The sequence below is a fragment of the Oreochromis niloticus genome, linkage group LG15, assembly GCF_001858045.2.
Source record: "Oreochromis niloticus isolate F11D_XX linkage group LG15, O_niloticus_UMD_NMBU, whole genome shotgun sequence".
In the NCBI taxonomy this organism is placed as follows: domain Eukaryota; kingdom Metazoa; phylum Chordata; class Actinopteri; order Cichliformes; family Cichlidae; genus Oreochromis; species Oreochromis niloticus.
Genome location: NC_031980.2, coordinates 32732721 through 32862828, shown reverse-complemented (window position 1 = coordinate 32862828; position 130108 = coordinate 32732721). Strand labels below are relative to the sequence as shown.

General features: G+C 40.7%; 10 protein-coding genes and 1 long non-coding RNA gene across 18 annotated transcripts; 6 read left to right on the top strand and 5 right to left on the bottom strand.

The window, feature by feature from the left end:
- Nucleotides 1-4290: 4290 nt before the first annotated feature.
- Nucleotides 4291-20762, top strand: il12rb1 (interleukin 12 receptor subunit beta 1). Its single transcript, XM_005453984.4, has 15 exons — nt 4291-4470; nt 5075-5198; nt 9207-9358; nt 9488-9630; nt 9717-9756; nt 10028-10147; nt 11095-11171; nt 11394-11604; nt 11687-11833; nt 12005-12103; nt 14422-14577; nt 14726-14881; nt 15309-15378; nt 15592-15667; nt 18653-20762. Exons 1-15 carry the CDS (start codon nt 4398-4400, stop codon nt 18974-18976), a joined length of 1968 nt encoding a protein of 655 aa, XP_005454041.1. The 5' UTR covers nt 4291-4397; the 3' UTR covers nt 18977-20762.
- Nucleotides 20763-22878: 2116 nt separating this feature from the next.
- klhl26 (kelch-like family member 26) lies at nt 22879-29559 on the top strand. Of its 2 annotated transcripts, XM_003449015.4 has the most exons (3): nt 22880-23308; nt 25419-25601; nt 26134-29559. In XM_003449015.4, the coding sequence occupies exons 1-3, from the start codon at nt 23259-23261 to the stop codon at nt 27713-27715; spliced, it is 1815 nt and encodes a 604-aa protein (XP_003449063.1). In that variant the 5' UTR covers nt 22880-23258; the 3' UTR covers nt 27716-29559. The 2 variants fall into 2 exon arrangements, with proteins under 2 accessions (XP_005454042.1, XP_003449063.1); XM_005453985.3 differs by lacking the exon at nt 25419-25601 and having other exon boundaries at nt 22879-23308.
- A 2150-nt stretch (nt 29560-31709) lies between these two features.
- On the top strand, nt 31710-56467 carry crtc1b (CREB regulated transcription coactivator 1b). Of its 5 annotated transcripts, none has more exons than XM_013273683.3 (14): nt 31710-31914; nt 33597-33713; nt 34285-34410; nt 35498-35559; nt 35809-35903; nt 36398-36483; nt 36565-36608; nt 43637-43860; nt 44458-44609; nt 45708-45944; nt 47240-47326; nt 48887-48973; nt 49057-49231; nt 50466-56467. In XM_013273683.3, the coding sequence occupies exons 1-14, from the start codon at nt 31789-31791 to the stop codon at nt 50669-50671; spliced, it is 1824 nt and encodes a 607-aa protein (XP_013129137.1). In that variant the 5' UTR covers nt 31710-31788; the 3' UTR covers nt 50672-56467. The 5 variants fall into 5 exon arrangements, with proteins under 5 accessions (XP_013129137.1, XP_025754671.1, XP_013129138.1 ...); XM_005453987.4 differs by having other exon boundaries at nt 31715-31914; nt 36413-36483; nt 50460-56467; XM_005453986.4 differs by having other exon boundaries at nt 31715-31914; nt 50460-56467.
- On the bottom strand, nt 39089-40774 carry LOC102078208 (uncharacterized). Its single transcript, XR_266421.3, has 3 exons — nt 40561-40774; nt 39909-39967; nt 39089-39815 (listed from the first exon to the last, which is right to left on the bottom strand). It is a non-coding gene; the product is annotated as an uncharacterized LOC102078208 (long non-coding RNA).
- A 381-nt stretch (nt 56468-56848) lies between the features above and the next one.
- On the bottom strand, nt 56849-69545 carry comp (cartilage oligomeric matrix protein). Its single transcript, XM_005453989.4, has 19 exons — nt 69324-69545; nt 64987-65060; nt 64819-64870; nt 64418-64566; nt 64059-64196; nt 63797-63874; nt 62870-63022; nt 62551-62655; nt 62210-62317; nt 61962-62121; nt 61070-61188; nt 60679-60731; nt 60383-60576; nt 60134-60312; nt 59982-60030; nt 59580-59776; nt 59043-59215; nt 57882-58021; nt 56849-57450 (listed from the first exon to the last, which is right to left on the bottom strand). Exons 1-19 carry the CDS (start codon nt 69388-69390, stop codon nt 57392-57394), a joined length of 2247 nt encoding a protein of 748 aa, XP_005454046.1. The 5' UTR covers nt 69391-69545; the 3' UTR covers nt 56849-57391.
- Nucleotides 69546-72119: 2574 nt separating this feature from the next.
- On the bottom strand, nt 72120-92539 carry tmem38a (transmembrane protein 38A). Its single transcript, XM_003449016.4, has 6 exons — nt 92033-92539; nt 75646-75802; nt 75178-75362; nt 74195-74282; nt 73438-73555; nt 72120-72829 (listed from the first exon to the last, which is right to left on the bottom strand). The coding sequence occupies exons 1-6, from the start codon at nt 92154-92156 to the stop codon at nt 72623-72625; spliced, it is 879 nt and encodes a 292-aa protein (XP_003449064.1). The 5' UTR covers nt 92157-92539; the 3' UTR covers nt 72120-72622.
- Nucleotides 76188-79426, bottom strand: LOC106098508 (uncharacterized). 2 transcript variants are annotated; one of them, XM_019346231.2, is made up of 2 exons: nt 79280-79400; nt 76188-79155 (listed from the first exon to the last, which is right to left on the bottom strand). In XM_019346231.2, exon 2 carries the CDS (start codon nt 79133-79135, stop codon nt 78035-78037), a length of 1101 nt encoding a protein of 366 aa, XP_019201776.1. In that variant the 5' UTR covers nt 79136-79155; nt 79280-79400; the 3' UTR covers nt 76188-78034. The 2 variants fall into 2 exon arrangements, with proteins under 2 accessions (XP_019201776.1, XP_025754802.1); XM_025899017.1 differs by having other exon boundaries at nt 76188-79426.
- A 792-nt stretch (nt 92540-93331) lies between the features above and the next one.
- smim7 (small integral membrane protein 7) lies at nt 93332-98663 on the top strand. The gene is made up of 5 exons (XM_003449017.3): nt 93332-93457; nt 93678-93719; nt 93811-93863; nt 93957-94047; nt 98147-98663. The coding sequence occupies exons 1-5, from the start codon at nt 93432-93434 to the stop codon at nt 98160-98162; spliced, it is 228 nt and encodes a 75-aa protein (XP_003449065.1). The 5' UTR covers nt 93332-93431; the 3' UTR covers nt 98163-98663.
- A 2481-nt stretch (nt 98664-101144) lies between these two features.
- Nucleotides 101145-106878, top strand: LOC100705867 (mediator of RNA polymerase II transcription subunit 26). 2 transcript variants are annotated; one of them, XM_005453990.4, is made up of 3 exons: nt 101145-101518; nt 103565-103642; nt 103750-106878. In XM_005453990.4, exons 1-3 carry the CDS (start codon nt 101447-101449, stop codon nt 105325-105327), a joined length of 1728 nt encoding a protein of 575 aa, XP_005454047.1. In that variant the 5' UTR covers nt 101145-101446; the 3' UTR covers nt 105328-106878. The 2 variants fall into 2 exon arrangements, with proteins under 2 accessions (XP_005454047.1, XP_003449116.1); XM_003449068.5 differs by having other exon boundaries at nt 101147-101518; nt 103568-103642.
- Nucleotides 106879-108163: 1285 nt separating this feature from the next.
- Nucleotides 108164-120650, top strand: slc35e1 (solute carrier family 35 member E1). Its single transcript, XM_003449018.5, has 6 exons — nt 108164-108602; nt 110503-110573; nt 115643-115780; nt 116491-116616; nt 116700-116945; nt 117440-120650. The coding sequence occupies exons 1-6, from the start codon at nt 108275-108277 to the stop codon at nt 117671-117673; spliced, it is 1143 nt and encodes a 380-aa protein (XP_003449066.1). The 5' UTR covers nt 108164-108274; the 3' UTR covers nt 117674-120650.
- A 1810-nt stretch (nt 120651-122460) lies between these two features.
- On the bottom strand, nt 122461-126560 carry LOC100706134 (prostaglandin E2 receptor EP4 subtype). The gene is made up of 2 exons (XM_005453992.4): nt 124685-126560; nt 122461-123377 (listed from the first exon to the last, which is right to left on the bottom strand). Exons 1-2 carry the CDS (start codon nt 125606-125608, stop codon nt 123030-123032), a joined length of 1272 nt encoding a protein of 423 aa, XP_005454049.2. The 5' UTR covers nt 125609-126560; the 3' UTR covers nt 122461-123029.
- Between the last annotated feature and the right edge of the window lie 3548 nt (nt 126561-130108).

Sequence of the window (130108 nt, the reverse complement as noted above, 5' to 3'; positions counted from 1 at the left end):
AGGAAGTCCAAAGGCAAAACAGTGCACACTGAGGTAAGGTCCATACTGGATCTGAGCAATAAAAAACTAAGCACAGAGGATGAGCAACAAGACATGACTGTAAAACTGAAACTGAGCACAAGAATATTCATAAAATAGAAACCAAAGATTTGAAATGTTACGAGAAGTAAAACTAATAAAATACTGAAATAACGGAGAAATTCCAAACAGGAAACAAGAGCACAGGATCAACTGTGAAACCAAATAGATACCATGATTACAAGAACTCAGGACAGGGACAAAAACCAGGGACAAGCAGAACAACTTCAAACGAGAACTAATTAAACTTTTTTTTTGCTTTTATGGGAAGAGTGACAAAACCTTTGAAATCCACCACACGTATTTGTCTCTTTTAGTCATACATTTCTTATATTCTCATATTTACTTCTCCAAAAACTGCTGACATTACACTGAGGCTGTACTGTGCTATCATAATGAGACGAGAGGAGAAATACATATTCCATATTTTTAATAGAATAAGATTCATTAACATTTAAAAAACTGGACCTTACTGGGTCAGTTCACAGTGTGTACATGACCATGAAAAAGTATTTACCCCTGATTTCTTCATTTTCATTTAATTATTTATTTTTTGCATATTTGTCAAGCTTACATGTTTCAGATCATGAAATATATTATTAGGCAAACATAACCCAAGGAAATACAAAGTGCAGTTTTTAAATGATCATTTCAGTTATTAAGAGAAAAAAATCCATCCAAACCTGCCTGACGAAGTGAAGCGACAGCGCACAATATGCTTTGAGGTAGCAGCCAAGAAAGGTGTAGTTTGTGTCTGTGAACACCCGTGTGTACACCTGTGTGCACACCTGTGATGAGCGCTTGTATTCAATAGGTTTCTCCTTGTAACGATCGGCTAGAGGGTGTGGGGAGCCATAGCCCCAGGGCACGAAGCAGGCATGGAGGAGATCCAGGCCCCAGCCATCCAGAGGCCCCCAGAGTGCGAGAGCCCAAGGAGGACCATCGGAGGGGCAACCATGCCATCCTCCTGGGAAGAGCTGAGGAGAGCCCCAGACTAGGGCTCACCCAGCAGCCACGGAGCAGAAGCCACAGGGGGCTGAGTGGTGAAGCTTCACAGGAGTGACCGGTCTACCACAACTGCAGGCTTCACGTGCCTCAGTTAAGGTCAGACTTAATGATTCAACAATAAGAAAGACACAAGGCTCCTTAATAACGAGACATGTCAAAAAACATCTTGACCTTTAGACTTTGGGGGAAGTGTTCTGTGAATATGACGAGACAAAAGCTGAACTTTTTGGAAGGTTTGAGTCCCGCTGTGTTTGCAACCAACACAGCATTTCATTTAAAGAGTATCAAACCAACAGCCAAACGTGGTGGTAGCGTGATGGACCTGGAAGACCCACCATAATTGATGGAACCGTGAATTCTGCTGTCTGTTCTGTTCATGCCCTGAAACTCAAGAGCGCAGGGTTAGGCAGTTGGACAATGATCAGAAACACCACCAGCAAGTCCACCTCTGAATGGCTTAAAAAATTATTAGAGTGGCCTAGTGACTCCAAAATTGAACAGTCCATGCTCGAAAACAGTCCAGTATGACTGAATGAAAACAATTCTACAGATAAGAGCTGGCCAAAATTCCTCCACAGTGATGACAGTGTGGAAACACTCATTGCCATGTACTGCAAAAACTTGATTGCAGTTTGTGCTGCCAGGTCGTAGGTTTAAGGGACAATAGCTTTTTGCTCCATTTTCACTTAATAAATGAAATTATTATTTAAAAACAGTTTTTTGTATTTACTCAGATTATCTTTTTTTTTTTTTTAAATTATATCTTTATTTGGAATGGACAGGAAAAATCCATCAACATAACAATATATGAATAAGATGAAAACAGAGTCCTTCCAGGTTTTTAGAGTTAAGTCCAGGAGAGCAAATGATAAACACAGTGATCAGCAGGTGCATATGATCCTCTAATGGATATTACTAGGAGAGTTGCCTGATAATAAAGTTCTACAAGGTTCACATGTTCTCCAGACTCATATTACATAAGGATAGAACACATTATATGGAACTATAAACATGAACTGGGGGGTTGCCCGTGCTGCTGTCATGGAGAAAAGAAAAGAAAAAAAAAACGTAGAAAAATAAGTAAATAAAGTAAATGAATTAACAATGGTCAGAAATTAGATAAGTAGATTACAAAAGTACAAGTAACAGTGAGATCAAGTAAAGTCAGCTCTTGTGGGGGTCATGAATAGGGTCCAATTGTTTCAAATTTGGTAGAATTTGGCCTTTTGATTTCTTAACAGATATGTCAGTTTTTCCATCCTAAATATCTCCAAAATGATCCCAAACAGTTATCCAGGGTAGGCTGGACTGGGCTTAACCATCTTCTTGTAATTGTTTTCTTACTTGCCAGCAAGAGTAATTGCACCAACTTAATCTCACTCCTACATTCCAGACCCATGTATAGAACCTTAAAATCTAGAGCTATTTGAGCGTTAAAGACTGCGCTTAAGGAGGCCTGGACACCCATCCAGTAAATTTTTAACCTGGGACAGTCCCAAAAGACATGAAAATGATTAGCAACAGTCGAGCTGCATTGTCTCCAGAATTGCATATGAGCACTTTTATATCTCTCCTGATATGGTGTCTTGAAGTATCTAATAATATTCTTCTAGCCGTGTTCCAGCTCATGGAACTGGATGTGGACCACTGGCAGGACCAAATATTTTCCCACTTCCCCACAGAAATATCAATCCCTGATTCCCTTTCCCATTTATCTTTAATGTATAAAGTGTTATCCTCACTGACACTAGAGAGAGCTTTGTATAGTTCAGAAATAGATTTAGTAGGGGTCATGGTTGTAGAGTTTTTCAGGATGTGGAAAAAATGCGACTCGGCATCTGTAAAGTCGGACAATTTGCACTCATGATCAATATGTGATTTCAGCTGTAGGTATCTGTGAAAGTCGTATTGTGTCAGGTTGTGTTTGTCTCACAAGGTCTCAAAGCTCAGCATGATGTTTCTGTGAGTAAGATTATCAGATTGTCAGATTATCTTTGTCTAATATTAACATTTCTTTGATGATCTGAAACATGGAAGTGTGACAAGAAGGGGGCAAATTATTTTCATGGTGCTGTACATGTGACCGTGACTCACCATTTCAAAATGAAAGTGCAAGTGAACTCGTTATGAAACTGGATAAATGGGAACCGGTTAAAGTAATGAGGATATAAGATGGGGAGGAGTTGTGTGAAACTAAAACAATTATGCAGGACAACACAAGCTTAATGTACGTTATTATATACCGTACCTATGAGAGTGTGTATTACTATAGAGTATTACTGCTTAAATGGTTAAAATTTGTCCAGAGATGCACAAAATCTGGACAGGAAAAAATGCAGGACCGTGCAACCCACAGAGCTTCTCCTTTATATCACTCAGTATGTCATCGTCTTTACCAATCTTTAATATTATTATTAAATATTTATTTATAGACATATTTCTAATCCTTGGACTTTACCATATGAGTTTTTAATTTGAGTGGAAATCTGTTGTCACGGATTTTTTGGGTGCTATGCTGACTGTAAATGAAATGATTCAGCTTCTTATACTGTTACAGTATATGTGCAACTACAGGATTCACAATGTGAAACTTTACATTTTAATTTTATCATTAACGCACCTACATGTGCAGTTAAGCTGACAGTGTCCCGCGCTCCTTTCAAAGGAAATCTTTCAGTCTTTATCAAATTTCTTTTTCTTTTTCAAATAAAATAGATGGACCGTTTACACCTGTGCAAAAGCCTGCACTATTTTTAGGAAACAAACAGGAAGTCGTTTGTCTGGAGCTTGTTTTTAAAGATTTAAAAGTCTCACACAAACACAGACACGCAGCAGGAAGGTTAGATAGTGTTAGATATAAGGAGGTTTTAATGACTGCACACTTCTGCACGTCGACGTGGGTTTAGACCTCATCACACGTAAAATTCAGAAAGGTTCCCTCTCACCTGATTCAAGACACTCAATGTAGGTGTGGTGAATCAGTTGCTCTAGTTTCTAGACTTTCCACTAGTTTTTCTTTGATGTGCAGTCTGGAGACAGCAGAAAACGGTGGCAGGAAAATTAAAAATGTAAAAATCAACAAATGATTTCAGTGAGTCATACAGTATACAGGGTTTTGTGTATGACTGCCATTGTGACGAGCACAACCTTCCCCCACCCCTGACGCTTGTGGTTTTGTTGCTCTTCATATGAAGTGAAACAAGCCGAGACATTCTGTGACATTTCGGAGAAATACAAGTGAAGGCAGGTTAGCTACATGGACTCTCACAAACTGTAGAACGATCACCTTTCTAGACTTTCCACAATACCTCATGGAACTTTTTAAGAACAGGAGCTCACTACATGGATATGTTATGTTTATGTTCCTCATGACTCTCAGCAAAGGTAGATACAACTATGACAACCTTTCTTCTTTGATGACCTTAAAAAGTTTACCTTCATTTAAGTGGCTTTGTGCTTTGGATTTAAGATTAACTTTATTCTGATGATATCAAATCAGCTTCAAGAATGCTAATTACATGCATGAAAGTGATAGCTCAACTTAGTAAAAACATCAGCCACAAAATTTTGGTTATCTTATCAGCAGTGTGTGGTTTCCACACTTTGCAGTTTACATCCGCAGTGTGCAGCGTTTCTGAAGTGTCGGCGTTTAGGTTTAAATTATATTTGACAAATTAACTCATTCAAATAGGATGTAAGTGTGAATTTTGCACTTGTAAGGGTGAGGTAAAGTGACAAATAATGTTTTAGACGTTAGATGTAGGACAACAAAACAGTGAGAACAGTGAAAGAAAGTGTTACACGTACAGGTGTATTTCAAAAAATGTAAATAGTACAAGAAAATTCTAGCTTGAAATGCGACATTTGAATCTGTTTTCTCTAAAGTGATGTGTGTTTTCTGTGGCAACCTGGCAAAGATAACCCAGACAAATCAAAGGTCCACCTGATGACATCAGTTTACATCATTTTCAAATTTGTTTCTTTTTAGGTTTTGCATGCGAGGCTCCCTCGAGTCCTCAGTGCTTCAGACGAAAAGCTGAAGCTACTGTTTACACGTGCGAGTGGAGCCTGAACACGACTCAGAGCGACGTGACGTTTGAGCTTTACTTTAAGTGAGTATTGCTCAGTTTCAGCTCTTTGTTATTGATGTGTCCATAAAGATGTTCAGTCTGTGAAAAATACTTGACTCTTTACACATAAACTCTAAACCTTTATGTGATATTTTTTAAAAATGGGCCCATGAAGCCCAGTTGCCACAATTCTGACATTTGCTTTCTGGATATCCAGCTTCTTACAGTGAACAACTGGTTGGGTCATTTGATGTTTCATAGCGAAAGCCAGCAGATAGGTGGGATCTTGATACCACTCTGCAACACCTGCGACTGTGCTGCAAGCCAGTGGTGTTATGTTAGGATGTGAGAAACCGTGAGGGTTTCAGCCAGCCCAGAAATCGTGAGATTTTCACGTGACAGTGGAACAAAATGAATTTATGGTCTGAGAGGCTGTACTCCTTCAGTCAGTTTAGGTCAGCTATGTAGGGCAGCTTTCATAACATGTAATCAAAATAAAGCAAATGAGGTCATGTCAGTGCTACGTCCTCTTTATTTTTCATTTTTATTTCCACAACAGCAAAGCCCAGAGAAACCAATTTAAGGTCACAGATTCAGCTTCTATTTTATGATGACCGCATTTTAAATATTGCAAACTTAATCTGTCATTTTAAGTCTGACAGCCTCTGTTTACACACTGTTAGCTGGTGTTTTCATGACTTCACACATTAGAACGCCTGTATTCAGTTTTTACATTTACTTTATTAGTGACTTAAATACTTTCAGTGCATTGCTGGGCTTCTCTGCATCATGCACAAACTGCTGACTCCTCAAGGTTATGCACTCACTAAGGTCCTGCATACTGCTACAGCAAGAATGAAAAACAGTCACCCTGGGAGACTCATGCCTTCACTCTTGCAACCAAAAAAACAAAGAGGTGTGCACTGCTGGCAGCTGAGACGTTTAACGTTAGTAGCACAGTTTGCTCTCCCCTTCGCATTCACCTCAGAACAAGCAAGTGTGCAGATGTGAGAGGAATAGAAGTATTATGCAACTTTTATTTTACGGCTCAGATTAGAAAAAAATGCACAAAAGCACTTTTGCAATACAGGAAATTTTTCAGTCATCATGAGTTAAACTGCACTGCCAAACTACATATTAATAGATCTTCAACAAAAGTTACTTCTATTGAAATGGAATTGGTCATTTCTCTTGAAATGACCAATTAAGTCTATTCATGGTCAGAGTTATGAAAAAGAGAAAAACCTGATATATGGCTTTGGAACTGGAAGAATACCAGATTTCAGTACTAGCACAGAGAGAGCATACTGTCATGTGAAAGAGAAGGTTTTCACAGTCCTGTTAAATACCAAGTACAATAACTGCTTCCATTGGAAATAAGAGAGTAGCTAGTACCCTATAATAAATGCCCTCGATTAACTGATCATCAGCATGTGTGAGCACCTCTGCAAAATCCAACATTTCAGCATTTTGGTGATCTAGTGGTATTGATACACACTAGTCTTTTAGGTGTGGACGTCCCAACAAATTCCCCCCAAGGTCAGTCCATGCAATGCTTTGAGAAACTGCACAATTTGTCCCTCGTTAGAAATGTATGCAGGTGTCTCTTGTTTGGAAGGGTCACCAGGGTGACCAGGTCACCAGGTGAGCTAAATTATCATTGTTCTGAAACTAGAAGTTAAAATGTGTGAAGATGACTGCAAGTGAGGCATTTACTTATGGAAGCTTATAACTTATAATGTGCACCACCTGTTTAAAGCTCTCTATGACCCTAAAAATCCCCCACAGAGACCGTCGAGACCTAGTCAACTGTTTAAGAACAAAATAACGCATTTATGAGCACAGCAACAAAAATGTCAGATGATCAGAGATACTTTACACAGTAATGAACACACACAACATTTAGCCACATACTAAACACTCTTTCATTTTGAACAGACCGGGTCATTGTTGTGGCTCTTCGGAAGAATTCAGCATACCAGGTTCAGCGAGGCTTAGGCTTTTAAAGCTGCAACAAACCACAAGACTTCAGTGACAATGTTCTTTGGACAGACCACACCAAAGTAGAGTTGTTTGACCGTAATGTGCCACCTGAAAACCAAACGAGCTGTGGAGCCCAGTGGAGGACTGATGATGATTTGCACTTGTTTTGCAGCCATAGGACCTGGACGCCTGGCAATTGACCACAAACTCCTCGGTTTACCAAAGTATCCTAGAGTCAAATGCAGTGTTGGTCAAGTTACTTGAAAATAGTAATTAGTTACCAATTACTGATTACTTCTCCAAGAAAGTAATCCCGTTACTTTACTGATTACTTATTTTCAAAAGTAATTAGTTACTTTAATACTTAGTTACTTTAAAAAAACATACACAACCTGAAAACATAATAAAGCAATAGACATTTTAGCCCAATTCTATTTTTTCCGCATAATCCATCATATAAAATTGAATCAAATGAAAAAGTCTCTATTTAAAACTTGTTTTATTAGTTTTAATCTTTTAACTTTATGCACATTAACTCAAGCAAAAATTAAATGATTTGCAGCAGTCTTTGACTTGAAGAAATTCTTTAACATTTAAACCTATTTTCTGTGTTTACACTAGCTCTTTCAAATAGATAAAAGTAAAACACAGCAAAAAATAAATAAAATCAAAGAGTCATGGGCACTGAGTCCTGTCACTCCTAAGTCTATTTTCACCTTTTTTCGCAGGAGTGGGGCCGGTGGAGGTTTGGTGCTGCAACAGTCGTGTCAGTGAGGGGATCCGGTGTTCTGACAAACCATCCTAGTTTGGCAAACCTTCCTACCGCACATAGTATATGCACATTTCTGCTGTCACACAATAATTCCAACATAAATTTAAGTGTGTAGGACGGTTTGCCACATAACTTTACCAATCAGAGTATGCTTCTAGCTCATATTCATAAAGGAGGGATGGTTTGGCCCTTAATCCCCCCCCCCAAGTATACTTGTAGCTCATATTCACAAAGATAGGACGGTTTGCCACTTAACTTTGTATTATGCGCATGCGCAGCACATGCACAGAAACAATCAGTAGGATGGTTTCTGAGGTAGGATGGATTCCCAGAACACCGGGGGTTTCTCTGTGAATTTCACGTTCCAATGGCAGCGTGCTAGGTGCTTGTTCAGATTTGAAGTTTGATTTTCATGCTGCGTAGGAAGGAGTTTTCTTCCCACGCAGAGTGTACAGTGGATGCTAATGTTTTTGTCACTTTTTACAGAATCAAACTCAAAGTCATGTCTGTACTTCCAAGCTTTAAACGTCGCATGGTCGTACTCTCTCCTGCACTTCATATTATCCATTGTTGATCTACACACATCTGTTACCACAGATGTCGCACACTCGTACGTCATTGTGATGAGACACTCTCACAAACAAAATCACATTTTAGTAACGCGGTAATGCAGTGTGCTTACAGGAAAGTAACAGTAATCTAATCACTTTTTTTGCAATAGTAATCCCTTACTTTACTTGTTTCTTGAAAAAGTAATCAGATTACAGTAACGCATTACTTGTAACTGCCCATCTCTGGTCGAATGTGAGGCCATCTGTCTGACAGCTAAAGCCTGGCTGAACTGTGTCATGCAACAAGACAATGATCTCAAGCACAGCAGCAGATCTACAACAGAATGACTGAAGGGAGTTAAGGTGTTTCAATGACCCAGTCAATGACCTAACCTCAGGGACCCTAAGAGAGCTGCGCATAAACATGCCTGCAAACCTCAATGAACTGAAGCTACACTGTGAGGAAGAGTGGGGCCAAACTCCTCCAACAATTTAACAGACTATTAAAGTCATATTTACCTGAGAGATGTGATACAGGTGTCAATCATCTCATTTAAGTTCAAGCAAGAATGTAAAGAAGTGTACTTTCTAAAATAAGAAGCTATGAAAACAGACAAAGGAAAACGAACGAGTGAAACTGGACGAGAAAGTGTTAATATACTCATGAGTTTAATGCTGATGTGTTGGAGTGTCTCTTTCTCCGCTGCTCCCGGTGCAGTAATGCTTTTATGTTTTTCTATGTAGTGAGACAAAATTTGGGAACATTAAGGAAACTTTCTATAATGTCGTTGAGGAACAACTCATTCAGTCCCGCAGCGTTATGATTTGGGTGGAAGCTCACATAGGAAACTCCACCTGTAAATCACCAAAGACGTCTGTCATACTCCAGGACATAGGTAATGGACACCCTTTTTTTAATTACACGATTATCCGTTTTGATTCACCAAACTGACACACAGGCCACATTTTAATTTTGCTTTGCAGTTGAAATATGTATTAAGCAAAGTTTCGCTTTCATTCAACAGTAAAATATGAAGCACCACAAAAAATTTCAGCATCCTGGTTGAAAAACAACCTCAGCTTGAGCTGGATAGCTACAGAGAAGTATCCAGCTGTAGCAGAAGTTTGGTTCAGACGAGACGAGCACCCCACAGAACCGTGGGGAAAAGTGAGTCAGTGTTTTGTCACCAGATGTAAATTTTTGGTCTTTTTTAAACAAATCACTATTTAACCTAATTTCATTTGCTGTTACAGAGAATAATAAGTACCACCATTAACGACAATAAAGATCAGCGTGAGTACAAATATGTCTTATAGGAGTTAAAATGTCTGAAGACCACTGCAAGTGAGGCATTTGTTTATAGAAGCTTATAACTTAAAACATGTAACACCTGTTAGTGTGTGTGAAGCCCTCCTACACCCTAAAAATCCCCCACACAGACAGTCATCTGTTTAAGAACAAAATAATGCATTTATGAGCACAGCAACAAGTATTTCTGGGCAACATTTAGCCACGTGAAACTTGGTTGAATGAGCTAAACTCTCTTTTTCTTCAATCTGAACAGACCAGGTCTTTGTTGTCAACCTTTGGAAGAATTCAGCGTACCAGGTTCAGATCAGACACCGATCCACTATAGCCAAGAAACCACTGTGGAGTCCCTGGTCTCAAGTTGTGGTTCCTGCAGGTGAGCTAGTGTTATATACACAACCGAAGTGATGATTTTAATAGAAAATGTGAATCTCAATGTGAATGAAATGCATATTTACACTACAATTGAATGTGTAATGATGCTGCACAGGATGCAATTGAAATGTTTGCCTTTTATCACATGGAGAAAGAAAAACTACATCCTCTTTCAAATCGATGGTTTGAGGATATAAAAATAATCATTTTGACCTTAACAGATCTGAAAAAACAAAAGTGGGTAAATCAACAGATCAGTGTTTTAAAAACTGTTTCCTTAGTACTTTGGATGATAAGTAGCAGCGAGGTGTAGTTTGCTGGCCTGAAGCATTCAGATGTGTTTTAATGCAATGCCAGGAGTGGACATCCTAGAAATTGGCAAAAACCCATAGCCCTCAGTTAGCATATTAAATGTTAAAGTCCAGGACAGTCCAATTAGAAAAAGAGTCGGCAAGTATGGCTTGTTTTGAAGTGTTACCAGGAGTAAGCATCTTCTACACGTTCAAAAAAGAACATGGCAGCACGACTTGGGTTTTGAAAGTTGCATCAAGTTGCATCACAAACCACAAGACTTCTGGAGTACCAGAAGTACAGATGCCATGGCACAGATGTTTGCCTCTAATGCACAGCAACACATATGGTGAAAACCAAACACAGCACATCAACTGTCGAGCACGGCGGTGGGAGGGTGACGATTTGGGCTTGTTCAGAAACCACAGGGCCTTGCCATCTTGCACTCATTGAGTCAACCATAAACTTCCGTGTGTACCAGCGTACTGTAGTCAGGAATGTGAGGCCATCTGTCTGATAGCTTTCTCTTTTAAAATTGTGTCATAAAACAGAGCAATGATGCCAAGTAACTTCTGCCCTGTTCAGTCCACTCTAGCATTCTTCTTATAGGATGGTAAACTGATGCATCTCAAAAAAGTCTATTTGTTTTCATTACAGAACTTGTACATGAGCCTAATGTCACCATGACAATAACACATTTCAATGGCACTCGAAAGGTGACACTAACGTGGATGGTAAGTCAACTCACGATAAAGACCAGGAGCGGTGGATGGAACTGAATTTGTGAAAATACTTGGGTGTAAACGGCACTTCATCCATCAGTTTCTACCACTTTTTTTTTTAAACATTTTCAGTTTTATCCACTACTCCCTGGACAGTGTTGAAACAGTTGAATACAGTATTTTCTTGTCGGTTCAGCTGCATTTGTCTTAACCAAGCGCCCTCTTGTTCTCCAGCCAATGCCACTAGGAGCAGCAGTGAGAAATGTGACGTCGTATTCTTCGCAACGGTGTATTTGCACCAAGACTGTATATCACAACAAACATACTATTTACACGTTTGTGTCGTACTCGGCTGCCAACATCTCCGTTATTGCCAGAAATGATGTGAGCGTCTCTCCTCCGGCAACCCTGCAAGTACCAGTCGAACCTGCATCAGATTTAGAAGGTAGGTGTGCAATATGCATTAATATCAATACTGTGTATATTTATGTTCAAGTAGACCACAAACATGAATTTCTCTCTGGCAGCTTGCAACAAAACTTTGGCAGATAAAGAAATAAACAGGAAAACTTGTCTTGAGTGGTACGAGCTTCAAGATGGAAGTCCAGTGCCAAAAAATGTGATAACCTTAACAGGAAAAATGGGTAGAAAGAAGAAAGAAGAAGTAAGAAAGAGTAAGTTGTATATTAAGTATGTTTAAGTTTGTTCCCTGTGTTCATGAAATGATTAAGACCAACAAGTAAAAGATTTTACTCTCATTCATCTTATGTTTATGCCACCTTGTTTTCAAAATGATGGCATTAAAAATACCGTAGACCAAAGAAGCCTTTGTGTTTCTGTTACAGACCTGAAGGACTACATCCGTTACCTCTACTTTGAACACAGATGTCAACATGGGAGACCACAGACGGTTAAAATGTGCTTCTTTTATCAAAAAGAAGGTGGTAAGTGCTTTCATGAAAGCATACATCGAGATGTGCAAGGTTTCTACAGACTTTCTCTTCCAGCTAGGAGGACTGCAACGAGTCGACCACATTAAACAGCACATGCATGCACGCATAGACTAACTAAAGGGGAGAGCGAGGCCGGCTGGCACATTTTCTACTGTGTGATATTTCTCTGTCATGTGGTGAGATAAAATGGTCAAACCAAAATCGACTAAAAGATAAACAGCTCAGAAAGACAGAAATATTCAAAGATGATTGCTGAAAGGGGGATTCATGAATAAAATTACTCAGTCACGGCAGGATTTGTGAAAAACACGGCCATCAGTGTAACATTGAACTTCAGCTAAACATGTCAGACCTTAAACATCAGTAAACAGCAAAAATACTGCAATATTTTTCCATTCATTCATCCATCAGTGTATTTTCTTAGCCAGTTTAGAGCTGTTAGAGGGCTGGGCGCAGGGTACACCCTATTCAGGTCGCCAGTATATTGCTGGACCAAGAATCAGACAATCATTTGCACCGATTACACACTAGTTAACCAGTTAACCTAATGCACGCCTGAGTACCCACGCAGTGAGCATGCAAACAGCACACAGAAAGCCCCCAGGTGGCTGGTAGATGGGCACCACCGCGCTGCCTCTAAGAATGATAAAATGTTTTCATTAAATGAATATGCCCATCATTCTCCAGCTAGAAATGACCTTTTCAGATGCCGGTGATTTATTCAAACACAACATTAATACCACAATTAAATCCTAATTTTTTAAATCTTAATGCTATTTGCTATTTAATCTCAATATTTAATATGAAATAGTGAAGTCATGCATAAAATGCAACAGCACAAAAAGCTCTCAGCATATAAAAGCATAAATAAATATTGCGCTGCAGTAGATTCAGTCTTCTTTGAAGACAGACTGCAAACTAAAAGACAGACTGCAAACTAAAAGATTACCCACAAACCTGAGGATAGGCAGGGAGATTAACCCGCTCACTTTACTGAAATAATCTGCAAACCTTTAGAGACTGAGAGTCAATGACTATGTAAAAATATCTCGACTCTGTAATGTGTTCGACAGTGACATGAATGTTTTTAATTATTCTGGTTGATGCAGTGAAACACTCAGTAGCTGCTCTTTTCTATCAGCCAGTCAAAGCAGCTGCACCTTTAGCTGCAATGCCAACAAACCATGCACATAACATTTCTTCAGAGATGCCCCAGATAGTGAGGGTTTCTAAGATCTCACGTTTGTAGAGAATTCAGCTGTTGTTTGGGCTGTAGACTCTTTCAAGATGCAGTCCTCAAAAACAGAGGGGAGGATACATTTTTATTCCCACTAGGGATTAAAGAAGAACAGAGACATGCAGAGCAAAAGCAAAGGGAACCACCCATCATGGCCAGGAATTATCACTAATCACTACAAAATTGAAAAGTTGGACTCTCCTCAAAATTTTGTGACCTTCAAGTCTTTTTGCATAAAATGGTTGTGATGAAAACCAACTCGTTTTGACAGCAGGCTCTCAGCTCTTAGCAATCATAATTACAGCAGCAGATACAGACCTTGGTCAGTTTGAACAACAACATCATTTAAGTGTTGAATTGACTGATTTAATTAAGCAAATAGGTAACGGCTTTTCAGTCCAATAATTACCGCAATGATTGATATGTTTTAGCAAGCAAAACTATCGTGATGACTGTGATCAGATATCACTTTAAATCATAAACAATCAACAGTAGAACTCAAGGCTATGATTAATAGTGAAAGTAAGAACATTAACACACACATTGTAAAGTGGTAAAGGGAGGTGTACTAAACAGCTGTGTAATCTTAAGAACACCACTTACTAGTGAGACAGTTCTTTAGTTTGCAGCAGAAAGATTGAAGGAAAGGTCATGTGGTCTGATGGGCGATTAGGTAATAAGAGGGGCAAGTGTAATGATGCACCAATGTTAAACTTGTGGGGCCAGTGTTGTGATGTCTGGGTGTTTCAGTTGGTCTGGACTAGGTTCTGCAACTTTATGTAGTACCCTTTACCTGCTCAAGTACATATTAGTTATGAGTTTTGGGTCAGTTAGCATGCGTAAAATTTAGTTCCCAAGATTTGCTAAAATGAGAAGCTAACATGCTAATTAAGATATATTGCTGAACCCAAGCTTAGACCAGTTCTCTAGGCATTTAACATTAAGCTGAACAAAAAAAAGACGTGCACCACACACTCATCGAGTACAAATCAAAATCATTGAGCACAACACATTTTGTCTCCTGCTCCATTAGGATTATTATTTTAATTAATTTTTTTTTTTTAAATTTTAGTACCACTGAAGGAACCTCAGGAGGTCACCACACTTCACGAAACAGACATTTCTGCTGACCTGTCCTGGAAAGCGATTCCTCTTGCGTACCAGCAAGGCTTCCTGACACATTACCGCCTGTGCTGGGTGAAAATCAGTTCACAGGATGAGCCCAGAGGTGTGAAAATCACTTCTTTGAACTCTAACTGCTTCTAAGTTATGTAAAAGGAAACACTAACTGACACTCACATTTGAGAAACATAAATTTCCAAACTGTAATAACGAAATTGTTTGTCTTTTTTTTCCCTGCTTTTTTTGGGTGTTAGTGTGCGACAACATACCAGCTTCAGAGACTAAATATCACCTGGAAAATTTGAAAGCTGGAAGCAAGTATAACATCACCCTAGCTGGGGTGACACAAGTGGGAGAAGGGCCTGAAGCCACAGCAATCATCAACACCAAGCCAGGAAAACCTATGAATGGTATCAGAACGAACTCTCACGTTAAAATAATTTGTTTTTAGTAAAGCTGATATATGTCAGCAAGGTTTTCTCCTTTGGGTTTTTTCATAAAAATTTCATGGTACATAATATGTATAATATATGTAATGATTGCTGTGAGATTTTAGCTTCATTTATCAAATATGTTTCAAGATATAGTTTTTGAAAAATTGTCATTGATACCTTCAAGACATTCACGCTCCAGGCTTGAACATGAATACTACAAGAATTCATAAAATGAAACTGTTTTTCACAGAGCTGTGGTATAAAGTTGAGTTGAAACTTTATATTTCAAAGAGTGAACTCATTATATTAGTTCAAACCTTGGAGCTAAAATGTTTTTTGAAAATCAGATAATGTCTAGCAAAATGACAAATTTTCTGTTACTCTCCTCTCCTCCCCGTATTAGTGTGGTTGAGTTTCGGCTTGCTGTTTGTCTTCTTTTTATTCTCAACAACGTGCACCGTTGTCTTGAAGAAGTAAGTGAACTTTTTTTCCCCCATTTTAAAAACAAACCTGCCAACTACAATATACATACAGTATGTTTGTTTAGTACTTGTGAAAAACAAATGAAACATGGTCAGCAGCCACTGTCAACGTAACTTGTGATCATCAGATGTGTCTCTTAATTGTCTAAGAAAGTAAAAGTTGCTCATGAAGTTCTTGTTTATCTCTGTTTTTCTCATCTTTAGGATCAAAGTCAAGATTTTTCCTCCTGTGCCAAAGCCTGTTATCACAGATTTCATCCCCCATCAATCAAAGACTCAGGTAAAAGGCTGTTGCTTGGATTTCCAGCTGTTAAAGATTTGATGTTCATTTCCAGTATGGTTATTTAGGTAGTTATAGTCAAAGAAATTTGGGGGGTTTAACAATTTTGCTAATTGGTTGGTGTTTTGGTGGTTCTGTGGATTGGAGGTGGAGAGCTAAGATTGGCTAAGCAGCTGCAGCTGGAAAAGGGTCCACTCTGGGTTAGGAATGAGTTCCTGCCACAAGGGGAGAAGTTTAAATATCTTGTGGTATTGTTCATGAGGGGAGAGTGGACACTGGTAGATAGATTTCTGCAGCGTCTGCAGTGAACTGGATACTGTATCAGTCTGCTGTAGTGAAGAAAATGAACAGATGGTTTCCAAATGTACACACTTGTGAAGGTCCACTTGATGCAGATGTCATCATCAGATGGTGAGCATGAGACTCTGTCCATGTAGACATTAAAATACAGTGCAGGTGCCCTTCAGTCAAGTGGAGTTAAAAAAGTATAATAGTACTGAACTCATGGTGAGCCTTGTGCAGGACTTACAGTCCTACAGTGTTTCAATCATGCACAGGACTTTGGCTACACAGTGAAAGACCAAAATAACCAAAGCAGGCATGCTTGCATGCAACCCTCAAAAGCCAAAAGCGTGTAGCCCAACTACATGTAGGTGAAATGCAAACTAGCTTAAAGCTGGGCTTGAACAGGAAAGAAATTTTGATTTCACAAGAAGCATAGAAAAAAATTAGAAATTTAAAAAGATAAGAAGAAGATGAGAAGAAGGGTATGGACTGATTCTTATGTAGTGCTTTTCTACTCTCCCGCAGCCCTCGAAACACTGGAGAGCTTTCATTGTTTTCAGTACTCGGCAAAGAAATATATCAGTTATGACTTATATGCTCTTCGTGGCAGAGGCAAAGCAAACGGAACAGCAAAAGCACAAAGACAAGCACGCTTACCCCCTACTGCACAGCACATATAGACAGGTGTCTGTAAAGCTCTGTGCAACACCGATGTACAAAAATGTTCCACGCGTTATGGTTGATGTGTTGGTCCATTTTATACTCAAGTTTACGGGATGCTTTGCATGCTGCAGTCTCCAAAACGATGGTTCCTGCTACAGTTTTGTGATAGAAACAGAAGAAGTGAAAACAGGATGCAACTTTCCAAGTTTTTCTGTAGAATGTGTCATTATTTTTAGCTTTTACTGCAGTTTCAATTCTTTGCCATCTCAGATTCTCAGATTTGTGCATGACAAAAACCAAAGTGACACCAGAGCACACAGTGTAGCATTTGGAGTCTAATTTTTTGCCTCATGCTTCCATTCACAAGGGTGTTAGCAGTTAGCGTAGACTGTCTGTTAGTCTTGGGGCTTTCACTCGGCACGCTGGAGCTTGAGTCCTCTGATGGGACCATCGTTCGTTGACTTCTATTTTTCACTGTTTTCTTTTTTTCTTTACTGTTTGGTTGGACTTTCTGTCAGAAAGCCCTGAGGCAGATTTCTCTCAAGTGCAACAAGTTCCTCTTCTGTTTTCTCAGTTACCAGCATGACTAGTCCAAACCACCCCAGGTACTGTGAAGGCAGCTGTTCTCATTTACATGACCACAGCAGGTTGCTTACATAAATACTAGTCTTTTTAACCTGCTTAAAAAAACGACTGTATTTTCTCTTGTGAGATCAGGCTAAACTTTTCACGTTTCTGAAGTCTGCTGTGGCTCTAAATTGTTGCCCGGTGCATCCAGTTTGCCTTAATTAGCCTTTAATATTGATCACAGTGTTCTTAGGTCAAGAAAATCATTGCACATACATTGGAAAGGCAAGCACCTGTATATATAATTTACTGAATTTTAAACAAAGAACAAGCAAAGAGGTCCAGAAAACTGCAGACCTGACTGTGATGAGATATTATGCTGTCAAGATCTGGACCATAAAATTGATTCCCCATTGACGTCTGTAACTGCTAAATGGAATAAGTTTGAAATCATAGGGATGGATCACCTAGACAGAGGCCATTCTTGAATAAAAGGCATGAGATAGTCTATGTGGAGTTTGGTAAACTGCATGTAAAGTTCTCCAAATGCATGAGAAAAAAAGATCATCTAGGTCAAAAACATAACTATGAGGGCAGAACTCAAAGCACTATGTCTGGGAAACAATAACAAGAAGTAAAACTGCAAATGATGGAAAGTTGAATGTCTGTGGTTGCTAAGTGGGCATTGCTGAAGTGACTGGATGCTTTGGCCAAATATTTTTCCAGCAAATACTCTGACAGATCTATTGAAAGCCATTGTGGCAGAACCACAGAGTTTTCATTTGACCCAAAAGCAGAACTGTCGACTGCGTGCAAGAGAAGTATGTGGCCACAGTACCATGACCAGTGAGCGGTGGACCACTGTTTTGACCATTGTCAATTTTTTCTTTGTTGCTGAATGTGACACATGTGCCCTTTTGAAAAAGACAAAACACAAGCAACTGAGACAAAAATTAGCTCAACTCATTGCGTCAGTGAAAACAGTACACAAAGGGTATGTATGTATAAAACCTGTATGTACCTTTAAACATTGACGGTCCTTTTATCAGATGTGCACACTGGTCCCTCTCCTTCTTTAAGACACGACTTTGATGTTTTTCAAAAAGAGTTTAAAATTTTAATTTGTCTGACCACAGAATATTTTCAATGAGCTTTAACCCACATTTGTGGATTCACACAAAGATTTCTGCAAGTGTTTCCATGCACGTGTCTCCATGACACGTGCATGGAAACATGACAGAACAGTTTGTAATGCTGCCCCACCTGAGGGCCCGATGATCATGGCCATCCAATACTCATTTTCAGCCTTATCCATTGCAATGCTTTTGTGAGGCCTTAAATGGGTTAAGTGGCTTCAGCAGTTCCAGAAAAGTAGCTTGACAAACCTCTTATCCACGACTGATAAAACCCTTTATCCCATGTAATTACAAATACTTACTAAATCTGTTCTCTGATAATGTGATAAAACAGGAAATCCTAGAGAAGAAAGAGGAGGTGCACGATGAGCTGACGCTGCTCAAACTTTATCCAGAGGGAAAGTCTGTCTCAGAGGAAGCAGAAGATGTCCGTGTTCTCAGGGACGAGTGGGGCGATGGGACTGATGAGGATATGGAGCACGACAGGAGTACCTTGGAAGAATGCAGCGACGACTGTTCGAGCCCCGGCTCTACAGATGAGGAGCAGAGGAATTCCAAAGAAGGAGAAATTACAGACATTGAGCAAGTGGACAATGAGCTTGCCATGCTGATATACAAGAACGGCTTGGTGTTTGACATGAAGACAGAATTACCTTAAATGGATTTAACTTAAGACTTTTCAGCATCACAGCACAAAAGAACCTAAGCACTTGCTGACTGAATGAAGGACCTTAGCAATAATATATTAATCAGCAAAAGTATTTTGCTGTTTTTTTTAATTGACATTAATGGACTTTTTTGTTTGTTCATTGACATACAGTAGGGGAAATAATTATTTGATCCACTATGAATGTGTAAGTTTGCCCACTTTGCAAAGACATTTTTATGGTAGTTTCATTTTGTATGCAACTGAGTGAAATAGGTATTTGATCATAACTTAGTACTTAGTGAAGAAACCCTTGTTGGGAAGCACAGCACTAAGACTTCTCTTAGGTTTAGACACATCCCAGGAAAGGTTTTGGCCCACTCCTCTTTATGGTCGCTCTCTGAATGCTTTAGGTTTTTTTGCTGCCTTTTGGCACAGACACTTCAGCTCCTTCCACTCAGGTCTGGAGACTGGCTAGGCCACTTCCTGACCTTAATGTGCTTCTTCTTTAGCCACTTCTTTGGCAGTATGTTTTGGGTCAGTGCCATCCTGGAAGACCGATCTATGACCAATCCTTAGTGTTTTGTCAGAGGGAAGAAGGTCCTCATCCAAGATTTTATGGTATATGGCCCTGCCCATTGGCCCCTTAATGAGCTGAAGTCGTCCTGCACCCTTAGCAGAAAAACAGCACCAAAGCATAATGTTTCAGCCTCCGTGCTTCACTGTGGGGATGGTGATCTTTGAGTCATACTCAGGATTTCTCTTTAGTTTCATGTGAGCACTGCACTTTCTGCCACGCTTCCTCTGAATCATTTAGATGTTCACAGATATTAACGTTAAAACAGCCATGTACATGTGCCTTCTTGAGAAGGGGGAACTTGCAGGCATTGTAAGATTTCAATCCATTGTGGTGTAGTGCATTACCAATGATGGTTAACAAGCTCCTCCCGTGTAGTTTTGGACCAATTCGCCACCTTTCTCCTGATCTTCCTCACCCCACGAGACAAGCTCTTGCACGGAGCTCCAGATCAAGGGTGATTGATGGTCATTTTAGATTTTATTTTCTTGATTTCCAACACTTGTCGCTGACGTCCTCTGAAGGCTCTTTGGGTGTGGTTTATACACATAGTAAGTTGAGATCAGGAGTATCTGTACTTGATTGAGTTACTGTCATTTAATCAGTCAATCAATCCATGGGAGTCAGAATTCCGGCTAGGTTATAGGGTATCTGTAGAATGCACTCAACACACACTGGCTATACTCACAGATATCAAGTTTATTTAGGGTTTTATGCAACAACCCACAGTCTTGTCAGCACTGGTCTCAGCTTTTCCAACCCTCCTCTCTCATCTCCCGCCTCACTAAAAAGGGATAAAGACTGTCATCAGTCCAAACGCCACCAGCTGTGCTCTCACCTGCCTCCCCAGCACCGCCCCATTGAGCTCACTGCACCACTCCTCCCCTGCAGCTAAGCCAGGGACCACACCTCCATCACAGTATCAAATACTTACTTCACTCAGTGATGTACGAATGAATTTATAACATTCATGTAATGTGTTTTTTTTCATCTTTCTCCACTAAAATGAAACTTCCATAGAAATGAGAGAGTTTAATTATTTTCTTTGTAAGTGACGAAATGTGCAAATTCAGCAAGGAATCAAATAATTAGTGTCCCCCACTGTAAGGAGGCCAGTACATGAAAGAAGGAGGGTTAAACATTCTCATACTTTATCACTTTACAGTGTCAATAAATGTTTGTTTGTTTTTTATTTGTGGAATAAAGAAATCTTTGTTAATACTTGTTTGAATTTTTCAAACTTTCTAAAAAGCAGATTTGCCTCAGTGGTTTTAGTTCATTGCCATTATCTTGAGGCAACAACGTGAAACATTCAGACACATAAGCTACCAAAGGATAATTTAGTCAGCTGCAATTTGCTTTAAGTGCTGACTTTAATTATCCATCATACACTTGCTGTGAAAGAGAGCAGATTTGTATTATTATTATTCAAAGCAAAAGTTAATTCACTTTTTGCAGTATGTTTGTGCAATGACAAGAAAATAAAACAAGAACAACTCATGTTGGCCAGTGTAATGTAACAGGAAGGACGGAGAAGCTGTGTTTATGATCGCTGAGCAGTACAAATGTGAGCCTGCTGAGAGGTAATGGTATGACAGGAAGTGGTCGCAAAAAAGAAAACCCAGTGACCTTAAAAAAAGGCAGCTCATCAAAGACCACATTACTCATTACTAAAGAGACTTCTGTGGCATTCAGATCGAAAGTTGCATTGTTCAGAGTAGAGCGTGTCCTGTTTAATTCTCAAAAAGTGATGACAACCTACTAGCGTTTCCTACCATGCTGCAATTTGCATTCCCAGAACTGGAAAAAGATAAGATTTTCCTACTTCATGTTTTAAGAATAAAAGAAGCAAGATAATAACTCTGTTCTGCTATGTGTTCATTTCCTACCACAGAGATTAAAATTGTCTGGTCAGAGCAGAAGATTTTAATCTCTGTGGTAAGAAAAAAAAACATCTGATAAGCAATGCCTGTGGTTAAAATACTATCACAGGATACCATAGTGTATGTATAAATAAAGTACAGTCATGTACTGCTCATAGTTTAACCTAAGTTTCAGTTTTTATCAGCACAACTATTCTTACATTTGATGTTGCAGGTTCAGTCAGTTTTTGCTTTGGTGACGTCAGGCATCCAATACTACTGCACCTGTTCTTGTAGTTATGCACACAAGCATTCACCCCTCTGCTTTCACACACATGTGGACTTGAGTGACATGCCATTGTTAGTCTATAGGGTTTAATATGATGTCAGCCCAACATTTGCAGATATAACATCTTCAGCTCTTCTGGGAAGGTTTTCCACAAGGTTTAGGAGTATTTATGGGAATTTTTGGACCATTCTTCCAGAAACACATTTGTGAGGTCAGACTGATGCTGGATGACAAGGCTGCGTTCTCTCAGGTTGAGGTCAGGACTCTGTGCAGGCCAATTGAGTTCTTCTACACCAAACTCACTCATCTACATCTTTATGGACCTTGCTTTGTGCGCTCGTGCACAGTCATGTTCTAATGCAGGGGCCATCCCCAAACTGTTTCCACACGTTTGGTATAAAAAATATCTTGGTATGCTGAAATATTAAGAGTTGTTCTCACTGGAACTAAGGAGCCGAGCCCAACTCGCGAAAAACAACTCTACACCATAATCCCCCCTCCACCAAACTTTACACTTGGTACGGTTCTCCTTGCCAAACCCAGACTCATCAATTGGATTGCCAGATGGTGAAGTGTGATTCGTCACTCCTGAGAACACATTTGAATTTTAGATAGAAAACAGTGCTTAAGCACCGTGTTTAATATTCACACACACACAGACTCAAACTCTGATGACTGCATGAACAAAGATGTTCTGAGCCTGGTTCTGCTGGATGTTTCTTCCTGTTAAAGGGGAGTTTTTCTTTCCCACTGCTGCCTTGCTTTCTGAAAGTTCAGGTTTTCTCTGTATTATTGTAGGGTCTTTACCTTATCATATAAAGTGCCTTGAGGTGACTACCGGTGTGATTTGGCGCTATATAAATAAAAATGAATTGAATTAGTTTCATATGGTCTTAGACAAGTTACAGACGTTTTGATTTGACATCATTTTAATGAGCTAGACTTTTTCACTGGAAAGCCTCATTCATTTCAACTCAACAATGTCAAACCACATTCTTTGCATATTAGCACAGTCTGTGTGCAGAACTGGCCTCTCTGCATTCCAGTCCTATCACATTTACTGTACAGAAAAATCTGATAAAGGAGGCCCCAGCTCATACACTATTGTATTGTTCACATACAGGCTTTGCAATTGACACATTTTTTTTATATTCACAACATTTTACACATATAGACTTAATTGGCACCTAACAAGTGCTACTTTCATACATGCCTACCGTATGAATAGAATGACAGACACACATTTTTATGGATATTTACTGTTACAATCTAATCTTGTCTCCTATAGGATCAATGCTTCACACGGGACATCTCAACTGAAACACCTATGCACGTGACTGCGGCGCCCTCTAGTGGTCGGCACATAGGAAGGAGGTACAGCAAGCAGCCGGTAGGTGAGGTCACCACCGTGTTCGGCACAGCACCACAGACAGGCAGCTGTTTGCCATCCATCCTGGAACAATCGACTTTATCCAGACTTGTGAAGCCATGACCGGGCCAGTCGTGCCATTGGCATCCTGTTAACTCGGCTGAAAATGCCCTATGCGTGTTGCTATGTGCTAGAAGATGGCGGAGTCAGATGGTGGGGAATTTGCTCCAAAAGATACGCAGAACAGGTGGGTGAGGACGTGGGGAGTCCACGGTGTTGTTTTGGGTGTCCGGTGTTTCCCTGATGGGAGTTCCCAGGGCTCTGGGACTCCAGCTCGATCCGAGTCCGTCCGAACGGTGCGAAGCGCCGCGGCTTAAATCAAGGAAACACCGAGGCGGTGTCCGGGCCTCCAGGCACCAAGACTACCTGCTCCTTTTTATCGATACAGCAAAGAAAAAAGAAGTTCAGAATGGAGGCTAGACAACCATAACACAACCTGCTTTATTTTAACAGTTTTATTAATTATTTTTATGACAGACTAATAAATAGGTCACAACTTTTAAGCGATGCTAGTTTGCTTTAAATGTCACCACAAAACTGTGAGCACATCCGCGGAAAGTCTGTTTCTCTTTTGTTGTTGGCTCAAATATCTTCTTCAAAATCAGATTAGGCATGTTTTTTAAAATTCTGATATTTAAAAAGAAAAACAAAAAACCATAATGCAGACCGTAAGCATTTAGTTTATTTTAATGAGGAGGTTTCCCCACTGGAGACATGCAGGTGCATTAAGTCAACATGATAACCGTAGGACACGCCATCGTTAAGTATTAAGAGTAACGCTGCCAAAGCTAAATGGAACACGTTTGCATTTTATATTATTTTACACGGACAAACAACCACGTTAGTCAAGATATATAAAAGAAGACTCCTCGTTTTCTCCCCTTCAACTGCTTTGTGTGTGCGCGTGTGTGAAATTTCCACTTTGTTTTCCTTTATTTTGACATGCACAGACAGAGATGAATATTATTTGCTCAGCAGATACCCAGGTACTCGAGCTTTTCTCCAAAGAAAGAGGAAATTTGTCAGTCATACAACTACTGCAGGGATCCTCGCACTGTTTTAAGCTGTTTATTCTAGACCTGCACTTTTTTGCCGTTTTATTTTTCTTCCAGTACCAACCGGCAGTGTTTACATTCTCTAAATTAATTTGTTGGCTCTTGTTAGATGAGCTAATACAACCTCCAAAGCAAGAAAATGCCTATTTGGGCTACATTGTATTTGTTAACTTTTGACAAAATAAAGGTGAGAGTCAGAGGAACGAATCTTTTTGATCACACCAGCATCACTTGATATTCAAGATCAATACTGGGGTATGAAAATTGAAAGACTGGCTATTTTTATACACACAGTTCTCAGTGCTCAATTACTTTTTCTGGATTGAACAGATTTTATTTACACCAGGGTGATTATAATTTCTCCTATTAGGGCAGGAAAACTGATTTCTGAACAAAACACTGATGTTGGACGAGAAGGCCTGGATCATTGTCTCCACTCTAGTGGAGGTGGGTTAGGGTTAGGGTGGATCATTGTCCGTGATGGACGGGAATGTGTTGAGCTGGTTGTCAGGTTGAACCTGCTCTCGATTCCCATCACTTGTCTTTGACTCCATTTTAATTTTTTGACTTAATATAGGATAATTGTTGGATTTGAAAAAATCCTATCCGTCGTTCCCATTTAGCCCCATCTGGTCATTTTTAACCTTCTTGCTGTGCTTGGATGCCATTTTTGAATCTTGTTAAATGAAGCATATCAGGGGGAAAAAGTGCAAGCAAAAACTTATGAAGGCTTGTCGCTTGTCTGAGGATATATATGTACTTTGAATGAATGTGTTTGCAGTGATGTCAGGGAGAGTTTCCTGTTCCTTGAGTGCTGACAAAGTGATGCTTTTTCATGTACCTATGATGGTAATGTGTCCACCAGATACACTGACTTGCTCTCAGTTAGCCACTGTAATTGTCGCAGATAGATTTCAGTTTATGTCTAGCAGTAAAGTGCACAGCACTATCTCTTCCCCTCATCATGACTCCAGTGTACAGACACATTCTCGCTAATGCAAAGACACCGAACAGAATGCATTTCTCCCTGGCCGACTCTAGCAGATTAGATTAAATTTTCATCACAGCAGTACTTTCACCAGACGCAACTTATCGATCTCTTGGACTATGCAGCAATATTTGAAAAGCCGGTAATAGCTTTTAGTAACTGAAAAATTAAGCTGAGTACAGAAACTAAGATCAGGGGAGATGTGAAAAAAGGAACAATCACTTGAGTGACTTGAGGCCTTTTTCTCTTTACAGTATGGCAAACAAGAATAGCACCCTTCGCTGTACTTTCTCAGCCCCGAGCCACAGTTCCACCCTCCTTCAGGGCTTGTCTGTTTTACGGGCTCAGGGCCAGCTACTTGACGTCGTGCTGGCCATCAACGAGGAGCGCTTCCAGGTCCATAAAGCAGTGCTGGCCGCCTGTAGTGATTACTTCAGGTTAGTCTAAGGCATGAGACTTCACACTGCCCGATTTGCATTCATAACTGGAAGCTTTTAGCTGCAATGTGGGGAAAAAAACAGCTGCATCCATTTAAAGTTAAATACACATCTCGGTAATGTAAAAATACATTCTCAGTCTCCTGTATGTCAGTGAATTCATATTTGCCAAATGCTTTCAGATTTTATAAATGATAAAAAGATATCGTAAATTAGAGAAGCAGAAATTGAGAAAGTTTTAAAACGTATTAAGACATTTTAATATTTAGATAATTGTACAACAACATAAAAATGCAGGAAAAGGTAAGCTTACTGCTTTGCACACTAGTTTTTGGTTCATCTGCACCAGACCTGAAACAATCAACAACTCAGGGGAAAAAAAGGCCTTTTTTTATTTATTTATTCATTTATTTTACGTAGAGCAATGACTCTGACTCCATTGCCAGTCAACAGTAAAGTAAATGTATGCAGTTTTGAGTTCCATGGGACTGTAAAATATCACGTAGTTTACTTACACGTCCTTGTGTTTCAGAGCTATGTTCACAGGAGGCATGAGGGAGTCGAACCAAGATACCATTGAGCTGAAGGGTTTGTCTGCCCGTGGGCTGAAACACATCATCGACTTTGCCTACAGTGCAGAAGTCACTTTAGACTTGGACTGCATTCAGGACGTCCTCGGAGCTGCCGTCTTCCTCCAAATGGTTCCTGTCGTGGAGCTCTGTGAGGAGTTCCTCAAGTCAGCAATGAGCGTTGAGACCTGCCTGCACATCGGCCAGATGGCCACCACGTTCAGCTTGTCTTCCTTGAAGGAGTCGGTGGACGCCTTCACTTTTCGCCACTTCCTCCAGATTGCAGAGGAGGACGATTTCCTGCACATTCCCATGGAGCGCCTCACCTTCTTCCTTCAAAGCAACAAACTGAAGAACTGCAGTGAGATCGACCTCTTCCACGCTGCCATCAGGTGGCTCCAGTATGACGAGTCTCGCCGGGCTCAAGCCAGCAGCGTCCTCTGCCACGTGCGCTTCCCCCTCATGCGCTCTTCAGAGTTGGTGGACAGCGTTCAGAGAGTGGACATCATGGTGGAGGATGTTCAGTGTCGCCAGTATCTCCTCGAGGCCTTCAATTACCAGATCCTTCCCTTCCGACAGCATGAAATGCAGTCCTCACGGACACTCATTCGCTCTGACGTCATGTCACTCATCACCTTTGGTGGGACACCCTACACCGACAACGATCGCACAGTCAGCACCAAGGTGTACTATCTTCCAGATGTCGCATCCCGTCAGTTCAAAGAGCTTACGGAGATGGAGACTGGGTGCAGCCATGCTTGTGTTGCCGTACTAGACAACTTTGTCTACGTCGTCGGCGGACAGCACTTACAGTACCGTAGTGGCGAGGGGGCAGTGGACAGCTGTTTCCGCTACGATCCACATCTGAACCAATGGCTGCGCATTCCACTCATGCAGGAGGCTCGTATCCAGTTTCAGCTAAATGTGCTGAACGGACTGCTGTACGCCACTGGAGGGCGCAATCGATCTGGCAGCCTGTCATCTGTAGAGTGTTACTGCCCAAAGAAGAATGAGTGGTCATATGTGGAACCATTAAAACGCAGGATTTGGGGTCATGCAGGGACTTCCTGTCAAGAGAAGCTGTATATCTCAGGAGGATACGGCGTCTCATTGGATGACAAGAAAACTCTTCACTGCTACGATCCGGCGACAGACCAATGGGACTTCAGAGCTCCCATGAATGAACCCAGAGTGCTGCACACCATGATCAGCACCAGGGATCGGGTTTACGCCCTGGGCGGCCGCATGGACCACGTTGACCGTTGTTTTGATGTGCTAGCAGTCGAGTATTACATTCCAGAGAACGACCAGTGGACCACGGCCAGTCCTATGAGGGCCGGCCAGTCTGAAGCGGGCTGCTGCCTTCTAGACGGGAAGATTTACATCGTCGGAGGTTACAACTGGCACCTGAACAATGTCACGAGTATCGTTCAGGTGTACAACACGGAGACAGATGAGTGGGAGAGGGATTTGCATTTTCCAGAATCCTTTGCTGGGATTTCTTGCACACCAATTATACTTCCACAAAACATCACACAGCGCTAAGCAGAAGACCTACGACTGTGAAGATTTATTCCATGTGCTCTTTCTGCCGACTGTTGAGTCAACACAAGGTGTGATCATTTTGTGTGCGTGAGTGTGTGTGCGTGTTTATATGTTCATATGAAGAAATTGACCTAAAAAGCCACAGTACTGTTATTTGGGTATTACTTTGTAGCTTCAGAGGGTTCGTTCATATTTATTCCACATGAAGGGTCTTTATTTTGAGTTATTCTGAATTTATGAACTAAAGTTATAAATTACAGTTGTAGTTATCTGAGATGTGTTTAATACATAAACTGCAAAGGATCTGTTTTTTCTTTTTCTTTTTTTTTGTACATTTGTACCATTTGGAAAATAGAAGAGCAGATACTTTAACAAAGCGTAAACGGTAATAGTAGCACTAACTACCCCAAGTTTTATTGATCAAGGGCTTCAGTTACACACAGCACAAATGTCTCTAGACATAATTATCATTTAGAGTATGCTACAATTTTTCCAGTGACAACATTTAAACTCAACCTTTATAATGTTGGACAGCTTGATTGTACATTTGTTTTTTATTTAATTCATTTTTTTGTGCTATGTTGTAATTATTTAACAACCGTTAGTGTTTTAAAGTCTATTTACTAATCAACAAACCTCGTATCAATGATGGCACACAAACGAGTATTGTATGTGTTTAAACTGTGAATTTTTATTAGTTATTCCACATTAGTCTTTTTTTCCCCTCCTTTTCAAACTACTACTGCCCTCATTTGTTTCAGTTCTTGCTAATGACTCAGACAACATAACAAACCAGTATGGACCTCTTATGGCAGCTACATCAATACTTAATGTGTGCGTGTGTGTCTGTTGATCTGTTGCTGCTCTCTTTATGTAAAACAGCCGCTACAGCTTGCTTAACATAAAAGGTTTGTCCTTAAACAACAGTGACATTTAAATTTTCTGACTGTAATTGTCTGTTAAAATGTGACAAGCAACATTTTTGCACAAATCCTCAAAGTACAATTTATACAGAAAACATGCTCATGTTATTCACTTTCTATTCTTACTATTTTTGCACTTTATATCTACAAATGCATATTATGTAGGCCATTGTAGGTTTTAAAAAATGGATGTTGAATTGGTGAATGAGGATTATTTTCAGTGTTAAAGTCAGAAATGCGCAAGAATCAACTCTAAAAAATCGTATTTGTCAAGGAACTACTTCACTTTGCATTTGTAGCAGGGTGAACGAGCATCTGTCAGTCTGTTCCTGATCCAGGTATCACCTCATTCACACACGTTTTCTTCTAAATAAACATGGCTAGATGTCATTGTCACTGTAGGCTAAAATCACGTATCAAGTATTTAGGTTATTATTTAATTGAGACTTATGCTGCAGGCAGATGGTCCAAGGTTCATCGAGCCATGCAAAGTGAAGTGTTGTGATTCCTTACCCCTTTTTCCTGAGGGTTTTCTTGCTTGTATATATCCGATTTTAACCTCAGTAAATTCCTCAGTCTTTTTAAGATTTCTCAGCAAATGTGTGACAGTATAATCTCAGATTATACCAGGGTTTTTTTGTGTGTGTGCAAAGAGACAAACTTCCTGTTTTTGTTGTTTTTGTTTTGTTTTTTCATGGAACTGGCCGTGTGATGGTGAGAAGCCTCCTTTCTTTTTTTCTTTTTTTTTAAACTATCAACTGTCTGCCTTAGTGTGTCTTTGTCTTGTTCTTACCTGTACCAGTAACAGCACATTACATCGTTAAAGTGCAATATACAGGAAATTGCTGTAGTCAAAGGGGAATGTACACATGTGTAGCTTTATGTGCATTCTTTATTAAAGGTGAATCATGCTTTAAAAAAGGAACTGTTGGGTTTTTTTGTTGTTTTTTTTATTATTATTATTTTGTACACTCCCACATACAGGAACATTCATGTTTCAGCTAATACAATTCAGTTTTTGCTGTTGTGGGTGTGCAAAGTTTTAATGAATTCATAAAGAAAAGTCAGTTTGTTTGTTTTTTGTTGTTGTTGTTGTTGTTGTTTTTGTTTGTTTGTTTGTTTGTTTGTTTGTTTGTTTGTTTGTTTGTTTTGTTTTGTTTTTTCCAACTAGTCCACGGTTTCTTTATTTCTCAAGCTAGTGGTGTTGCAAACCCAGGGATCTTCTGAGGACTACTATTGCCAAATAATGAGCCAGGCTGATAAAATGATTTAAAAGTAAAATTTAAGGTTCCATAACAGCAAATAGTTTTCTGACCTTAATTAATGTGTTGGTTAGCTGTAACCTCCTTCATACTGGCCTACAGTAATGTTCCAGGCTCTCCATTGAATAATTTGATCCAGTTTTCCAGAAAGGATAATTAAATATTCAAGGGTGTGCAATGTTTTTTTGTTTTTACACTAATTTTACCAGAAAAGCTACTGTTGCGGTACAAACTGAAAACACACACACACACACTCTCATGCATTATATATGCCTCTCCAGTCTCTGTCCAGAAGCACAGTCCTAGGACAAGCTAAGATTCTGTGCAGGCAGGTCCTCCGTCTGGTAAAGCACCCAAGCTTGATCAGCAAACAAAGATGGGGAGCAGGTGGATCACTCATTGATTCATATATCCATATATTCAGGTTTCATTCCACATATTAATTGAAAATAGCTTTTCCTTTTCTTTCAGTGTGTGATAAGTGTGTAGTTGTTACCTTGTTTAGTTTTGTATATTTTTTGAGATCTACCATATTTTTGAAGACCAGCAGTTTAGCTTCTTCCGGTGATCCTTTCAGTTTAATTTTACAGTTTGTCATCCAAGTACTTTGAATTTTTCCCAGTTTCTTAAGGTACAATGCTTTCTTGTCTCTTTGGTTAGATGTTCATTGATAAATACTTTATATGCTTTTAATTTTCTCCCTTGTCCCAGCAGTGCATTCTCGTGCTTCTGATTTACAAACCTTGAGATAATAGCTGGTTTGTTGCCGGTGTTTATTCTGGGCACAGGGTGACATGCTTCGATGTTGTCACAGTCCAGATCAATCCCTTTGGACTGCAGGAAAGCAGCACCCTGTTGTACCATGGAGCTAACATCCAGCTCCCCTGGTTCCTCACTGCTATTGACGGTCCCTGCCTGAGCGTATGAGCGGGGTTTAATATGAAGCCCCCGTCATTTATCCTGGAATACTGTTCCAGGTCTACAATCCTTTTCTCTTCCTCTGTTTTAGATGCAGAGGAGCTTTACCTCCTCCACAATGTCAAGGATGCTGTTCTACTGCAACCTGATAGTAGAAATTTCCTCCATTAGGAAGTCAAGAGACTTTTTAATGTCCTCGACTTCCTCAGCTGTCAGAGTCCACTTGGCCCCATGGTACCCTGCAGTCAGCTGTTCGCTCGGTCAGTTGTTAGCCTAATAGCTCGTTGGCTAGCCTGCAATTACCTCTTCAACTCTTTTAGTTCAATATCCAATATCAGGGTTACATTCCAGACAGGGTCACACCAAAGGTTTCAAACAATTACACAATTCTCCTTGATCCAATAAAACGATGGCCAGAAAATCTACAAAAACAATTAAAATATACCACACAACAGCTCACAATCTCTCTCACATAGTGAAGTTTAATTCAATACATTCAGACTTTCATTGCATATATGCAAGTTTCAGTCAGTATATTCAGATTTCCATTGCATATATTCTAGTTTAATTCAATATATTCCAACTTTCTTTCCATAAACTAGAGCTTCATGCGATATATGTAGACTTTCCATCCATTCTGGACAGTTCATGCGCTGTTTTTTTCTGTTGTATCCAATGCATTCATTAATGCTTCATTCCATGCTGTTTTTATTCTGTTTGAAAATTCTGTTCTCTTTTATGTGAACTTATTTATTTATTTAACTATTTATAGCATGCATCTGGGGCACACGATTTCCCTTGTGGCAGAGCTTATTTTATCTGCAACTCACCCTGCCGCAAACTCTGGCAATACTTGAAGCAAAAAAGAAAAAGAAAAACATCAACAGACGCGTTGACTGTGCGTGATGACGACCGGGAGAACCCGGAGTGGTGCGTAGCGTAACATTCCATTGAGAAGAAGAGGGGAAAGATGGCGTCCTCTAACAATCCTCGCAAATTTAGCGAAAAAATCGCTTTGCATAATCAGAAGCAGGCGGAAGAGACCGCCGCGTTTGAAGAAGTGATGAAAGACCTGAACATCACCAGAGCTGCGCGGGTAAGACCCCCACAGAGGGGCTGTTTACCTCTCGTTGCATCGCTGTTTGGCAGCTAACGAACACTGCGGAGATGTATCGGAAAGGTTGGGATGCTAAGTAAGCTAAAGTTCATATTAGCGTCCTTTGCTGCATCAGTGCAATGCCGCGGAGCGACGTTTCCCCCGCGCCTGTTAAAACACGCCAGCATTATTTGGCTTCCAGCAGCACTAACCAGCTTAGCCTCGCCTGCTGGAGCTGTGGATAATGTGCACCTGTTCTCCCCTGCCTGTGGCTGCTGACATTTGGTTAGCTAATAGACAAATCTTCTGGCATGGTAGTGACCGCATTAGAGCACGTTAGGAAAAGTTAGCTGCGATTTAGAAACGGAATGGGAAGCAATGTTGGTTGCCAGAGAGATTAGCCAAACAGATGTTAACCAGCTGTGTGTACGTGTGTGTGTGTGTGTGTGTGTGTGTGTGTGTGTTTCCTATTTATTAAGGGGAAAGAGGGTAACCCCCACATTACCCGTAACGTTATTTTCATAGCATGCACTTACGGAGAGCAAAGTCAGCTCTGACTAAATGATCCACATGTCTCTTTTTACTCGCTCTATCTTTAGCAAAGTGTGAATGGCAGCTTTCTCACTACAATGGCAGCGTTCAGCACTGGTTGCCTCAACCACTACAAGTGGAGCAGATGTTTTCATTAGGCTGCTGTTTATTATGCCAATTCAATTGGCTTTAACTGAAGCTGCAAGTCCACTGGTGATGAATAAAATGTGTTTGTGTTTTTTTTTTTCTAACGCTGAGACATTATGATCTTTGTTTTCCTGTCTGTCTTTTTTTGTTGTTGTTGTCATTTTATAGACGTGAATATAACTTTGGATGAAAAGCTCTGGTTTAGATATAGCAGATGATAATCACGTTAAAAAAAACAGTAAAGTGGAGCTGAAATGGGATTTTTAAGTTTTAAAATAACTTCCACAATGACTTGTCATAATTGTTGGCAATTTCTCGCAATTTTTGATGATTAGCTAATTGTTTCAGGGCTGTTCGTCTCAAAACATATAAACCATCTTGTTGCCAGGAAACGTTGGGGCTAATTGTTGGTCTAGTTGCTGGAAATGATGCCTACTTACCACGCTGCGTCAGTGTAAACCTGAGCTGTACTGTTATTTACTGCAAAGGGGGGGAAAAATTGAATTTACTACTCAGTTTTATGGTCTCTGCCTGATTTCTTTGTGTTGCCATCCAAACATCCATCCATCACATCAGTTCTGATCATTTATCCTCACGCATTTCATTTCATATTCGAGGCCTTCCATCACAGTGTTTTTTGTTTTTTAATAACATATATGACTTTTGTTTTGACTACTGTTGTGTGGTTAATGTAGTAGCCAGGTGTGTTACATGGAAAGTCTGACTGTAATTACACCAGCTGTCAAGTCAGGTGTCATTCACATCAGCTGATGTGATTTTTCTTTTCTTATTATTTGCTATTAAAATATGTTCTCTGCCTCTCGATTATTCGTGGTACCGCCACATCTGCCTGGCTCATCACGTTTCATCTGTCAGTTAATGCATTCATACGTCTTTCATATCCCACACTGTGGTCTGGCATGCACCATTCGTTTTTAGCATCTCTTTTTTGTGTATCGGATCAGTCATTCACTCATGCTTTCATGCAATTTTACTTTGCACAGTTGCAGTTACAGAAGACCCAGTATTTGCAACTAGGGCAGAATCGTGGACAGTACTATGGAGGCTCACTGCCCAATGTCAATCAGATTGGAAATGGCAACATTGACCTGCCTTTTCAGGTGAGCCCCTGGCCTCTCTCGGCTGGTAAATCAATGGTTTGTTCTAGACCAGTGTGCCCTTCTCAGCTGTTGGTGATAATATTGGACATACAAAGGTTGCAGGTGTCTGTGGTGTTGGTGAAAGAACCCAGAAAATCCCTCTAAAGCCATTAAAGAAAGTCTGCAGGCTTATTTACGGCTGTGCTGACAGTAAAGTGCTTAGACATTACCTTGTGGTCAAAGCTGCATAAAGCATCAGGTTTTATCAGGGTCCAAGAGTGAAGGAGAAGATGTGCACTACAGCTGTTTTTTTTAGTTTCTTTTTGTTTTGTTTTTTTTCACCCTGGTGCGTAATTTGGTTCCTAAATTTTAAATAGACCATTGCTTGTCATGGCTTTCCATTTTTAATACATTTGCCAACTCAAGCATCAGTATGGGGGGCCCATGGCTTGACTCATTTTGAAACAAACACATGTGCACCATTTATCCTCAGACATTATCCTAAGACACAGCTTTATAGTGTAAGCAAGTTTTGTTTTTTTGGTTTTTTTTTGTGGGAGGGGCCTCATTCACCTGATGTGTTCACCTCCAGAATTCGGTGCTGGATACCAGTCGGACAACCAGGCACCACGGGCTGGTGGACCGTGTTTACCGTGACCGGAACCGCATCACTTCCCCTCACCGCCGGCCGCTGACAGTCGACAAACATGGACGCCAGATATCCTTTCGTTTCAAGCGCACTGTGATGAGGGATGTGTTATTGTTTTGGTCTCATTTTAAGTCAAAATTCTGATTTGTGTCTGGAGACAAGCTACGTCAACATAGCAGGCCACTTTAAATTTAAGCTTTTAGCCGTTTAATTTATCAGCTTTCATTAGTTTTCATGTATTAGTGTGATACATTATATACATGTGTAGTTTATTTAGAATAAGGAATAATTGAAATTCTGAAACCATAGTGTTTTGTTTTTAATGACAGTCTTTGTTACTGACACTATCTGGACTATTGTCAAGTCTTTTAGCTCGTCATCATATTATTTCTAAACATTTAGCCAGTGCCGTTGATGATAAACAGAAACACAACAGATAGACATCAGCCACTGATGTTGGGAAATGTCCTCTTACTTGTTGAGAGGCCAAAATACCAGTATGCAGACTTCAGATAGGGGCAAAACTTTGTGGAATGAATAGTTTTGAATGTAAGTAAGGCCTCAGTTGCGCAGGCCTAGAGACCGTTTTGAGATCCCCTGGCAACTTCTGGTTGGTAGGGAAAAATGTGTATTTCCCAACTAGTTGGGCGTTGGTTCCTGGAGGTTGCAATGACCAGATAAAATCGATGGGAAAGAGGGCCCCACACCAGAAACCTCCAGGAGCAGTGGTTGTCTGTAGTTTGCCTGGAAAGGGGTTAACCAGGGGTTAAGGTTATTTAGTCATCCGTGTTTTTATATTGTCATATGGACCAGAGATTGCTACCAGACTGGTTAACAATGATTGCTGTTTAAGGAAACGCAATTACTATTCATCATATGAGATGTGTTAAGATATCATCTGTCAGTAATGGTGCTGAGTGGATTTTAAGGGAGTGAGTGTTTGTTCTGCTGCATGTACTGACAGCCTGATATTGAACTATGTAACGCGATGCATTGTAGACAGTTGACAAGACCGTCAATATATTTGTCTATTAGATAACAAGATATCAAAGTAAATGTATCCAAGTAACACTTGTGTGTGGTTATTTATTATTTAGCAGGTCTTTTGAGTTGATTAGGGCAAGAAAACAAATTTATTTCCCTTGACTAAATTCACATTGACAGCTGTCCTTACAGCTCAGTTTACCTCTCCCCACCGCCAGACACTAGCTGGAGAAGGTAAGGCACCTCCTTTTGTCCATTTGCCAAAATAAGAACTAGGACACACAGCCAGATACAGCGCTCTTCCAAAGATTAAATGACATGACTCTGTGCAGCCTAGTTGATGCACAACTTCTAAAGTAAACCAGCCAAACAGAAGGTCTAGAACAGATTTCTGATAGATTTGATGCTGCAGAGCTTGAATTCTGCCAGTATTCAAGAGTTGGCATTGGTTTTGCTCGAATTTCATCTGTCTCTCACGTACAGGACAAATTCAGACTCTGCCTTACACCAGAGCGCCATGAATCCAAAGCCCCAGGAGGTCTTTGCCGGGGGATCACAGGAGCTGCAGCCTAAACGAGGTAGAGGAAGATCCCGTTACAAAGAAACAGAGCTGCTTTTATTTATTAATGTGGAATGTACTAATGCAGGCAAGAAACCTCAAAAGACATAAAGGGGCTGGTTTCACACAGTAATGAAATATTTGGTGAAATATTTATAAAGTAAACGGATCTCTAGCAAAGTTTCTGCATTCTGGTTCAGCCCTCGGCTGGATGTGGAGGAGTAGCATCTCTGAATGAGGCTGATTCAGGAGGATCTAGAGAGGAAAATCAATAATTAACTGATTATGCATTGATTATGTCTTTTTATGTGTGAAGCTCTGATAAAGCGAAGCCAAGATTAGCTGGCATCCTTTCAGTCTGTCTGGTGGTCACCTTCTATTTTTAGACTCTAGAATCTGGTGCACAGCACTATATTCTGCATGACTGGCTCCGATATTGATGACTCATTTTTTTTGGTTTGTTATGTATTTTTGTCATGGCAAGCAACTGTGTCTTGCTGTTTCACTAATTAGTACTGCTGCTAACAGTGCCTGGGACGGAGAACTCAGAGACAAGTGCAGACAAGGATATGCAGAAACAGTTGTGGGATGACAAGAAGGTACCAATGGGACAGGGAAGGGCTGCAGAGTGTACACTGGTGACGCAAGAGTTGTGTCTCATGATTGCATTTTCTTCTCAGGATGATTCATCAAAGCCCAACACGTGTGATGTCCCAGGAATCAAGTGAGTGGTTTACGTTGCTTGTTTTATTATTCTTCAAAGAGCAATGCCATTCGAGTATTGTGCATGAAGCAACATGTGGACATTAGTTGTCTGCCATATTGGACGTGATACAGCTAGGTTGCTAGGGAGAAATGTGTGTTCCCCAACTGGATGGCGGTCGTTCCTGGAAGTTGTTGGCTCTCACTGGGTGAAAGAGTTGCAAATAATGCAGTGCTCCTAGTGATTTCTTTGGAGTTTGAATTTCCTTGACCTAAGAATTGACAAGAAAACATTGGCACTAGAGCTGGGCAATAGAACGATAACAATATGTATTGCGAAATAACTTTTTCTCGATAGAAAAATTAAACTATTGCGATAGGCCTCGTCTCTCTTGTCCTCTTAAAAAAAAAGAAAAAAAAAAAGAACAGCTAATCCAAATTAAGTAGCGCAGAGCTGAACCAATCACAGCCGCAGCGTCACGTCACGTGACTTGTTACGTACAGCACAAGTGGCAAGGCGCACGTGTGTATTTGTTTGGGAAGCAGCCAGCCGGGCTGCCCAGGTAATGGAGGAAATAAGTGTGCCGACTAGAGAAAAATCAACCGAGAGCGTGAGCGAAGGTTACCGAAGAAAAAACAGATGATGGTTCCAATGCCGGAGAGCTTCTCGAACGGAAAGGCCACAGAAGTTCCGTAGTGTGAAGGTATTTCGGCTATTTCAAGTCTGACAAAAAACAGAGTAGCGCGCACTGTAAATTGTGCCGAAAGCAAGTCTGGAAATACAATAAAGCGGTGCATGCTCAATCTCTGACTGAAAGCGCTAATTCATTCGGCTTTTGTCAGACTAAAGTAACTGTTAAAACTGTTTGAAAAGCTAAGCTATACAACAAGGAGAGATTGAGAATTTCCTTTTAGTTTTCAGTTTATTTGATATTGACAAAAGTTAGTCAATTTTGTCTGTTCTTCTGTAAAACAAACTAAGATTTATTTTTAGAATTAATATTTTGTTTCTAAGTGGAATTGACAATTTAGTGGTCTGTTTTGTTTGTTCTATTTTGAAACTTAAACGCTTTAGCGGCTGCCTTTTGTGTAGTTTGCAATATTTGCCTTTATTTATCTGAAACTGAAGTCTCATGTTCCTTAAGTACATCTACCCTGTTGAACTTATTATGGGAAATAAATATTTAAATCAAAACAAGCTGCTGATTATTTCACATTTTACTTGTGAGCAACGGCACATTTAAATCTTGCAAATATAGTTGTTTGGCTTATATCGTGATATATATCGTTATCGCCTGAAATGAAAAAAAACATATCGTGATATGAAAAAATCTTATATCGCCCAGCTCTAATTGGCACAATGCAATAGCACGTGTTTTTTTTCTTTAGTTGGAAGAATAACCATCAACCAAATATAATCCTTTAAATCTTATCTATAATTATTTCAGAAAACTGTGAATAAGCCTGACGTTAACAAACTTCCTGACCTCCTTCATCCAGCTTATCGAGAACAATCTCTATTAGAGTCTGAACCTGTACAAAGAAATAAGCACTGCATAGGATCACATTTAATCATTACGTGATAATCTAATATTAAATATTTGATGTTTTACATACTGAGATTACCAGTGTGCCTAATGCTAACAGGCAAATGTTTATTTATTCCAGGAACAGAGAACATCACTGTTTGTTTGTCGGGTTTTTTGATTACTTTTAGATCGTGGAGCTTAGCTGGTTGGTTAACATTAACAGCCTGCTGCTGCCAAAACAAAATATTAATACCTATTTTAACAACAGTCCCACATCTTCATAAGATTAACAAGTAGGTAGGTTTTGTTACCTGTCTGTTTTGGAGCTCTCCGGACTAAGTAAAGACCAGCTCAGTATTAATCTGTTTACTTCTTTTTTGTTTTTCATTTGGATGGTTGAGTTTTTTGTGCATTGCCATGTGTCAGGTAACTAAGGAAATCCTCCAGTATCTGTGAGGAAAGTGGCAGATGCTGCTAGTATCGCCTTTCAGGATTTTTTTGCTGGTGCACTTCCTTTTTTCCCCCCAGTAAATCAGATCAGATATGGCTGGGGAAGAGTCCTGCAGTGAAAGCAAGGTTATAGGCAACCAGTCTAAAGGCTCATGGCGCCATTTTTCTATGGGCACTGAAAAGGAGACATATAAAATGCTTCATAATGACATTTAAAGCAAAAATCCTTTTTCGCGTTAACATTGGATATTAGAAAAACGGCACTGAAAGAATTTAAAATAAAAGGGAGAATTTTGCAAGACCAAACATGGATGGACCAAAAATAAAACCCCAAACTTTGGAAAGTCAGCGATTTGTAACCATTTTATTATCTATCTGATTTCTCTGGTGAGAAAGTCCATGTAGTTTCTCATGTCCTAGTTCAAAGTTAATTTAGATGATCTGTCAAAATAACAGAGCAAAAGCAGGACTTGCTTCTTAAAATACTTTGTTCTTTACGATTTAATGCAAGACGTGACACCTGTTTGATAGAATCAGGTTCAGCTTTATTGACCAAGTACAAGGAAGTGACCTCGGCTTTTTTCTTTGCTCTCAGTGTCCATAATAAAGTTGACAACATGACGGAGACAACAACCACACGTATAGCATATCTGTGGTGCAGAGTGCAAAGATGCTGAATAAGTAAAAAGACTGGTTAACGGACAGAATAAAGCAAAACTGAAGTGATCATTGTCATTTATTGGCTAGTAAGTTAACATATTCTCCCATAAATCAGGTTAGATACAGCTATTTTCACAATGCTGATAGATGGTCATCACAATAAATCTTAACATGTGTGACTGAATCGGTTTCCTCTGATTAGTAAACATTTTATTTGTTGACCTTTGCCACAAAGAAAGTCACAATCTTGTGAAAGCATACAGTAAAATGGATCATTTACATGTGTTCAAAAGACAGTTTAGATCCCCTTTTATTTATCATCCCTCCCCTTTTTGAAACTTCCCTACTTTGATAGGATATGAAAAATACACAGACAAATACATGGTAAAATAGGAAAAAGAAAGTTGTAACAACATAGTTACAACTGTAACTATGTTATGGAAGCACAGCAGCTACGACGGCCATTGTGACAGAAGTCAGGCTGATTTTGTTAATGACTGCTCTGCTGTTTGCTGTGCTGTTTGCTGTGCTGTTTGCTGTGCTGTTTGAAGATTGCTGTCCTGCATTCGCTTCTGGTATCTGTGAAATGGCTGACATTGAAATTGATGGATTAACTTCAGACTCATTGCTACAAATTCTTCGACTGCTTAAAATATAATTTGTTGTTATTTGCTAACACTTACCGAGAAGCAGAAGCAGAATGAAACAGATCTTGAGAATCATTGTGGAAAAGTCGTTCAACCTTCAAAAATAAAATGATTGATTATTGTTTAATTTCAAATTCACATTTGTGTTTCCCAAAAATCTGGAAATAACATTAAATATAATCTATAATGACATAGTTTAAATAAATACAGTATAATATAACAATATCTCAATAAAGTAAATCAAGTATGGAAAGTGAAATAAATACAATAAAAACTCACTCGATAAAAATCTAAACCAAATACATAAAGTTATTGTGTTATTAGTTTAATTTTCTAAATGACAGAAATGTCTTTTATCTGTATTTTTCTAACTCATAATGCAATAACATCTTCTTGAATTTAGAACAGCATAAATGTTTGCTTTTTTAATTACTGTAATCAGTATACAGCTACTTTTTATAATTTAACTTTTAAATAAAAAAAAAAATCACTTCCATCGTTTTGCTTTAAAGAAAAGCACAAATTTTTATTTGTTTTTTTTCAGAAAAAAACACATTGGCTGGACAGAAAAGACGGTCATGAACTAATTTGTCATATTTTATTTTCCATATTGTAACAAAATAAAGTCTTCGGTAAATCTTTCTCTGACTCTAAAGTTTAGTCAGATATTCTAGATTTGAAAACTTACAGTTTAATCGTCCTGAGTTGTCTTCAGTCGTGCCGATGCTCACCGACTCCAGCTGTTTGTTGTTTAATCTCTGACAGTCTGCAGCTTTTATACCTGCACAAGGTTGATACGATGACATCAGGTGCTGAACAGAGACGCAGCTTTTAAAACTGGTTGACCATCTTTTCTTGCCGGTATCAACAAGATGATGTGACATATATGTGATTTTTATATCTATCTATATCTATATATCTATCTATATCTATAGATATCTATATCTTTTTGTTTGTTTTTCGGCACAGCATTTAAGTAAACAGTTAATAGGTGGATGGTTTATTTAAGCTAATGGGGTTTTTTATGTGATTGGGTTTACTGGTAAAGCTTGTGTGGTTTTTTTTTGTTTTTGTTTTTTTCTTTTTTGGCATGCATAGGTTGATGTATTTTTATATATGCAAATGTATACATAAGAAACAGGAATGGAAAAAATGGCAAAGTATAACACATGGCACAACATAGAAGAGCCACCTCGATGGGACAAGACCCGGCGGTCCATCTGCATCTAAAGGACAAAGGTCACTCCTTCGAGGATGCCAATGTTCACATTTTGGACAGAGAAGACAGATAGTTTGAAAGAGGAGTGAAAGAAGCCATCTATGTCCACTGTGAACTACCCTCTTTGAATAGAGGCGGTGGCTTACGACACCAGCTATCTGCCATCTATAAACCAGTTTTGAGATCCTTCCCAGATGCCTTAATGCCCACTCACATCCTGGGCCTTCTGACCTCAGCAAATCACATGATAGGGTGGGGTTTCACAATGAGTTCCCCCAAAACCTTGGCTGACTGTGACCACACCCGTTTTCATACCTTGGCTCGTGTGATTAGGTACAGGATCATTAAGGGGTCCTTTGTCCCTCTAGGGGACACTCCCATAGGGTTTAAATCTGGGACTCTCCACCATTTGACCCTAGAACTGAAGAAGCTTCTCAGATGAGAGGTCAGCATCTTCAAGCAACTTAAAGAAGTCCAGAACCTTTTATTTCCACTCTCCTTAAACCAGCGGTCCCCAACCCTTTGCGACACAGACCGGTTTATTACCGACAATATTTTCGCAGACCTTTAAGATGTTGCAGATAAATACAACAAAATAAAACCAGTACCGGTACCAAAAAATAGAAGATTTATTCATAACACACGGGAAAGACCCAGGGAAACCGAGTTAACGATCAAAACAATTAAAAAATAAAGAAAAAAATAAACGATAAAAACCCTGAAAACCATAAACTTCACACCCGAGCCTCAACTACCGTGGCCTGGTACCAAACGACTGGTTCCCAGAAAGTTGATTCTTTTCATCTGGACGTAGCGTTCTCAGTGGGAGAAAGATTTCATCACTCATCCAAGTGACTTCTTCAGTCTCCGCTAACTGCAGGTTTCCCCAAACTTATAAACAGTACCTTTGCACAATGACTGAAACCAGCCCACTGCATGAACAATGGGCTGTGAGGTCAGTTTCATGATCATTAAAATGTTTCTCCCACTGAAAATGCTACATCCAGATGAACAGAATCAACTTTTTGGGATTTATTTACCTGGATGATTGAGCATGCATCAAGACATTTTAAAACTGCTTCTTTGCTAGAAATCTTGATTTGGGTGCCCTTTTTTATTTGAATGATTCAAAGGTCAGTGTCTGAAGATGCTCAGGTTCAAGGACTGGACTGAAAATGAGTGAAAAAGCAGCAACTGTCCAAATAAAAACTTTGCAGAACTATTGCTCAAGAACGCTTTCAAAAATTCAAAGAAAATCTGGCTCCTTGGAAGCAAAGTAGAACAAATTAAAGACTTTGCACAGTAATATGTAATGTAATGTAATATTTTTCTGTTTCTGTTATGTTGAGATTCTCACAAATCTCAACATTTCGACATTATGCTTTGACAGCTGTACATAAAAAGAACACCACATCCATGAAATGTGCTGTCAGTTCTCAGAAAAGTCACGAAAGAATTTGCATCTTTTTTGCTTCTAAATTCAAATAATGTCCATGTTTAAATGTTATACCAGAAAACAAAACAAAAAAACCAGGAAAAATTAAATGCACGTTCATTTGGTTAGTCAAAAATGAAGCAAACTATTATGAACTCCTGTCACTCCTGCTGTGCACTTCTGGGTAACTCGTGTTAAGCCTCCATATTACAAGTTTATAATTATGCGCTAGAAAAAAAAATAGAAAAATTGCTAAAAGCAACTTTTCAGTGTACACAATACCCAATAGGTAATCTAGAAGAAAAGTTATTATAAGATCATTATGTTGTGATGTAACAGGAGTGGCTTACATGTCCTCTGTTCATTCCTAGGAGACACAAATCCCTTGGTGGTCGCACCAGAAACAATATCTGGCATCAAAATCTGCCAGATACGCTTCCTTTGTGACCAAAGAATCAGCCAAAAGTAGCCTTTTTTAGATTTCCTATTATTAGTAGAAGATTATTGTTCCTGCTTCTCTCTAAAGTAAGTCTGCTTGTGTTTGCTGTATTTGGTTCAAACGGACCAAAGAAAAGCATGAAACAGTTCTTGCAATCATTTCTCCTTGCTAGAAACTGAAAACAAGTTACGACACACAGACTACACACTGAGAAAAGATCGCCAGCCTGATGGAAAATTCTAGCACGGCTGGAAATTATTTATCTGTGGGCATCAATGAGTGAAAGCACAATAGGCTTCAGTTTAGCCAAGCTTATTTATAGAGCGCTTTTTGCTAAGGACAGAAATAAAAAATACATAAATAAATAATAGTAGTAATATTAACAAGAACAATACAAAAATAATATTTAAAACAGAAAAAGTGTATAAAAAGCACAGTCAGAATAATATAATTCAAATTATAAAGCAAAATGAAAACCGACTCTCATACTGTGGCCAATAAACAGAGGTGGGTTTTAAGAAGTGATTAAAATAGCATTTAATTTAAAGCAAACATGCTACCCACTGTCACTTAACCGCTGTTGCCTTTTATTAAAAATGGTCATGTACTTGGTCAGAGTCTCGTTTCACATAAGCTGTTCTTATGTCTGATAGAAAATGTCCTCTTTTCAGCATATTCCCCTCGCCAGACCAGGAGTTGAACCCATCTGTGCTCCCAGCCGCACATAACACCGGCGGTTCGCTGCCCGATCTGACTAACATTCAGTTCCCCCCACCGCTTTCTACCCCGCTGGACCCCGAGGACACCGTGGCCTTCCCCTCCCTCAGCGCAGCCAACAGCACAGGCAGCCTCACCACCAACCTCACCCACCTGGGTATCAGCGCCGCCAGCCACGGTAATAAGCAACATTTTGTGTTCATTAAAGGGGTAAAAGGGGTCAGTTTAGCAAAGCAAAGAGATTTTACCAGTGTTGTGGCACAGAAATTTAGCTTTAAGTGGAATGTGTTTGTTCACAAAGGAGAGCCACTAAACACAAATGCAGCTGAAAGAAAACATAAAAACATGCTGGTAGTTTTCATACAAATGACAACAAAACAGCAGGATTTAACTTGATGCTTCACGGGTGTAGGCACACAAGTGTTGAGTCTAGCTCTGCAGGCGGCACACACTGTGGCCAACAGGATCTGGTTCAGCATCAGTTTGTAACTGTCTCTTATGTTGTAACACCTAATGTGTAAAATACCAAATGTAGGAACTTGTGCTTTGTCACATTTATGCCCTTTTACAGACTTTTACTTAGACTTAGACTCACTCTTCCGCACTCCGTGTCAGTCCCTACTGTGCAGGCCATTAAAGTTGGTGGTTTTTGCTGTTTTACTTTTTCTGATGTTTCTTGTTTACACCAGTTGGTGCATTAAAGCTAAGTTGGAGACAAAAAACAGGCACATTTACATCCATAGTTTTTTTTTTGTTTTTTTTTTAAACTTCCCAGGGATCCCCACTTCCTCTCAGCCCACCATGACCGTGACTGCACAGCGCCGGCAGCCACCGGTGGTGCCGCTCACCCTAACCTCTGACCTCCATCTCCAACAATCTCCTCAGCAGCTCTCACCCACCCTTTCCTCACCTGTTAGCATTACACAGGTAAGGATCCTCCTGGATTAATTAAAATCAGTTTCATTCTCTTTCAGGAACATGCTATTTGTATATCCAAGGTATTTGGACCAAATATAGATGAAGTCAGAAATTTAAAAATAGATATTGCACTTGCGTCCCGATGTGTTGACTTTGAAACAAATGAGTGTCATCACTTACTGCAAAAAGAAGTCACATTATATTGACCCTACATCTTACTTGATTTATTGCCCTAGTAAGGATTTTCACATTAATTCATTGTGCCGTTTCAAGTCTTTTTCCATTAATGATTAATTACATTTTATAGGTTTTGTGCACAGAATAAATTGCAGAATAAAATACTGCACTTTAGGGTATACTACATTATGGTCAAACTCTCATTTGTTCAGTATTTGTTTATGTTCAGATAGTCATCAGTGGAAAGGAAGAGTGTGGCTTTACAAAGTCAGGCATGAGAGAGCAACAGAGTCGGTATTGTAGGGAGGCCGTGGTGGATGAGCATGCCACATTTACACATTTATCAGCTAGGTTGATCTTTCACTTTTCTTATTTTTTTCAGTTTTCATTTGCAGTCTGGTTAAGTTAAAGAAACACTACATGGCTATGTTGATTTTAGCAGGAACAGTTTCACAGTTCCAGTTGAGTCTTTGCAGACAAGTCGGCAAACTGCAGGCATGTGCCGACGACCAAAGCAATCGCAAGGAGGTTGTTGGTCCAGCACTGTACAATTCTTTGCAGATAATTTCACCTCGTACTTTCAACTGGGTTGAGAGTACATATGTTTCCTTATCAGCTAGAGGTTGCCAGGGGGCTCACTAGGCCCTAAGTGACTGAAAACCTCTCCAGTAATGTGTTCCCATGTGTAAATAGCACTGTTGGATGCTGAGAACAGGCTCTTAATGATATCTGTGTCTTTGTCCTTGTGCTTTTAGTAGAGATCCATGAATTGTAGTGCTTTTGAAACGTCAAGCTGTATACTAATGAGTATTCAACACATACTAGGTGGTTAAAGATAAGATAAAACATTTAAACACCACACCGCTATCCTTCAGTTCATGCAGCAGAAATCACTGCTAGTGGGACTAATTTATCCTCATCACTTTGCAGGTCGTGCCAACAGAGTCATTGACCCTGGAACAGCAGCTTTCCCAGTACCCTCTGTTCAACCAGCTGACAGCTCAGGCTCAGGCTCAGCTGATCAGTGACCTCCAGAAGCAGCAGGCCCTGCCACAAGGCATCCAGCTCATTACCTTGCCAACTCTGGCCTCCGCTGGTACAGCGTCTGCCACTGCCAGCAGTCCCTCACCAGACAGCCAGACCACCGGCAGCATGAGCATCAGCTCGGTAAGATACAGTCTAACAAGAACGTGGAAGCATAGATAAAAATCTGATGACATGATTGAGATAATTTTGCTTATTTTTAAACTGCTGTTCATTTTACCACTTTGATGTTCTTAAATATTCTGCTACCCTAAATACATCGCAGTAAATATCTGCACATCCTTTCTATGCTAATTTATTTGTAATTGTATAGATTAACTTAGCTAAGCAGCATAAACACATATTACTCTTTGCTACAAGATGTCACTGTCAAGTTGTTTGATGTTAACATCTTTGTAAATGATGGTTTATGAGCAAAGCAATATGCATTTGGCCATTCTTTAAAACACAACTGTTTTTATTGAAGTAGTCATGTTTTGAATGTAGACCAATTGGCCAGATACAAAGCGTCAAATGGTTTTTCTGGTTTTGGTTGGTAGTCCCCACCCTGTATGAGGTATAATCAGAAGGTTTAGGCAAAGTCAAAAACCTTTACCCTAACTGAACATTCCCCAGTCTCTCCAAGAACATCCTGGATCACTTTAAGCCCAGCTGGTATTTTATTTAGTTGGTTTACCTGGAACTCTTTTCTGCCTCCCTTTCATTTGTAAATGGTTGGACTAGATGGACTGCACTAGACTAGTTGTTTTGTTTTTCACTCTTGAGTGCTCAAAACACAGATTTTGAGCTTTGTGGCTGAACAGTGCATCAACTTAACTTGATTTTTTAAGGAGTCAAATTTAACAGGAAGAACAAGGGATCCCAAACATCCCGGACTTCATTATAATCTCTTTTAGCTTATACCAACACATTTGCACATGCAAATGTACATTTCCATGCTGGCTCCCACATATATTCCACAGTGGGGACTTTTGAAATTTTCCTTCTTGGAAAATGTGGCTTTAGTTGTAAACAGCTGAAAACATATATGTTGTGCAGAGATACCTAGTTCTCTTCAACACCGATAATCATCCACAAACACAACATCCACACATTTGAGCTTGAAATAGAAGTTGATGTTCATTCTATCTTGTGCAGTGAAAAGGTCAGAACAAGATTTCCAGAGAGCGATGTAAAAATTGCAGCACTGCTGAAAGTGATCCAGAGATGCACTCAAATATGATTTTAAATGCTTAATAGATCAAAGTTTAATCAGCTAAGGTCTTTGATTTCCATGGACTAGCTTCCTGAGCTTTTTAGTCCTACCTCATATGTTTTGAGCAGACCCTAAGTTGATGCCTTCTCACATGTCATCCTTTTTAGACTTGTGTGTGACAGGCATGAAGCTTAGTGCTAGCTAACCCTCTTCCCTCCAACAGTACCGCAATCAGACTGGCTCACCAGCCACTCAGTCACCAACCTCCCCAGTCTCCAATCAAGGCTTCTCCCCTGGAGGCTCACCTCAAGTAAGAGCCCACCCACCGAGCTACCTGCTGTTTGGGGAAGGGCTTTGCTCCTGGGGGAAAGCTAATTGTAGAGAGTTAGACTGCTTTTCATTCACTGTATCCACACTTAATCACTCATGGTGTCAACAGCTGCATAACTCATTTCTTCATCAGCACTGTCATCGTTTACAGCGTGCATGGCAACATATTGATAGCCTATTGATGGAGGCTCTGACACTTTGTAGCCTTAAAATATTCATCTTGTATCCTCATCCATTACAGTTTCTCACATGTAGTTTACCCAAAGTATATTCTCTGTGTCAGATATATTCTGAGATACTGGTAAGACTTGGTTTGTTTGTTTTTTCATGGGTGGGGGACATGCCGGGCTGGAGCATGCAGATAGCAAGTTACATACGTGCAGGAAAAAAATATCTGCTTTGTTGTCACAGAGTCAGGTCATCATCATGCAAACTTTATGCTAGGGAGATAACCTTGTTGGCCTCGCCGTTCCATCCCAATGATTTTGATATTTACACTGTAACACAGCATAAGTGTAGTTTTTTTAAAAAGAAATTTTAATTACAGTTACTTTTCAGAACATGCATCCTTGTTTTGTTTTTATTGGGGTTTTTTTGGGGGGGGGGGGTTGAAACCGTGGAAGGGGATCTTATGTTGTTTGCCTCTGTTTTGGACTTTACATCTAGCCTTTGTCTTCATATAAAGCTCACAGGAGCTAACATCAGCTGACAGAGGCTAACATCAGGTGACAGAGGCTAACAATAGCTAACAGTGGTTAATAGTAGCTAAATGAGGCAAAAACGGCATTGCTACTGACAGTTCAGCATATTCTCAACAGCTCACTTACTATGTGGAGACAGTAATTCATGGATGCCACTTGGAGTATCAGTAGCATTTTATTCACCACCCCTGCTAACTATATATCTGTGTTCAGTTCAGCTTTATTTATTTAGTGCCAAATTACACCAAACAATGCCTCAAGGCACTTTCTACTGTAAGCTAAATCGTTGGTAGGTATGTGTACTCAATGAGTCCAGACAACTTTCCAAATAAACCACAATATAATAAATATTATTTAAAAAATAAATAATCTTTTTTGAACTGGAGTCCCTACAGTAGTGGTGAGTTGAATGTTGCCATGGTAATATGATGACAACAACTCATCTGAATTAGTTTGTGTCTTGATCTGGGCTGTCGTGGTCCTGTCTACGAGGATGAAACACCCTGGTTGTTTGTCATTTATAATAAAACTGTAAAGTGTGCATTCAATTTTAATAATAAAATAATCATTAAAGAGTGGCGTTATTACCTCTTCTGTTAGCCTCCTCTTTTTGTTTAACCATGACAGTCGTGGTCACGAGGTCCATTTGCTTTGCTCGCTGCTCACTCTGACAGTTGTGTGACTTTGTGTGCTGCTTGTGTTTTTTGCTACTCCATCGCTGAAAGTGTCTGCTTGTGAACTCAGATATTTTCTCTCTCTGTAAAGATTTGTTTTAATTGTAGCCACTGCAATGGTGTATTTCTCATATATATTTTTGGTGGTTGTTTGTCTTCCTCCAGCACATCCCCGTGGTGGGCAGCATATTCGGCGACTCCTTTTATGATCAGCAGCTGGCATCGAGGCAGACCAATGCTCTCTCTCATCAGGTGACACGTAATGTTAAGTAAAAGGTTTTCTTTAGATTGTCTCCGACCTCACTGTGTGTAACGCGTACAATTGTGCTTTTTAGCTCGAGCAGTTCAACATGATCGAAAACCCCATCAGCTCCACCAGCCTTTACAACCAGTGCTCCACCCTCAACTACACGCAGGCAGCCATGATGGGGCTCACTGGGAGCAGCCTACCCGACTCTCAGCAGCTCGGCTACAGCAGCCACGGCAACATCCCCAACATCATCCTAACAGGTAACCACAGCACCTGTGTGTATTTGCCCTTTGATACATTAAAGGTTCTTTGCATAAACGCCAAGCATCCATCAAAACAGTGATGAGCAATAAACGAGGCCCCCCCTTACTGGTGTGTTGCACATGACTGAGATTTCAGTGAATATGCGCTCTATCTGGGCTAAGGTAAATAAGTCTAAAGCAGGGGTGTCAAACTCAAATACACAGTGGGCCAAAATTCAAAACTGGAACAAAGTCGCGGGCCAACATTAATATTTATTGAAAAAAAATCTTCCTCCAGATATAAGAATGAATCTTTTCTTATGGACTCAAACAAGTTTTGCTGAAAAACTGAATATGGAACAAGCAAAGCTTAATACTAAACAATATATATATTAGCTGTATAATACCAGTAGGCCAGCATTAATAGTAATTTGGTATGGCTTCGCGGGCCAAATGTAATTAGGCTGCGGGCCAAATTTGGCCCGCGGGCCAGAGTTTGACACCTATGGTCTAAAGGCAACCAAGCCGAAGCTAGGAGCACCTTCGCTTTTTGCAGAATTCTCCAGAGATGATATGAGGGAACAACTTCTTTTAGGGGGGCGATCGTGGCTCAAGAGTTGGCAGTTCGTCTTGTAATCAGAAGGTTGCCGGTTTGAGCCACGACTCCGACAGTCTCGGTTGTTGTGTCCTTGAGCAAGACACTTCACCCGTTGCCTACTGGTGGTGGTCAGAGGGCCCGGTGGCGCCAGTGTCCAGCAGCCTGGCCTCTGTCAGTGCAGGGCAGCTGTGGCTACAATGTAGCTTGCCATCACCAGTGTGTTAATGTGTGTGTGAATGGGTGGATGACTGAATGTAGTGTAAATCGCTTTGGGGTCCATAGAGATTAAGTAAAGTATTTAGACACTTCCACATTTTACTAAATTTCCAAAATTTCTTGTTTTATAGACTTCTATCATCCAGTCTAATAAACCACACCAAACAAGAGTCAATAGCAGAATAAGCTGTACGTCTGTGCAGAGTTCGTGTACTATCATCAAAGTAAACCTTCCAGTGACTTGAACATTTGTTTTTGGGTTTTAAGGGTACTAGAGAACTTTGCAATCCGCTTATGCAGTAGTTCTAAAATAGGATCTCTGTGGTGGAGAAACATGTAGAAATACTTGTTCTAATTTAGCTTGAATCAGTAAAAATGCTAACCCGATTCTTGCCAGGCGTCCACGTTTTTCTCAGTGCTTGTATTTCTCAGTCACAGGTGAGTCTCCGCCAAGCCTGTCCAAAGAGCTGACCAACTCTCTTGCGGGAGTTGGCGACGTCAGCTTCGACGCAGATTCTCAGTTCCCTCTGGACGAGCTGAAGATCGACCCGCTCACCCTGGACGGACTGCACATGCTCAATGACCCCGACATGGTGCTTGCCGACCCCGCCACTGAGGACACGTTTAGAATGGACAGGCTGTGACGTGAAGAAAAAGAAAACTCGTTAACGGAGAGAACCAAAGGGCAGGATGATCCCTCTTCCTCGTTGCATGGCCGTCCAGCTGTCCGACTTTGCCCTTTGAAACGATGCGGCACCAAAAGACAACAGGGGGGAAAAAAGACATCCAGCGGCTCGCCGGGGGGATTGCCTCGCTGTCGTTTTGAATGAGATTGGTCGCTCAGCGCTTTTGCTAGCCTACTGTGTTTACAGTGTACCATCACATGCCACATATATTCCAAAAACGCACATTTGACGGTTTTCTTTTCTTTTCATATCCGCTTTATTATTTATTTTGTTGATATTTGCTTGTAGCAGGAAGCTGCTAGGACATTGGGCGAAACCACACCCGATATAAGCGGCCGTGTTTTTAAGAAAAAAGAGAGCGAGGAAAAAGAAACCGAAAAAAACATGGTCGCTTTGCTCATACCGTGCAATGAAATAGAACGGTTTTCCCATCATGCCATAACGGCTTTCTATTTCACACTCAAAGCTTTATTTTTGACAACCAAATGTTATTTTCATTGTGTACTTGTATGTTTTTATGCTTCATCTATTTATATGTTCTATTTATTTATTTGGTTAAAGATTTTATATTCCATTTCATAATTTCAATTTGATGCCAAAATGTTTTCTGTAGGCATCGTGTAAAATTGCACTGATGTAATTTGTGTCTATTTATTGATTACTAACATATTTATAAATGTGTTTATTAAGCTATTTTTGGTTTATCGAGGAGTGCAAAACCTCCCCATAGTTGCCCTTCGGTGTTCAGTGTGCCATTTTCTGATGTAAGATGTGGTGACCGTTAACCATGCTGCAGCCCAACAGTCCAATCCAAATACAACAGTTTTTCTTAGCACCGCTCCAAAAAATGCTGCGTGCTCCAGAAATGCGTCGGCTTAAAGCCACACATGTGATCTTTAACTGAGAAAAATCATCAGGTATTTCTATTCAAATAGAACAAGAAAAACAAAAACGTCTAAATTTATTTTCTCCTGATGAAAAGCCAGAATACATGCATACATGCGTACATATATACACACATGTTCAGGCCGACCCTCTTCTCAGTGAAGGAAGGCGTCTGTTTTTAAACCAGAGATCACTGAAATCTTTTAAAGTCGTCACTGTGAAATCACCTGATTTTGCCTTACGGGAGTATTCTACTGTTCTACTTAAGTGTCTAACGTGACAGCGTATTTTCGTAACTTACTGTAACGTTTTCTCGTATTTGAGAGAAACTTTTGGTCAGTGATGTTTGTGGTTATGTTGTGTAAGGTTTGACAAATCAATGTACTGTATTTTGTAGCGGTACACTTTATAGCCAAATTGTTGGATGTTTTCTAAAGCGGGGCAAAAATGAGAAAAAAAAATCGAAGGTGGGTTTGAAGTATTCGAGATGGAGCGCAATTATGGGGAGGCTTTTTGCTCCTTTACAGGGAAGCTCTAACAAAAACGCAGCTGACTCTCGACGCGTGGCTATTTCTTACTAAATTACTTGGTTTTCATAAGCTCCACGCTTCTAGTTTATGAGAGGATGGGATAAAGTAGACAAAGTAGAATATGGCTATATAAATCTATTTATATACCAAGTATTGTGTGCAATCTGATTTTTCAGCAACCAAATGAACACCGCACAAATCAGCGGTGTAGCAGAGTCACATCGTTTGAATACGCAGAGAGACTTTAAGGGGTCAGTCAGCCCGCCTAAACCTTTTGTCAGAGTTTCCCTGAGAGTCACGTGCAGTCTGTGGGATCATGTTTGTTATATTGTAACGTTTGTGTACAGATGTGCTAATATTTTTACTCACAGCGCTGATGGGAAGAGTTCCCAAATCCCCCTTGCTGAAAAAAAAAAGAAAAAGGAATCACGTTTGGTTTACCTCTACAGCTGGACAGTTCGTCTCAGTTGAAGTGTTTTCTTGTTTGCTGTAAACCTCCATCAACGGTTTTTGTTTGCCTTCAACGGGCCTGTGATTCCTATGCAAAATGAGACAAATAAGATGCTTGAAGGAAAAATCCACCTCTGGTGTTTTATTGGCTAACAGAGTTTGCACGTTAAGCTGGATTTATTCTTCTTTTTGCAGGCGAGCAAGCAGTGTGACTTATTACAGATGGTGGACTTTGGAGATGTCAGTTTTATTTTAAAGAGAAACATTATTGCAGATTAAAATGGAACCTAAAATGTCAAACATGGTAAATGTCATGCAGGCCGTATAATATTTTAAGACGTAAAGGGCTTTGAAGTTTATGACAGAATTAAAAACCATCTCACTTAAAAACTGGAATTGGGCGACATCTCTTTTAAAGACTAAACATCGTGGCTCTACGCTAGAAAACTGACACTATCGGGAGTGTGCGCGTGCAGGATGTTGTAGTGTGTCGTGGTGGTGCTAATGACAATCAACAAGTGGAATACAAATTCATTTCGATACCAGAGAAGCATAAATCCAGCTTTATTTTGAAGTTTTGGCCTCAAAAACTGTAAATCGTGATTTATTTAAGTACCTGAATCTCCCTCTTCATCCTGTGCAACTGTTGAACATGGTGCAAAATTGCTGCTCTGGAAAAACACCCTTTGCCCCTGACCCTAAATGAACCCGTGTCAGACCTTTGCATTATTCACATGACGAAGAAAAAAGCGACACACACTAATTCTGCTTTGTGTAAAGCAGCTAAGGTTGGATTTTTCCTTCAATCCTCTGAAACAAACGTGTAGAATTCACACTCTACGGATTACATTTCCAAAGGTTTGTGTACCTAAAAGATATTAAGCGTCGCGTGCACTGTCGTGCTGCCAATAATGCCAGTGATTTGAGCTTTCCTGCCATCTCCTTTCTTCCGTCCTGCTGAAGTCATTGATTCACTGACCTTGTACATATGCTATAGCTGATACAAAATGCATGACTTACCTGACAGTCAAAACCTCTAAATGAAGGCCTTCTATAGCTGCAGGTTTGATTTGTGTAACGTAACGCTAACACAAAGTCTAAAGGGATGCATGTAAGGGTTTCTCCTGTTCAGTGACTCTGTTACCTCCATCTCTGTACAATGCTACTTGATGAATGATAAAAGAATGTATTTTAAGTGGCAGTGTCCTAGTTTTAACCCTTTGCCAAATGAACCCGATGATGTTTGGTGCGTTTGGTCCGTCACAGACGGCGACCAGGCTTCCATTTCTCTCTGCGCTCTTTCATTTGCCCCTTTTCTCCTTTTAAGGAATCAGACTGTTGCTTGTTCCACGCTTTCTCCTACTACTGTAGCATCTCTCTGCGTACGAGTGTAAAGCGGTCCCTTCTTGTATAGAAAGACCTCGCGGTCGTTCTGGCCTTCTCCTTGGCTTTGTTGATGCGGGATCCGTCCCGTGAAAGTTGCAGATTGGCACGTGCGCTGATCGTTTGCATATGTGAACTTGACTCTTCTGACGCTTCTGTGTTACGCAGTCAGCCGCATGACATGATAGACACGTCGAGCAGATTATTATAACATGTTATGTGCAGGACTTTGATCTCGCTATGCTGAAGTGGAGTGCTTTTCAAGACACCGGATATGACCGTTTTTGTTGTTGTTGCCTATCATGTCAGGTTCTGGACTGGGTAAAATGCAACTGTGTGTGTTGGGTTTTTTTTAATTTCTTGGTTTCTTTCTTTGTTTTCTTTTTTTGTGTATGTGTGTGCAATGTTTAGTCCACTAGTTGCTTTGCACTTTATTTGTGATTTCCTGGCTTTTGAGCAGAGACTGTTCTGCCTGACGTGAATGCTGACTGTTTCACACCAGATGTATACTCCGGAAATATTTTCATGTCAAAGAAAAGATGAATTCTCTATTTTCCTTTGTAAACTATATTTTGGCTTGTCTTGTTTTTTAATCTGTGAAGATCTTAGGGGATGCAAAACTAGAAAGGGCTTACTCCAGTGCAGCTTGCGTGCTTGTGTTGGAAAGGAAAGGCGTTCCGAATGTGTTTCTTTGTTGGTCACCACACACACACACACACACACACACACACACACACACACACACACTGATTCAAACACTAATTAGCTACATATGCCACAGTCACACTAGAGTAAACAGTGGTTGGAAAGTGGTATGCAACCACTCAGAGTGCGTTGCCATCTTCACAGGAACTTATTGCTGTTAAGATGGCTTCAGGCTGGTATCACTTTGCGATTGAATAGGGTCAAAAGGACTATTACATGCAGTCTGTTATTGAGACTTAGCTACACATAAACATTCACATTAGGTATTTATGAACAGAATACAGTTTGCAACCAGCTGAGTTGAGCCCACTTTGGCTACTCACAGATGAGTTGTGCTCATCGCCGCAGACCGACTCAGATTGATTGCACTGTGGTGGCAGTTTTGTCTGCATTTTAAAATTCGAGACCAATTGCCCCCCACAAGGCAATCTGTGCAGAGGTGGTGCGCGGTCAGCCTTGGGTGCAACTAATTACGGTTGGTCTCCAACAGAAAATAAATAAATAAATCAGTGCATTCATGGGGCAACCACCAATTTTCCTTTTCTAGGCGCAAGGAGCTTCCATCCTGTTTTTACTCTACTGTGACTGAGGCATTAAATACATATGCTGCCAGTAACAATGCTGCAACATAGTCTGACTTTACTCTAGTAGCTAAAACTCGAAACTACAGGTTTCTCATATTTTATCCTGTCTAAAATATCCACCCACAAGCCTAAAAGTTAAAACAAGAGCATGTACTAGAGAGGAGCTCATGCTAAACTCACACTAGTTAGAAACTGCTGATGCGGGGTATCATACGCCTTCTTCATGGTTTTATCTAAAAGTAATTATAACTCTGGTAATAGACTTGACTTCATGCAAGGCAGCTAATACACTTTAGTTTAAAATTAGTAAAAGAGACTAAAAATGTCAGGTTTGTTGATCAGATTTGAAGTAATTTCACAAAATAGGCCGATCCTGAGACGACATGGTGAAATGCAGAGAGCTGGAGGTCAATTTATTTCAAATATAAGATGCACAGGTCATCTGAAAATGTCTTTTTATGTCTGATACACTGAGACTTTTGCTTATTTTAGTCTGAGACGCCACTTACTTGAGGTACTTCTCGGCACAGCCCGTTCCCTTTTTCTGCCATAAAAAGGCACAAAAGCGAGATTTTTGTCACAAACTGAAAAAAGGTTGATGAGTGATGCTCAAACAGGACCCTGCGATTAAAGGTGTGCCCTCAGTCCCAGAATACAAGGAAAGAGTTGCTGCTTGGTCTGTACTGCTTGTTCCCAGAGACTTTAGGTTTGACTCAAATGTCCCTTTAATAATATGGGGTTTTATAAATGACTCTACAGTTCATTAAATGTGTAAACAAAAATAAAAAAACAGAGTTTAAGTTCCACTTAAAGCTTCTAGTGAGAATAGCATTATATCACTGTTGTCCTGTAAGTCGTAGTAACAGAACTGTAGTTATTTATTTGTTGCCATGTGATTCTCTTTACGTGACCATTTGTTTATAAGATGAAAAAAAAGTCAAATTAAATTGAATGTGGAAGACAGATTTTTCTCTGCACATAGTCTTGATTTGCAGAATATACCGATTAAAAAGAAACTGTCCGGTGTCGCATCACAGCGTGTTGCTGTGGACATGCATGATGTTTCAACCCTGTTGTATATTGTCTTTGCTATTGTTTCTATTTTGTAATCTGTATTTCCAAATGCAAATTTAAAAGATTATTTTGGATATGTGCATGCTTGTGACTTGTTCAGAATGTTAATTTCCACTAAAAGCTGTTGAGTTTGAAATCAAAAAGTAAGTCAAGTCTGTTACTTAAAATCACATGTTCGGCTTCTTTTACTGTAATTATTATATATATCAGACCATCATAATTCCTGTTTAATAACATATAATACCTATAAAGCCAATTTTAAATTGAATGATCATTAACGTAATTTTACTAAAGGAAATGTAGTTTACCTTCCTCTGTTATAGACTGTGCTATAAAACTTCTCAGTCTGAGAAGTCGAGCTGATTCTTAAGTGCTTGCATTATTTCTAATGACCAGCAGGGGGCGATTCTTCTCAATGCTAAAATTAGCCAATTTGTATAGAACTCTATAAGAAAAATGACCCTACTGCTCACTCGATTTATGCCCACAGTAAACATTTTACTCATAAATGTATTGTTTCAGTCGCTAGCTTCAGGTTCTCTTTAATATAATTTAATTTTCATTTTGTAAATTATTTACCCATTTAGAGTAAATTTGAGAGAAAAGCAAGGCCTGCTTTGGGGAGTGACTACATTGTCATATACAGGTCCCTTATGGTGAATGTCCAGTATCTTATTGACATCAAGTTTAAAACAAAAAACAAAAAAAACAAGATGGTAAGCGCTATAATCCCCAAGTGGATGCATCCATGTTTGATATCCATGGTTTCAGTATGCACAGACATCAGATTCCCACACAACAACAACATTTATTCATTAGTGACAGTCAAATCTTTTCAAGTGTTTTTTCTGAAGTGGAAAATGTTATATAATATTTAATCTAACATTATACCACTTCCCTGTGAACACATATTACCATTGCTGTGCAGCACAATCAATCAATTTTCACTGGAGACATTTCCAACACTTCTGCTGGATTTTTAATTAAACTTTTATCGCCGTGATGATCTTCCTTCTGAGATCCAGCTGTGCATTGGAAAGCATTCTGTTTGGGCCTGTTTGTTGTCATCAGGCTACCAGCTGGACCTGCTGGGCTCTGTAGGCATCAAAATCCTCTGGAAGAGTGTCTGAAGGAACACAGTGGAAAGCCAGTTCGCAATTCAGTTTGAAAAATCACACATTTGTGGCAGCATTCATGGCTCTGCTAATAATAGCATACTTCCAGTCAGTGCATAACTGGTTAACAAAAACACGCCAAATAACCAAATTAGCCAAAATCAGACATGACTGGCTTCAAAAGCTAGTAGAGCACTTGGAGAGCGAATCCTCTGCAAGGTAAAAGCAATGTTTTTCATATTTAGGAAAGTGTTCTAAATATAGCCACTAAAATTGAAATGGCTTCTGTTTGATTGCTTTGTGAAATTTGGCTCGGTATTTCCTGCTGACAAAGGAACAAATGGCACTAGTTCTTTCCTTGGCAGAGAAACGTTGTTGAATAAATGAAAAGCACTTCGTGGCTGCAGTCCAGCCTTTCAACTCTTCTGAATGCTTCACTCACCGTTGCAGCGATAACGCAGGTTGGCCCAGATAATGTTCTCTTGGGAGAAGCAGAAGACTCCCAGTCGGCCTCCTCTCATTGTCGCGTCTATGATGACGCCCGTGTCCGCTACCATTTGAGTGCCCTCGTAGAAACGAACTCTGCAAACCGACAAAGCGCAGCAAGCAACATTGCATTAACAAAGTGTTAATAACACTTACAGAATTACATTTTGTGGCCGATTCTTTTTCTCTAGCACCACCAATGTATTCAAATTTTTACTTTTATTGAAATATTTATAAAACTGTTGCATGTATTTGCTGTACATGTTCATCTATTCTCGACTACATGCCTGTGGCACTATCATGTTGAGAAAATGTTTCCACAGACACACAGATGTTTCCACACATTTGACTATGACACATACATAAATACACACAAGTTTGCATGGATATCTTTGGAAGGCCCCTTATAGTAACCATAACCATCCTGGCTACATACATAACCACAACTTAAAAACCTCATTCTAATTTTAGGCCTAAAGCAGTACCTAAACCTTTAACCCGGCCTTTGAAGGTGTGTCACGGGCCCAGAGGTCCTCACTTTTCCAAAATGTTTTAATTTGTTGTCCATGATCGACAGCTGTTTGTTCAGTGACCTCTTGTCCCTCATTGGGTCAGATGGCTCCAGATTCAGGCCAGTGATGGTTCCAGCATTGGGGATTAATTTGTTGATCCTGCTGGCATCTCTGATACTCATGATTACTCAGTTTTGTTGATCAGACCACACCCAATTCACACAAGCACGCCTGTGACACTATCATGCTGAGAAAGTTTTTCCACAGACACAGAGACACTTCCACATATTTGACTATGACACACCCAATAGATAAATAAATACAAAACCTTTGTCTAGCCCCTTATCGTACTCCTAACCATCCCATCTACATGCATAACCATAAATTAAAACCTTATTCTAATGTTTAACCTAAAGAAAATCTCAAGGTCCTCACTTTTTCAAAATGTCCCCAATCTAATGGTCCAATGCTCAAACCGGTCCTCACTAAGATGATTAAACAAATATACACACACAGACACACACACACTCTCTATCATGACATGAATGTTATTTTCCAGCCTGTGGCTCATACAAAACATCAGCTTCAATTGTGTGTCACGGTACCTGATGTAGCCGTCAGCAGGCCGGTGCTGGAGGAACCAGCGGTACGAGGTCTTATCTTTCCAGCCAACATTGCGAGCGTCTTTCCACAGGAGCTTCACCTGATCGGTGGTGTCGCCCGTGTGCCACAAAGCGTTCCGCAAGTTTTCACCTGGACCTGTGTTTGATTTCACTGCCTTAAGAAGAGTAAAAAAGGGATAACATGTTTGCGATCACATTTTGTTTTTTTATTATAGATTAGACAACTCATATGTTTGTATGCCTCTACTAAGTCTACAGATGCTCAACAGATTTACTACCATTTTCTGACCATGGCAACTAAGCCACAAGGCGGTAAAAATAATCATCTTTTAGCTCATTATTTCATTATGGATACTTCTTCAAATGGACTGTGCTGCAAAACTTTGACCCTATAAAGCATTAAAACCATAGATTAAATATTAATACAACTACTAGTTACAGCTCATAGTCTCTTTACAACTAATCCATTATCTTGAAGTGGAGCTGGAATTTCTTGCAAACAGTACAGCAGTGACATACCTTCAGTTGGATTCCTGGTTCTGCCACGGCTCTGAACGGGTTTGCCTGCCAGTAGATCTGCTCCACCTGCTTCCACATCACCACGTAGAAGCTGGAGCTGTCCTGGTACGCAAATATAAAACCTGCATAGTCGTCGTCCGTTACCGTATTAACATGAAATGTTCCTTCAAAATCTACTCCGCTGAAAGCTGTGTAACCTGCAGGAAAAATTATTTCACATCAGATTCTGTTTTTAAAGTGTAGCGTAGATGTTTAGCTCTATGTGCAGCAGATTAAAGCAATGGGCCTGTTGGTAGGTGGATTTGGTTTCCTTTAAACAAAACCAGGCCATTTTCGGTCATTTCAGATGGCAGTTTAATATTTATATTTTATATTTTCTTGAAATGTCAAACAGTTTTTTACCAACAGCTAATCCAGGATCGCTGTTCATAGTCTGGACGATCTCTCTTCCCTGTACAAACAGAACAGTGGATTATAGAGAAATGTTATTTCATGACAAGTTATTCTTGCAAAAAATAGAACAGCAAAAATCAAAGAAGCCATAATCGCTTGACCTGGTTCAGCACCACCCAGTTAGGATCGATTTGTGCGTCTCCTTCTGGATCTAAAACAACTGTCTGGTACTCCCTGAAGTCAGTGAGGGTGACCTCTGCGTTTTCTGGACAGACGTCTATTGGGTCAATTATGGTGTCGTTGTCGAAATCCTTCTCACATACATTACCCACGCCGTCACCTGGGAGGTACGGTATTAGGCGTAAGTAAAGCACAAACTTTTACTTTAATATGTCAACAGTGTCACACACCATCAGAATCCTCCTGCAGAGGGTTGGGGATCAGACGGCAGTTATCAGGACCAGGTGGCAGCAGGTCTGGGATCCCATCGTTGTCATCGTCGTCATCACACTCGTCTCCCTTTCCATCTTTGTCAGTATCCAGCTGAGAGCTGTTGATGACAGCTGGGCAGTTGTCCCGAGAGTCTTGGTGACCATCGCCATCGCTGGACAAGAGACAGATGTTATAGCAGGTGCAAATTTGACTTGGAGTATGAAAACAGATCCAGGTAAATACAAGTGACTTGACTGATGAGCTCACACAATACCTGTCCTTGTTAGTGTCACAGGGGTCGCCAATCAAATCATTGTCCGCATCCATCTGAGAAACATAAGTTGAGTTGAATTTCAGATATGAAATTTTCCAAAGAATAACAAGCAGACAATGGCAATGATAATCCCAGCTAGGAAAGACAATGTGGACTGAATAATACCACAGACACTGGCAGCATTATCGGTTATTTTAGGGTGTTTCAAATAAAACGCACCATGAGTGTGATGCCACATCCTGGAGTACACGCTATACCAAATTACTGTTGCAAACTAAGAACTTAAACCACTAGAGGTCATTAAAAGCAAGATTTTCTACTTAAGATTAACTGCTTAACTTCTCATGCCTTTTTGCAATATATTGATGTAATGTGTGAAGACACTTCTCACCTGGTCAGGGTTGGGATCATAGGGACAACTGTCGCAGGCATCTCCCACTTTGTCACCGTCTCGATCTTTCTGGTCAGCATTTGGGACCCTTTTGCAGTTGTCAAGGTGATTGGGAATTCCTGGGGTTAACATTGGGAATGTTAGAAAATATTATAGTAACCCGAAGACAGGCGCGTAGCTTTAATTTGTTGTCAGTGATGGACAGCAGTTTGTTCACTGTCCTCTTGTCCACCACTGACTCAGATGCCTCCAGATTCTGGCCAGTGATGGTTCCAGCCTTGTGGATTAATTTGTTGACCCTGCTGGCATCTCTAATGCTCATGATTACTCAGTCTGGTTGGTCAGACCATACTCATTCTCAACTACACACCTGTAGCACTACCATGCTGATAAAGTATGTTTAAAGGAAACCAAATCCACCTACCAACACAGAGACATTTCCACACATTTGACTATGACAAACCCAATAAATAAATAAATACAAAATCTTTGTCTGACCCATTATCGTAATCTTAACCATCCCATCTACATGCATAACCATAATTTAAAACCTCATTCTAATTTTAAACCTAAAGCAAATCTCAACCAGGCCTTTACAGGAGTGTGTGTGGCCCACAGGTCCTTATTTTCCAAAATGTCACCAATCTAATTGTTCAAAATGGTCCTCACTAAGATGGTTAAACAAGTGCATGTGCAGACACACACCCTGTCATAACATGAAAATCTTTCCAGTTTATAGGTTGTAAAAATCTCACTATGTATCAAATTCACATTCAAATCACATCTCAAATTAAAGGCATATCAATGCATGTCAGTGTTTCAAATTAACAGCCAGAGTAAACAGGTCTTTTTATTAATATAGATTTAAAATGTATTTGTACAAAGTCTTTACCATCGCCATCGATATCGTCATCGCATTCATCTCCGTATTTGTCCACATCTGTGTCTTTCTGGTCATTGTTTTTGACGGCAGGACAGTTGTCGCAGGCATCGCCAAAGTCATCCTCATCGATGTTCCTCTGGTCCACATTGGGCACCAACACACAGTTATCCTGTGAAAAAGATGTTTTAGTTCCTGAGAGCAAAGTTACATGATTTTATTATATTTTCTTTCAACCTCAGTATCCTTTGTGTATGAACCTGTGTATTTAAGATCCCATCCCCATCTGCATCTTCATCACAGGCATCTCCAATTCCATCACTGTCAGCATCTTCTTGACCAGAGTTTGGAACAGTGAGACAGTTATCCTGGAAGAAACATAAGCAGATGGGTAAGTTTTAATGAATACTTTTGTTTTCTATAAAGTGATACAGGCCTTCTTTGATCTGGGATTGAGGTTTGAATTTAAAGTATGACAACATCTTCTTTTATGTCACATTTTTATAGGATCTTTGATCTTCTTCACAGTTAAATAAACTGTGTTTTTATATGGGTAACTTTCAGAGACTTCTCTGAATATCTAGATATTAAGGAGATTTACCTTGTTACAGTTACTATCAGGACAGTCCAGTTTTTCATCTGGGAAACCATCGATGTCGGTGTCAGGACCACACACGTAGCCATTGCCAGCCCACCCGACTCCACACTATAAGGATGGAAAATGTTTTAGAAGCTGTACATAATGTTTTTATTGGCTCTGTTTTGTGGTCTGCACAACATGACCATAAGTGCTCAAACAGCTATTTCCCAATAGCTGCTATTATTGTTATAACATGATGAGGAAGGAATGTTGTAATAGCTTTGATAACACATCAAAGCTAAATCCAAGGAGCTAAAACGTAAAAGTTTTATTTGCTCACCTGGCACTCGATGGTCCCCTCTCGATGGACGATGCACTCTGCACTGGCGTGGCAGGGGTTGGGTTGGCCATTGCCACAGGCTCTCTCAGGCTTACAGCCTTGTCGCTGATCCCCAGTGTAGCCTGTCTTACAGGGACCACATCTGAAAGAGCCCTAATAGAACCATCCCACCATGTCACAGGTGCCCACATTGGTAGTGTTAGCATGGAACTTAAAACGCAGCGCTTCAGACAGCAAACGAAGGAGAAATATTAGTCCTAATATTACACATAAATTTAGCATGGGATATACTGCATTTATACAAGTTCACTGAGTTCACTGTGGACTTAACTATGCAATCTTTAACCCTAACTGATAACCCTGTTTAGTTTGATGCATATCCACTAATGACAGGTTAGGGCCTTTCTATGTGGAGTGTACACCTTCTCCTTGGGACCATTTATCAGCCAATTGGTATTCAATCCACACGGAAGGATGTTATCAGTGAGTAAAAATCCCTCTCCGCTCTCCATTCAAACTGAAGCACATGTACAACCACAAATTAGTCCTGGTGACCTGCCAAAGCTGTACCGTGTTTCTAGGCTCCAGCACCCCTGCAACCATGAACTGAGTAGGCAGTTAAGAAAATAGATGGATGGAAATTGTTTTCATTTAAATGACCATTTTAGGAATAAAGTTGAGAAAAAACATTAAGAGACTGCTCAAAAACATTCTGTTGCAATTCGTCTTGGACACAGTTACATGCAGTTAACCCAGAGGATTGTGTTTCCAGTACTGTATCGGCTATAAGGTAGGACTGCTGCTACTACGGCCAAAAGTGATTAAGGATGAAAATAAATCAAATATTCAGACAACACAAAGAATGACTTTAACTGAGGCTTAGATCTAATCAGCAATTTCATGGAAATTCACAGTGTTCATACTTACGGGGGTGTTCAGACACACAGAGTTCGCCACGCAGCCTCCATTGTTGGGACCGTCACACTCATTAATATCTCTGCATACCTTAAAAAGGACAGAGATTTAAAGACAAATGCAGAGTCACTTGAATGGTCTTTACCATTAAGACTGAAAAAGAAGGCAGAAAGAAAAATGAGTCGCAGAGAGAAGGAAGTTTGTTTAAGCGGCCACGAAAAGTCCAAATTGATCTCATGTTGAATCGATCCATAAACCGCTGCATGGTGCCAACCTGTTTGTTGGCGGTGGCGTAGGCAAGACCGACACCCTGGACCTGCGGGCCAGTGTATCCAGCGGGACAGGAGCTGCAGCGGAAACCTGGGGATGTGTTAATGCAGCGAACACCCATGTGGCACGGTTTCACAGTGCACTGTTCGTAATAAGGAGACAGACACACACATCAGGATGTTTTTAGGGTGAGGACCTGCATTCATTTAGATGTTCCCTTCACTGGGTTTCTAGCAAAGTCTAAATTTTAGCCATTTCGTCACTTTCTAGTTGCTGATACAGGCAGAAAGTTTTCTGACTTTACAATGTTTATACCTGTAACACTTTACTGTCAGCAACTGTTTATCAAATCTCTGCTCATACCTCGTCCACGTCAGTGCAGTGGGTACCGTTTCCTTCCATGCCGTGAGGACAGGGTCCACATTTTACACCCTCAGGTGTTTCCACAAAGCTCACCCCAGGGTGGCAGGAGTTGGGCACACAGGTGGGTTGAGGTTGCACACCCCCCATTGCTGAGAAAAGAGGATATCAGCAGTTTTCTGTTTTAGAGTAGCAAATTATTAGTTATTTCCTTTTTTCTTCAAATCTCTCTCCCATTTATTCTAATGGACTACATAATCATAATATTCATAGTTGTGGAAAATTATGGATAATGGTTTAAGTTCGATAAAGATAATAATTAAATTTCAATAATGATGTAATAATGTGTGTATTCTCAGACATAAACATAATTCCATCATTGATAAGTGAGCTTGTGAACTCACCACAGGCTTCACACTCCATCACTGTGTTCTTTAAGAACACAATCTCCTTAATCTGGAAAGTACAACCAACAGATTAAATACCTTTTTGCATTTCCTCAGCACCCAGAGTCAAACAGTTATCAAATGCAAGTAAAGGTAGTTAAATATATTTTTATGACGGCGCTTTACCTGCTGCTTCAGAAGCTCTTTAATCTCACCCAAGACAAGATTAGTCATTTTAATCTGACTGATAATTTCTCCATCTGGGTTTGAAGAGAGAACAAACCAATCAGTACGGGAAAACCTTTATATTCCCCCCGTGCTGTTGAACAGAGTAAGGAATCTTTAACACAGCTTCTCCAGACATCCTGGTTTCATATTGGACAGCTTGAACCCTTTCTAAAGTTGTTATATTGTGTGAGCATTACAAGTTAAAACACATCATTGCACAGAAGAGGTGTGTGGTGTGGCTCAAAAAAGGTCATTTGTTCAGGGGTAATTTTTGTATTTTACTAAAAACAAAATTGTTGTCTGCAAATTTTTAAAAAAAACATGCTTTCTAAGGAAAACTAGCATGTTTAGAAATGCATTATTGAAAATTCTTTGGGTTTTTTTAAAGGCATTTTTGTTGAAATTTCTATGGGAGCTAATCATCTGTACATATCCATGAGTAGTTTAATCAGATGAGTTAACATTGCAGTGAAACAGCCTACACAAGCACAAGTTCCTCACATCTATGATTTGTTGTTAACAAGAAAGTAGAAAGTGTAATCTATGAATTAAGCCAAGGCTGTAATCATTGCTTCTTTCAGTAAGAAAAATCTCAACCCATGTTTCTGCTGGTGGTCAGTGACCAGCGATGGGAATAACGGCATTAAAAGTAATGGCATTATTTTTTTCAGTAATGAGTAATCTAACGAATTACTATGTCTATCATTACAACGCCATTACCGTTACTAACAAGAAAATGCGGTGCGGACACGTTACTATTTTTCAACACACAGACGGTTGAAGCTGTCTTCTTCTTACTGGGAGCTGGGGGGCGAAACAATCACACAAGAGCTGCTGATTGGCTGAGGAAGAATAAAGTAGTCGTGGTAAACCAATCACATAGCTGCAAATAACTTTGTTGTTTGGAAAACCTGTGCATAGGTTTTTAAAATTTACAATTTATATTTGCATTTCAAGTTATGAAAATGATTCATTAAACATGTTTGTGGTTGTTACAGTAAAAAATATAACTTTTTTTCTACTCTGATTTTATGTTTTTTTGTCTTATTTTAGATTAGACTATTTTAGAAACAATTAATAAGAACTTTGCAGTAAAACAAGAACTCAAGTTATAACTACACGAAGCAGGTTTGGTTTATTGCTTTGTTGCACTGCTTCACTTTTTCTGTGGAATTGTTTTGTTGGATGAAAGTGGCAGCTAGCTGGGGAGCAGTGTTTTGATATGTGTGTGGAGGGTCCTGTACAACATGATCCACTGCATGTTTAATGCCAAAGTCTAATACCTGGCATTCCTCCACCACCACAAGACTCATTCGAATCCACAGCCCACACATTAACTGTAGTCAGAAGTCAAAAACAAAATTTTCCCAGAAATGGAATGATACAAGATTATCCGGAAGATATGGGACATTTTTCCAGCTCACATGCTTTCTGGAATTAAGCTTATGGGTATCCTGGGATGCTTGGTTTCAGTATGATCTGTAGTTTTGGTGCAAAGTGCCTTCATTTAACCACAAATCAACTATCGAGTGGGAAGTTTAATTTATAGATATGATCACAGCACTTTAACTGCAGGAATAAGAAGTTATAGGTTTCTGACTTACTTTAATGTTTGTGAAATAGTGATAGTCTAATATGTCTGTCAAACTGAAACTCAGTGGTTCAATATATATATATATATACATATATGTATGTATACATATATATATATATATATATATACATGTGTATAAAACACTAAAACATTAGATTACTGTTTTTGCAATTTCCCTTTTGAACTTCTGTTCTCGAATTAAAAACCCGTAATCTGATTCACTCAGAGGCAATAAGATGAAGAAAAAGCCAAAACAGTATTGATAATATTGATAGTCTCTTAGAGGATAAATATAGTGACTTAATCTCACTTTTTCACAAAGCCTAGTTAAAAAAATTTCACAGTGGGGGAAATAATTACCTAATCCTCAGCTGAATTTGTAAATTTACTCCCTCACAAAGAAACAAACCGTCTGTAATTTTTCATTTATTGGACAAAGACGGAATATCAGGGAGAAGATTGTAGAACTGGACTTCAACACCATCAGCAGGAAGCTTGTTGAGAAGGTGCTAACTGTTGGGATCATTTGGAAATGGAAGAAATATAAAATGGCCATTAATTGCCCTTAATGCATCCATGCATGACTCTACCTCATGGACTGAGAATGATCATGATAAAGGTGTCATATCAGCTCAAAACTACACAAGAGAAGCTTGGACCACAGACACTACGAACATCATTGATGATACACCTCACCATGATCGACTGAAACTTGCAAAGCCTCCATGTTCCCCGAGCTCAGAAAGACACATGTACAGGCCTGTCTTAACATCTACATCTGTGAACATCTAAACAGTTCAGAGGAGGCTCGGGAGAAAGTGCTGTGCTCAGACCAAACCGAGGTCTTTGGCATCATCTTGACCCGCTGTATTTGGAGAAAGAACACGATTCCCACAGTCCAGCATGGAGGTGGAAACATTACGCTTTGAGGCTGTTTGTCTGCTGGGGGTCCAGGACGACTTCAGCGCATTGAAGGGACAATGGGCGGGGCCATGAAGCATAAAATCTGGGATGAGAAACTCACTGAAGATGTCTTAATGCATGTTTAGTAATCCAGGTAACCATATATCCACATGAACAGAATCAACTTTCTGGGAACACTGAAGAGAGTTTGTGAATGGGTCTTCCACCATGACAGTGACCTAAAACACAGTGCCAAGGCAACAAAGGAGGGGCTAAAAAAAAGTAGATTAAGGTCATGAAAGACTGGAGCCCTCAGTCCTATAGAAAGTCAAGGAACCTAAAGGATTTAGAGAGTTTCTGTAAAGAGGAGTGGGCCACAATTGCTCCTGAGATGTGTGCAAACCTGGTGACAAACTACAAGAAACATCTGACAGCTGTGGTTACCGGCAGGTGTTTTTCCACTAACTACTAAGTCAGGGGTGTCCAACTCCAGGCCTCAAGGGCCGATGTCCTGCAGGTTTTCGATATCACCCTGGGTCAACACACCTGAATCAAATGATTAGTTCATTACCAGGCCTCTGGAGAACGTCAAGACATGTGGAGGAGGTAATTTAGCCATTAAAATCAGCTGTGTTGGATCAAAGACACATCTAAAACCTGCAGGAGTTGGACACCCCTGTACTAAGTCATGCTCTGCTTGGGGATCAAATACTTTTACTCAGTGAACGCAGTTCAGTTTATAACTTTTTGTTAAATTTGATCTGTCAAAGCTTTGATCAGCAGTTGATTCTTTATATATCCAGTTTTTGACATGCTTCACAACATTCATCTGCTAACAGCATCTGTCTTGAACAAATTCTATAATGTGTTTTTTGGAGGTGTTCCTCTCAAAACAACCTCCTGCTGGGACCATAAATAATACAATGAGTGGAGCGAGGGTGAAGCAAAACATTAAACTGTGGCTAAAAGACAAAAAGACCTGATAATACAGTAAGTCTGAATAATAATGCAGGTGACGACACACTGTATCCATACGTTTATTGTTGTTTTAAAAATACCATTTGCAGGTCAGTTCAGCCGCATGTACCGGGCACCAAAAGCAGAAATCTCCTGAGCGTGTAGAGCAGGAAATGTGTTCTTCTCGTTAGCGGCAACTGTGTTTACCGAATGAATTCCACAGCAGAGAGAAGAGATACTGGACATAAATCACTGTCTCTGCTAATGGAAAGGAGGCTGAGTCCTGGATGACAGGAAGCTCACTGGGATTGTTTTCCCTCGTTGTGTGCACAGAACTTTCCAGCCCTCGTGATCTTTGAGCTCCTTTACAAGTCAATTTGTGTTCCTGCCCAACTATTTTTCTAATTTTTCATAAAAAATCTCTACCTCCCCTAAAAATAAATATTTTAATTAATAAATAATTCATATTGAAATAATTAATAAAATCTGGATTTGAATTCATTTAATTTGCAGCTTTTTGTCATTTTTCTTATGTAACACCCCTTTCTCTTGTTTTGCATAGCAGTTTCCATTAATAATATTTCATTTATCAGATTAATTACTCAAGAAAACACTAACCTGTCACAGAAACTCTAACAAAAGCTGCAACATCTTCCCCAGATGGTTAAATCAGTTTATATTTTCTAATGCTTTAAATTATGCCTTCTTTCTCTGCTGCAACTCCACATCAGTCGTTATATATTGTTTGTGTTTCTTTCAAATTAAAACTCTAAAACTTTACCCTTTACTCATATTTACTGCTAATGCTCTTTAATCTTCCGATATCAAACATATTTCTCACCTCTCTGTCCTGCGACGGCGCTCCCTCCTATGCAGAGCACACAGGTCAGCCCCAGAAACCACAGCATGTCTTCACCTCTCCAAAAAGCACCAGTTCAGGTACAGCAGGTCACTCTCTTCCTTCCCTCTGCTCCTCTTGTGATCCTTAACCCAACAAAGGTTCTGGGGTATTTCCTTCTCTACTTTAGGTTTTATACGCCACTTCTACCCCCCCCCTTCCTGTGGTTTACATCTCCATCCCTTCCCTTAAAGCTCCAAGAAATAGGAAGAAGAAGGCGTCTGGTTACACAACAAAATACACCCCCACAATGCGGTGTAACAGCGGCATCACTTGCTGTGTTTTTTGGTCACGTCACTCCAAAACGGCACAAGTAAAGAAATCTGTTCACTTGTTGTTTTACACTGATGCTGAAGAAAGTGTTTCAAGGGTTGTTTGGCTGCTGCTTTTGGATTTCTGTGTTGATTATTCTTTAAATGGTTGTTTGTTTCTAGAATATCCAAGGATCCAAGGTTCAACTAACCACATAATGAGTACAATGAAAAGAAATGAGCAGATGTACTGAAGCTGTTCCAAACACTTGTGGATTGCTCCATTACAAAAAAGGTCAAGAATATTTTTTCAAGCTTTGTTTAAACTGTGACAAGAACAAAACGAAAGAAACTGTCCAAAGAAAAAACACCAAGATCAGTTAAATTATTAGGAAATGAAAAATTCCATCCATTTTCATATTTTCAGTAGGGTGATCAAAAATGCAATCTCCCCACAGAACGCCCCGGACCTGTCACCTCGATTTGAGTCAGGTGACAGGTTAAATTCACAGACAGCGCTACATGACATAAACTAGCCTTTATATGTGTAGTGTTTCATGTCCTCTTTAAGTGGAACTATTACTTCACACACTGGGGTTTTAGAAATATCATCACATTTACTCACAGTACTATTTTAATCTGTAGCACTTACACAGACACCTCTAATGGTGTGCAGATGAGATTAAAAGCTAGCAATCAATCCTAATACATGGAAGCACGTGCAGAATAAAACACCAACACTTTTATCATTAATAATTACGAGCAATGACATAAGCTACGTCTACAGGAACTGTATTATTTTCACTGATGACTGTCAGAGTTGTATTACTCCCGCAGTAGGGTTAGTTGTCAGTAATGAGATCAGCAGATGTTGGATGTTTTGCTCCAGATCAACTTAAAAAGCCGACAGCAGTCAAAGTTACATTCATACAGTCAAAGCACTGTATGTGTGAGAAATCAGATGGATATATAGGTAGGTAGGTAGGTAGGTAGGTAGATAGATAGATAGTAAACGCATCGAGCAGATATTTCCCGTCTCTGATCTTTACTGCTGTGAGGAATGTTAGGGTTAAAAGCCGAGTAGAACAACCTCCTGCAAACTTCATTAGTGATGGTTTGCTGCCTGTGCTACAGTTTGTGAACACATCAGGGGGCTTCTCAGCTTCTGAGGACATGACTCGAGGTTCACCTCTGCCCTTTTCTGTTTTCTCTTTCTTGTTTTTTTTGGGTTTGCTTGTTTCTTTTTTTAACCTCCCAGCAGCTTCAGGGTTACATAATATCGACTGAGTGCCAGAACTGCATGTAAAAAGAATTATATTTTGGCCCCGGACATGTCTTTAAATGATGAGAATTAAATTTTTAGGTTAATGAATAGTAGTAATGAAAACTGGCTTTTGCACCACACTGTAGCATAAAAAAGCTTCACATGGAGAAACAGGGTATACTTCTGAATTAGAATTCCCAAAATTCGACTTGGACCGGCCCCTGCTTAGAGCAGAGCTTCTGAAACCTTCTAGTGTCGAGTCAATTGCAGTCTTAAAGCTCGAGTTGATCTGGGAGTTGATCACTTGTACAGGTGTCTATGGGGCTTTGCCACCAGAGAGGAAATTCACTTTCATAGTAAAAAGACCATTCCATTGTATACTGTGTTATTTCAAAATATATGCTGAGGACAGTTAACTTGAAGCCTGACTGTGTCACATCCTTACATAGGTAACATCAAAAGCCTAAAATGCTTCTTTAACCTCCTAAAACCAGGTAAAAAGATGGATGTAGCTTCCAGAAAAGTGAAGCCGATGTCTAAGTGCCTCATCTGCTGGCAGAAAATATATCTACATCTAAAATCCTTCCTCTCTGACCTCAGTAGACACTTCACGGACAGTTTTATGGGCTCAGTCGTTAGTTTCATGTCCCATTAACTAAACTGTGAAGTACATTTTGTCCCTTGAGCTAGCTTCAACAGCCAGGGATCAGACCCCCAGGGCAGGCCCCATGGGCTGAGGCCCCTTCTACCAGAGACTCTCCTTCAGGTTCCCTCCACGGGCCTGGCTCTGGGATCGATCCCAGTAACCCTATGACCAAAAGGACTGGTCCTTTGGTTTTCTTTTTTTCAGAGGGATCACCTGAACAACTAGGATGTCTCCAGGGTGATCTGGGTGTGTCCTTCCAAGCGGAGGACTGTGATAGACCCAGGATGATACAGCCGATGTCCTTGTGTAGGTGTTGTTCATGGATCAACATTGCATCTGACAAAGTTTATTTTGTCATAGCTTTACAACTTGGAAGAAAATCCTGCTGGTGTCCACTTAGGAAAAAAATACAAAAAGGGATTGGTTAGGGTTTGGGATTGGATTGTGATTGTGGTTAAGGTTAGGGTTACTGGGATACAGTTTGGGTTAGGGTTATGGTTTAGTGTGTGTTGTGATGGTGTCTCCAGACTGTCAAAGAGAACAGACAACATACGAATGGCACAGACACCACACAGACACCATGTTTCTCCTGATTTTATTGAAAGATATTAATTTGCTTTCAGTTCAGTGTAAAAATCATCCGTGTTCTTTCACATAATGCTTTATTCACATTAGAATTTCAGGTTAAGAGTCAAATTAATTAACATTTTCTGCTGCTTCCTTCATGAAAATAAGAATTGGTGAACTAAAAGAAAACCACTTGCTCCTGGTAACAACTACTGATGAGGAACGAAAGCTGTCCTAAGGGCATGCTGCAGCCCCTGACCGTGGATCGCCACACAGTGTTGCACAGATGCAGATGTTCACAGACACATAAATAAATAGTTTTCAAAGGTCCAGGTTGGGTGTGAAGCTTTGGCTGTGGTATTTACAGAGTCCTCGGGTGATGTCAAATGTCGAAAGCACCATGTTGCTCTAATAGAAAGGCTCTCACTTGGCAAAACATCAAACATCATCAAACTGCCCCTCGTCTTAGAAAGGAATGGGAAGTCCAATCGTTTCGGCAGTGCAGCACGGCGCTCTACTCAGCTTTCTTGACCTTCCTCTTGCGAGCACCTTCGCTCAGATCCTCCTTGGTCTTGAGAGGTGAAGATGGAGCACCTGCAGGAGGAGGATGATGGTGGTCCTCCTCACCACCAGCCAGAGGAGAGCTGAACAGCAGGTGGCAGATCCAGGACTCAATGAGAGCAAAGGGGGAGCCGTGAGAGTGCCGGGCGGTCATCACCACCTGAGAGGAGAGAACAGTCAGATCAAATTCTGTTCAGCTGTGTTCCCCCGGTGTTTCCACTCATCAGTAATCTGTGTTGTTTATTTAAACCTTCAGTTTGCTTCTGTTCTTTGTCGGGTTCTCCCTCTTGCTGTGTGTTCCTTCATTAGCGCCTAGTTAGCGAGTTATTTTGTTTCTTTAAGTTCAGTAATAAAGCAGCCTTAGAGTTTATCCCACATGTTTCAGAATTATTAAGTGGAAAGTTCCAACAGAAAAAACTAACCACATAATACGAAAAAATGGTAATTTTACATTTAATTTGTATTATTTTTGCTGGTTAAAAATGTATTGTGCAATTTATCCCACGGATGGTGTACAGGTTGAGTGTGTCAAATATGATACACTTGATGTTACAGGTAAAAGATCTCCTGTGATCAATAACACTTACATTCAGTGTATTTCACTTTAAAACCAACAGGTTAGTTGTGTATTTCCCATAAACCCTAATTTGTGAAGTACAAAACATGTTTCATCAGTCCAACGAAACAAAAGTGAGTGTTTTGACACAGTGCAGATGTGTTCACAGAGGTGGATGCTTCTCAGTTCAGCCACTGAATTGCTTATCGTACCTTGCTTGTGGCCATGAAGAGAGTGAAGATGAGGATAAGGGTGCTCTTGGACACTGGCAGCCAGTGGGCCTCCTGCATGGTGAAGAGGATGGCACCGTAGAGACTGGCTTTGGTTGGGCTGTAGAAAAAAAAAAAATGCTGGTAAAACGAACGCTGGCAGCAAAAACAGAGAGCAAAAAGGGCTGGAGTGGAGGCTGGAGCAAAACCTGCTATTTAATTTGAATTCATTTCTATTTTAATATTCACTTGTGTGGCAGAAGGCTTGATTAAAGCCATGAATTACCTCTGGAGACAACACAAACTTAATTAAACTTAAAGTTAATTTCATAATATTAAAAAATAAACTCTTATCTGACACTGTGTAAGTGGGTACTTCCTGCTGTTACGTTATTTCCAGAGGCGTCACCTCAGCAGATTGGAGCACGTTTTTGATTTGGCACAGATTTTATGTCCTGACTGCGTTTTCATCCAGGCTTGGGGAAGTCACTAGGACTACACTACCTTGTGACCCCTAAGTCTCAGTTTGTGTCTAAAGTGGGGGATATTTCACATGTAAAGCAAACAGGTTACCCACTCACCACGGAATCATGGTGTTTAGAGTGTCCTTTTTAGCTCCCACCACCGGAGGGCACCAGAAGTCAGAACATGTTTAGAGCGCCACATGAGTGACTTTAACAAACTCAGCATTATGCGCAGTTCAGCTTTAAGTTTTGTATTTAATGAGACACTGATCGTCATATTTTCCCCCTACACTTACAATGACATGTTGAGGATCTCGTTGGTCTCGGGTCTCCACACACCACGAAGCAGCTGCTCAAAATTAGACATGAGAGCCACTCCAGATCCTGTGAGGATAAAAATAGACAGGAGGATCAAAAAAAAAGTCTATGTTGAGAGTCACTACTCTTATCTGACTTCAGCTTCCTACGCCCATTTTCAACAAGGACGCCTGCAGGGCCTCCTTATTGTAACTGGGACAGGAGGCTTTCATGATAAAGTAGAAATGCGGTTTAACATTTTGCACAACCTCATCTATCAGGGTTTGCTCCTTTTTTAAATAGAAGCATGCCATTTTTTCTTTCTTTCTTTGGCAGGTTCATGTCTGGAAAAGAAGTTAGACCAGAATGAACCCACACCTAACATTTTATACGCAGCTTTTCTAGCTATTGGGCAGCTGTGATTGGATATTACAAAAACTACAAAAAAAGGAGCTGCTAGAACCTCTTCTTCAGACTGTGCACAGTTTATCTACTAAAATAGTTTCCCGACCCTTTTTAAACACATAATAAATCTCTGTTTCCACACAGGATCCCCAAGTTGGCTCAGAAAGCATGGCCCACATTACGGTTAACCACAAAACGTAACCCTAGCTATGATCCTGTTACACTGGACATTTACTCCTGAGTGAATTATTTATCACATTAGTGAAAACCACTTGAGCCTGGAGCTTTCAAGGCACAGTTGCCTTGGTGGTAATCCATCCACAGAGGCAAGTACAACTAATGCATGTTTAAATCATGCGACTGATGATCCGACAGCCACAGTAACAAAGACTGTAGATGCATCGAGTATGTGTATCTATGTATGTATGTGACACTAAATTAGTTCCAAGGAGTTGGCAATTGCCATGACTCTCTTACAAACTAGTTTGTTCCTCACAAGCATAATCGCCTTTCCATCTCGGTGAATACAGTGGTGATTTAGGGACTATACACGCACCAAAAGCCCTGTCACACCAACCTTTGACATATCCAACGATCACCATGATGAAGAAGCCGTGGTGGTAGGCGTGGTGGGCGTGGTGAACCCCTGCGGCGATCTTACGAGTGCGCACAACTTCCTTCAGGGCGACCAACACCAGCTTGATGGGCAAGAAACTCACACATTTGTAGAAGAGGTTCAGCGGGCAGTAAAAGATGAGGTACCTGCGATTGAGATCGACAACCTTTGTGAGTTTATACCTCAACAAATATAAAACATTACTTTTTTTATTCCTGTTACATATAAATCTCCTCCCTGTGAATAAAATAAATGGATAAATCCACTGTGTGCGTTTGGTTTCCTGACCACGCTGCAACTTTAACTCATTATCCTTGATGTCTAATGGAAGAGACAGATCTTTGTATCATAAATGTCATCTTGAAAATTAAATAAAAGCAGCGGGGGCCACACGAGTGATGAGTGAACTGGTTCTGGGGGTTTTCTCACCAGACAGCTGAGGCCAGCAGGATGTGGCTGTTGTGCTGGAAATAGTCGACGGGGCTGCTTCCAAGCATGATGTCTGCCAGGATGTAACTACCAAAGCAGTAGAGCATGGCGCAGAGCCAGGAGGCCACGGGACTCCTGCGAGAAACTTCCACCGAGCCTGCAACACAGAGGATGAGCTGTCAGAAGGGTGTTGTAGCGGTGGCACTCCGTCTCTATTTCACTCTTTTGTACCACCTTTAGGAGTCAGTCCGGCAACATGCATTTGAACACGAGCAAGTCCAGGTACTTTTCTTGCAAAAAAGATGTTTATTGAAACTTTGAATTTACATGGCAAGACTCGGTCAAAAAACTGTGTTGCTTCCAGCTTATCCGACTCCCCAACTACGTAATTACAGTGTGCAGGAAGCCCAAAATACTAAAAAGCGCATTAGAATGTCGCACTTCTATATTCTATACCTTTAACAAAACAGTATTTTGAAATTAACTAGAAATTATATTCTTAACAACAAACATGTATATTTCTCCTCTAATCATTTTACCAGTACCAATAAAATTAACCTTTAATTGGCTCTTACATCATCCGGCCCCTAATTGGTTAGGTGAGAGAACTAGACAATTATTAACTTACACATTAATCATTAAGAGCCAACCTAATTGTAATGTCCATGAACAAACATTCTTTCTCTTCATCGCTCGGATGAAGCCTCCTCCAGAAGACACAACTTGTTAACGGGTCTTTCCAGGATGTTGCTTTTAGTTTTTACTTTCAATCTTCGGACTGTTCCACTTGAGTCTGGCAACGTCTCAACCACTCTCCCCATGAGCCAGGAGTTGCGTGGAGAAGAACTGTCCACCAGCAGCACAAGATCTCCGACCATGAAGTTTCTTCTCGGTTTCAGCCACTTCTGGCGCTCTTGCAGAAGTGGAAGATATTCACGAGTCCATCTGGTCCAAAACAAATCTGCTAGATATTGAACCTGTCTCCATCTTCTTCTGGTGTATGCATCATTTTTGTTGAAGACACCTGGAGGCATGAGGGGCTGTGACTTAAGTAGCAACAGATGGCTCGGCGTTAAAGCTTCAACGTCATTTATGTCATCTGAGACGCTTGTGAGAGGTCTGCCATTAATGATGCTTTCAATCTCACACATTATCGTATGAAGACAATCTTCATTTGGCACTTGTTCCTTCAAGAGAGCGCTGAGAATTCGACGCACTGTTCGAATTTGTCTCTCCCAAACTCCACCTTGATGTGAAGCAGCCAGGCTGTTAAAAATCCACTTTATACCTTTTGGTTGTAGGATTCTTTCTATTTTGTCGTGATCCAGTCTTTGAATGGCTTCCCTCAACTCCCTTTCCGCTGCCACAAAGTTTGTGCCATTATCTGACCTCATGATGGTAACTTGACCTCTTCTGCAGATGAAACGTCAAATCGCATTGATACAGGAGTCTGTGTCAAGACTGTCTGCAACTTCAATATGTACAGCTCTGAGAGTGAGGCAGGTAAACATGACACCATATCTTTTGACAGTACCCCGGCCCCGCTTGACATCAAATGGGCCAAAGTAGTCGACACCAGTGTTTGTAAACGGAGGTTTGTCTGGTAGAAGACGGTCTTCAGGTAAGTCTGCCATCTTCTGCTCACCAATCCTTCCAGAAATCCTACGGCAAGTTTGACATTTGTTGATTATCTTTCTAATTGCCGAATTGGCTTGAGGAATCCAATATCTGCATCGCAGTTGCGCCAGCACATAATTGCGACCGCAGTGACCAGTTCGTTGATGGATGTCTCTCAAAATGATTTCAGAGATTTTGCTGTGTTTAGAAAGAATTGCTGGTTGTTTAGCATTTTCTGGCAAGCCTGATTTATTGAGTCTGCCACCAACTCTCAGCATCCCATCTCGAAGAACTGGGTCTAATTTGAACAGCTGAGCTGTCCTCCCTTCTGTAGGATTTTGATCTCCTCTCCATGATGTTGTTTCTGGCTGAAGCGAACAATTTCCGATTCGGCAGCCTCAAGATCCTCCAAAGCAAGCGCTTTCTTTCCCATTGCAGATTTAAATGTCTCCATGTGCACTTGCAACTTTAACTTTCGCTTTTCAGGATCATTTTTATTTTTCTGGACTATGTTTGAGTAATGTTTTCTTGCTTCTTTTAACATCCACAGCACCTTCCTTAGCTTCATTATCCAGGCCACTGCTCTTTTCAGTTTATTCCAGTCTGAATAGTAGTCAATCACATGTTTCATTGGTTCCATGCCTTCCTCAACTTTCAGTATATTAACCGTTGCTGAAGTCTTGACTTCTGGATCATTTTGAAGGTTTTCCTTCTTTCTCACTGGCTGTTCTGGCCATTCGTTTTCATCTAGAAGATAGTTCGGCCCGTGAATTCATGAACCTCCTTCCAGCAGATCTTTTGCCTTTAAGCCTCTGCTTGCTTGATCCGCAGGATTTTCTGTCGATGTCACATACTTCCATTGCGATGGCTTGGTTGCTTCTCGAATCAGTGAAACTCTATTTGCAACGAAAGTTTTGAAGCGAGATGTTTCGCTATCAATGTATCTAAGCACAGTTGTGCTGTCCATCCAGAAGACTGATTGTTGCAGAGGAACTTGAAGTTCTTGTCGCAGTAATCTGTCCATCCTCACTGAAATCACTGCTGCAGTCAGCTCAAGCCTAGGAATTGTGACTTGCTTGAGCGGAGAAACTCTTGATTTCCCAATGAGAAAGGCACAATGTCTTTTGCCTCGTCTATTTTCCATCAACAGGTAAGAGACAGTTCCATATGCGTAATCTGAAGCATCGGAAAAATGGTGCAACTGCGCAACAACGGTGCATCCGAAACCTGTAGGCTTTAGGCATCTACTCACATGGAAGTTGGAGAGGAGTACAACGTCTTCTTTCCATTTTTTCCAAATTTTTGCATGCTTTTCATTGATCTCCTTGTCCCAACCATGCTGCTCTTTACAGAGATCTTTCAACAAAAGTTTTGCAGGCAAGATGACTGGTGCTAGAAAGCCAAGAGGGTCATAAATTGAATTAATGACTGACAAAATGCCTCTTCTGGTCATTGGCTTGTCTTGCAACCTTATAGTGTAAGTGAAGGTATCTGCTTCTGTGTTCCACTGTACACCTAGAGTTCTCTCAACTGGCAAAGTGTCATGCCTAAGATCCAGATCTTTCACCTCGTTGGCTCTGTGTTCTTCAGGAATTGACATCAACACTTTTCTACTGTTACTTGTCCATTTTGTTAATGTAAACCCTCCACTGGTACACAGAGCACGAAGATCACTGACTAATTTCACTGCAGCCTCTTCTGTAGCTACACTTTTCAGACAGTCATCAACGTAGAAGTTGCACAGGACTGTCTGAACAGCTTCTGGAGATGCTTCTTCCTTGTGATCTTCTGCCGTTCTTCTTAGCGCATATGAGGCGACGCTTGGTGAGGAAGTAGCTCCGAAGAGGTGCACCATCATCCTATATTCCTTCATGGGCTCATCCAGCTTGCCATCTGGCCACCAGAGAAAACGAAGAAGATCAGCATCCCTTTCTGGTACATTGACTTGGTAAAACATTGATTCAATGTCTGCCATCAGCGCTACTGAATCTTCACGGAATCTTAAAAGAACACCCACCAGCGTGTTAGTCAGATCCGGTCCCTGCGGTAACTCCTTGTTTAGAGACATATCCTGGTATGTATGGAGGACCACAAGAGCCACGCGCATCGAAATAAAAAATTCTGTGCTTAATTAATGAATTGTAGAATAAAATCTGCATTTGTAAATTCATTTTTGAATTCCAATTTAATAAACTGATTTTTAAAATGCTTTTTAAGTCTTCATTTCAAAAAACATTTTCGAATTGCACTTTAATAAACTTCATTTCAAAATCCTTTTTCGAATTGCACTTTAATAAACTGCATTTCAAAATCCTTTTTCGAATTGCACTTTAATAAACTTCATTTCAAAATCCTTTTTCAAATTGCACTTTAATAAACTGCATTTCAAAATCCATTTCCCTTTCCTGTTCGCTCAGGGATTAACATGTGGATTAGCAGTTGGATTAGCAGTTGGATTAACAACTTCATTTTAAAAATCCTGCTGCTATTCAAATTAGCCACACCATGGGATGTAAGGAGCTCTCTGATTGGTTGGTCAGACACAGGCTGTCTGCCAGCCTGGATTTTTCTAGCTCATAGCTTTGCCCTGCTAAGAAGCGTGTGTGCTTGTACAAAGGCCGTTCAGCCTCGGGATTTACACTCGGCTCGACACGGATATGTGAAGAATGAAGGGACCCTGCAGCGAAACGGAGAGCCCAACCTCTGACTGAGTGCCTGTTTACGCAGTCTGACCACCTGTTGAAGGTAACGTGCTAACGTGGCTAACGCTAGCATCACCGCACGTAGCCCCGTTATTTTAAGGTCATCTTAGCTTATGAAAATTTTACGTCACAGCTGTACGAGCTAGCTACGTGTTTTGTAAGCTGCTGTGCTCTTCACAAATAAAGCTGGAAGCAGCTCAGACTGTTAGAACCAGCACTGAGGCCTGTTACATTTATACAGTGTTAGAGCAATGGCTGCAACCTACAGCCTTTAAACTAGCGATTAAAATGCTGACAGTAAGCTCGTCAGTCCAGATGTTATCACATTACTTTATGATACTTAGAGTTAAAACAACTGAGACAGGCTGATTAAAATAACAGCTGTCAGTTCTCTCATTCCTTATATCAAGACTGGAGATTGCACTACTGATTTCAGTTCATTTAATATGTGAGTGCACAGATTCATTCTCAGCTGGACATAAATGATGATCAAAGGTTGTATATATGATGAATTCATCAAATCCCAGCCTCTAACACAGTGTACTGAATCTTAGCTTTGAATGTCCAGTATATTCTAATCAGTGCAATTTCAGCATTCACTGAACCTACAGTATCTACACCTGTGTGGCAAATGTGTGGTAAAGACACAGATAATGAAATTTAATTATTAATACAATATACATCATGAGAAATGAAAGCTGAAATTGATTCAGTTTAGTACTTTTCTCTGTATGCTCTGTGATTATAAAGGCCTTAAATTCTGTGATATATACTGTAAATGATTTTCACAGAAGTCTTAAAGTATTTAAATCACTGCTGATAGTCTGGTTGTTTATATTTTCACGTTTTTGTGTCTGTAAGGCTGTTTGATGACGATTTGGACTCCTCTGGGAGATGAGGACACACCCACATCTGTTCCATACTGCAGCCATTGATGGTGTTACAGCTCTGAGTCAGCTTCGGGCCATCAGACACACACACTGCTTAATCAGCATCCACACAACTAGAAAGCGAAAATTTCGGAAGAAATTTTAAGTGTGCCTATGCTGCTGCTAATCAGTGTAGTTTGCCATTCATACGGCTGCTTAGGGCAAAACTCAGAAGAGCAGCCATTCTCCACCATGAACTATGGTAAAAACAAACACCGCTCACGCTTCACAGATAACAGCTTACAGTTTTGTGTAAAGATGAAGTTACTTCGTACAGCGCCGATTTGCAGACGCTGTGCACACAGGTTCATGAGCAGAAGTCCCATTGTACCACGGCAGACCCGACAATGTTTGCATGAACACGCTTTGAAGCATTACGTTATGGACCACTTTTCACACATGGTTGGTTTACCCAAACAGCCGGCTGTAGCTTTTCAACTCACAGCCCGACACACACCCAAAAAACAGCCGAGAGAGCACAGACTACGCCTGAGAGGCGTGATTGCAGATGCCGCTCAGGTGGGTCCACCTCTCCTGCAGCGGCACTGCAGACCACGCCCCGCCACACACATCAAACACGTAAAATAAATATTTATGCACTTTCGCATTCACTTTTTGTTTTTTGTTATTTTTACACAGTGTTCTGAATGATGAACAATGGTCTACAGCCAATCTTGTGTATTATTATACAAACTTTGGTTGTAAGATTCAGATAACTATTTAATAAAAGCTAAATATTTTATATGAGAGTAAGAAAGAAAAGTATATCTTTGTGTCCACCTTTCTCTGTTAATGCCCTACCTGGCCCCCTGGCAAAAGCTTTGCTAGATCCGCCCCTGCACAGTTACCAGCTGTCAGCTACACAAAAAAAGGAGCTTGGTGTATATTTATCTCTCAGAAACAGTTCATAACTTCCTTTCAACTCATTCATGTCACCTAAAGGGTAAACCTGTTTCTCCATCACCAGTTCAGCTCTGATGATTCAGTAAGGACATCTCCTGGTTTGGACCAGCCCTTTTTTCAGCTGTGGCTCCAGCAAACATCAGCTGATACTAGAAATTAAAATCAAATAAATTCTAACAACAGCTGATCAAGCTTAAATGTTACGATGGCCGTGACATCCTTCCGGTCTATGCGCCTTTTTTTTATTTGTTTACTATGCGCGTTTTTATTTGTTTACTTATGTTTTGCTCTTTTTTTACATCCCAAAATCCTCTAGTTTTATTGTCTACGACAGCAGATCACTTCTAAACGTTGGTGATAAGGCTGCGCATGTAATCTTGGACACTTTGAAACCCGACCCAGCCTGATCGGCTGTCCGACCATTGTTGTCTCCACGGTGTGGGCGCGGGCGCGCAGCGCGGGCCAGGCCGCTACTCGACAAGGGCGCATAACAGAGAAGCGCCCCGGGGGAAAGCGTAAGGAACTTTTTTGATACATTTCACTGCGTGTTGTAGTTGTGTAACTATGCATGTGACAAAAAAAGAATCTTGAATCTTACTATTCACATGTGCTATGTCGTGCCAAATTAGACTGCACAGATTTCCGCTGGTTTGGGATGCGCGAAGTAGTGTCTTTGTTTCGCGAGAAGCAAAAAGAGTGAAAATTAGTATCGTTACATTCAGTTTGAGGGCTACGACAAAAAATTATATATTTGTTTTCACGTGGTATCGGACGTGTTGTGCTGGGGACACTGACACCAAGACCCAAACCCCATCTACTGGCAGCGGGCAATGGTGCTGCTGGTGGCGGCTGCTGGAGCTGTTCGCAACGCCCCCGGGACACAACATTCTCCAATTCCCAGTAACATAAATGTTCATGTTCATCGTTCTAAAATAAATGTTTTTCTGGTTCAAAGTGATCTTGTATTGTTATTTAGACATTTTTTTTATTTTATTTTAGAACAAAACAAGGTAATAAGCATTTGGTGTTTGCAAAAAATGATAAACCTGATATGGCACTATATGACATTTAGTGTACTTCTGCAAAAAAATAGTATTTGATCAGAATGAATGTTGGTGCCAATGTTTGGACCATCTAAAGGCCTAATTATAATAACAATCAAATATTACTTCAAATGTTTTTTATGGAAAATATTTAAGTTTTTAGTTTTTTTTCCTGTCAAAAAAACAGGGCGCTCATGTACCTAAACTGGGATTTAAAGGGTTAAAACAATGAAAATATAATTAAAACTTGATATGAATATTTTAAGCAGAAGTAGTTTTAAAAGACTGACTCATTTAAAGTGGAAAAAAATATTAATATATAACATTTTTAGAGCACTTTTTGGGGCGGGACCATTTTTGGTCCCAAGGATCACGAAAGGATGGATTTTTTAAATTGTGCTCCTGCACAAAAAATAATAATGGATCAAAATGAATGTTGGTGCCAATCTTTGGACCATCTAAAGGCCTAATTATAATAACAATCAAATATTACTTCAAATGTTTTTTATGGAAAATATTTAAGTTTTTAGTTTTTTTTCTGTCAAAAAAACAGGGCGCTCATGTACCTAAACTGGGATTTAAAGGGTTAAAACAATGAAAATATAATTAAAACTTGATATGAATATTTTAAGCAGAAGTAGTTTTAAAAGACTGACTCATTTAAAGTGGAAAAAAATATTAATATATAACATTTTTAGAGCACTTTTTGGGGCTGGACCATTTTTGGTCCCAAGGATCACGAAAGGATGGATTTTTTAAATTGTGCTCCTGCACAAAAAATAATGGATCAAAATGAATGTTGGTGCCAATGTTTGGACCATCTAAAGGCCTAATTATAATAACAATCAAATATTACTTCAAATGTTTTTTATGGAAAATATTTAAGTTTTTAGTTTTTTTCTGTCAAAAAAACAGGGCGCTCATGTACCCAAACTGGGATTTAAAGGGTTAAAACAATGAAAATATAATTAAAACTTGATATGAATATTTTAAGCAGAAGTAGTTTTAAAAGACTGACTCATTTAAAATGGAAAAAAATATTAATATATAACATTTTTAGAGCACTTTTTGGGGCTGGACCATTTTTGGTCCCAAGGATCACGAAAGGATGGATTTTTTAAATTGTGCTCCTGCACAAAAAATAATGGATCAAAATGAATGTTGGTGCCAATCTTTGGACCATACAATCAAATATTACTTCAAATGTTTTTTATGGAAAATATTTAAGTTTTTAGTTTTTTTCTGTCAAAAAAACAGGGCACTCATGTACCCAAACTGGGATTTAAAGGGTTAAAACAATGAAAATATAATTAAAACTTGTGGGACGATTCCGTTTGTACAGCAACTCTACGAACTAACCCTTATGAATAAAATAAAGTTCAACGTCAGTAACTTAGCGCGCACACAGCTGTATAGAAACTCCCATCGTGCTAGCTAGTACGCAGTACGATTGTAAAAGGTCAGCACAACGAAAATAAACTACACCTAAACTCGGTTTATATCTGACCCAAACAGAGTGCAGTTCATAACTTCTTACCTGAAATTCAGTTCACCTCACGCTCCTGCCTTCGGTTTCCCTGATCCACGATTGAGCTCCGCGTTAGCCACCACCGGTCAATCAGCGGTCGCCTCTCCGCTTCGTATGTCTCTTTCACCGCATGTCCTTTCTGTCACGCACCGGTGGATAGCTGCCCTCTGTTGTAGCTCCGCGCTAGCCACCACCAAACAACTCAGTAATTTTTTCCACATCGACCAGCATCATTGGCCCATATAAACGAAAAATAAGTCCAGCTAAAACACAGACTCTTGGCGAGCGATCGGGTGATGAAACGAGAGTCGGCCAAGCCCGGGTGCTTTTTCACGAAGGGTCGCTAGCTAGCTAGCCGGCTATCAGCAACACGTAAGAGAACTGTTGCTAATATGGGATGTCTTGATAAAAGGAGCAGATAGTTGAAGTTTACACACCTACATTCTCGCCTGAAAATATCTTAAAAGTTTATTTTGTGACCTAGAAACACGAATAAAAGACATATAAAACGAAGTGGTGTCCGCCATTGTTTACTCTGTAGAGGCGTGCTATGAATTGTGGGATATGGAGTTTTCCACCAAGCATACACGCTTTAGGCCGTACTACTCCCGGTATACCACTAGAGAGAGCCAACACACCACAAATGAAGTCTGTTTCTATGGTGCCAAAAGGAGAATCTTTCTCAGGAGCCTAGAAATTGGCCTAAATTTGCACTAAAATCTAAATATTTCAAAAACTATAAAAGTCATGAACACCAAAAGTCATACCATAGTAGTTCAGATCCAGCCGCACAAAATGATCTAGTGTGCCTCTTGGCATAGGCACACTTAATAAAGAATAAAGAGAAACAGGAACTCAATAGTGTGGATGCCTTAAAGCATCCACACAATGAACTGAAATCAGTAGTGCGATCTCCAGTCTTGATATAAGGAATGAGAGAACTGACAGCTGTTATTTTAATCAGCCTGTCTCAGTTGTTTTAACTCTAAGTATCATAAAGTAATGTGATAACATCTGGACTGACGAGTTTACTGTCAGCATTTTAATCGCTAGTTTAAAGGCTGTAGGTTGCAGCCATTGCTCTAACACTATATAAATGTAACAGGCCTCAGTGCTGGTTCTAACAGTCTGAGCTGCTTCCAGCTTTATTTGTGAAGAGCACAGCAGCTTACAAAACACGTAGCTAGCTCGTACAGCTGCGACGTAAAATTTTCATAAGCTAAGATGACCTTAAAATAACGGGGCTACGTGCGGTGATGCTAGCGTTAGCCACGTTAGCACGTTACCTTCAACAGGTGGTCAGACTGCGTAAACAGGCACTCAGTCAGAGGTTGGGCTCTCCGTTTCGCTGCAGGGTCCCTTCATTCTTCACATATCCGTGTCGAGCCGAGTGTAAATCCCGAGGCTGAATGGCCTTTGTACAAGCACACGCTTCTTAGCAGGGCAAAGCTATGAGCTAGAAAAATCCAGGCTGGCAGACAGCCTGTGTCTGACCAACCAATCAGAGAGCTCCTTACATCCCACAGTGTGGCTAATTTGAATAGCAGCAGGATTTTTAAAATGAAGTTGTTAATCAAACTGCTAATCCACATGTTAATCCCTGAGCGAACAGGAAAGGGAAATGGATTTTGAAATGCAGTTTATTAAAGTGCAATTTGAAAAAGGTTTTTGAAATGCAGTTTATTAAAGTGGAATTCGAAAATGTTTTTTGAAATGAAGACTTAAAAAGCATTTTAAAAATCAGTTTATTAAATTAGAATTCAAAAATGAATTTACAAATGCAGATTTTATTCTACAATTCATTAATTAAGCACAGAATTTTTTATTTTGATGCGCGTGGCTCTTGTGGTCCTCCATAGATATGAAGCCGTACAGTCGAACACGACTTGCAACTTGCTCTTCTTCGGGTGATACACCCCATGGTGTGGTATATAGAACACTCTGTTATCGTCACGGCTCAACTGGTGGTCTGGCACTGGAACTGCATAGCCCTTGGTGATGAGGTTTTCCATGAAGCACTTATAATCTTCAAAAAACTGAGGATTCTTCTTAAACTTCCTGAGCAAACATGCTATTCGCTGCTCCGCAACACAACGGTTGTTTGGCATTTGAAGATTCTCATTCTTAAGTGGCAATCCAATGTTATAGTGTCCATTTTCGAAGGTCGTTGTCTTTTCTACTGCTCGTAGAAACTGTTTGTCCTCTTGTGACATTTCCTCTTTGTCATCATAATTACGTTCTGAAAAATCTATGTTATACTGTTGGACCAGTAGCTTCTCAACTTCCACTAAGGAGATTCGGCTTACTGAGAAATGTGGTTCTTTGTTTTCTGAGTCATTTAGTTCTTTTCTTATGGGTCCATTCACAACCCAACCAATGGTGGTCTTCACTGCATAAGGACCTCCATTTTGTCCATTAATGACACGCCATGGCTCCATTGCTTTTGCACAGTTGGCTCCTATAAGCAGGTCTACATTAGCCTCTATGTGCTCGGCGATCTTGTCCAAGTCCACGTCGCTGGCCAGCTCCAGCTCCCTGAGGTTAATCTTGAGCAGCTCCACTTGCCCCTTAGTTGAAGGAAGAGGAATGTAGATCCGCTTCTCCAGGCGCCTCCTCAGAGCCTCGTCAATGTCCCATGGAAAGTTGGTTGCAGCCAGGACCATTACCATCTTTGATGGGTCGTCGTTCTCTGATGCTCCACCAACAGCATCCATTTGCACAAGTAGCTCTGCCTTTACTCTCCTGCTAGCTTCATGTTCCTCTGAGGTTCCTCTGCGGCTGAACATTGAGTCAATTTCATCAATGAAGATCGTGGTGGGAGCATAAAAACGTGCCATTTCAAAGAGAAGGCGAACTAGTTTCTCAGACTCTCCTCTGTACTTAGAGGTCAGAGTTGATGAGGAAACATTGAAGAACGTGGTTCTACATTCGGTAGCGACTGCTTTAGCCAGAAGTGTTTTCCCCGTGCCAGGAGGTCCCACCATAAGCACACCCTTCCAGGGTCGTCTAATTCCTTTAAAAAACGCTGGCATCCACGTCGGCAACACAACTGCTTCTTTCAGCAGTTTTTTTGCATCTTCCAAGTCTGTGATGTCATCCCATTTAATATTTGGATTTTGAGATATAATATCCCTCTCCAGAGCTTCCATGAGGTCTTTATCATATCCTGCCCCATCAAACCTCTTTGCTTCTTTCTCCTGGACATCTGATTTATTCTTATCATCCTTTGCTTTGCCAGCAGCCTCCTTTGGTTCCTTCTTTTCTTTGCCCTTGGAAGGTCTGCCTCTGTCGCCGTTGGCCCCTCGGGGCAGGTGTCTCTGCTGGGCCTTCACAGCCATGCTCAGGCGGTTGTTTGCAGGTTTGCTGTCTTTATCGGGGTTGGTAGGACGTCTGACAGGACAGGGAGAGTGTCTGGCTCTTGTTTAGCACGAGTGGAGGAAACTCTAGATGTTGTAGATGCTCGGCTGACTTGAGACCCACACGAGCTATGAACTGCATCCTTTCTAGCTCCAACCTGTGAGGCGCTGTCATCTGGGTTCACAGCTTCCTCCAAGTCATCTGTAACGTGCTCCTGCTGCTCAGCTTCATTTGGAATCATATGCTTATGATCCTCTGCTATCCATTTCTTTGTTGTTTTCATAAACTCTCTTATTGATGCCATTTTGGATCTTCCAAGTCTGCGATGTCATCCCATTTAATATTTGGATTTTGAGATATAATATCCCTCTCCAGTGCTTCCACGAGGTCTTTATCATATCCTGCCCCATCAAACCTCTTTGCTTCTTTCTCCTGGACATCTGATTTATTCTTATCATCCTTTGCTTTGCCAGCAGTCTCCTTTGGTTCCTTCTTTTCTTTGCCCTTGGAAGGTCTGCCTCTGTCGCCGTTGGCCCCTCGGGGAAAGGTGCCTCTGCTGGGCCTTCACAGCCACGCTCAGGCGGTTGACTGCATCAAATCCTGTTTTACAACATGCAGTCCCACAGGCAGAGAGAGAAAAAAGAGAGCGGGGTTGACGACGGCACGAAGTTAAGTTTCACTTTCGTTTTCCACCAAACTTAATGAGCCTCCGAAAGACGTCTTTTTCCTCTTACGGCACGAAGTAATAAGAGAGTTTGTTACCTTCTTCTAAAGAATAATCCAAAGAATTATCCTGTTCTGTGCCAGCATCCCTAAGCAGCGCCTTTTTTCTTACATTCCGCTAGGCTGCGCTCTTCCTTTCCCAGCGCAGTGCAGCCGATCCCCCACATATCGGTGAAGCGAGTTTTTTGACTTATGTAGCGGCGGCACTCCTTCTCTATTTCACTCTTCTGTACCACCTTTAGGAGTCAGTCCGGCAACATGCATTTGAACGCGAGCAAGTCCAGGCTCTTTTCTTGCAAAAAAGATGTTTATTGAAACTTTGAATTTACATGGCAAGACTCGGTCAAAAAACTGTGTTGCTTCCAGTTTATCCGACTCCCCAACTACGTAATTACAGTGTGCCGGAAGCCCAAAATACTAAAAAGCGCATTAGAATGTCGCACTTCTATATTCTATACCTTTAACAAAACAGTATTTTGAAATTAACTAGAAATTATATTCTTAACAACAAACATGTATATTTCTCCTCTAATCATTTTACCAGTACCAATAAAATTAACCTTTAATTGGCTCTTACAGGTGTGAAGATCAAAACATCACAGCAGCTGGTCAATAGGTGCTCTCAGTGTGCGCATGAAGCTGATGATGATGATGATGTGTTCTGGGCTTTTATTAAAGACTCAGATGCTGCTCATTCTTCTGTTTTCTCCAAGATTATACAAACAGAAAAACTTAACAAAATCCTCCAAAAACTTAAGCAACTCAGCAACTAAAGTAACTATAAGATCAGTCAGGTGATTTATCTACAAACAGTGTGGATATTTGATTGGAAGTCAATAGTTTTCTTTAGAGAACCACCTAGTGGTGGTTTTTTATTTGTTTGTAAATGTAATAAAATGATGTTGATCGATCGGTTGATTGATCGATCGAATGCTTTGCAAAAAGTCCTTGACAATAAAACTTGTTATAATTGTCTAGTGAGAAAAACGTGGAGGCTGTCTTGCACCACCCCCTGCTCCTCTAAAACACTCAAAGAGTTTTTACCCTCAGTCAGCGTGAAACAATAACTTTGAGTAAAATACCACTGAAATGTATAAAATCAAAGGTTTATTTATTCAAATAAAGGAAAATGTGCTTAGTATAAACTGAATGCCTACCAGTCAAATAAATGTCATGTGAGCAGATTCCTGATTCCTTATGTAAAATGTGCATATAATTAAATTAATTAAAGTCAGCACTTTTGGCAGAATGTTAACTTATTAACTATATTAATCTTTGATGATTTCCGCCAGCTCCTGCAGACCTAACTGTTACCAGTAGCCTGCAAATGCTAATATCAGTGGATCCCGTGTGTGCTGTATCTTTGTGCACACCCAGTTTATCATTCCAGGTCACGCCCTGATAGTACACATCTTTATCATCGGTCAATGTTGACTCAGGATGACTACAGTCACTTATGAGTTGACAAATGGCTGCTTTGCTTAAGGATACACACTAGAGTGGCTCTTTGTAATATACCAGACGAATATATCTTAAAAGATGCTACAAAGAAAGCCTGTATGACAAACAGTCATGTTGTGGACTCACAAGTTGTATCCATGTGAGTGGCAGCAAGGCAGGCGCCAATTAAACTTTAAAACTCTGCGAGCCGACACCGTCATAAGTTTTCCACATTTTCTAAATCAGTGTCCAGTGTTCAGTACGCAGCAGCTAAAAATGTTTCTGCTTCATGTTGTGCTACAGCTGATGAAGCTGGTAAAGCAACAGGACAAAAGCTAAACTAGGTGCCCAATTGATTTCAAAGAAGAAAAGGAAGTTAGACATGGCGTGCACGCAGGAGGTGCAACAAGAAAACAGATACAGTTATAACTAAGAAATACAAAAGTGGAAAAATTGCAAATGTGTGACCACACAAAAGGTTACATGTATCCAGTTTTGAGACTGTACGCACATTTCGTGCGGGACAGAGCCTCGCCGGCATTACAGCATTGTTACAGTAAGTCGAGATGTGAGTGCAAATCTTGACCAACAGGTGGGTGGGGGTGTAGCGGTTCAACCGGTCCTCAATTTGAAGGCAACCTGATCCTGAGAAATACTGCCCTATAAATACATCCTGCTCACTGGCCTCTCCTGCATGCAACTTTGACAGGCCATTCGTGACCTTTGACCCTACACTTCTCTCTCCTTTCTCCTGTCACATAAACCGAAAAAAGAAAACAGCTCAAAGTTCTGGTGCGATTTTAGGCTCTCTGCTCAGACGTGTGCAGGATAATTGTGGCTGCAATGTGATATTGTGGGAGCCACAGCAGGACTCATTTGACTGTGAAATTGCATGCATGAAAATAAGGCAAGCTTTACAGTTGAAGTCAGCCTAATTCGTGCTGGCTGGTACTTTCTAACTTTAAAACGCACACAAACTGCAGTCCCTCTGTTTTGGCTGCCTTTTACGTTTTTGCAGTATGTTTCTTTACTCCACACATTGCAGTCTTTTGGCCAGTACATCTCAACCCTGTGCCAGCTGGGAGATTCCCTGATCTAGTTCATACAGCATACATATAAAACTTTGGTCCCTCAACAACAGACTTTTAACAACATGCTGACTTCACTAAACTCGTTAAAAGCATTTATATCGATGAACTTTATCCAAGTAGTTGGTCTAAAACAGGCTTCCAAGTGGCCTACAGCTGTGCTTATGTGACAAGTGACTCCTCCAGCTGAGAAAAATGTGAGAGATGAGGCATTTGTTCTGATCATGCTGTGCAAACAGTTTTAAATGGGCTTGATGGGCATGGCGGGCTTCTTATTATGAGGGTGAGATGCATTCTGTGCTCCTTTCATCAAGGCTGAAACCTAAAGTGCCAACAAGACCAAGCCATCATATCAATATCACAGTACGTGTTTTACTCTGTGGAGAGGCAAATGTGTTATTTCAAAGAATACACACACACATTCCCAGGGACAAGTGAAGCACAAGTGTGCAGCAAAGGTGGCGGGGGAGTTGGCTCTGGAGGTCCCAATGACCTGCTATTTCAGGCCCTTCTATTTATTGCTTAAGTCACTGGTATGCACAGGCCTCAGGTTTCAACCTCCTCGGGCTCTGTTACTCAAAGGAGTTAAATCTTAATGGAAAAAAATGGGCTTTAACCAAAGCTGGGGGGTTTATCTACTCCAGTGATTTCCTAAAGGAGGTCAGGCTGCTGCAGCAACGCACATTCCCTCACATAAAGCAAAGCAGAGCTGCAGAGCTGCTGCTGCTGGAGTTTATGTAACAGGTCATTCTTTATAAGGACTATACAGATAACTGCAAGAGAAAGTCCTTGTAAGGGTATTTAGGCAAAGTATGAGCTAAATGTAATACAAATAAAGCCTTCAGTTCACAATGAAATTACACATCATGCAAGTCATGGACTTTCTCGCCTCATTCATTACTTCCTGGTTAAATTCCAGTCACAGGTGTATAAAACGTGCTATTCTGGATATATTTTACTTAACAGCCTGTGGACTGTTGCACAAACAGCACGCAGACTTATATTCTAACATATTTATGACATGAATAATAAGCAGAAAAGTGTCAAGCACACTCACCTGGCTCATATTTGAGGTAGAGGATGGACACGATGTAGTAAGCGAGATCAAACACTGGAAACATTCCCATTTTGGAGAAAGCTTGGGCAATATCGCCCAAATTAAGAACTGTCAGCACGTCCATGTTGCCGGTCTGAGCTGCGTTTCTGTTTTATTCCGACTGCGCAGTCTGGATCGGAAGACCCCCCAAAAGCCGGTCCGCCGACTGTCCGCCACAGCAAGCCCCCCCTGGTCTCGACTGTGAAAGCCTGTGACACTCAAGCCCTCCTATTAATACCACTCATCTCCACGGCCTCTGCATCATCATCATCATCATCTGCGCTCAGTGCCAGCTGCTCCGCTTTTTCAGGCGACCTTTCAGCCGCTTCAGCTGAAAAACAAAAGGCTCGCTCTGCTGTCTACATCGAGATCGTCGCTCAGCCGAGCCATAAGACGCTGCTTGGGGTTTACTGCAGCTCAGAGACACAGCAAGGGAAAAAATAAATATATAAAAATAAAGCGTCAAGGCTTCATAGCAACAAATATTTATTCACTCGTTCATGAAAACACCCACAATCCTGATCTGATCCTGGAGCCGTTCTGACTCACAGCCAGATGATGCTTTAATTAATCCCAACATTGTTCACACTCAGAGATGCAGAGATGTCGAGGTGAACGTAATAACACTAATAAGTAAATCAAGATTTCAAGTATGTATTTTTTTAATGGTTTTTAATTTATTATTCTCTGTATTTGCTTTAAATTCCCACGATAATGGATGTAGTGCTTACTCTCTCCAAAAAGGGGAGCCAAAGACATGCGAAAAAAAGCTCCTTTCACCAAAACAAAAACACCCAAAAGAACATACGAAGTTCGAGACTTACCAAAGAAATGATTTATCCCACTAGGAAGGAACAGAAAAAACAATAACATGCATACCTGTCACAAGGTAGAAGCTGCAATCAGTTTTTGGCAAAGTGGCTTTTATATATCTCTTACTTGCCGAGATAAAAGCTCACAATGACGTCAAAAATGTCTTTTTAAAGAGAGATCTGACCTAGAGGGTAGCAGAAAAATGCCAACAAATACAACAACAGTTCTATAAACATATTTTAATTGGCTAACTGTGTGTGGTCGTTTTTTAAAGTGCCTGAGTGCTTATAAATCTCTTTATAACCTCTTTATAAATCCTGTTCACTAAAGTATATTTACACATAAGACATTACATATAAAAATACAATGAAACATTGAAAATCAATTTTGGCAGACGATCAGTGTTTGGTAAGGTTGCACCTTACAGTCAAAACCCAGGGAATAACAGCACACTTGTATTTCTCTGGATACCGGATTTGTATTGGTCACATTTCTGATTACGTGCGCGAACGCGGAAGTGAGGCGCTTCTGATGTGATTTGATCAAGATGATCGGGGATCTGTTGATATTCGGGTAATTTATTGAGTCGTGTGGCAGATGTCACACGGAATCACATCTTGTATTGAGATAATCAGTTCTCTATGTGTCTTTGTGTGTCGCTGTGTAATTTTGTGTCAGTCAGGTAGCCGTGTGTTGCGCAAAATGACAAGCTAACTAGCTTGGTGCTAATGCCAGCTCAGCAGCTAATACGCTGTTACCTGACAATCAAACTCTCCGTGTTTGTGCTCTACAGGACTTTACTGGTGAACGCAGGGGCTGTGCTGAACTTCAAGCTGTGAGTATTGTACTCAGTCATTATTTTAGGTTTGTGTGTTAGCAGAATGAGCAGAGACAGTTGAAGGTTAACTGTGGGTGTCTTTTTTCAGCAAAAGGAAGGAGTCGCAGGGATTTGGAGATGACTCTGGATCACCAACAACAGGTGTGTGTGTGTGTGTGTGTGTGTGTGTGTGTGTGTGAGTCGTAGAAAGAGTGTGTGTAGTATTGCCACAAAGATTCACAGTCTATCTTTCAGGGGACAACATCAGAGAGTTTCTGCTCAGCCTGCGGTACTTCCGGATCTTCATCGCATTGTGGAACATCTTCATCATGTTCTGCATGATCCTGTGAGTAAGACTGTGTCAGTCAACGCTGATGAACCAGATGCAGTTTACTGAGAGGCACTCAATTACTTGTCCTGTGGGTTTTAGTTATTTTGATCCCAGTATTTGTTTCATAAGGCAGCATGATGGTGGGTTCAAATCGTGGAGAATGTTTTTGCATGTTCTCTCCATGCTTGCATGTGTTCTCACTGTGTACTCCAGCTTTTCCCCCACAATAAATGGACTAGTAGTTACATAACACCCTTCTACTCAGCTGAGGACTCAGAGCTCAAGTCTTTTCTCTTGCAAGTCTTATTTACCTTGTCACTCACAAATTTATACTTTTATCTACGACTAAAGGCTTCCGACACTCTCATATCGTTATCAACTTGGAATTCAGTATCTTACTCATGTGATAGACAATAGCCACCCAAAGACATGCATGGGTTTGATGAATTGGTGACTCTAAAAGGGCCTGAAAGGTGAACATCAGTGTGAATCTCTGTCTGTCTCTCAGCGTTAGCTTTGCAGTAGATTAGCAACCTGTCCAGGGTGTACCCTGCCTTTCATCTTATGACAGCTGGGATAGGGTCCAGCTCCTGAATTGGGGACTGACTTGGATAAGCATAAGAAGATGCATAGATATTTGTTCCATATGTCCTGCTCCAAATATGAGAAGGTGCTGAAGACTGATGTTGAGCCACATAAGCTTTCTTTGTGGCACAGATTCCAATTGTTGGCAGAAACCTAGACAAGTGACAATAATGGTTGTCACGACAAAATGTCAGAAGTTTTGAGTTTGGTCTTCTTGTGGGATTAGATTTTTTGTTGTTGTTATTTGAGTGGTTTTTTCTTTATATCCTTGTATAAAGACACCATTTCATGTGTCAACCATGCTTAGCATACAGAAAGTTCATTTCGTTCATCTGGACGTTGCTTTTTCAGTGGGACAAACAGTTTCGTTGCTCATCAAAGTAATTTTTTCCACTCTTTCTGAACTTTGTAAACAGTACATTTTTCTCAGTAACAGGAGGAACTCTAAGCACCAAACCAAAGTGTCTGCTCTTGGAACTCTGTTCTCATTCCACATATTTCACATACAAGAGGCAGAAACACAAGTCTGCTGTGAAATCCCCAGTTTCACCCACTTTGGCTAATTTGTAGCCAAAGGAACAAAGTGGGGAAATAAAGGGCTCTGTTATTGTATCCTGGAACACTGTTGAGTCATTGGTTCAGGTATGGATGACACGTTAAATTTCACGATGTACCACAAAGCATTTCTCACATTATCATCAAGTTCACCAAGGAGGAAATGAAAAATGGCAGGCTAGCTTTCTTAGACTGTCAAATTGCCATTAGTAATAGGGGACATTTAAAAGTCAACATGTACTTTAAACCAACGCACACTGGTCAGTATTTCATGTTTGACTCTCTTCATCCACTAAAACACAAACTGGGTGTTATCAGGACACTACAACACAGAGCGAAGACCATCACCACACAGACCGGCTTGGGAAGCTGAAGGTCATTGTATCAAAATGGCCCTGAGGGAATGTAGTTGTCCCAGCTGGATGTGTCAAAGCTGGGAAGGCGCCTAAAAATAGCTGCAGGCAATCCAGGAGAGAAGGACAGTCACTACCTAAGCAAAAACCTTTAGTGTCTAAACTCCGCGTCTCTGTGGCTTTCAAATTTCAAAACACGCTATGCCAAAAAATCAGTCCACCCCAAGGATCAGGTCCCCCGGCACAAACTGAGTAATATAGTGTATACTGTTAAGTGCCAGGAGGATTGCCAGGATTTAGCCTTTGGCTGAGCGAATGGCACAACACAGAAGAGCTAACTCGTGGAGCCAGGACTCCAAAGCCTATTTACACCTACAGTGGGCATTCTTTCAATGATAAGGATGTACAGGACAGAGAGGAACACTGGTTTGAGGGGGGAGTCAAGGAGGCCATTTACATGGAAAGGGAGAGACCATTTATGAATCCAGGACAGGGCCCAGGGGTACATCTTTCACCACTCTGGAGCTGTTACTGTTACAGCTACAGCATTTTACCAGTGCTGTAGCTCTCATAGTGTGTTGCAGCTACTCCCAAACTCTCTGGCCACTGATCAACGGTCATGACAATTTGCATATTAATGATCATGAAACTGACCTCGTGAGCCATTGTTAGGCAATGGTGCTACTCCTAAAAGCTTAACAAAAGAAGGCAGCTGAAGTTTGTCAAAAGTTTTCCCCTCTCAGTCAAGAGGGCACTTCAGTTCTAAAAACAAAAGGTGGAGGAGTCGCAGATATTTAAACCCCTAGATTGTCCCTTAGGAGGTGGTCGTTGACAATATTGATCATGTGCGTCATCACATCACAAGGTTTGAGGGAAAAAAAACAGGCTGGGAGAAACCACTGTGACACCTTGCCCCGCCCTACCATGAAAGATATTGAGGTCAACTGAGACGAGGTGTGAACAGGTGTAGATGCACCTGGGAAGGATAATCAAAACTGCATTGTAGGTGGCTGATAGCTGCTGTCATTGTCACCACCTCTGTTAAGTGATGGTCGTTCACAGTGGACATACATGGCCATGACTGAAACCAGCCCACTGAAGGAACAATGGACTGAGATGTCAGTTCCTTCATTATAATTGTGCAAATTCTCATGACCATTGATCAACAACCCCTGATCAAAGCCCACTGATCAATGGCCATGAGTACCATTCACAGAGAGTTGGGGAATGGCTGCAATCACAGCATTGTAAGATGGCGAAAGATGTACCCTTAGGCCCCCTCCTCGATTCAGAGATGGTCTTTCCCTTTTCACGTAAATGGCCTCCTTGACCCCGTGCTCAAACCAGCTTTCCTCCCTGTCCAGGATGTGTACATGCTCATCATTGACATGGCCTCCTTTATTCCTCTCTCAAACCAGTTGTCTTCTTGGTCCAAAGTGTGAACATTGGCATCCTCGAAAGAGTGACCTTTGTCCTTTAGGTATAGATTTACAGCTGAGTCCTGTCCTGTTGAGGTGACTCTTCTATGGTGTGCCATGCATAGATTATATACTTAGGTCTTCACCTTTTGTTTTTAGAACTGAAGAACCCTCTTGGATGAGAGGTGTAACATCTTCACAAACCTTGTTTTTCAACCAGTTAAGACTACTGTGACCTGAATGACTGAGAACGTTTCTCCCTCTGAAAATGCAAGTCCATGTGAACAAAATCAACTTTCTGGGATACCGTATTAGTTTTCACTGACACATATAGATGCATTATATTTGGGGAGGATGTTTAAGGGTTAACCACATATTTGCTTTTAAAGGTAAAATACAGTCATGGGGTAGCAGTAGGCTGCAGACACGAGTCAGCACCTTCATGTGTTTTTCAAGTTAAACATTATAACAAGAAAAAAATGTGACTGTTGCTGCCAGTGAAGTCTTACTGCTTTGAAGGGGTGGTAAAGTAACCCAGAAGCCAATTCTTTACAACTGGGAGCAGAAGAAACTTCTTACAATTCACATTATTAGTCTGAGTCTCCAGTCTGGACAAACACTGAACAACCAGAGCTTGGTGTGAAGAAACTTGAATTTGGTGTCTAAAGGATGAAGCCGTGGACCCAATCTGAGAACACTTCAGACACATGTTTATATCAGTCAGTGTTTCTGGGGATCTCTGATGAACATGTCTAACTTTGTTATTACCACAGTTTTGTCTTATGTGCCAAGGTACCAAACAAATTGCCTCAAAATGCTTTCATAAACATGATGATGGGTTCCCCAATCCCCAGATCTAAATCCAGTGGTGCACCTTTAGGATGTGGTCAATCAGGAGGATAACTCCTTGATTGCACAGCTGATAAATCAACACAGAATATGTGATGCAGTCATGTAAACATGGACCAGGAGTCTTTTTGTAACAAATTGTATAATCCGTGAGTCCATCTGAGAGTGAATGAAGTCCCTACTCAGCATTACTGAGGTTTTCCCTATAAAGTGCTTGATGAATGTGCTGTCCTGTCTTTTTGTGTGTGTGTGTAAATCAAAAGTTTTTATGCCCTTTAGATGTGCTCTGCGTTTCCTGAAATTAGTAGAAGTGTGCTGCTGTTCTAACTAGCCAAATGTCTTCAATCTGCACAGATTGTTTGGATCATGATCGTGTGTGGCCAGTGGACTTCCTCCAAGATGCTTCCCTTTCCAGATGGATGCTGTCAGCTTCTCCTTAATGTCCTTTTTTCTGTTTCTTTGACCCTTTTACTAGTAATTATACTCCATTTGGTTTACAACCCTTTGTGCTGTACAGGAATTTATGAATGGCTGTATTTATTCTTCCCTTGTTACATTTTTATTTTTATTGATTTTTCTTTAACTGTAATGCCTTTGCTGGAAACTTGTGGTCTTGTACTTAGTTGTAAAGAAACACCAGAAACATTTTATTCCTTTTTCCTGCACAGGCTCAGTTCATCCAGATTCCACAGAAAAATCTGCATCTGATTTGTGAGTTATAAATAGGATTATTTTACTCACTTATGTGTTTGTTTTCAACTTCTTAGGGGGAAAAATTGTGCTATTTTCTTTAATATGCAGCACATGTGCTGTAATTAAATGTATATTCACTGTAAATGTGTCCTTATTCTTAATAAAAAATGAAGTTTTATTATCAAATATGTTCTGTCTTTTGAAAGAAGGCAATTCGACAAAGGCAATGTGATTTTCTGGGAAGCCTCGGGTCTTGGTGTACATATGGGTTAGTTTAACATGCTGCACCTGCCTAAACATTGTTCCAGACCACCTGCATCCAGTCAACAGTATTCCCTGATTGCAGCGGCCTCTGTCAGCGGGATCATGTGCCCTGCTGCACTGCAGAATTTGTTCATGAGTAGTTTAACACAGATAAAGAGTTCATGGTCTTGTCCTGGCCTTCAAACCCGCCCATATCTCAGTTTGAGCATCTGTAAGGGGTATGGGAAATACAAGCCAGACTCATGGAGGCCCCTTGAAACCTGCTGCTAACATGTTAAAGTGCGATACTGCACGACAACTGGAGTGGGCCTGTGGACTCGATGCTTCCAGGCATCCGAGTTTCAGCTACAAAACAGAGCAGCATAATATTCATTCACTGGCGTCTTCATTACACACAACAAAGAGGCTTGTTAAAGCAGCCAGTCACATTGCAGAAACAACGCAATCAATGCAGCGCAAATAATCTGTCATTACAACCAAGATATGCAGAAGAGCATCCCTGAACACACGTCAAACCTTGAAGCAGAGCATTTTTTGCCACTTTGGACTCTGTAGTACCTGCTGAACATCATTAAAATGCCACAGCCTGAGTATTGTTGCTGACCGTGCCCATCCAGCAGGATAACAACCATGTCACAAAACTCAAAACATCTTAAACCATAACATGTCTCAGTGTCATGCTACAGCATGTCTGAAGATATATTTATCCAGGCTAGAAATCCAGTTTCTGGAGATGTTATGGTGACCAAAAACCAGCAAACTGTCCTCATGCAGCAGCTCTTCATCTGAAAAATCCATCGTCTCTGTGTACTTCTAGTGACTCAAACTGTGGGTGAGAGCCTCATCTAATCCACAAGTAACTTGCCAGACGTGTGAGAAGACACTGAAGTGGTTGTTATCGCCTCCGAGCGGGCTCGACACAGCCAGCAACAATCAGGGTTTTATGTCGTTCCTCCTTGGCATTGTGTTAACCCACCTGAATGTTCCAGAGCCGTCTGCTTTACAGAGGTGCTCACATTTGCTGATGATCAGATAATCAACTGCGTTTGATTATCAGCAGTTGGCTGCTAATTGCCCTCTTAATTCCAGTGGAAGCAGCAAGGGTGGAGTTAGTTTTAAAAGGAATGTATCTGTTTTGGAAAACATGAAAATATGTGCATTTTTAAATAGTAAAATATAACTATCATAAAGCTGACCCCAGCTTAAAGAGATTAGATGTTTTGGGGAAAAGATTTAGTTTAACAAAGCAAACATGTATCAGTCTTAATCTGAAGAAAACTGAAGCAATCGTGTGTTTATAAAATTAAGAAATCTCTTTAAGGGTGTGTCCATGACTCTTTTCTGTTTTCCTTTCTCAGCAACTGCTGATTTAATCAACTGCAAGCTCGGCCTGTCTATTAGCAGAGAACTGAGGAGGTTTGATGAGGAGGTTGTTTTTGGTTATCAACTATGGCAACATCATGTTCTCATTTATAAACAGTTTATGCGCAAGGTTCTTAAAATTTACAGTGTATTTTTTAGTTAAAATATCCACGTGTATTTTCCACAATCATTTTTAGTGAATAAGACTTGTTTTGTATGGTGAGATTTTGATGACAGGACCATCCCTAACAGAAGAGATATCATCAAACGTGGCTCCAACGTCAAGCTTCAGTTTCAAGTGAACTGGAAGGCACCTTGATTTATTAGTGAGATGTGGAGGACATTCAGACGAGACAAAAATATGAATTTGGTATCATTAAAGGATATTTTTGTGTATACAAATTTTAACTATGGAGTCCTTTTATATACAGCATAGTCTCGCTTTCTATCTTTAAATTTATTAGACCACGGCCTAGTATAAGGTTTATTACACAGATGCCCTAAATGAACAGTATTGGTCATTTCCAATTTTTATGCTTCTGTCATGATTAATCCAACAGAATGTATTTAATGGTAAAATATAATTATTGAAACAGTAAAGCACAATATTATTGTCATTATTATTAGTAGTAGCAGTTAATTAAGATACGTTAAGATACAAAATACAGATATTTACTTGCATTCCTGCTTAGAAAAAATAGTTTTAGTGGTTGAATGTTATGTTTTATTAATATAATTCCTGAGTTCTAAGAGAAGCCCTGTGTGCCGATGAACACCGGCTCACTGGATTTACATGAATACAGTTTCTTATGATTGAAATAAATAATACAGTTTTTTCTTTTAAACTCATTTCTTGATAAATTTCCAGAATATGTATATATCCTTGTTTTAACGACAGCTGCTCTAATCGATTTGTTAGGAGGGGTTTTATGGACAAAACCACCTTTCCGGTTTTATTGTCTTTCTTTCTTTTTTTGTTGAATTTACAGCTTGCTGCGAGCACGTGGACTTGACGCGGGTCGAAGCCGGTTACGTAAAGATTTCCCACAATGCTCTGCTGCCTCACAAAAAGCTCGGTGAGAAGGCCGAGAAGGAGGCGGCTACCAGCCGAGGGGGTAGCCGATTCCCGGAGAGGGTGTTCTGTCTCCTGCAGCCCGCGGTACCAAACAGGTGAGGGTGGCGATCGGAAACAAAGACAGAAGCATCATAAAGCATGATGCCCGCTGCTTCGGGGGAGCTTCCGTCGGAGTTGTGAGTGTCGGCGGGTTTCCCATCACCGGCTCTTCGGGGGATTCTGCTGTCTGTCTCCGTCCTGACCCGCGACACCGCCAGGCGATGACAGCGGCTACAGCCACTCCGCAGGTGATGAGAGACCGGCTGCTACAGGCCATCGACGGCCAGAGCAATGTGAGTATGTCCGCTGGTTTTAAGCGGAGCGAACTGGGTGGAGAAGAGCAGACAATGGTGGTCGAGCCGGTGGCCTCGAGTCGCTATAGGGGAACTGACAGAGTGGAGGCATTCAGCGTCTGGACACTTCGTATTTGCTTGCTAATTAGCTGGCTAACGTCTAGTTAGCGAAAGTGAGTGATGAAGCAGGCGTGCCAGAGCCCGGTTAAGTGGATGCTGACGACAAATGTTGATGTGGGCAAGCGAAATTGTGTGCACTTACAGTAGAGTTCATCAGGACAAGAGAGGGGGACGTGCTGAATGTAGTGCAAGTTTCCTTTAGCGACAGAGGCTCTGCAGAGAGGAGACCTCCAGCAGGGCTCAGAGGTTTGTAACGCCTTTATCTAAGATGACCCCGGGATTACTTTAGGTGTGTTACAGCAGTATAAACAGCCAAGCCGAGTTAGGCAGCAACCAACAAACCATGTATGGCTTCTCAGTGAGCTACCCAGCACCAGCGACCATTACAAACAAATGGATTCAGAGCTGTTGTTGTTTACAGTGTCATTTAAATACTCCTAGTGTGTTACTGCTGAGTGTCCAACACATGCCTGATTATCCACAACAGAATTCCCAATAAGTGGGGTGTCAACATAAGGCCCAGGGGCCAGAATCGGTCAGCAAAGATTCCAATCCGGCCAAACTGGATGGTTTTGGAAAATATGAAGGAGGGCTTTTAACAGTTTTTTTCACAAGTTTTACAGCTTGTCCTGCTGATAAAGCACCTCCCCTGTTGTCATTCGTACTACACCTAAAATAATTAAGGTGGTTGCCTGGTGGAGGGTGAACGATCTTTTTCTGTAATTTTAGACATGCTGACAGGTTTCTTTCATTTACTGCAGCAGCATTTCTTTATTAAATGGGATTAAATGTGTAGCTAAACAGTGACAGAAAGAGAAGTTTCACTGGTTTGGCCCGCTTTAGATCAAACTGGGCTGTGTGTGGCCCACAATGTAAAATTATTTTGACATCCGTATCTACAACTTCTTATTTCAACATGCCCACCTGCAGTCATGCACTACTCTCTGTGACATCCTGCCAGAAAGCCTTGAAAAGCCCAGCATCCCACACACAGTTTACACCTGATTTATGCTTCAGCAGGAAATCAATGCTGTAACCTGATGTGCACCTCGCAAGAAATGTAACTACACGTCGGCTGACATAACTATTGCCATTGGCCTGTTCAGAAGCGTCGCCTGGGTATAACGAATAATAATCATAGGTTCAGTATAAAGATTCACAAATGTTGTCAGACTGCTGAAACTGCTTGGATGGATGTGAGAGAATGTACAAAGAAAAGCTTGCCACCAAATAAAACTGACCACAACAAGGAGAATTTTCCACTAGGAGGGAAAATTACTTTCTATCGGCTGGCACGAAATATAAAACACCGGGAGACGACCACACTGTAATTGACACATAATGCAAACGCAAGAGCAGAACTGACCGTCATACTGCATCAATCAGAAGTCAGGGCTTGTGGTCCGCAGTGGTGTAACATCGAATTACAGATGCTTGTATTACATTTTTGCCAACGACTCCTCACTCAACATTTTTCGATTGAGGGTTTTTTAATGTCTGTTATAGGTTTGATCGCAGGCACACTACAGCTAGAGCTGGGCTTTGGCTTTGCAAAGGAAATCCTCCACTGCGACATATGTTAACCAATAACCACATTGTTGATCATTGCAGAAGTGGCTGCAGATTAAAGACAACAATCATCTGAATACGTGAGCTTTCTACTATTTTGGTGCACTAAAACAGGACATTTGCATGCTTTCTCGTTTTGACAAACTGAGCCCGAAACTAGTAAATGTTTTCTAAACGTACAGGTGCACATTTGAAAGTTTATTCAAATGATTTCTCGACCTTTTAATAAGTTCTTTTCTTCCCTTCTGAAGAACGTGTTTGGTGGAGTGGCAACATCTAGATACAGACATGTCTTCCTTTAATGCTGTTTTTGTGATCTCTCAGTATTTTTGTATATAATTGGTCTTTCTTTTCCAGCAGATATGCAACATGGTGGTCGTCGTGGAGGTGATCTCCTTTTTGGAGAAATATCCTATCACCAAAGAGGCACTGGAGGTAAGTTAGAACATGTGCCATCACCAAATAAAGCAATCAAATGCAGCTTTTTAGCAGTCAAGTTGCATCCGCTGTTAAACAATCATCAATCTTATCTCCTCTTTTAGGAAACCCGCCTGGGCAAGCTCATCAACGACGTCCGGAAGAAAACCAAAAACGAGGACCTTGCAAAGAGAGCCAAGAAGCTTCTGCGAAACTGGCAGAAGCTAATCGAACCAGGGAAGGTTGAGGTGTTGTCAAAAGGCGGCACCGGCACGTCGTGGTCTTCCATTGGCGGTGCTCATCCTTGCATCTCTGCTCCAGCCGCCAACCCACCGTCGGGTAAAACGGGCCCAGAGTTGAAGAACAGAAACGACTTCAACAACTGTTCCCTGAGAGTGGAAAAACTGAGCAACAGGAAACGCAAGGGCGAGCAGAAGGAAGGACCGATTTTACCAGCAAAGATACCCAAAATGACTCTTAATGATAAAATCCAAAACTCAAAGCAGCTGCAAACCAATGGAATTGGTGCCGGCGCAGAAATTTTTGCAGATATTCGTGCACATCAGTCTTTGGACAGGGACATTCCTGAGGCTTTGGACAACGACAAGCTAAATAAAATTCCTGTTCATGCTGTAAAGCCTCACTCAAATTTCCCGGGATGCAGCAAGCCTCCTAGCACTTCCTCTTTGCTAAAAGCATCAGTTCTGCAGCAGCAAGCCAGACAGGAGCCAGCTGCCTCTGGGGGAAAGTGTCGACCCAGAAGCCCGCGCTGTTCCTTGCACAGTCCTCAGACTCTAAAACAGGAAGCTGTTGTAAAACAAACTGCACCCCAAGCACAGAGTATTCCTGGCCCCAGCGTGAGACCTGGGACTGTAGACAACTCTGGGCTCGGGCTGCCTCCTCAGGCTTTCAGCGCATCTGTTCAGGGTTTTCACACCGACGGTTCAGGGTCTGCTGATTTGGACTCTCACCGCCTGCCTCCTAGTATGTCTCTCCACGGCTCCACTGCCACCCCCTGCAGTGGCGTGGAGAGTCTGGAAGATGAGGGTCCTTCTTTTAATACAGGGAAAAGAAAAAGACAGAAGTACAGACCTAAGGATTACTCGGTTAATTTAGAAGGGCAGACTGTAGAAGACAGAACAAAACCAGTGAGGTTAAAAGACCGGAGGCTGACGTTCGATCCCGTAACGGGGCAGATCAAAACCTCCTTCCAGAAGGATTCTTTCCCAGAGGGCGAGGTCAGACCGAATAACAAACCTGAGAATAACTGGTCAGAACAGCCGAAGCAAAATCCGCCAGTTCCTCCCAGTCCTTTCCAGCAGACGGACTGGAAAGAGCTGTCGAGGAGCGAAATCATCCAGTCGTACCTTAGCCAGCAAAGCAACGTGCTGACGTCGTCGGGCGCACACACCCCCGGCGCACACTTTTTCATGTCAGAGTTCCTGAAGAAGGAGGAGCACCAGAGCAAAGATGCTAAGAAAACACACACGCTGGTTTCAGACTCGCCACCTAGAGAGATCCCTGGAGTCAGCAGAGAGGTGAACGGTAAAGACCTGAGCAGGTTACACACACAGCACTGGTCCGGGGTAAATGGTTGCTATGACACAATGGGTAAATGGTACGACTGGACCGAGTGCATCTCCTTGGACCCGCACGGAGATGAGAGCAGGCTGAACATACTGCCCTACGTCTGCCTGGATTGAAACTGAAGGCAGGTCGGTAAATGAGACGTTGATCCTTGCCTTCGCTGCGCAGCAGAGCGGGCCGGGATGCGTGAAGACTCTTCTTCACCGTGTATGCTGCTGTTGGAGTAAATACGCTGCCTGCTCGAATGTTTCTTGGAGCACAGGAGGTGTAATCAGTGTTTTATTTTTAAAAAGTCTGAACAAAACGTGAGGACTCTGCGAAGGGGAAAGGCTATGCATCTTTGACTGTTTAGATGTCAATGTTTAACAAGTGTACAGAGTGAGTTTACAAAGCAGGGAGACAAGCAGCTCTGATACCCACCGAGTTTATATACTAGAGAGGAGATTAACTATAAAGATGCATTTTATACATCTTAAGTTATCTTATTCTATCCACATGCCTCACAGAATGTGACTTTATTGCATTTCATGCTGTCATTCATAGTTTTTTATTGTTATTATTTAATTTTTATGCATTAACTGACTAAATCAGGTTTGTTGCTTCTGTCAGCAGGCAGTAGCACGATACATAATTGGAGCATTTGTTCATGGTTTTTGAACAAAGCGTTTGGGCTCTTAAAAATTAAAACTGCTGCTTCCCGCAGCCGCACGCCTGCCTCTCCTTGTAACTTTTAGCAGACTGAACCGACGGATCGGTTTTAAAACATTTGAATATTTTTCTTGTTTGCTCTTTAATGTGATGTGAAACTTCCAGATGTGACCACGTTTTGTGGTGGGGGGGGGGGGGGAGAAGGCTTGCATACAAGCTGATAGAGAAATGTGCTGTTATGTATATTTATTTACATATTGAGATTTGCATACATGTTTAAGCTGTATTGAATCATCTTGTTAGTTTGTTTTTGTTTTAATTTTTTTTGTTCCAAGCCACAACAGTGAGGCTGCTATGCTGTTGTGTGATCTCCAAGACACCTACCGTCACAGGAACTAACAAAAATGTGGCTTTGGCTGTTTTGGCGGGCGTTTATCAGTCTGTAGGCAAATGCTGTCAAAGCGGCGACGTCACAGTAGTGCAAGACTTTACAGATGTGTAGTTGACATTAAAATGAGGGGCCAGATTCATTGATGGTTTGTGATTTGACAACAATTTGGCATCTCAGCTGTTGCAGTGTCATAATAGGGTTAGGAATCAGTTCACTAAGTGACATTCCAGACTTTACCTACTGATCCATCAACATGCTGTACTTTACACACTCAAATAACACATCCTGATACTGTGTACCTTTTATTTTTTGGGCTTGCCTTTTCCCTTTACTGTGTATTAAGGTTGTAAAATATGAATTGGCACGGCAGAGCAGATTATGCTACCAGCTTGCATCCTTGTACTGTCAGGAAGAAGTGAGAAATAAATTGACATGCTGGATAATACTTAATAGCATTCCTTTAAATATTATTTGCCTTATGGAAACCCGCGTTTTCCCTAAAGACAGAGCCTTAGTGAATGTACAGGTATGATCCTTTTGTGTTCATTTGAATGCAAAAGACAATATATTTGCTACCTAGTCCTTTTCAATGGACATGTAATGTGTTAATAAAAAGAAATTGAAGGAATTGTTATGTCATTTTTTTAACCCCCCCCCCTTATACCCACACTCACTCCCTTTTTTTTCTCCCTTTTTTAAGGGCTCTGCAGTTACTGATGTTCCTGACAAATTAAATCCAGAACAAGATCAGTACTGTCTCTGCATGTAAATCACTTATCTACATTTCCATTCATCCCCAGGAGAAACGATTTCCATGATATTTTCATAATATAACTGGACAGTTCCAAATAAAATTAACTGATACTGTCCTCTATAAATGGAAAGGAACTGATCTGATTCATCATTTAGTTTAAAAAAAAGGCAACTGATTCTCCTTTTTTTCCACACAATGTCAAAAAAAATCTTGGTTACAAGAATTTGCTACGTTTTCAGTTTGGCACCAGATTTTTTTTAAGACATTTTTTTACACTAAAGTAATATACTTGTACTGTACTTAGTCGCAGCTCTAAATACAGCCTTTAAAAGTCGTGTGAAATTACCATACATTGTGTTAGATGGCCTGACAATGACTTTGTATGAATCTTCAAAAATCTGAATGTTCAGTTCCCTTTTTAAACACGAACAGTCTGAGACTGCATATTTCTAGCAAGGCTTAACATCTACATCAGGGCTGGGCAGTTAATTTTTCCAATTTTTCCTGAGCTCAGATCTCCTCACAATTAATTTTATATCTTTACAAACTGATAGTGTCAATGATGGTCATTAACCTTGTGACAATAAAAGAGAAAAGGCTGAGACTGACAGTTATACTGGCTTTTTACAATAAACATGTACAATAATGGGCTATGTTTTAAATGTCTATTCTCAGCGTGACTGTCCTTTTTGATAAAGGCAAAGAGCTGTGTTTGTTTTAAAGTTTTAACCAGAGTTATAATAGTTTTGTATTTTTTGAAATTAGCTTTTATTTTATTTCATTTTGACTTCTTGTTTTTAATTTAGTTAGTTTCCAGAGTTGCGTTTGTTTCAGTTTAGTTTTTATTGTTTGAAAATGTTCAGTCTTTTTAATTATTTATGTATGGAGGCCATATGTCAGGGGCAAGGTTTAGAAAAATCAATCCAGGTATTGCAATAAAAACACTGAACTTTTTGAAAGCACTTAACTCACAGTCTCATCCAGAATCTCAATAAACACGACAATCAATGCCTCATCAGGGAAGTTGTAAGAAAGAGCTTTTTAAACCAAACCAACAGATACTAAAGTTAGTTATTTAACCTTGGTTTGAACAAGTATTTACTGATCTGAGCTGTACATTTCCGCTCACGGTGAATATCTTTCGACGCACACCGATGTCTTTTATTTTGAAGGGTACGACCGGAAGCGTTCGCGGCTGTGCGTGTGACGGATGAGCAGCACTGCCCCGGTGCATCCACGCCACCGGTGACTCGTCACTCCGCGCTGGAAGATGGCTGCGGTGCAGCGGACCCCGGTCAGGGAAGGGATCCGGATAGTATCGCTGTGTGTGTGCTGGTACACGGTCAGCTCGGGGGGAAATGTTGTCAACAAAATCATCCTCAATGGATTCCCGTACCCGGTCACGGTCTCTCTCTTTCATATCATATCTATCGTCGTCTTCCTCCCCCCGCTGTTGCGGGCTTGGGGAGTCCCCAAAACAGAACTACCCAGCAGGTACTACTGGTGGTACATCCTGCCTTTAGCTTTCGGAAAATACTTCGCCTCCGTGTCGGCTCACTTCAGCATATGGAAAGTGCCCGTGTCGTACGCGCATACCGGTGAGTACAGCGGCTTTGTGTTCATTTTAATGCACCGCCACCTGGAGCCTGTCAGCCGGGGTAACTTGATGATGTGTCCGTCCTGTCAGCTGGTGTTAGCTTCGCGGCTAACGCAGGGCAACTGGCGGCACGGGCATTTAACCAGGCTGTGGGCCCCACGTAGAGTCTGTGTACTGTAGGTCTTGTTTTAATGAGGCTAATTAATCTCGCTTCGTGTCCTTTTAATATAAACTAATTAGCTTTCGACTCTCCAAAGAATTACTAATGAGCTGCTGTTTGCTAGCTTCATAGCTAAGGGGGAGGGTCCATTAATGAGCCGCCGTGCTTCCCTAAGTTAGATGTTAAACCACCGTATAACATGCGAGCCTCTGCAACCTTTTTTTTTTCTCCTTTAACAAGCTGAAGTGACATTTTTGTGAGGGTACCTGCTGAGAAATGTAAAAAAACCAAAAACGGCTAATATCAAAACATAGTCCTTTAAATATTGTTATTCAGCTGAAAGAAGCGAAAGCCACTATATAAAAGTGTAGGAATACTGTTGCTAAAGTAAAGGAAATATTAAGATCCGACTGTGATTATGTTGCACCCAGGAAATGTACACCAGGCTGCTTAATCTATAAAAATGTATCATAATAATACTATCATTTCACTAATCTGAATGTTTTCTTAGTCCCTGTCTTAAGGGGCAGGGCCATTTGGCACTTCCAGTACAAAGCATGAAAAACAGAGTTATTATCTGTTGCTAATTTCCAACCCTTGTTTCTGGTTGGACTTTTACAACCATATTATACAAGCACAATGGATTTACAGCATATAACTGTATAAAACCACAATATACTCTACATGCAAAACTAAAATAAATGCACATGTAAGAAAAATATAATGTAAGATACATAAATTGAAGTATGAATACTAATACTAATCCCTTGTGATTCAGATTTCTTCCCTATTCTTTTTCTTTTTCCTTTTTTTTGGCAAATAAAAGGTGAACCTTCTCATTTAATAGGACTGCAAATTACAGCCCCCAAAAGAACTATATATAGTTGATCTGCATTTTTAAGAAAAAAAGCAGGAAGCATGTGCCTCCTATCCTGTGACAACTAAAGATGGAAATACACATGTTAAAACCTACTCAAGTTCAATTCAAATATCTCCCGTGGTATTTATCAACTGCACCTTTTTGAACTACTTTCACCTTTTGCATCTATTGTGTCATTAAAAGATTATTCCATTCATTTAGTTTCCACTGACTCCTTGAACTGGTTGTGGCAGATGAATTCCATTAGCTCTGGTTTCTCCACTCTCTTATTACCTGCAGTTTCTGCAAGTTAGCAACACATGTTGATTTTCTCATTAATTGTACCTTCAAACTCCACAGCACTATAATCTAGTTACAAGTTCCAACTTGAAGCAACTCTGAAAGTCTTAATTTTATTTACTTATTTCTGTATTAACTTTAGCAGATACTTAATGACAACTGATTTAGAGCAAGTCTGTAAATAAAATGTCGCTGTAAGATATCTTTATCACCTCTGACCTGAGTTTTGGAGCCATGGCAGTTGCATCAGTGTTTTTACTTTAGGAATGAGCTTCTAACCTTGTGAACCTACACAATGATCATTCTATGTACTTTGTGTGACGCCAGTTCTGAGCGCTACTCTGGTATTGTTCTTCAGGGGAAAAAAACCCATAGTGATAAACCGAGTTGCGTTTTAGTCTGTGTTTAAATGATGCAAGTGCAGTCGAGGGAGTTGCACAAACCCCAGGTTTGTGACCGGTTGGATGTTTGACAGAGGCGTGGGAGTAGCTCTGATGTACCGTGCCTACTTGCTGCTGTTAATAGTTCATGTTTGTTCAAGAAAAAAGAAACTGACGTCGTTCCTTGTCATGTCTTTTACAGTCAAAGCTACAATGCCAATATGGGTTGTGCTGCTGTCGAGAATTATCATGAGAGAGAAGCAGACCACAAAGGTGAGTAGGTTGAACATGGCTAACTACAAGGCCTGCTCTGTCTGAGACTCAGCAGTGGTGATGTGGCACAGTGCTGCTGTGTCTGTCCTGGATCTCATATTACAGCCATCTGTAGGGGCTTTTGTCCACAAAGTTGATGAAACCTTCTGAGGGAGGGTGGAGGTCAGAGAGGAAGGTGGGCTTTTTTTTTTTTCTTACACCAGCTGACCACACTCACCTAATAAATTCCCATTTAACCCCCCACTTCTTCTGTTATTTAGACAGTTGGGTTTGGGGCCATGCATACCACATCACCGTGCATTAGCAGTACATCAATTGGTAGTTCAACTCATATCAATTAAATGTATCTTGGAGTGCATTGCACTGCAAGGTTGCATTAAGGCTTTTTGTTAGCTTTTTATCTCAGTCTGTGAAACAATAAATTGTTGCACTTTAATATCACAATTAAAATGATTGAACTGCACTGCAACTAAAGATTATCTGCATTGTTAATTCTTGCCATTCACCGAGTGCACTTTGAAATGTGAGACAGTAGTGGTGAGCCATAGCAACTACAAATATTCAAAATGAAGATTCTGGAAGCAATTTCTGTTCAGCATTTAGTTTTACTTTTTCTTCTTTCTTTTTTAAAATCCAAAGCATAAATTCAGAATCGACCGGTTAGCGTTTGAGCACGAGTGATGCCTGGTTCATCTTTTGCACTCGTTGTGGAAGGCAAAGAACAAACTAGTAGGACACTTGTGGAGTGCATCCTCCAAATAAAAGGAGCTGAATCCCCTCCAAACTGTAACTGCTGTTACCATTTTTTTGTGCTGCACCTTCCCACAAAGTCTCACTGACAGACACACAGCAATGATTAAAATAGTTTGGTGCAGGAATCGCCCCTCCCTCATGATGAAGTATACACAGCTCTTAATAATAAACAAAGCATGATTGGAATGTAGGAGTACAGTAAGCTGTCAAACTGTTGATTATAATGTGGGAGTTATCCTGGTGTTCTTAATGTCATGACGTTTTTAAGTAGTTAGTTGTTTGGTTGATGTGTCATATACACACATTAGTGCTGAGCTCTTATTTCCTTAGAAAAATATAAAGCTGCATTGACTTTGATCAGACTTGTATTAAATTAGAGTTAAATCAGAAAACTCCCTTCCTGAAACACCGATCAAGTTTCTTATATTCCTTCATCAAATAAAATGTCTTTATATTCAAAAGAAAAGATCCACTTTAAGACTATTTTAAATTCTATTATCAGTAAAACTACTTGAGCTCCGTCCTTCAAGTGTTTTAAATGTGAATGTGGACTCTCTGGAGTGCAGCTTGCAGACATAGAATAATGGATGCTTGAAAAATTTTCGAATATTTGGATCTGTTATCTCTGGCAGCAGATTTGAAGGTCTGTAGAAACCATTATAATACACATTGTAATGGCACCCAGCACATGTCCTGTCTTCCTATTGGAAAAACAAACTTTTTGCAGGGATATGAAGGTGCATAAATCAAACTAAAATCTTGGGCTCTGCCTGCTGTACATAAATATGAGTATTTCAAAAATTCATAATGGGAACATTAGAGGAAATACCTTCAAAACTTTTTATGTAATAACAACAGAAGCCGGCTCTTAAGAAATATTAATTTTGATTTAGTACACGTTGTCTTACCTGGGGAATATCACACTGAACTTGGATATAAAAGTGTGTGTGTTTCATTCTATATTCAGGCTTTAATATCTGTGAAACCAGTCACTTAATTGTAATAGTTTTAATGAATGTTATATGCCTTGTATATATGAGAATAAATATACTGTCAGTCCCCTACCTGGAAAACTTGTTTCCATATCTGCTGTCTGAGATCAGACACTCCTGAGAGTCTACATTCCTAGACCTGAAGTACCAGATATTTACCCTATAACATCTAAAGAACCCAACTCTAGTAGGCTGACCCTGATCTATTTTGCCCAATATCACAAATCCCAGAAATCCTTTCATGTGTAGCATGCATTTACTGACTTTAGACTGAGCTGTCAATTCAGTTTCAGTTCATTTCAATCCAATGTTATTTCTATAGCACCAAATGACGACAACAACAGTGACCTTTATACTGCAAGAACATACAATAATATCTAGAAACTCCCAACAACCAGGAAGCTCTTGGCGACAGTGGGAAGGAGAAGGGGAAGACGGGTGTGTGGTATAGAGCCAGAATGCATCACTTTCATTTTAATAGTTATTAAAACAGTTCTTTAATAGTTATTAAAATGCAAAGTGATGTGTAAACACACAGTGAGTAAATAAGACACACTAAGTGCATCATGGGAAGCTCCCAGCAGCAGGGGAATATGGTAGGATTCAGGTTGACCTTGTCCCCAACTATATGTTTTATCAAAAAGGGAAGTTTTAAGCCTAAACTTAAACATAGATGCAGTGTTCAAAACCTAACTGGATCCATGGCAACGAAATGTTTACACAGAGTTTGCGTCATGTGAAAGTCTTCAGAGTCTGAGATCAGCACGTAATGTTTATCTTCCAGTTCAGTGTTGAGATGGGAGGCAACATGGCTCCGATGACCTCTTACTATGTGTGAGAACTGAAGTTGTATGAGAGAGTATACGTCTCATAAAACACTTTATCAGTGTATAATGTTTAAAACATGGACTTTAATTATGTTTATGGTTATATTTTAGGTAATGTTGGTAGACTACATGATATTGGATGAGTTTTATGTGGAGAGCACATTGGGAGCACAGTGCAATGCAGTCCACTGCAACACCACTGTGGAGTGTAGTTTAAGCTTTAGTCTAAATCTTCAAAATAATTTGGAGCACCTGAATTAGGACACAAATCTGGGCCTTTACCAAAATAGAAAACTCCTCCCTGAAGGTTCAAGGTTGTCCCCACTGTATATTTTTGTGATGCCAGTAAGTAGACCTGCATCTTTTTCTTTTTTCTTTTTTTTGGATGCACCTGCACTTTTGATGTGTTATCAGAAGTTAACTTTTAACATGAGGGTGTTTGAACAAGTTTTTACTGGGAACTGTTTCCTTGTAGTGCATCCGGTTAAGAGACTGGTTAATTATTAAACAACACATTAATGGAGCTAGTTTAGGTATGTTGTGCTGCAGCAGTTCAGTTTGGGTCACAATAATACTAATGGAAATTTTGGGGGGTTCAGCTCAGTTGGAGGCTGTCTTATTGGTCTTGTGCATATTGCTCATGTGAGACAAAGAGTGGTTTGATAGCTTGGGAGCATTTATTTGCTGCTCAGTGTTGAGGTTTTTTTTGTTTTAGTTTCAGAGTGGTTGGTTGGGGGCTGAGTGGGTGAGTGTGTAGGTGCACAAGTGGGTTTCATAACAAGTGCTGGTCGCTGTATTTCAGGATGCAAATGAATCTGTAGATGAGCTGTTCTCCTCAAGTGTGTGGCCAGGCAGAGTTACCAGGTTCAGCTGCACACTCTGGACTAATCACTGTGCTGAAGTTGAAAAATACAGCTTCATGTTAACATGAACACACATTAATGTGAAATGATGTCTACTTGTGTAGTTTAGCAACCATTTTTTGAAATTTTCCACTTTACGTTATCTCATTATTTCAGGGGGTGAAAATGTGGTCATGTTTGGGTTTTATTAATTCAGTGTTGGAAATGTCGCTTCACATTTTCTCTGAAGTGCTGTCCAAAGTAACACTAACCACTGTTTATCCACTCATATGAAAGAATTTTTACACGACTCCATGCACTACATGCTTACTGCTTTCATAGGAGTTAAGAGGATAAGTAGCAGCTAGGAGCTACTAATTAAATGCACTTGATTAACTCATCATCATCAGTGTGACCGCCTCTATAAAAGCAGTCGTTTGGTGGTCTGGTGTTTAATACAATGCAAAGGCTTTCCAGGAGTGGATGTCCCACCAGAATTACCCCAGTAATGTTAACAAAACACTGAACAAGTATGACTTGTTTGGAACGTTTCCCAGGAGAAAGAAATTTAAGGCCCAACTTACAAAGTTACATCTAAACAAACTGCAAGGCTTCTGGAACAGTGTCCTTTGGAAAGACGAGCCCAGAGTGGAGATGTTTGGCCATAACGCACAATGCCACAAGCACGGTGGTGGAGCAGTGATGGTTTAGGCCTGTTTTATAGCCACAGGAGGGCAACAATAACCATGAACCAAGGCCATCTGTCTGACAGCTAAAGCCAGTCCCAAACTGAGTTAACAGGCAGAATGACTGAAAAAGGAAACGATCAAGTTATTGCATCATGCAAGTCAAAGTCAAGACCCCAACCTGACTGAAGTGCTGTGCATAAACAAAAAACCACACACCTCAATTAAGTGAAGCAATGCTGTAAAGAAGAACAAATTCATCCACAACCATGTGAGAGACTGATAGTCATACAGAAAACAGTTACTTTTAATTGTTGCTATTAAAGGTGGTTCTATAAGCTATTAAATCATGGAGTATAGAGGCCTGTGAAACATTTTTTCACATCACTGTATCATTAGGGGGCACCAAGCTGCTCACATTCTTACTCATATGGCTGCAATTACTACTTTCTTTTTTCAGTTCATCTACAAAATGTATTCACTAACAGCTCAATCAGTGAATCATTTGGATATTATGAGACAACTGAAACGTTCTACTTGTTTTTTTAAAATTCGATTTTCTTATTTTCAAGGAGAGAAGTCAAAGTTTCACCAGCAGTTCAGCCAAAACAGATATTTATATATAAACATGTGTCATCTGCAGACTTTGAGTTTGTTCCTGATAAGCTACAGGCATTACTGCCAGCAGTACATCGGCACAGTTTCTCATGGGAAATACTTCTGACTCTCTCTATGTTACTGTTACTGTCTGTTAGACCATTATATCGATTGGATGCGTATTTATGAATGAATTTAAGCAGTTCATTGATTACAAACATGGTTGCTAATTTATTTTTATAAACCTGCCATCTTTGCTGGAGAGTGCAAAATATTTCCTGCAACCTGAAAAGAAATTTCCTAAATGTGTTTCCTGAGATATAAGTAATGAAAGTGTTATTTTTTGAGAGTTTGTGCTTTGTGTGGTCTTAGGTGTACATATCGCTCATTCCCATCATTGGTGGGGTGCTGCTGGCCACAGTGACCGAGCTGTCCTTTAATATGACGGGACTAATCAGCGCTCTGGCTGCCACGCTCTGCTTCTCACTGCAGAACATCTTCTCCAAAAAGGTAATCTACCCTCATGTTGCTGTGTGCCACGTGTGCTGATCTGCCGATTTTTTTTTTTTTTTTCTCTGAAAAATGTCCAAATGAACCAGCAGACATTGTTAGAGACTTCCTCTTTTTTCATTCAAATCATAGCCACAGTTTAACCGCCACTTTTTGAGTCTCAAAGGGGGAAAAAAGTCAATGTAGGATCTCCTTCTCTTAGCTGTGGTTTCCTTCCTCATATGGCACATTAACAGAGAGGAAATGAAAATGCGCTCAAGGGATTAAATAACGCACCATTACATTTTTTTGAATGTCTAATCTGCCGAGGAAGATTGTCCTGTTGCATACAGACAACTTCACAGGATTTTCCTCCAGCATCCCAGTGGCACGACCAGTCTGCAAAATCTCCAAACCTGTGGTTCCTTTTTTGTAGGCTTGGGTGCGTTAGCTGGATAAAGGTTTTGTGATGACATGGGATTGCTCACAATAATCAGTCGGCGTGACCAAGTCTCACATGTTATCAAAAAAGCAGCTGTAGTTTTCTTAACAGATAAAAGCTCTTCCCAGATTGGGCCAATAATAGAGTGGTGTGTAATTAAATCCCTTGAGTGTATAATAAAGAAATGGATATTTCTGAAAATGTGCTGAAATGCTTACAGAGTTCTTTATATCAGCTTAAACACACATTAACAGAGTTGCAGTCTAAGGTTTTATTTGTGTTTTTAAAGGTGTTGCGTGACACGCGGGTCCATCACCTGAGGCTGCTGAACATCCTGGGCTTTAACGCTGTGATCTTCATGCTGCCCACCTGGGTTCTGGTGGACCTCTCTGTGTTTCTGGTGAATGGAGACTTGGTGAGTAGCAGTAAGAGGCTGCCGTGAACTAGAGCCGTCTCGGTGATTGTGAGCTATACCTGACGTATCTCCTTTCCTCTCAGACGGATGTCTCGGGATCCATGAGTACCATTATCCTGCTGCTTATCAGTGGGTTCTGCAATTTCGCTCAGAACGTCATCGCCTTCAGTATACTCAACATCGTCAGCCCGCTCAGCTACGCCGTCGCCAACGCCACCAAGAGAATCATGGTCATCAGCATCTCGCTGCTAATGCTGCGAAACCCCGTCAGTTTGACAAATGTCCTGGGAATGATGACGGCTATCGTCGGAGTCTTCCTTTACAACAAGGTCAGTCAGTCCGAGCGAAAGTTCATTATAAAAATGTACATTTAATCCATTAAGGCACGATGCGACATGCAAGTGCTTCTGTTGTTTAAACTGGATGTGATGCGAGCCAGCCATATGTCATTGTTGTCAAAACACACATGCTATAAATGATTTCACCTTTCTTACGTCGTGGTGTAAGAGAAACATACAAACATTGCACTTAGAGTTCAGGGTCTGGAACTTGCTCTGTCTCTAAGTGATCTGCTTCTCTTCCAGCCCCCAAGTCCACTTACACTCCTGTCCTTGTTTATTTTCAGTCCGCAGACTGCTTTGCTTTCAGCCTTAAAGGACTTCTTCCATTAGTTTTACCATCAAATCCAACTTGAGCCGCTTTCCTTTTTTGCACTCGTTTATCTTCTTAATGAAGCATTTTGACCTACGCAGTCAGTTCAGGTGATCCAACATTTAAAACCTCATTGATTTCAAGTCTTTTTGCTCTTGTCCTGTGCCAACAGGCCAAGTATGACGCTAACAAGGAGAAGAAGCTGCTGCCGAGCTCCAAACAGGACCTGATGTCCTTTGACAACCCAGCGCTGGAGAAGATCCAGGCCAACGGGTCAGTGCCTTTCCCCCACAGCCCGGAGCAGCAGGAGCAGCACAGCTGGAACCACGTCCTGACTGACCACTTCCAGTACAGCCGGCAGACCTACACAACAAACTACAGCAGCAACCACCAGTATGTGGTGTAGAGGACTCGTCCTCACTCTGGTAGCTGTCATAGACATTACTTTGTGTAGCCCGGCAGCTCAGAGGCAGGTCTCAATCACCTGGAGACGGAGGCCTGTTTGTGCTGAAGAAAGAGGTGTCCGACATCACGGGCCAGTCATGTGACCTCTCCCACCCCTTCTCTCTCCCTGTCTAAACTTCATTTTAAGTCAGCTTTGGTGTAGGTCTTTATTTATTTCTCTGGTACCGACTGAACGCGACGGTTAGAATCTGTTTATATCGGCCAGTTTCAGACACGTCGGTAACAGATGATGTGCCACAGCCAGCAGGTATATGGAAGGTAGCTGGAAAACGATCTCCACACGACTGTTTGCAGATGTTTGATTTTTGTTTTCACTACCAGCCATAACGTTCTAGTTTGTTTACTTTAAGAGGAAAGGATGTCATCTGTAACCATCACTGTGAATGTTGACGTGCACCGAATTATGAGTCTGTCGTGTCTTTTAGTTCAGTCAAGATCCTTAAAATATTTAGGTTTTGGCATTTCATGTCTTTTTTTTCTCTCTCTCTTTAAAATTTACTTGAGACAATGTGGGGAGATACAAACTGTTGAGCTAGTCATCAGTGAATAAATTTCAGCCTTAATGCTGATGGGAGTTCTTGGGAATATAGTGGGTTTTGCAGGTTTGATCTGATATTGTGATTGGCAATGTTTTCAGCACCAAGTGTGAGTCATTCATTCTTTCTGTCCAGATTGAAACATATCAACAATCCAGATAGGTTGCAATGATATTCTATATAGTTAAAAACCTCACAGAGCCTCTAGCATGGCCGCAGACTGTATACATGCAATCGATATCCACACTCCCACTAATAGAATTGCCCAATTAGGAAAAATGCTCCAAATTAAAAGCGGAGGAGTCCATTGATGTTCATAAACGTTTAATAAAGTCAAACTCTTATGAAAACCACATCGTTGAACGAAGAGCGAGACCATTTCTGTTATCTAGAAAGGTCAGTGACCTCTTTCAGATCTGTGCTTCTCCCCGGTGAAACAGAAAATAGTTTACTGTATTATTTGTTGGAATAAACGTGGCTCAGGAGGTAGAGCGGGTCGTCTACTAATCAGAAGGTTGGTGGTTCAATTCCGGCTGCTCGTCAAAGTATCCTGAACACACCGACACTCCAGTTTGTGTGTGCGTGGATGTTAGCTTAGAAAAAGCTCTTGTATGATTGTGTCTTTGAATGGGTGAGTAAGGCCTAAAATTAGATTTACATAACAAAAGATGTGCAGCTTCATACATGAAGGATGTATTTGTTTCTTCTGTATCCCACCACATAAAATATAATAGAGGTATTTTTGTTGTCATGGAGACTTTTTTTTTTTTTGGTTTATTGGTATTTATCAGTCTGCGAAGCTTCAAGCTTTGGTTCAAGCTTTATTGAACCAAAAGCTGCTCTGTCATGTTTCAGTTTTTAAAAACGAAACGCCGTGTCGAGTTTGCACGTCTTCAAACGACTTCATGCGTTTTCTTTTCATTTGTCAACACTGGCGTCATAGAGTCACTGGACAGAGGTTCGGATTGTGCAATGAAAGATTCACCTGTAATTTCAGATGGGCTTTCTATCGTCACTACTGATTGCATTACTGAGCATCTCTGTAAAGTGCAGGAAGTGGTTTTTTTTGACTCTGTTGCTTTCGAATCGAGCACCGGTTGTGAGCTTGTTTTGTTTTTTGTTTTTTTGGGAGGGGAGTATTAATTAAATGCTGTCACAGTATTCAGCGATTGGTGGGTTTTCCCCCACCACAAACCAGTGTCTGCAAAACTTGTCTTTTTACTCCTTTCTGGATTCATGGGGGGAACTAGCTATTAACTGCCACCATGTTATATTATTTTTTATTAAATTACATACTGAAATTTAAGTCCTCTGAAATAATTCATACACTGAATAATCAGAAATGTTGCAATACAACCAAAACTCGCTGTCCATTGTTTTTGAATATGTTTGTGTGTTGTTCTCTGTTGTTCACTTTGAGGCTGTCTGTTGTTTGTGTTGGCCTTCATGACATTTCCCACACCGCAAACGGTAAACATAAATAAAAACAAACAAAGTGATGAATTCAAACTCCTGTGACTTCAGCATCCCTTTCAACTGTTAGATTTAATCGTCTCAGCCTTTATCTACCGAGTAGCATAGTTTCAGTTTTGCATCCAATGGAAAAATGACAACATTGACAAATCTGAAATGTTTCAGTCTTGCAAGATGCACGGGCATGATTTTAAATCTACAATAATGCATATGTAAATTGGTTTTGCAGACAACAGGAGGGAACTCTTCACCCATTAAGAAAATGACTCATCTTCTCCTTATTAGACTGGTGCAGTAATTCACAGATCTCAGATGGGAAGTGTCGTATTAGATGAAGAGCCAAGAAAATTTCAGAAGTGTGATTTACAAAGAAATTGACACAATCGCGTCACGGTTCAAGAATATTTTGCTTCCAGTCACATGCAGAGTGCAGCTAACAGTTTTAGACCATCTCGCCTTTTCTTTGTTTTTTTTTTTCTTCACTTCTTTCCTCCTGTTGCCAAAAGAAAGGGTGTAATCCTTCTGATGCCGACGAGCCACCAGAGAGAGGCCTTCAGTCAGCTCGGCCCCAAGTTGTGGAATTCTTAAACGATAACGCGTAGGACACGTGGACGGTTGGTGCCAGCTCTGTTTCCAAAAGTGGGAGAAAGTTTGAAGGACGACTGATTTTAAATGTCCTCTCTCTGTCTGTCGTAAAGCTTTTTAATGGGATGTAAATGTTGACTAGAAAGAAAAGGGGGAGAATACTTTGTAAAACTTGTATAATTATTTTTGTCTCTTCAATCTCTAGACAGAATTTTTACTTAACTAATGTTTTTAGATTTTTATTTATGGTGTCTGTGTACAGAAATGTTGTACAGGGGGTGCACAGTCTTGTCTGCTTAAATAAATATATAATTGAAGACTCAAGATGTTTGTGTTCTCTTAACTGATAAATGTTTGATAAAAGAAGTATGAATAATGAATAGTATGAATAAAAATCCTAGTATAGTAAAAGTGTTAGTAGCCAAATATTCTTTAAAGACTCCTGCAGTAAAAAGGTTTCTTTCTGTCTAATAAAGTTTAATTATTGATCATGTGTCTTGTAGTTAAGGATAATCATCTATTGCTTAAAGTGTTATAGAGAAATATATGTGATGTGAAACCACATCCCAAAAGTGCTGTGTTGGATTGAGATCTGGTGAGTCCAGTGAACTCACGGTCATGTTTAAGAGGCCAGTATGAGACGATTTGAGCTTTGGTGTGTTATCCTCTGAAGCGTATGCTTTACTCATGAAGGGATGGACACTGTCAGCAACGATACTCAGATATGGGGTGGCATTTAAGCGATGCTCAGTGGGTATTACTGGGGTCAAAGTGCACCAAGATCATATGCACCACACTATCACACCACCAGCAGCCTGAGCCACTGATACAAGCGGGATGATTCCATGCTTTTGTGTTTTTGATGCCTAAATCTGACCCGTCCATCCAAATACTGCAGCAGAAATTGAGATTCATCAGACCAGGTAATGTATTTCCAGTCTCCTGTTGTCCTGCTGCTGTATAAATCTGCCTCAGGGTTCAGCAGGTTTCATTCAGACGTGTTCTTCTACACACCTTGGTCATCTCGAAACATCTGTTCTCCTCTGACTTCTGGCATTAACAAGCCACTTACACTCAGAGAAACTCCCTCACTGGATGTTTCAAATCTTTGTGCAGGAAAATCCCAGCGGATCAGCAGTTTCTGAAACACGCTTAACGTCACTTAAATCACCTTTCTTCCCTGTTGGTGCACAGTTTCAAGTATCAGGTCCAAGTATCTTGATTATGTGTGTGCAGCGCTTAATTTCAGGGGACCGTGTATAAATCTAACAACATTTCAGTTGCTCTGTCATGTATATTTCTTCCTGGCCTCAGATGTGTGCTTCTACACCGAAAAACTTTCCAGTATCTCTGCCACTATTGTGCAGATAATATACAAAGTGGTGATGAATAAAATGGTGATTTGATATTTATTTAGGAGCTAAAAAATTATTTATCTCCCAGTTTCCCGAAGTCAAAACCACATGTTAATTATATATTTAAAAATATATATATAATATAATATATATATTTTAAAAGTCAGTTAGTTCCCCCTAGTGGGCATAAATTAATAATGCAGCACAAATGTCTATACTTTTAAGTAGAACTGAATGATTTACTTGAAGCTCCAAGTGTACGCCGTCATGTTTGTTTACACCAGACTATGTTTACAAGAAGTCGACATGGTAACAACAGGCACAGGTTTCTATTATGTGGCTCCACATGATCTTTCAGAAGAGGACGCACATCTGCAGCGTGTCTTTGTTGGGCACACAGAGCTCACTTTCTCCTCTTTCCTTGTTATGATGGATGCTGGCAGCCTCAGTTAGCCACCAGTGACAGCTCTTTAGTGTTTCTCTACACTGGAGTGCTGACTGTTAGCATTAAGGCGAAAGTGTTTTAGTGCTTACCTGCCTAGACGCAATGACTAATGACCTGATTTCCCTGCATCTGTCTTTTGGCGTGGTGGGTTCTTTTCTTTCGTTTTCAACGTATTTGTCATAAAGAAAGAGATCAAGTGGATGTGGTTTTTTCTTCTCTTTCATCCCATGTACTTTTTCTTTGTTGATGTGACCTGTTGATGTGACCTTTCATCATTTTCACTCATTGTGCCCATGAGTTCATTTCAGGACAAAGACAGATGACTGATTTTCTAGTGCAAACATGAGTCTTTATTACAAACAGCCATCAGCATATTTTGGTCACTGCTTTATTAATTTCATATGTTTCTCCTGATGAAAAAGAAACAACAAAACACGCACAAACCATCGGGGAGTTTTCCATAAACACGGCTGGAGCTGAGGGAGGATCCTGTCCATCACAAGAACCATATGATGGCTCTTTGGCACTATCAGAGACATCTGGAGGAAAGTGGAAGGGGAAAGGTGGAGGTGAACCCCATGAGAGATGACATTCATCTAGCGAAAGAGTGTCTCGGCTAGGCAGAAGCCACAAGGAGAGATTGGACAGCTTGGACAGGCTCGATCTAACATTGCACTTCAGTAACAACATCTCAGTCATATATTGTTTCTCTCTTCTTGTCAGCCCTGTGACGCACGACTCTTTCAGTCGATAAATAATCCTGCAGGAGCTCCGGGGATCCCTCCGTGATGTGGGCCCACCACATCTTCATCATCAGTGGCTCTGAGACAGAGTCTGTGGCTGTGTGTGAAGCTGCTCACACCACCATAACGCAGCAAACATTCATCAGTGTCGAACGTGTGCTCACTCTGCAGAGTCAACTCTGCTGGAGGCTCTCTCCGTGTCGCACGGAGTGAATGTGACAGTAGCGGGCAGCTGAGTGATGATGCTGGCGTTGCACATCAGCTGGGTGAACACGCTGCTGTCCTTCACGATGTTGGTAGTAAACAGGGTGGTTTGCGTTAAAGGAGGGGAGCTGCTGCGGCTGCTGCTGCCTCGCCTGGAAAAAGCGAGTAACCGGCGGAACAGGGACTTCCTGAGGAGGATGTAGATCCAGGGGTCAAGGATGGGGTTAACTGAGGCTATCCTGATGGCAGCCAGGTCTGCTTTGAAGTTTTTTTCATTCTTGAAGCAGTTTACAAACACACGAACCTTAAAACAGAAGAAAGGAGCTGTTATAATTTATTTCTTTAGACCGTTAACAGTTCATAAGATTTCCTGTTTTGTCATCTTAAAAAAAAGAGTTTGTCAAATCAAATAAAATTCCTGGATTCCTGAATTGAATGAGCAAACTCAATATTAAGGCGGTGTCCTCATGTAGACTACACCTCCGTTACAAATGTTTTGCAAGCTGTTTGAGTTGCATTATTAATTTCTTCTATTTGGGTTTAGCTGGACATTGTAAGTATAAAAAAATAAAAGTTAGCTTTGAGCAGAAAATGACTAATACAGTCTGTCCTGGAGACAGGGACTTTATTTTCTAACACAATAAAATCCACATTGTTTAACACAGTGTAAACACTTGGCTTTTCTGAAAAGTCAAAATATAAAGTCTCCATATGAGGTGAAGAGAAATGATCAAATTTTATCCAATTAAAGGCAGATTACATGCAGTACAGCTAACCAGTCTGTCGCAGGTAACCATTCACAATCACACCTATGGGCAGTTTAGAATGAACCTAACCTCATGTCTTTGGACTGTGGGAGGAAGCCTTAGTTCAACAGTACACAGGCAGAATATGCAAACTCCACACAGAAAGGCTTCAATCTCAGGACATACTTGGTGTGAGGGAACAGTGCTAACCACTGCCCCCAGGTAATGACTAGACTTCAGAAAACAATATCGAATATATTCATCAAATACACAAGAATATTTGATGAAATGGCATGCAAGTAAAATGCCTCAAATGTGAAGATAGCCCTACTAAACTGTCACCAGAAGTTTTCAGTAGTAATAATTTTATGATACATATTCTTTTCAGTGACCCTGAAAAGGATAAGCGGAAGCGAATGGATGGATGGATGGATGGATATTGTTGTGTGTGTATATATTTATACAGTTATATTGTATATAACTTCTGGAATATCTGATGCTGAACGTACTGAAAATATTTGCTGGAATCAAGCAAACTGAGCAAATCAAGCACTGCGTGCGTCCACTTTTAGGTCCTTTTACAGATTTAGGTAGTTCCTCATTATTTCACAGGCAGTTGTTGCAGGCATTCAGGCTAACTGCGTGCATCGCTTTAGAGGAAAATACCAGGATAAGCTGGAAAGTGGGCAAAATAATTTTTTTTGCCCGTTTTAATTAAAGCTAATGACGCTAAAATGCATGTTTCGCACTGCTGCGTCGGTACTAATCAGTCCAATACTGGTAAATCCTCGTGTTTATAAGTGCCAGGCACGTGTCACACCAACGTTTCTCTGCACACCACTCGTTAGTTAAAGACTTCTCTCACCACTAGTGGGGCTGAGCAGGCCAGGACCACCACAGAAGTCATCACCAGCACCGCGATCATTTGAGTCTCTGCGGCCGAGGACAGAGCCCTCCACCTTTCCCGGACGCTGCCTCTGGTGACGGGCAGCTGCACGACCCTCTGGCGCATCAGCAGCAGCGCGCCGCACACTGCCAGGTTCAGCAGGATGGTGCCGAAGATCAGCAGCAGGCTAACGACGCTGTACAGGACGAAGTAGGCGGTGGACACGGGCTCGTGTATCGTCCAGTCGATGAAGCACCAGGTTTCGGACGGCTGCAGTCTGCTATTCGCCATGCCCATCATTGGGAGGCAGCAAAAGAAGATGTGACTGATGTAGATGAAGAGGAGAAGCTTCTGCGCAAAGCGTCGGTCCACTCCCCACCGCTGGTAGGTGTACGGGCAGCATATGGCCAGGTATCGCTCTGCCGCCATGGTGCATATGATGCTGAGTCCGGTCAAACCGAAAAACAGCAACAAAAAGGACTGAAACTCGCAGACATGTTGGTCCAACAGCACATTCCGGTCAAGGTAGTTGGCTATAGTTATCGGACTGGCCAGGCAGGTGCCCAGCAGGTCCGTCACCGCCAACCCGCACACCAGCGTGTAGAAGGCTGAAGATTTGCGCTGCTGTCTTGATACCGAAAGAACGATTATTGCAATTAAATTCCCAACGGCGCCTCCAGCAAACATAAAAATCGGTAAAGCGACATCACTGTCTAGTTGTGAATTTTGAGTCGTGGAAACAGGTCTGCGCGTAGAGTTTGAGCTTTCCATTTCTGTCCACGAGATAGCCTTAGTTAGAGACGCTACCTGTGGTGTGCTGTGGGTTTGGAAGCGCAGTTCCTCTCCAGCCTCCTGCAAGAGAAGATAAGGACTCAGTAGGGGCATGTTCTCTGGTAGTCTCATCCCCTCTGCTTTCCAGTAATCCAGAAGTTACCGAGAGGTCGTGGCGCACAGTTGTGGGCTAAGTGGTGGGTTGTCTCTAATATACTGAAGCATCCAGCAGTCTGACAGAATTGATGGATAGGATTTCCGGTCCCTTTCTCATTTGTCAGTGAGCCGTCAGTGATGTCTGCGGCAGCCCAGTCAGGAAGTGAACTGAACGAGGGGGTAAAGAGACGACAGTGTCACAGATGAGACTTCAGCGGAATTTTTTATGTTAGATATGAGTCACATTTGGTTACAAACAAAGATCTAAACGTTTGATGCAGCCGCTAGATTAAGTGATCTGCGTTCGATGCGCGCAAAAACAAACAGTAAAAGAGAAAGTTGAATATGATAACAGTGCCTATAGCCACTTCCAATAACACTGCTGAATAGTTTTCAGTTTGGAGACAATCCAGTAAAATAAAATCTAAATATCAATTACTCGTTTAAAGTGTGCCCCATCCAAACACTGTACGTTTATTTTTATGAATGTGAGGATAAATGATAATGAAATTGGCCATGGATGGATGGATGGGTAGGTGGGTGGGTGGAAGATGAATATTTAAATGAAAGAAATGCAACATGTTTGAGCATGGTGTTCCAAACATTTTATCTTTAATAATCCACACATATTACTGTAAACCTTTTACTAAAGCAACTTAATACTAAAGATTATACTAGACATGGATTGTTTATAGTAGGGGTGTCAAACATGACACCCAGATGGTGGCCAGAATTGGCCCGACAAGGAGAAGGATGTCAATCTGGCCCACTGGATGGCTTTAAAAAGAATGAATGATGGGCTTAAGTTTTGAACTTTTGACTGTATTTTCATACGTTTGACAGCTTTTCCTACTGATAAAGATCTCTCCCACTGACAATCATAATACACTAAAGTAATAAAGTAATGATGAATCAATAATTAAATGACAGAAAATTTTCTGTTATTTCATTATTTACTATAGAAATTTCTGTTTAGTTTTTCTTATACAGAACTTTGTCTGTAATCCACTGCATCTATCCATTTTGTTCCACTTATCCTGATCAGGGTCACAGGGTGGCTGGAGCCTATCAGGACTTCTCCAGGGGAAGAAGCGGAGTACACCCTGGAAAGATTAACACATAGAGATACTCACATTCTCTCCTATGGGCAATTTTTATCATATCCACTTAACCTAACCCCACTAACTGCATGTCTTTGACTGTCGGAGGAAACCAGACTACCCACTCAAACATGGTGGAGAGCCGTCGAGCCAGACGGTGGAGTCGAACACAGGACCTTGTTACCGTGAGGCCACAGTGCTGCAGCACCATGTTGCCCTTTTCTGTTATTCTGTAGTAAATGAAAGAAATGTGGCAGGGTGAAAAAATAAATCTGTTCTCTGTAATTTTAAACATTTATTTCTTCATGCTGTACAAGTCATGTAGAAAAAGATTTACTGTTGAAAATGTACTTTTTGTTTCTTATATAAAAAACTATCTCAGGGATCGTAAATGTGTAGTCACTCCCCTTCCTGTCACTAAAGAGTGACAGGAAGGGGAGTTTCACAGGTCTGGCTCACTTAACATTGAAGTGCGTTGTATGTGGCCAACCACATAAAACAGTCCAGTGCATGAGTACCGTGCTTTTGCAAGTGTAAGCATAAATACTGTACTCTGTACAAATGCATCATATTCAGTGATGATTAAAATCCCATAAATTTTGGACACAAACTACTATCAGCAACAGAAAGCTATTAACATAAGAGCAAGTTGACTGTAATTGTTTTCCATGAAATGTCATCATCTTTCTCTGAGGAGTATTTCTTAACTAGAAATGGGTGGCTTGGATTTTCACATGTGGTTTAATTCCTTCCAGAAATTGCAGATGTAATAAACAACATCAGAATTTACAAATCCCAAGCAAATTAACTACACATCTGTACTACTTCCTATTTTTCTTTTTTGTTTTTTAAACTCAAACAAATTAATAAAGTTTCTGTTTGTGTGTGATGCTCTTTCTTTGCTCAGCAGTGGAAGAAATTATATGAGCGGGAACATTACATCAAGTGGAAAATCTTTTGTCTCTCATTTGTTCCACAGGGTTTCTGAGGGTGCTGTTTTCCCAGTGATGAACTTCTGGGTGCAGCACGCACCCCTGTCCCAAACAGAAGTTATTGTAAATGGTAGTGAGGAAGAGCAGAGCCCCGACGGACAGCGAGAACACGCGGGACGTCATTGCACTTAGCCTGCTCTGACTCTCCAGCCGTCACACATTCATTACAGCGTGACTTATGTTTACAGTGAGGAGCAGCGGAGAGGGGGTCTCTGTAAGCAGGCGACCTTAAAAGACAAAACAAAACACCTCTCTGAGAGGTAAACTGCTGCTGCTCATGCCTGCTGCAGACAGAAAGGAGCTGGCAGACTGCAAAAACAAAGCCACTTAAGAGATGCCAAAGCCTGGAAACTCCAAGAGCAGATGCAATGTTGCTCAGTCTACAGTGAATCACGAGATATTTAAGACCTCAGTGGTTTATAGACTTCTCGAATGCCGTAAAGTTAATGCATTTATTGTAAATGCACTTAAAATGTATTATCTCTGTCTGTGGTCTCAGCTGTGGTCTGGCACTATAAAAGTATGTGTGACTTCACCGTGTAAGGAATCAGCACAAAAAAATTCAAGTTTGTGCAAAAGTCTTGAGCCACCACTCATTTGTTCATATTTTGCTTCCAAGGAGGCATGAGCCAGCGTTGTGTCTACAATAACAGACAACTTAACGAAGGACTCGTTTAAATTATATCTTTAGGCACTTTGTTATTAGTAGTCCGTCACGTATGCCTGTTTCTTTTGTTGAATATACAAAAGAAAAGTCTGACAGGAATGAAAATGGTACTTTTACTTCTACAGTGTTGTTCAGGAATATTTCAGCAAGCTTTGGAGTGTGTCCATAAAAGAATGCCCAAGAGCTACAACAGATGAACAGTATCTTAAAGTTATCTTCTTAAAAAAATAGGGAAAAAATCTTGCAAAGACCTGACACGGGAGCTGAGAGGGTGGATCCATCTAGTGTTCACCGAAGCTTCATCAGAAATGGTCTCAGTGGAAAGGGTTAAGGAAGGGAAACATGAGAAAAAGCTGAGGTATTCCAGATTAAAAACACAACCCAAACGCAATAAAAACAAATCTTAAATGAAAAACCACAAAGTGGAACACTATCAGTCCTGGATTGGCCTCCCCAGAGCTCGGACCTCAACATTAAGGGAAGCAGCGCGGATCGGCCGATTCTGCTGATTCTACTCTATGGATCCGAAACATGGACGGTGCTCAAAGCGTACCTCAACAAACTCAAAGTTCTCCAGATGCGTTACCTTGGCAGATATTACAAGTATCACTTAGAGACTCCCTTCGAAATGAGGACATCTGACGGAGGTGTGACAACCAACCGCCAATCGAGGAGCAAATTCAAAAACGCCAACTGCGATAGTTTGGCCATGTGTGTCGAATGGACGCAAGCCGACCACCGCACCAACTCCTCCGGCGTAAGCGACCAACCCAGTGGAGAATCCAATGAGCGGCACCGAAGCGAACATGGCTAAAACAGGTTGAAGATAACATCAGAAATCTCAGAATAAATCTCGATCGTTGGCGACATCTTCACAGAAATTGCCAACGATCATCCTGCATGGAAACGAGTTGTGAAGGAAATTCAACAACCATTGGCACCCACAGCAGCGTATGGGCTTAGGAGTCGATCCGGGCCTAACGCCAGCTAGGGGTCAAAGAGAAGAAAAAAGAAAGTGCGGGATCATCTTCACAGAGAACAGAACAAAAGGCAGCCAACATCCAAAGAACAGCTTTGAAAGTAACGAACTATTCCTGAAGACTACATCACAAGAAACTGCGAGAAAGTTTGTGAGAGTTCAGGCTGCGCTGAAGAATAGAGGTGGTGCTGTAATTCCATGTATGTTTGCACGTTTCATTAAATCGCTGCACCGATTCTTGCTCGCAAAATATAAAGAAATGAGGGTTGGTTCAAGACTTGAACTGTACATAAATGTCCTTATAAAGACATTTTCATGAGATTTTTAGCAGTTTATCAAACACTGAACTTGTGTGGTGGTCATTTGTTGCCATGTTGCTGACGTCTGCACATCTACAGCAATACAGGTGTTGATGCACTGAGGACAAACTTAAAGAAGCCCAGTCACCTTCTAAGATTACCTGGATGACTGATAGTCTATGCATACACACAGGACAGGTGATTTCTTTTATAATAAATAGTCTCTTGAATATCCAAAATAATCAGATTTTAGTATGAACATGTCCCACAGTCTGTATTATTGTCTTGAAATTTTATTCAGTCTACTCAACGGACTAAAGAATAATTCAGAATTAGGCGTCTTTGAGTTCTTTGGATATTCCCGTTACCGGAATCTGTGTGATGGATTCAAAACTTCTAACTTTTTTTTTACACGAGAAAGGTTTTATCCCAAGGTTTT

Excerpts from the sequence above, each read along its gene's own strand:
- il12rb1 (XM_005453984.4), top strand. The coding sequence starts at position 4,398 with ATGGAACTTTTTAAGAACAGGAGCTCACTACATGGATATGTTATGTTT. Across the intron at positions 11,605-11,686 it reads ACCTGCATCAGATTTAGAAG|CTTGCAACAAAACTTTGGCA; the intron begins GTAGGTGTGCAA and ends TCTCTCTGGCAG. Across the intron at positions 12,104-14,421 it reads CTTTTATCAAAAAGAAGGTG|TACCACTGAAGGAACCTCAG; the intron begins GTAAGTGCTTTC and ends TTTAAATTTTAG.
- klhl26 (XM_003449015.4), top strand. The coding sequence starts at position 23,259 with ATGGCGGAGTCAGATGGTGGGGAATTTGCTCCAAAAGATACGCAGAAC. Across the intron at positions 23,309-25,418 it reads CCAAAAGATACGCAGAACAG|TATGGCAAACAAGAATAGCA; the intron begins GTGGGTGAGGAC and ends TTCTCTTTACAG. Across the intron at positions 25,602-26,133 it reads GCCTGTAGTGATTACTTCAG|AGCTATGTTCACAGGAGGCA; the intron begins GTTAGTCTAAGG and ends CTTGTGTTTCAG.
- crtc1b (XM_005453986.4), top strand. The coding sequence starts at position 31,789 with ATGGCGTCCTCTAACAATCCTCGCAAATTTAGCGAAAAAATCGCTTTG. Across the intron at positions 35,560-35,808 it reads CCAGACACTAGCTGGAGAAG|GACAAATTCAGACTCTGCCT; the intron begins GTAAGGCACCTC and ends TCTCACGTACAG. Across the intron at positions 47,327-48,886 it reads CCCCTGGAGGCTCACCTCAA|CACATCCCCGTGGTGGGCAG; the intron begins GTAAGAGCCCAC and ends GTCTTCCTCCAG.
- comp (XM_005453989.4), bottom strand. The coding sequence starts at position 69,390 with ATGCTGTGGTTTCTGGGGCTGACCTGTGTGCTCTGCATAGGAGGGAGC. Across the intron at positions 63,023-63,796 it reads CTGTGTGTCTGAACACCCCC|GGCTCTTTCAGATGTGGTCC; the intron begins GTAAGTATGAAC and ends TGGTTCTATTAG. Across the intron at positions 57,451-57,881 it reads CCTGCGTTATCGCTGCAACG|ACACTCTTCCAGAGGATTTT; the intron begins GTGAGTGAAGCA and ends GTGTTCCTTCAG.
- LOC106098508 (XM_025899017.1), bottom strand. The coding sequence starts at position 79,369 with ATGCGCGTGGCTCTTGTGGTCCTCCATACATACCAGGATATGTCTCTA.
- tmem38a (XM_003449016.4), bottom strand. The coding sequence starts at position 92,156 with ATGGACGTGCTGACAGTTCTTAATTTGGGCGATATTGCCCAAGCTTTC. Across the intron at positions 73,556-74,194 it reads GAGATCCTCAACATGTCATT|CCCAACCAAAGCCAGTCTCT; the intron begins GTAAGTGTAGGG and ends TTTTTTCTACAG. Across the intron at positions 72,830-73,437 it reads TCTTCATGGCCACAAGCAAG|GTGGTGATGACCGCCCGGCA; the intron begins GTACGATAAGCA and ends CTCTCCTCTCAG.
- smim7 (XM_003449017.3), top strand. The coding sequence starts at position 93,432 with ATGATCGGGGATCTGTTGATATTCGG. Across the intron at positions 93,458-93,677 it reads GGGGATCTGTTGATATTCGG|GACTTTACTGGTGAACGCAG; the intron begins GTAATTTATTGA and ends TGTGCTCTACAG. Across the intron at positions 93,720-93,810 it reads GCTGTGCTGAACTTCAAGCT|CAAAAGGAAGGAGTCGCAGG; the intron begins GTGAGTATTGTA and ends GTCTTTTTTCAG.
- LOC100705867 (XM_005453990.4), top strand. The coding sequence starts at position 101,447 with ATGACAGCGGCTACAGCCACTCCGCAGGTGATGAGAGACCGGCTGCTA. Across the intron at positions 101,519-103,564 it reads CCATCGACGGCCAGAGCAAT|CAGATATGCAACATGGTGGT; the intron begins GTGAGTATGTCC and ends TTTCTTTTCCAG. Across the intron at positions 103,643-103,749 it reads TCACCAAAGAGGCACTGGAG|GAAACCCGCCTGGGCAAGCT; the intron begins GTAAGTTAGAAC and ends CTCCTCTTTTAG.
- slc35e1 (XM_003449018.5), top strand. The coding sequence starts at position 108,275 with ATGGCTGCGGTGCAGCGGACCCCGGTCAGGGAAGGGATCCGGATAGTA. Across the intron at positions 115,781-116,490 it reads AGAACATCTTCTCCAAAAAG|GTGTTGCGTGACACGCGGGT; the intron begins GTAATCTACCCT and ends GTGTTTTTAAAG. Across the intron at positions 116,946-117,439 it reads GAGTCTTCCTTTACAACAAG|GCCAAGTATGACGCTAACAA; the intron begins GTCAGTCAGTCC and ends CTGTGCCAACAG.
- LOC100706134 (XM_005453992.4), bottom strand. The coding sequence starts at position 125,608 with ATGAGACTACCAGAGAACATGCCCCTACTGAGTCCTTATCTTCTCTTG. Across the intron at positions 123,378-124,684 it reads CCTGCTCAGCCCCACTAGTG|GTTCGTGTGTTTGTAAACTG; the intron begins GTGAGAGAAGTC and ends TTCTGTTTTAAG.